The sequence below is a fragment of the Gavia stellata genome, chromosome Z (genome assembly GCF_030936135.1).
Source record: "Gavia stellata isolate bGavSte3 chromosome Z, bGavSte3.hap2, whole genome shotgun sequence".
NCBI classification, from domain to species: domain Eukaryota; kingdom Metazoa; phylum Chordata; class Aves; order Gaviiformes; family Gaviidae; genus Gavia; species Gavia stellata.
Window position 1 is genome coordinate 53,296,190 of NC_082637.1, and position 144,179 is coordinate 53,440,368.

Sequence of the window (144,179 nt, forward strand, 5' to 3'; positions counted from 1 at the left end):
TTCAGAGCTGGAGTCTCACAGTGAAAACAGGGAATATATTCAGGTGTTACTGAAGTGTTTCTCAGCATTTCCAATGGACACTTTGCCTTTTTTGGTGCTTTTTCTTGATTATTGGAGTTGGAGACTTTTTCCGCTTGAAATCCCAATGCAATAAACAATTCAGAGCGGAGCAGAGCCGTCATGGCAATTTAATGGTAATGTGTTTTACTGCAAACAATCGGGATTATGACATTTTTAAGGAGAAATTGCACCCCGGCTGTTACTGAAATTCGTAACCAAGAAAACTCTCCAAACCAAATGAGAGTTTAGAAAGCCGACACTGGTTTATTGCAGCGCCGGGTGCATGGGGGATTTCTCCCACACCGGGTTAAAATCATGACAGGTATTTAAAACAGTTGACAAAGTTAGTTATGCTTACTGGCTCTACCCCTTAATTGACTCTTGGTTAATACCTTTCTTAGTTCATCTTATAGTTCTCTTTTAATTCACTACGCATGCTCAGAGAGTAGGGGTCTTAACTGGGTTGGGGGCTTTTCTAGCTAGGAGGTGTGTTCTTTAGCATTATCATGAGGTTATAGTGAGGCAGGTTAACTCTAGGGCACTATTTTGGCATTCCATTCTATTTTTCTAAGATTCGTCCTTGCGTCTCCAAAATGTAGGCATTTGAAATCTTGTCTTGATTCAGAGCAGGAGTAGAGAAGCAGTTTAGGGTTTGGAAGTGAGATGTAAACTAAGCAAAAAGTGAGGAAACATAACGGATTCCCAGCACGGGGATAAAAAGGGAGAAAGGAAACCCAGGGCTGTGCCTTGAGGTCTGTGCTAGCAGAAGGATCAATGTTCTCCCCTGCAATGTGGGACTGCATTGCTCAGAGGAAGGCAGGGGGAAACATGGCTGAAAGGGGCCAACTTTATTGTCCTTCTTTTTTCAGAAGAAAACAAGTATGAACGCTGCTTGGACAAAGAGGATTATGGGCTGCCTGTTTGGGACTTCATGATTGGCACTTCATGAGGTTGCAGTTAGGTAAGTGATCTCACTGCAGTTATTCAGGAGGAAAAGTTTTGATAGCATCTAAAATGAATGAGTGTTGCAGTTGTATTCCTTTCTTTAACCGAGTGCTGGAGTTTTTCCTTTATGGGTTGAAGTGGGGGTAGTGGATGCTCCCATCTGCATCCCTGTGGTGGTGTAAGCTGTCTGCGCCAGTACTTCCCTGCTCTCCCTGGATCCTCATTGCAGCTCTGGTCGTTGCCTTTGCTGTGGCTCTGTCCTCTGCAAGACGCCAGACGTGTCCAGTTATTCTGTGGGTTTGGTCTGGTGAGTGCAGCACTGGTGGCAGGAAAGCTATGTTTCTGATGTGCCTGTTTCAACCCCCACCCAGGGGCTCTGGTGTTGGTGTTCAGAAGCTAGACAGTGCCTGTGCTGTCAGGTCTCATCTCAGAGCCTGCAGCAGGGCTTTTGGGGATGCTGGCTGATAGTGCTCTGTGTCCCTCTAGCACTGCAGCAAAGGAGAGGTTACTAATGCAACATGGCTGCCTGTTGCCCTTGGCTGTGTGCTCATTTGTTTCTGCAGGAGGGTAAGAGCTATGTAAACAACACTTCTCAGGGGACGGGGGGAAGGATTTGGAGCCCTGTAGAGCAGCTCCCTGCATGGATTAACTGTTACCTGTGCCTCTAAGGAGACCAGGGCCAAGAGCCTGCTTTGGTCAGACCCTGCTAGGGTGGAGAAGGGTGGCTTGTCTGAAGTGCTGAGGTGGGTGGCTTGCTTCTGCGCTGGGCTGTGTGCAAGTGTGATCCTCCCCTCTCTGTTTCCTTGGGACTAACTACAGTCTGTGCTGCTTGAAACGTGTCCTTTGAGCCAGAAACACAGGCAGCCAACTGAGAGCCACGTGTGAATCGGGAACGGTGGCTCCAAGCTGAACCTAATGGTGAGAGTTGGATATTGTGAAGGAAAACAGAGGCGAGCTCATGGGGCAGAGAGGGTGTTGGCAAGGGAAGAGGGCCTTGTTGGTCCCTGTGGGGTTGCATGTACAGCCCCAGGAATGGAGAAGGAGCAGCGATGTAAACCCTGTAGTTCCTCTGAGTTAATGGTCCTGAGCTACCGTGGTGGTGTGAATTTCAGCTTCTGGGCTCTCTTTTTGAAAGTGTGGGTCTCCCCTGGGGAAGATGGCTGATGCTTCATTTTGTGGCTAGCTTGCAAGTGTTCTTGGAACTGATAAGCCCTGTCCTGAGGAAGAAGCCTGGAAGAGACGTGGTCTTCCCTGTCTCAGCTACACCTGTGCATCTGGCAGCAAGCTCTGTGAGAGGGATGGTCTGTCTTAGGACTTTCCACCTGCAAGCATGGTGAAGCCCAGGACTGGGTCAGAAAGCGGTGGCTGCAGTCTTCTACATCCTGCAGGGCATCCTGAACCGTGTGTGTAGGTTTGCAAAGTACGTACACCCATGTTGATTTTAATTTCAGGTCTGTTGCTGTTTAAAAATGGCAGCTTGGCAGGGCTGCCTGGTGTCTGTACCCACCAAGAGCCATGGTTATGGTGAAGAAGCTACTGGACAAGCTGGCTGTGGCCTCCCCCTGCTCAGCTGCCAGCACTCTGGCTGGTAGCGTACACCTGCAGCGACACCTCCCCACTGTGCTCTCTGGGAATGCAGTGTATTCCTACCCCTCAAAGTCCCCATTAGCTCGAAAAAGTAATAATCTACAGTGTTCACCTTCTGTGCCATCAGAAATGAAGCAGCTTTGGCAGAACGTGTGTGTTTTGCAAAATGCCGGAGTCCACTGAGGGCTTTGTGTGCAAAAGCCGAGAGAATCCAAGAAAGCTGCTTTTTGCAGAGGGCACCAGTCCCCTTCAGCTTGCTCACCAGGGTCTCCGTGGCTCCCCTTTCATGGGGCTGCATCAGCTATTCCCTGCTGCCTGCCAGGATTTTGTCTGGGTGTTTAAGGCCCTGGCAAAGGGAGTTGACCTCCCTCGGGGCTGGGAGCAGGTTTTGCAAGGGTTACCCAGGCTCTCCCTCTAGTGATGGGTGCTGCAGGGAGGCTGAAGAGCCTGGCTGAGCGCAGGGATAGAGCTGGGGCCCTCTGGGTGCTGCGCTTCTGTAGCCTGGGTGGCTGAAATTAGCTCCTGCAGAGAGTCTTGGTGTGGTCTTCCCAAGTGGTGACCTCTTCAGGGCTGTCATTTGGAATTTCCACAATGATAAACCATGTTGCTGTGCGTGCTGGTGTAGTTGCCCTCCAGGTGATGGGCTTGGGTATGTCCAGCCCAGGGTCTGGCAAGAGCAGATGGAGATTAGCCAGGAGTTGAAATAAGGGAGTTAATGTATGAGAGTTGAGATGTGGGAAGAGGAGCCAAGGAGAAAAAGGCTTTGGAGTCAAGGCATGCGCATAAAAAAATGTCAGCATAAGTTTCTCCCTGTCCGGCATGTTTGAGCTCCCCCGTCCCAGACTTGTCTTGTATTGTGAATTCTGCTTTACTTTGGATTGAACCTGTCTAGGGAAAAAAACCTGCCTAAACTTTGTGCAACATCTGTAAGATCTCGCTGGGTCTTCATCTAGATGAGAAAGTAGAGTGAAATAGCCAGGCTATGGGATCCATATCCCAATGTCCCCCTGGTAGAGTGGGGGTGAATAAGCTGGCCTCTGCTGCTGTGAGGCGGATGGAAGGAAAGCAGTGGCTGGGAAGAACTGCAGGTCACATCTTGCCCCGGTTACCTGACCTCGGAGCCCTGTGTTTCCCTCTGTCAGTTCATGACTGGCTCGTCTCTGTGGCAGTGTAGGGAACATAAGGCAAAAATGAGTTGACGCATGGTGGGAGGAGGATGAGCCCAGGTTGTGCTCACGCTGAAGGCACCGGAGGGTGATGTGCTGCATACCAGGGGTGACACTTTATTGCGTGCATTTGTATTTTGTCGCTCAGTCCTTGGAAGAGACTGTACGCTGAGAAGCAGACGTTGCGCTACGTGCCTGTCCTGTGGCACAGGGTGAGCCCTGCCTGAAGGCTTGCTGTTCCCCAGGAGCAGAATGCACGTGCCCCCAGGTGAAGTGCGTTAACGGCTGTGGGACTTCTCAGGTCTAGTTGTTTAGGCAGGAGCCTTTTTGTTGGAGAGGAAGTGTGGGGAAGAGGAACAGGTGACCTGTTCTTTTAGATAATGATTTCACACTTTGCAGTCCTGTGGCATTTGCCCAAGGCTGAGTTTGAAGTATCCTGGATGGCTTCTTAATGAAATACCAGTGATGCTGACTGTGAAGCAGGAATTAACCTCCAGATATCTGCTTTGGAAGTGCTCTTGTTTGCCATCGTAGGCAACTTGAGTTTTCCACCATGATGGAAACAGCCGGTTCTGTTTTCCTAGTCGCAGAAGCATCTCTGGCCTTGAAATGGGCATGAGGGATTTGAGGAGAACTCTGCAAGCCCTGAGCTCCCTTTAACCCTGTGTCAGCCCCTGCACAAGAGTGCTGGGCAGAGGCACTCGGGTGAAATGCATCCGTTTGAGTGGACCAGTAGTGTGCCCCGTGATGGAGCTCAGAGCCCATCTGGAGCTCCTCAGTGAGGGAGTGAGGGGGAGCCTGGCTTCAGCGAAGAGTGTAGAGCTGTGTCTGTTGGGCTGTGCTTGTCAGGGTGTACTTATTACAGCGCTTCCCTGAGAAATGACAAGGTTGGCTGTGCCGGTTTGTGCATTGGTGTCACCTGTGCCGAGCGCCCCGCCACAGGCAGACTGGGAGGTGCGAGGTGGCAGCCGAGCAGGTGAGCCGGTTGGACTGGGGTGCGAGTTATCACTGCGTGAGCAGGAGAAGAGCAGATAGTCCCTTTTGAGGGCAGTGCTGACGCCTCCGTGGGGTGTGTGTGAGTTGATTTTTAGGCTCTGTTGACACACCGGCTGTGTCCAGGTGGTGTGTGGCTCTTTTCATGATCAGTGCTGCGTGCTAGCTTGCTTGCTTTTCCCCATGGGATGCCGATGTGACTGCACCGGGGCTGCGGGTTAAATGTGGAGGGGGATGGAGGCTGCCTGCCTCGCCACTGCTGGTCTTGGCCCCCTCGTCTCGCACGTGGGCTTTCGGATGTTTTGGCCTTAAATCTTTGTGTGGCCCAGTCTGTAAATGAGGGACGAGATGCTTTATTCTTGCTCTGTCTATAAAATGCCGTGAAGGCTTGTGATGCAAAATGCAACAAATGGCCTAGCTCGAAGCGACTGCACAGCCAACTCACCCTAACTATCCTTTCCTTGCTTTCTAAATCCATAGGTGATTTCCTGAGAAGCAATTCCTGCCTACGTCGAGGGAAAATCCAAAGGCTAGACTGCTCCAGGAAGGTGCAGCTTGCTCCTAACAGGTTGTGCAGCCTTGCCCCTGACTGAAGGGTGGGAAATAACTCGGTGAAGCCAAAGTCTGCTCTGTAGAACCTCAGGGTTACAGCCAGTGCTGTAGTGTTACAGGAGGAGTAATCCAGTCAATAGGGAATATTTGCTGTTCTGGCGGCCAGTAACGTATGTGTGCTGGATAATTGGGTACGAGGCTGGAGCCAGCCACAGTGAGGCCGTGGGGTGGTAGTCCTGCCTCTGCTTACCTGTCTGCTGTTTAGCACCTTTGAATTCAATTAATGTTGATGTTTTTCCAGAGCTTGAAACTCCTTTGAGATCTGGGCATGAATACACATAAATATTTCACTTGGAAGGTTTTGAAAATTGAGATTAAAAGATCTTGGCTTGGCTTGAGGTTCACAGGAGCTTGTCAGAGAACTCGGCTGATGCCTGACCTCTCAGGGTCCTGGCTGGTGAAGGCAGCTGGTCAGGATGTGAACATCATCAGCTCTGACCCTGCCTATGGCCGCTTGCTCCTGACCTGCAGACCGATTCGTAGTCCTTTGGTTTCTGCTTTTCCACTCCAAAGTTGCTGCCTGCATGGAAGCTGCGATGCATTGCGAACCAGAATGAAATGTGGTCGAGATGCCAGGAAACTAGTAAATAAAAAGGGAGAGTTGATGCAAGTAGCAAAGCCAGGATAGCAGAGATCAGGTGCTGGGAGAGGCAGTTGGGAAAGGGAAAACAGTACTGTAAATACTTAAGGCAGGAGCCACAGTTGTGAATTATAGCATGTGGAGCTGTGGAATCTTCAGCAGACCCTTGGAAGGGAGCTTGGTCCACCTCACTGACAGCTGAGGGTTGAAAGTTTATTAAAAGAAAAAACAGGAAGGTATAACACTAGGCTCCTATTAACTATCTCGGCTGTGGTAGAGCTTTTGTAATAAATGGCAGGATGACAGTACCGAAGTGATAAAATACAGAGGGAGTGGACTATAAAGTTGGCGGGTGAGGCTTCCTGGGTAGCAAGACTTGATTTAGAAAGCACTCAGCCACTTAGCAGTGGGCTGGAGGGACAAGAGCTTAGTCCTGGAAACTGTGCTTCTCCTTTCCTGGCTTCCTTGAGATGCTGTTTCTATGGTAATGATAGCTAAGCAGGTGATTTCTAGTCCCGAAATGTGATCTTGCTACTTAAGCCTGAACAGGGCAAGAAGATTTAGCTGAACAAAATTGTTCAATAGCATCCTGATTCTCACTTTGAACAGATCTCCTGTCTGACTCTTCCAGCAAAGTGTAATAGGAAGGCAAACTAACCAATTAGTCCAGAGAGAGATGGTTTATCTTTGCAGAAGGAAGAAGAAAGAGGATTTATTGTGTATACGGAAGCAAGACTGAGCCACTAGTCTCTGCTGCTACAAGAAAAGCTGGGTATGGCGTGTTGTAGTGCAGAGTATCTGCAGAGTATCCCCAGCCTTTAAGTTTGGAGGGCGATGGGTTGGTATCGGACCAGCTCAGAGGTTGGTGCTGCTGCTTCAGCACAAGTGATGTGGGGTCCCTTGAAGTAAGAGCACTGGCACATGGCATAGTGCTAGCCACAGGATCTGTATAGACATGAAGCTGTGCCTTTAGGTGAAACTTCCCGGTTTTTTTCTTAACATCCATCAAGAAATTGGCTGTTTATTCTTAATTTCCTGTCTTTTTCAGCACAGCATCATCAGAGAGCTGTTTAGTTTTATTGTGATGAGGGAAGCTGTTGGACACATGCACAAAGGGATCTGGATGCTTAAGGGCCATAGCAAAGTGCTCACCTTAACTTTTTCCTGAGCGCAGCTTTTGCCAAGCTCACGGGCCCTGAAGGGCCCCTCTGTGCCTGTATTTGTGCTGCTGAGCCTTCTGAATTTTCCAGGTCCTGGCATGACTGTGTGACATCTCCACACACGTGTTGGTTGTGAGCGTTGTGCAAGGATGGAGTTCGGGGATTTCTGATAACTCCTCCCCACTCTCTTCAAAGGCTCAATCTGGCTCAATCCAGCAAAACTAATGAGAAAACAAATGCCCAAAGAGAAGTAATCCCCAAAACATGTCACATCGAATCATGAAGGAGAAGCTAATGGGGCAGAGCCACTTGGTTAGAGCGTGTGTATTCCGCTCTGTATCATTAATTTCCTGATGTTAAATATTTCAGCAGAAACTTGGGGACTTCCAGGACTATGCAGGTGGCTCTGATCACAAATTATTCATCAGTGGCACTTGACCAAGAAAAGCCTTTCTGAAGAAAGGCATTTGTGTAGCTCTTGCTGGTGTTTTGCATTTCAGCTGACTCCCTCCGCCTTCCTGAAGGAGATGTCTCTCACCACGGAGCAGAGGCTGGCCAGCACTTGGGAGATGAGGCGGCCCCGGATTATCCAGCTTCTAGAGAGGAGTGAAAGCTCCCATCGAAAGGTAGCCTTTTCCTTGCTGTTTGGTGTGGCATTTGAAGAGGGTGCGTGCTTGTGACAGGCTCGCCTCCAGCTTATCTGAATACCTCGGTGACTAGGTTCTGTTGTCCTTTCAAACTGCTGGTGGTGGTGGAGTTCCTTCTGCCTTCTGCTGGGGGAAAGGTAAAACATTTTTCCCCGGTGAGACATTGAAGTCCTGATATGCTTAGTAGCCAATACAGATAACCTCTGGTGAACTTGGTGGGTTTTGCTGGAATTTAGCTACCAGTGCTAAAGCCCGATACTGGGGGAAGGCTGGGGCAGGACACCAGGGTGCGAGCTTGCCATTTTCCATCCTCCTGCTGAAATAGCCACATCTCGCTTTGGTGTAGCCTCTGTCAAATGCTTGGGGTCATAGGACTCCCTCAGCGGTGGCAGCATTGGCCTTCGAAGGCTGAAGGCCGATGGCAAGTATTAAAGATTTAACGAAACCAACTGCATTAATGCTTTGGGTTGGAACAATGTGTGGGACCCTTGCAGGGTGTTAGAATTTGCAGGCTGCCAGATATACAGGGGAATGACCCTGGGCAGAGGGGCGTGGATGTGCTCTATCTGGCTCAGTGTTTACTCAGATGTATGTTTAAAGCTGCTTTTCTTACAGGACTGCTCAGTACAACACGCAGTCCAAATGGGTAGATTACTGAGGTAGGCTGTTGAGTGGGAAATTGCCAGCCAGAGACCTGTAACAAATTGGTTAAGGATTGCCCTAGACAGCACGGGAGGTTGGGAATGTGTCAGACGAGTGCACAACTAACTGGCAGTGTGGTGCAGCTACTAGCTTCAGCGCAACTGTGACTTCTGTGAAGAAGCAGGAGACCTGCCCGTGTCTTTTGAGTGGGAAAAGTGCAGCTGGAACAGGGGAGGCAAAGCAGGGAGGAATTCCCTCAAAGTAATGCCTCTGCTCTGTCAGCATTTGCTGTTTGTGTATGTTTTCAGCCATGCTTCTGCAGTGGTATTAAATACAACAGCAAAACCAGAATACAATAAAGCATCCCATTAAAGCCCATGGAAAAAGGAGATACCAAGTCCAGTCTTGTTCAAGTTGCCCAGTAATGCTGAGAAAAGAGCTAAACTTTATCACCATCCAACGTTCACCTCACTTGTCTTTTTCCTAACTAGTGTGTTACTTTCTTGTTGGCCTTACCCCCTCTGGTACTGTTCCCTTCTTACTGGTTTCTAGGCTCTATATCAAAAAATGTATTTGGGGATGTGTAGGGCGCAGTCTCTCTGTCTCAGAGTAAAGATCATCCCAAAATGGTTTCCCATGGAGTCTCACGTAAATTCTTGGGTTTCGCTTTCTCCGTGAGCGCTCGTGGCTCTTTCAGTAAATGCTCCGGCGCTGTGTGACCCCATTAGCACAGGGCTCTGCTGGAGGTAAGCGCTGCCTTGCATTTTGGAGAAGGAAACCTGGAGCAACACCTCCCAAAAGAGCTTCTTAGCTTGAGCCTGCTGAGCATGGTGCTGAGCTCAGAACACAGGTGGGTGAGCTCCTGCTTCCCTAGTGTGAGCTGGGCAGACGTACTCACCAAGAGACTGTACTTCACTGGAGATCAATATAGGAGTCTCATTCATGAATCTTTCTCCCAGCAGCTGAACCTCTCACTGCCCTCTCTTGCATCTCCAGGTCTCCTCAGCTGACCTGGAACAGAGCTTGATTCAGCCTTTCCCATCCGAGGTGGTATTTCAGAGCTACGTCCCCTGCGAGGTCTATGAAGTGCCCCTGATTCTGAGGAACACCGACAAGGTAAGTGTTGGGAGGTGGAGGTTTAACGCTGTGCTGGAAGAGGAGAGCAGTGTAGTTCACGTGGTATACAGCATAGCAAGGTATCTGCCGCAGCACAGCATGTCAGAATAAAAAGCCTCACCACCTTTATTTTGCAAGATGGTGGAAATCTTCCCATGCTGGGGCTTCTCCCCCTGATTTTGGCCATGTGTTGGTGGTATCTAGCAGCAAGGAGCTTTTCTAGTCTGCATCCTTCCCCTCGAGAGCCCCGGACTGAGGGGAATGTTGAGGGCTGTACAGTTCTTGCCAGCTGCATGCTTGACCTCGAGCGTGTATCACGTCTTGGTGGCTCCTTGGTTAACCTTGGTTTCTGGCAGGGCATCTCTGCCTCTCACAACCTGTTTAGCTGCCTTTGTGCAGCTCAGTGTCAGAGCACAGGGGTTGTGTCTTCTCCGCTTTATGCTGGAATAAGTTAGAATTAATGGTGTTAGCACTCCAGGAAGGGTGTTTTGAAACAGCAGTGGGAATGGACTGATTTAGCAGGAGCAGTGGGAGGCCTTTAGGGGCCACTTTAGGCTCCTGCTAAGTTTAATTCAGTTCTGCCCAGGTTCTTGTAATGCAACGTGGCTCTCTGCTTTCGCTTTGGAGAACCACAGCCCATCCACAGTAACATGCTCTTGAAGGTCTCCACCTTTACTTGAAAAAATTGTGATTGTTTTGAGATTTCCCAAGGAAGTTGAGAAGGGAAAAGTTGAAAAACATCAGCAATTTTCTTCCACTGTAAAGAGGAAAATTGAGACCTTTTGAATTTCAGCAGGGGAAACATTTGCTTGAGTGAGGCATGTGCCAAGAGCAAGCTGGTGGGAAAAGACAGGAGCGAGGAAAGGAGCTGAGTTAGAAGGTGCTCTGGGAGAGAACATTGTACAGGCAAGGGTTTCTCTTGACACGTAACAGTAAGTGTGCTGGCAGCAGAGAAGGATCAGAAAAAGAAAGGTGTAATTAAAGACACTCTTGTGTACTGAAGAGTAAGATGTATGCATGAGAGGAGGGCAGGATGGAAAGATGGAAGTGTGCACAAGAGCGGGTGAATTAACTCCTTCTCCAAATCTGCCTGTTGGGGGAACAAACAGGTGGACAAAAAAAAGCTGTCGGGGCATATGGCAGGTGGAAGAACAGCAAGAGAAGTGAAAGTATATTCTGAGATGACAGGTTTTGACATGGGCACAGTTGAAAATGGAAGCCCCTTTGGCAAGGAAGGATGCAAGCGTGGTCCCTCAGTTACTCCTGGAGAGTGCTGCACCATCCCTGGTCTGGCGTTCAGCTTGGGGATATTGGAATAATGCAGTGTGGATGCCCATGCCTAAGGGATACCATTTGTGTGGTCCACAGTGATTCTGGGCACTCTTAGCTGTAGGTATCCTCTTTCCTGATTAAAGTGTGCCTCAGTTTCTCTTTCCCTATGGCTCATTCCCACTAAGTCTTTTGGCTTCAGCTGCTCCATTATCCATGTGGCACTTCAAAATGTTTGTCTTTGCCAAGTAGCAGCCAACAGGCAAACAGTTAATTTGCTCTTTTCCTGCTTCCTCAAGTGGAAAGGAGCATCTGCATCAACACTTTTGCCATTCCCAGTAAAAAATCATAAACTTGTACAGCTGCACCTTGGGATTTGTATGCCCTGTAAAGGGGAGGCAATGTGTGAACTGTTGATTTTTTTTTTTTCCCCACAATGAATTAGTTTTGAAGCTAGTAAGACTTCAACCATTGGACAGCACTGTGGTAAAAGTAAGATCAGCTCTAAGGAAAATCCTTGGCATATTTAAGTACCCACAGATAGAGATGATAATGCCAAGAGAGGTTAAATCATATCCGTATGTTGTTGGCTTTTCGGAATGTCCTAGAGAAAAGCAACATGGTGCTGTGTCTCAAAGTTTTCTCACCAGTTTCCCAGATTCCTCTGAATCACACTGACTTATACTGCATGGTAGCCTGAGGTTGCCTGCTCCATCAAAATCCAGCTGACAGCAAAGTGTATTCCAAAGAGAGGCTCTGTAATCATTCAAATACAGAAGCGCTTCGCCATACACTTACTGCTCTTACTTGTGTGTTGTAAAATTGCTTTTCCGTCTTCAGGCTGCTCCTCGCCACCCTCACATCTTCTGGGTGGCTTTTGGTGAAGGTCTTGGCCATGTGCACTCCTCTCCCAAGGGGCTTGGTGACCAAAATGTTTGTCTGCAGTGTGAAATTGGCCCTGGGAACCCGCTGCCTCAGGGCATTGCTGGGAGCAAAGGGCGTTTGGAGAGTTCAGGACTGCCTCGGCCATGGGTTATCAGGCTCGAGTGGGTGGTGCAGAATGAATCTCCAGTTTTGCCAAGCCTCGTGTGGGTTTTTTGTTTCTCAGTGAAGCTGCCTGTCAGTCAAAATCACCTGTTTTAGACTTTCTGAGATGAGATTTGGTGCTCAGGGGTTGATATCCATGTGCTAGAAAATGCCTGTGTGCAGTCTCTGTGTTTGTGGCATCCCAGAGGGCAGAAACTTGCAGCAGGGTGCCTGCAGGGACTCCCGGGTGTGGGGAGGAATGCCCAGAAATCTGCCTTGCCTGCACTGGCAGCTGCCTGGCTACAATCAGCAGGCAGTGAGAGCCTCCAGAGAGCTGAGATTGGCTTTTAGTAATGAAACCACAGTGTGAGTCAGTGCTGGTCATGTATCTCAGGGCAGAAAATGCCTTTGAAGCCCATAATTGATAGGCATAGGCTGGGGGGTCGTCTGGCTTGCCATTAATTGGGTAAGTTGACTCCTCGGTCTTCTGCATCAACCTTTCCTTGTAGAGTATCGTGCTTGTTCCTTGCTTCTTTACAGCCCCCTTTAAATTCTCTTAGCCATCTCCTTGTTTGTGGGGTTGTCTCTTTGTTTTCCTATGTTCCTCCTTTTGCTCTTCAGCTTGCTTTTATTCCCAGTAAGGCCACAATGTCTGTGGTCTCCTTCTCTTGTGGTCTGCCTGCACAACTCTGTAGCACTGCAGCTTGACTGCCCCGCTCAAACCCGGTAGGTTAGAAGTTAATTTCTTCCTTGCCCCAGTATAACACGTCCTGTTTTGCCTTCAGATAATACATTCCCCCTCTAGAGGCGTGATGGCATGGATGTGCGCAGGCAGAAGCAAGCAGGTTCTACGGGCTTGTTGAATATGCGGATGACTTGATTTGGGTATCGTATCGCCTTACTGCTGGTGTCTTATGTGCTTGGCACTTCCTTCACAGCCGGGCATTGCCCTACTGCCTCTGGCCTGGAGCTATTTTGCCCGGGCAGAAGGGATTCAGGTCCACCCTTGTGTATTATGTGCATGTACCTGGAGAGGTAAAAGTGCTTTGGAAAAGTGGTTGACGAAGGATGTCACCAGGGCATGGCTAGGTCTCTTCTCCTCGTGTTTCCACAACTGGCAAAGTCACAGTTTCATGTCTTTCCTGCAGGTTCCTCGGCTGGTGAAGGTCGTCTTGGAGAGCTCACCTTATTTCAAGTTGATCGGCCCCAAGGTTGTGTACCGTAAGGTAGCACCTGGCATGCATTCCACTTTCCGCATCCTTTTCACCCCTGAGGAGAACAAGGTGAGACTGGAGGTGCCAAGAGGTTGGTGCCTTCAGGGGAAGCTGCACCTGCAGGGCCGGATTCAGACCAGGGCATCTGGTGTGGGTTTTGAGGACCCATCCTGGTTTTGGTGGGGTTGCACTGGATCTAGAACTGGGGGAAACTCTTTCCTCATGGTGAAGATTATGCTCTCATAGGCTGGAGGCTCTTGTGTGTTTCAGGCTGTTTTTATCCTTCAGCGCTGGCACATTTAATGTAATGTCTATTGGCTTCAGGGCTAACAGAGTCTACTGTCTGTGGTGGGGCAGCCTCTCAAGGTGTCGGTTTCTAGTATCTGTCTGTTGCTGCATAATTATGGGTTTGCTCCAATAATTAGATACAAAGGTCTGTTTAAAAGTGACCTGTTATTTGGAGGACCCGAAGTGAGCCTGATCAGGTTGAGGACCACCACCTTTGAAAACTGCTGTCACCTTGATGTATATCATGTTGGACACAGTAGTGACACAGCTGAACGTTGTGTCTAAAGTAATCGCTTTTTTTGCATGCCGGTTGTAGTCCACACCCTGCTGTGAGGTCTGCTCCAGTCTGCAGCTGGTCACATCTTGGCATTGCACGGTGCTGCTAGGCGCTGCACAGGGACTCGCAGGCTCTGCTTTCCCTCCCTGTGCTTTTTTGAGTGTTCGTGAGGGAAGATGCAGGTGGAAGAGTAGGAAAGTGTCAGGGAGAAGTGTTGATAAGATGTTTAGCCATCTCAGTGGTAGGAGTTTAATTCTTATGGAAAATCCTAGAGGCACAAGTAGATCCAGAGAGCTTTTCTCTTTCCCATCTGGCAGCCACTTCCCTGCCCCACCCTGGACTGGAGCAAAGATGATGCTTTTTCATCCCCTGTGTTTCCAAGCCTTGCAGCCGTGCTGTCCCTGAGGATACTTGCCTGCCTGTGATCCAGCTGCGATTCTAGGGGAGAGGGAGTGCTGTGCCCATGGCAGGTGGCCAGCCTGGTGCAGAGACACTGAGCTCTAGATGTCCTTAACTCAGCAGGAGGGTGGTGTGCTGCAGATGACAGTGAGACATCTGGCTGGCAGAGCATGTCTAGGAATAAAGGGGCAGATACAGTCTGCAGGCAGACACCTTACTCCAGAGCCTGTAGTACTGGCAGTGGTACTGGGCAGTAGTACTGGTGTGGCTGTGTCTTCATGCTTGTTACTGTGGTTGCTCTGTCCACTGGCACCTATTCCGTGCCACACATGCATTTGCTTGGAGGTTTGAACATCAGTGCCGTGGCCCTGGCAAGTCTGATTCTCAGTGCAGTGATGTGAAGGGTCAGTGCTGTTACCGGGAGGCTTGTTAATACAGAGGATTTAGTCCATGGCACAGAAGGGAGGAAGCATTGCAGGCAGACAAAGACAGGCAGGCTGACTCCTTCCATCAGCATCCTGCCACCTCTGAGCACTGTTTTTCGCATTACTTGGTTGGAAAGGCCAGGTTAGGGCATAGCTCTGAGCCAGCTGGTGTTTCTGCACCAGGCCAGAGGTGCAAGATCTCTTTGGGCATAGCTGTTTTCTCATGTTCCGTTTGCAGCTTAGATTTAGTTTAACACTTTGTCCTGTCCTCAAACAGTATGGATATAGAAAACTAAAGAGGAAGTGCCCTGTGGTGCCTGGCTCCCCATGCTTGTGAAATAATCTGTTCCTTTGGAGGGACTGAGAAATTACTTCACATGAACCATATTTAGGGTAAAAATTATGTTGGCCTAGGGCAGATTTCTATGCTACCCAAGTGACACAAGAGCTTAATCTCACTGAGGTAGGCTTTGCAAAGTACACTGGTGCCTTAAAATGTGATTTATTAGTATAAATTAGTGTTAATTTTTGGGGTGGAAGAGGTAAACGGGCGCCCATGAAGGGCGGCAAAGTGCTGCTCTTCAAGTTTCGAGAGGCAGCAGAGCAACACGTGAACATCACCACAAGTAGAAGTAGGGTGAGATAACCCCCAAGAGCACTGATGTCCAATACTTTGTCCCTTGTCTTGCCCTTGAACAGGCGAGTGTCTGGAGTAGGGAGCTCTGCCAGCGAGAGGTCCTCCGCACAGCTTCGGTACCTCCCTGGCAGGGTTCTGAACTGGGTTTTGTGCCCCTTGCAGGGGTTGTGCAGGGCATTGGGAGAGGGGTGAGTGCTGCTCGGTGAGGAGCACGTGGGGATTTATACAGCAGAATCAGCATTTGGTACAAATGGAACGTTTTGTCTCATCCTTGGTGGAACGTGAATCAGCGAAGTACCTAAGTGCGGTAGCTCAGCTAGAAATGCATCAGTAGCGCGGTCAGGAGGTGCACAGCACCTTGAAAACCCCTTAGCAAAGAGGCAGGCTCTGGGAAATGGTTCTGTAAAGCCACCTGCATTGGGCTTGCAGTTGCTTGCATGCAGAATATCTGTGGTTTAGCTGTGGAAGGCTTATGAGTGTTCCCTTTGAACAACATCTGCCTCTCTGCTGCTCCATGATCCACCGGGATTGTGGACAACCCAGTGAATCGGGATGCAGGTACAAACCCCTCCGTCAAGGTTGGCGAGTCTTCCTGGTGTGGAGCTGGTTTCTAGAATTCCCTTGCTTTGAATCTGTTTTTCCCCAGGGTACGTCTGACTTCAGTGAAGTCGCTCACGATTCAAGGGAGTAAAATTGCAGCTAAGCCCTAAAGAAAAAGACCATGTGAGTTGTTAGTGGCTGAAGGCCAAAGGACCCTAGGAACAGCAAGAAAGGAAGCCACCTGCCAAACTCCTCGACCACAGACAACTAAAGAACTCCGTATGTTTTTAGGGATGACAGGATGGTGTCGTCTATGGATCTATAACTACGGACTCTCGGTAAGACCACTCTATAAACTGTTAAAATCTAATCCAAAAGACCTCACCTGGAATGGGGAAGCAGAAAGAGCATTCCAGCAACTGAAAAGGAAATTAACGGAAGCCCCTGCTTTGGGGTTACCAGATATTACTAAGACATTCTGGTTGTTCTCCCATGAGAAACAGGGAATAGCCCTGGGAATCTTAGCCCAAAACTTGGGACCATATAGAAGAGCAGTGGCATATTTCTCCAGACAACTTGATGAAGTAAGTAAAGGTTGGCCTAGCTGCTTCAGGGCGGTAGCAGCATTGGTGCTAAATATTCAAGAAGCATGTAAATTTACATTGGGCCAAAAGATTACAGTGCTGATATCTCATACTGTATCTACAGTATTAGAGGTGAAAGGGAGGCATTGGCTCTTACTGCAGAGATTCCTTAAATATCAGGCTGTTGTGGTGGAACAGGATGATGTGGAAATAATTGTTACTAACATTGTCAATCCAGCAGCTTTCCTCAATGGAACCACGGGAGAACCGGTATCACATGACTGCCTGGAAACGATTGAAGCGGTCTATTCCAGCCGACCAGATCTAAAGGAGGAGCCACTGGAAGGCGCTGAGGATTCCTGGTACACAGATGGAAGTAGCTTTGTTCGACAAGGTGTCTGCAGAGCAGGGTATGCAATAACCACCATGAATCAGGTAATAGAATCCGCAGCCCTTGCCCCAAATACCTCGACACAAAAAGCAGAAATAATCACTTTAACCCGAACGTTGGAGCTAGCCAAAGACAAAAAGATTAATATCTGGACGGACTCCAAATATGCTTTTGGGGTAGTCCATGCCCATGGAGCCATATGGAAAGAAAGGGAACTCCTATCCACCCAGGGGAAACATATAAAACACGCTGAAGAAGTTCTTAGGCTCCTGGAAGCAGTGCAGCAACCCGAAAAAGTGGCTATCATGCACTGCAAGGCTCATCAGAAAGGAGATACCGCTCAAGAGTTGGGCAATGCTATGGCGGATCAAGAAGCCAAAAGAGTAGCTGAGAAAAGTGAATTAGAGGTGCAGTCTTTGCAATAAATAAAAATTATTGTAAAATACAAATTGATTTTGAACCCAGGTATTCCAAAGAAGATCAGCAATTAGCTGAAGACATAGGTGGAGAAATAGAGAAAGGCAAGTGGGCAAAGGCTCCGCAGGGTAAAATAATAATCCCATTTGCATTATTGTGGGCCATAGTTAAAGCAGAACACAGGAAATCCCGTTGGGGAGCTGAGGCATTGTATAAACATTTGAGTCAGTGCATAGTTGCCTGGAACCTCTACACCACTGTTAAACAAGTGACACAGCAGTGTGAAATATGTTTGCAAAATAATCCTAAAGTAAGCTCTAAAGTCCATCCTGGACAAATAGGGATGGGAAACTATCCAGGGCAGCAGTGGCAAATTGATTTCTCAGAACTTCCAAGAAAAGGGGGATTTTGATATCTGCTGGTTCTAACAGATAGAGAAACTTGTCTTAGGAACCAGAGCCCGAGGTCTTGATGGGCCGGTGCATAATATTAAGCCTGGTGATTATGTGTATGTGAAGTCCTTTACGGATTCACCTCTGAAACCGAAATGGTAAGGTCCCTTCCAGGTGCTGCTGACATCCCATACAGCGATCAAGATTAAAGAGCAGACCTCGTGGGTGCATCACACCAGAGCGAAGAAAGCCCCTAAGCCACGATGGGAATCGACACCTATGGGACCATTGAAGCTTCGCATTCGAAAGCAATGGTATGGATTCTTATGACTCTGCTGAACTGTAACCACTGTTGGGAGTGGCCTCGGACAGATACTTATTTTGGGTATACGGGAAGCTCGGGAAAGGATTGAAACGGGTTGAATTTGGCAACTGTGGTAATATATAATAATAACATGACACTGCGACCAACTGAATGGGAAAGAATAGATTCGGTCTATACCTGGATGTTTGAGAAAGGAAAGGAGGTCCAGATAGGTTGTAGACTCCTTAATGTAAGTAATCCACCTCCCCTCCAGACCCAAATTACTGCCAAGAATGGTGCTTTCTGGGACTCTGCCAATAGAACAGGCAGCACGATGTGTGAAAGCAAGGAGGTTTGTTGGTATCCCTTCAATATAACTCAAACGGTGACCATAGTATGTCTGGGGGCAACTCAAGAGGGGGCCCAAGCTCTAACTTTTAGATTTTGATTGCAGACACCAGAGGAAACCACCACTCCCCCTGCCTACACTACCTCGACTCAGGCTACTAAGTCAACTCCCACAGAGCCTGAGCAAATGGGACCATAAGTGTATCCAACAGGACCATATGTAATTCAATACGTTGGTCAGCAACATGTAATGTCTAATCCAGTATTGTTGGAGTGGGAGACGGACCTGGAGTAACGATGGAATCTCAATATGAGTATAGTTGTTCTCCCCTTTATTCAAGCTTACAGAGTATATATAGACAGATGCCAAGAACACGCGTCCGCAACAGTTGTATGATTGGCTTACAGCCTCTGTTCACGCGCCAAGGCGGCAAGTGAGATTGGTACAGTGCTCTTGTGCACCCACAAGAGCACTTCTCCTCTTCGCGAATGTAGCTCCTTCTTCTTGTTTACCATTCCACTGTCTCTTATCACAACAGGCTTTCAAGGACAGTTAACGGTTTCCTCCGAGCCTTCCCTCTCATCAGAGACTGGGTTGCTCATGGGAATCAGATCGTGTCCCTTGTTACTAAGCCATTCCTCCACAGAACAACACCATGGTTCCAGAAATTCCTTCATTTTACTAATGACTGAAGCCAATCATCTTGCAAACCTACAAACAGCGGTCCCAAGGGAGGCCCTTTGAGCTCTCCTGGACCGCAGCGGGCTGCGACCAGCATCTCCCTCCAAGTGGAACGCCTCTCAGAGTTCGCAAACTCTCCAGTTTGTGAAATTTGGAGGACTGCCACCGAAAGCTGGCGACGAAACCTGGGCTGAAACCCTCCCCTCCTGGAGGCTCAACCCTGGCCCCCTGAGAAGTACTGAGATATTTGAAGTGAATATTTCACGGAACTCGAGGGGAATTTTTAACAGGTATACCTTTGTATATTTATCTATAGCTTTATGTCTGTGTGCATGCGTGTGTGGATCAATCTGTAATCAGGCTATTGTTGTGATTAGCTCGCTTCAGGCTATTGTTGTGATTAGCTCGCTTTGTAAATCCTAAAATTAATCCATGATTAAGTGCTGCCTATAACTTATAATTTACCTCAAACGGTGAATGAACCTCAAATTGCTGCTAAATACACATAATCCTTAGATGAAACGCATTGACCAAGTCTGGGACTAGGATTACACCTAGCCGCACCTAGACTGCTCTCTGAGAAGGAGCTTAGAAAGCAAGGGGGTCAATTCCGACCCTCGTGACTCAACGGGAGGAACTCTTCATCCCTTGTACCTTCTCTTTTCCTTTAGAGATAAAGCGTTGACCAAGCTTTGGAATGAGTCTGGGTTCAGCGGCAGCTAATCTCCTCTTTGAGAAGTTTAGAAAGCAAGGGAGTCCATTCTGAACCTTGTGACTCAATGGGAGGGTCTTCCTTATTCTTTACCCCTTTGTTTCTCCGCTCTCTCCCTCTGTATAAATCATTCTGAGTTGATTCTCATTTGATTTCCCTTTGTATGTTTTAGTAAGTAGCAGAGTGGACCTTGCCATCGAATTCTGTTGAGTCGCATTTTTATAAACTTCTATTAAAATCACTTTTCCCAATACCCTTGATGGTGATTCTTTAAGCGGCCTAAACCACTCATTTATGAGAAGCCCTCAGCAGGCCCTACTAAACATCCAGGACACTTGATTCCTGCTATGGCCTTCCACGCTCAGTGACTTTCCCCTGGGAGATGGTAAGTGTGCAGCAACGGTAATGAGTTTATTCTTGCATCTTAATTTCAGCGTGGTTGCAGAGGGACTTCCAGGAGAGACCATCTTCTAGGAAGGCTTTTGCTAAGTGTGATGACGTTAACAAGCACCTGATGCCACACAGGTTCATTTCGTTCTCAGTCCTAACTCAGGAATGCTTTGAACATTGACTGTAAAATGTTCCCATGCAACACGCCACCTTCATTTGCTAGAGGTGGGCATGGGATGAGGAGGCACAGCCAGCCAGGTAGATGTGACCACAGGTGGATGGGCAAGGAGATCACTAGAGACACTTGCTTCTATCAGTTTCACTTTTCTGGGCGTGATTTACGTAAGACCCCAGCAGCTGTTATTCAATGATGCACATACTCTGTCCTGTACTTCTAAAAAGTGGTCTAGGGCTAATGGATTCTATATTACCATTTGTGATAATAATTTGATTTCTTCCCGTAGGGCTGTAATACTAGCTGCGCTTTCAGTAATGGCTTTTTCTAATTCCCTTGACACATTTGCAATAGCTATTTCTAGTTCTGCAACCCCTAACTGTGGGATAAAAGCTGTTACAGACAGGTGGAACTTAGTGCCACATGCTATCAGAGGGCTGTAACACTTTTTCTTGTAGATAGCAGTAGATAGACCCAGGGGTCTCCTTTCAGACTAGTGACAAACCCTTCTTGGCAGCAGGGTGGTATCCTTCCTTTCTTCAGTGAAAATTCCTAACGCAGATGCCCGTCCTTGTACCACTGAGAATTCAATGGGACAGATACCCAGGGGAGTTGATTTCTGGAAGAGGATGGGCTTTTAGGGCATATGCAACAGTCGGGCTTATTTGCCTCTGCTGCTGTAGCTGGACTGTGGCTATGGCCGGATTATGGAACGAATATGTATAATCCATATTCCACCACTGGCTTTTAAGCAATGCTACCCTATTAAAACCTAGGCTTCCAAACCGCTATGAACAGGAAAAACAAACAGACACAAAGAGCAAAACCAACTCTCCCTTGGATATAGAGGACAGCACTGAAATCAAAAGGCTTTCCTGACTTAGGAAACCCAAAAGGCATTGAAAGATCTAAACTAAGCTGTCGTGGAAGCTCGTCCTCGTTAGCCGAGGGCCCCAGGAAAAGGCCGCTGCATCTCCCCAGGCTGCCTTGCCCTGCCTGGCTGCTGAGAGGAGGGGACAGCGGGTGGTGCCAGCCTGGGCTGACAGGAGGGACAGCGGGCAGTGAGAGGCCTGGGGGGTGACAGGACACCGGGGGGTGATGGGCCGGGGGGCAGCAGGGACACGAGCAGCTGGGGGCAGTGACAGGCCCGGGGCTGACGGGCGGTGACATGGACTGGTAACGGCCCTCCCCTATAGGGCGCTCAGACTTCGGAAGAAGATGGCGGGGCCGCCGCGCTCACGTGACACGGGCCTGTTGTCAAAATGCACCGGGTGCGAGGGGCTGTTGTGCGTGCGCAACGGTTGTCGGCCCAGAAACCCCTCTGCGGAATGTTGAGGCAAGAGAAACCCCTCTGCGGAATGTTGAGGCAAGGGAAACCCCTCTGCGGAATGTTGAGGCAAGGGAAACCCCTCTGCGGAATGTTGAGGCAAGGGAAACCCCTCTGCGGAATGTTGAGGCAAGGGAAACCCCTCTGCGGAATGTTGAGGCAGGGGCGCCTGAGTCGCCATAGCGAGCGGTTGGGCCTGGAAGCGCTGTGTGCGAGAGAGGGAGTGGGTCTGAGCCGGGGCTGCAGAGGCCTCTCCCCGTTGCCTGACGCCCGCCTGGGCTGCGAGGAGGAGCTCGACCTCAGGGGGTGCTGCTTTCCCCGACCCCCTCAGTGGGCCCTTCCTCAAGCCGCCAACACAGAGGTCGTGACGCGGTCTGCCGTGGTAGACACCATCGCAGAGCAGGCACCGCCTGGCCCCGACCATGTCGTGTGTCCACTATAAGTTCTCCTCCCAGCTGAACTATGCCACGGTCACCTTCAACGGCCTCCACATCTCCCTGTGTGACCTCAAGCGCCAGATCATGGGCCGCGAGAAGCTGAAGGCGGCCAACTGCGACCTGCAGATCACCAACGCCCAGAGCAAAGAAGGTGCGTGGGGGCAGCCGGGGGTGGAGTCAGCCTGGGGCCCATCCCGCCGGCGTGTGGGGGGACCGGGAGGGCAAGCGGTGCCGGGGCTGAAGCGGGATGGGAAGCGGTAATGCGATTCGGCCACGATCGGTAGCTGTGACTTGTGTTGGGGGCCTCACAGAGCTGTTCTTTTGTAGTTGCTCTTCCGACAGCTACCTTCAGATCTGTGTTTTAGACACGGAGCTAGGCGTAGAAGGAGACGTGGTTGATGTGCGACATGTAGTGTTTACCAAAGTTTTGGTTTCCTGGAATTCCTCTAGGTAAAATGATAATGAAATGTGGGAGGATATCTTATAAAAACAGAGTAAGCTGAAAGTGATGCTATTGAACATCATTGTATCATCCATTTCTAACTGTGATTTTTTTTTCCTGGTACTACATGCTAACCACATCAGGGCAATACTGAGGTTTTATGGCAGAACATTTACAGTGAATATACATAAGAAATGTTCTTAGAGCAGTCATAAATTCTTTTAAATCTAATAAATGGTGCTTCTTTCTCAGAGGTGATAATGGTTTTGGTATGACATTTCAGTTTGGTAATCTGCCATCTTGATAAGTTTAAATGTGATTAAAGACTCTGGGTTGTGACTTTTCAGAAATAAAAAGACTTATAAAGTGTTTTCAGTCCTTAAAGTTCTTTTTTTTTTTTTCCTGTGGTTCTCTGACACTCTTACAACAGCCTTTCTTTGAAATGTGGACTAGTGGTTTTTTTCCTCTTCCTCTTTGATGTATTAAAACTTAAACAGAAAAATATGTACGCTGCAGTAACTGTAACTTCAGCCCTGGCCTTTCAAGTGATTGGACTTAAAGCTCGCTGTGTATCTACAGGTATTGAAACTATTTCAGGAGAATGTCTGCGAAGAGACTTAAGGGCACAATGTTAGGGGTCTTAGGGATGCCATTGCATTGCATGACATGCGTAGGTAGAGAGACATTTCACAAGGCTTGAATTTTTCTAGTAGTATTGAAGAAAATGGTCAAGACCTTTTGAACAGTGTTTAATTTGCTTTAAGGGCTTTGCTGCAGAAGGGTCTCTGAATTTTGTCATCAGTTGCTAACGTACCTCCAGCTTCACAAATGCTAGCAGGCTGAATGGCCGACTGGCTGACGTCAGTCCTGTAGTAGTTGGGTCTGTGTCAAACAGAGCCTTAAAACCAGAATGCTGGATGGTAATAAACTTTGAAGGAGCCCAATTATTATCACTAGAAGAAAAAATGTTTTGAAATAGGCCAAGCACGTGGGTTCTGTTATAGCAGGTGAGGAACAGAACACAACATTTCAGAAGAAAAATTTATGCTCGTAAATATGTTCCCCCACAAAGCGTTACTCTAATATCCGTAATAGCCATTTTACAAAGTGTGTTGCTTTGTTTTCATATGTAATCCGAAGACAGTGAAGACAAAGTATCTGCTTCACTAGGTCCTGCTAAATGTGGCGTTGCCTGAAGGTGAAGTTCAAGCAGGAGTATCTTTCCTGCTTTAAAGAGCATCACTCTTGTTTAACAGCGACAAGATCCTCCTCTAGGCAGGTTGTGTTGCACTTTGACCTTTGTAAAATGAGCATAAAATCTTACGCTTGCTATATTAGAGAAACAGGTGCTTACTGAAGCAAGGGGTAAGGGTGTTTTCCTTGTGAAAACGCAAAAATCCCCCAGGGGTTTTCAGAGCTAAAGCTGGAGAATACATTTCAGTGTCATCTATGTCTATGTCAAATTTTTGGTTTAGATGGGTAACCATGAATTTCAGTTGTTATTAATCAGATGTAGATGCTTAAACTCACCTTCGGAAGATAAAGGAACAAACTAGGCCCGGATATTCTGCCTAAATGGGATGTTTGGAATTCTTACATGTGGTCATGAAGTATTGGGTTTTTATAACATAATCTGTGACTGACTAAACGCTGACGTGATCTTGGAAAGAACCAAGTGGACCTTGAGTGAAGATGGCCTACTTGTTCAGATTTTTCTGAGTACTCCTCTAAGCTTTTACAGTTCAGTAACTGTTACTTTTCATAATGGAAATCTAGTCATAGAAGCAATGCTAATACAAGCTAAAAGTAAACAGGATTTTAAGTATCAGTGGAAAAAAAATTTCTGATGGACTCTTTTTAAGATGCTGGGAAAGCAAAATGGATGGTTAGGACCCATTTTAAAAGGTGGGGGGGTGTGTGTCCTCTTCCACGCTTGCTCTAGAGACACATTCTAGAAAGGCAGAATTCCCTTCAGAAAGCCTGTACTCAGGAATGAGGCATTTAAACTTGCCTCCTTTGAATTTGATCTGAATTTCTTGACCTGTTTTTTATACTAGATGTTCTCACAATATAGTGGAAGGACTGCAGACTCCAGAACTCAGGTCTCTTGAGTACTCTTTCCTGCCCTGTAACATTCTGACTCCAAGCACTTGGAGAATGTGCTATTCTGCTTATCAGGGAAAATACAAAAACAATGCTAGAAACCCAAAAATGGGGCTCTGAACTGGTCTTCATCCAGTGGTTTGTGATCTGGACCAGAAAGAATCCTCTAGCCCTGCCAGTTTTGTTTCCATTTCAATGGAAACCACTGAGCAGCTGAGAAGTGTGGTTGTTGATGGATTAAGCTCCAAGAAATAGGCAGCAATGGCAGACTCTCTTCTCTGTTCTGTCAGTCTGGAGCACTAGCAGTGTAGCTGTATCGGTTTTAGTCAACAGCCACAAAAGCGCTGGCGCAGAGTTTTCATGCTTTAGCTAAGTGCCTGTTCTGTTGCGGGGCAAGCTAGTCAGACTTTAGAGTCTGGTTTATGCAGGTGAGACTTTGCTGTGCTTTGGTTTTCTCCAAAGATCTATTGGTTTTGTAGCCTAATGGAAGCAAAAGCAACTTAAGCTAGGTCAGGAAAGAACCTCATGCATTAGCAGGCTCTCCTTTCGTGACCTTTGAGACTATTTCGCTGTTGGCGTTCAAACTATTGTAAAAAACTGGAAAAGATTTTGCTGCTTGTGTTTGATTATCAAACCTGAAGATTTCTTGAAATGTACCGTTAGTGTGTTGAGACGGTAACAGCGTGATGTTACGTATAAAGTTTTGCTTCTGTATCCCTAAAGGGATTCTCTGAAGTGCTATATAATTGCAGATTAATACACATTCTTAGGAATTGACTCCTGTTTTTTCCTGGTTTAATGTTGTTTTCAGAATACACTGATGATCAGGCCCTGATTCCTAAGAACTCCTCAGTAATCGTTAGAAGAATCCCTGCGGGAGGAGTTAAAGCTACCAGCAAAACCTGTGTTCTGTAAGTATCCATAAAGCACATTCAGATGGGCTCTTTCTTGTTAAAGCTGCTGTCAAGTTTTGTTGTTATGGGGTAGATTTTAATGCATCTGTCCCAAAGTAGACTTACATTTTTGGGCCTGCTGGGACACGGGGTTCGAACTCCAACATTGGTAACTTGTGCGATGATTCTTTTGTGTTTGTTCTTGGGGTTGGTTGTTCTGAAGGCCAAGTTGTAGACCCCGTTTCCTCTCGGTGGAGAGATTCCTCATTCTGTGTGTTTGCTTTTATTGCTTTTATAGTAGAGGGAGATACACATTCTACTGTAAACTTCGAATTTGTTGCCATCTCAGAAGAGTCTGATTCTGAGTGTTTGACTATTTCTGGCATTTGGAGGAGCAGGGGGTAGGATATGGCAGGTTTTCTTTTGCCCCAAATCTGGGGTTTTTGCATACTAGCTAGAGAGGAAAGACCAAGGTTGCCTGCTGATGAACCACGCAAACAAGAAGTGGCATTCATAAGTGATTCCTCTTAGTTTCCTAAAGACAATGCCCATTTCAGGCAGAGAAAAAGAACAATATCCTAAAGTGTACTGCCTTTTGTGCGAGTACGATGAAGGAACAGTGAATCCTTTCCAAACCTGAAACTGCGTAAGCAGTTTAGGACCTTCCCAAATGTTACTAGTTGTCTGTCTAAGCCTGCTTTTCCCCTAAGCTGATATCTCTGCTCCAGGGTTTAATTCTGTGTTCCTAAGATTTACAGAGGACAGAGAATGGGGTATATTGATTACAATTACAGCAATGCAAATGCAATCGTGACTGCAGGATTATGGCTGTCATTTCAGTATTCATACAGTCCAGTTCTGTATCAGCTACATTAGCATTGTTTGAATGGTCATGTTTTGCAGCCTCCTTAAAGATATGCGTCTCCACCACAATGAGTAGCTGTTACTAGCTTGTGGTTTTGCCACGTCTTTGTAACGTGGGTTCTCAAGAAATAAAGTAGACTGATGAGTTACAGTGTGTCTGGAAGAAACAGTACAGCAGCATCCTGGTGTTCATGAAGCATTTGCAAGCAAAAACCCCTGAAGTTATGTGGCTCTGCACGTAAACTCTGGGCATATTAGTGCCATGGTTGTTGCACTGCTTTCAGGCACTCGCTAGTAATTCCGGATGCCACAGCATGGTGCTTATAAACACGGCCTTGTTTGGGGGATTAATTGATATACGTATGCTTAGTGCTGCCTCGTCAGTGCATCCTCTGTTTCTGGTTGGATGGCGCCCTCTCTTGCTATTGTAATGCTGCCCTAAAATGAGAGGATAGGTGCTGCAAGCATCAAAGGTCAAATAAATAGCTGGATGTGGGGATAAGGAAAGAATGGCACCGCTGTTCTAACGTTGAAAATTAACCAGGCAGATCAACTTTCTATTCCTTCAGCTGGAAGCATTGCAGAAACAGCTGGTAGAGTGGTTAGTGTTTGGGAATGATGAATGTGTGCTGAAATGGTGGAGAGGCCTTCAAAGTGCGTTACTCCCCTTGTAGTATGTTCTTCAGGTTCAGTGGATGAAGAAACCCATGTGTGGCCATCTAAAGTATTTCCTCATGCTTCCTCGTCTTCAGGAGGTACGTGGCTGTAGCTGCGAGCCTGGTGCTGTTGTAGTAGTGGCAGGAAGCATGAGCCTTTCTATTTGTGCCTTAGTTCCACAGTAGCCTCGGAATTGCCTCTGCTCATGGGACACTTTGGATGATGTCTGAATTGTTTGTTAACTACATCAGTGGTTGAATGTCTGATTCATGATGAGCAGCCTGCAGATACAGATCAATGAGTATGTGGAATCTCAGCAGGTTTTCAAACGCAATAAATATTTCCTAAGATATTGTAGCATGTTCAAGATTATCTTCAAGCGAATTCTGGCAATTAAGACCTTTTTTTTTTTTTCCCCCCACAGGGCTCCTAAATCGCACAAAATCCTAGGAACTGCTTTCAGGTGACATTTCTACTACTATTCTTAGTTAACATAGCATATGTAACACATGTAGTATTTTGGCACTTTCATGGCTAAGTATGGTCAATGTCTGAACACAGTGCTTGGGCTTCCACAAAGAAACACTGTTCTAAAGACTATGCTGCTGACATTGTTGTTATTTCTTTGTCAGAGGACTGATTTTTTACTCTTAAGTAAACTTGCACTTCAAAGGGTCTCGACTATCCCTGTTCTTTCTTAGAAACTGAAGTGCTCTCTCTGGTGCCTATTTGTAAGACTAGGGGCATACAGCTTGGCTAAAGTTACCTTCAGATGTTGATGCTTGATTATTTAAGAACACAAAGCTGTACTACAGACTTCGTATTTTAGATACTTAATGCAGCAGAGGCAAAATATGCGAGGACTTCCTCTTGCACTGTTGTGTTCTAGATCTGTAAGTCTTAGAGGAATTTGTGACAAAGTAGAAATGGGATTTTGGGTGGTTTTATTAGTGGCACTGAGTGTTATCAAAAGAGAGAAGAGTTTATGTATATGAATAAATTTCCATATTCACTAGACTATGAGAAGATAATGTTTCTGATGTTGTGGTTTTACAACGGGCTTTCACTGCTCGATGTTGGGTACAAGTGCTTTATTTGAAGTTCTGATCACCTTTATTTCTTCTTCTAGAAGTCGAACTGCGCCAGTGAGCGGAACACCAAAAGCGGTATGTAAAAACACAATCTCAGGCTTTTTCCTACACACTGCACTTCATTCTAAACAATGTAACCTTGTATTAATTTTCCAAACATTAGCTTAATATATTTTCCAGTAAATATGTTGTAAATAGCATGTCCTTGATTCAACATAGTAAAAACTGAGTCATGCCATCATTTGCACAGTTCTCATGGGAATCTTGGTATTTGTGCCTAGTAATGCACTGTATTTCATACTGACTATGCCAGAATATTTCCTGTGTGACTGTGTGTTGTACAGATAATGTATGATGGTTTTTAGAACGTGTTAGAACATGGCGCCATGTTCTGCAGCTGTCTGTCTACTGCTAGTACTCTGGATGTTTGTATCGAGTGTTGTGTGCTTTTTCTTTCTCGCAGTACAAATTGTTTGGAGTGTATTTTTTGCCATTTCCACAGCCTATCACTTAGCTGTTGTTTTTAAATACCTTTGTTGCCTAATGGTTCTTGAAAGTGTTATCAAAAACAGCTGAGAAACCATTCTTGTTAAACTTGGTACTCTTTCTTAATTTTGACTTGGGGCTTCAAACAAATACCAAAACCAACATATCCCATACGTTGTGAGGACAGTTCTGTGCAGCTAAATGATTCCTTTTCAGGTCCGTAAATACTTGGGTATTTGTTCCAAAAACCGTATAATTGAAATGATATTGTTTGGGCCCATCTGAGTACGTAAATGCCTTTAATAGATGGCGGTGAATTTAAATAGCATTGCTACACGAAGTGGTATTGTCAAGTTCTGCATTTGATCACTTCATCTGACTAATCAGTTTAGCTTAATAGTTTGCCTGCAAATGAAAGGATCTAAAACCCAGTGTACAAATTATGGCACAAGGTTAGAGCCTGGTGCATTAGTGGGTGTAATCCCTGTCATTTCTCTTAACTTCTGCCTGCAGCCCATTTTTGGATCTGGGTGACTTCAGGGCTGGATGCTGCTTTAATTTCCCAAAGGTTAAGCCCTTCTTTAGTATAGCACCATTCTGAATGTACATTTGGAAAAGGGGCAGCATTTTTCTTCAGGTTTGAAAACCCTGTCATTCTGCCGCTAAAATATAAATAAGTAATAGAAGGAAATACTTGACTGGTAGTGGTCTAGATCTTGATTTGCCACTTGGCTCAAATACGATGTGTAACTCTGCATTTCAAAATATTCTATATACTGTAAAAATGTCCATGTGGTGTTTTTAATGCCTCTCCTTGTGAGTTTGAGTTAGTTTAACTGGCCCAGTGACCCTAGTAGTCAATGTAATGCATTTATATAAACCACGTTTATAGTATTTGATCTAATTCTGACAGGTTTTTCTTTCCTGAAAACAGTTATTTTTCTCTTTGTATCCTTGCATGTGTATAAACACAACTCACGTGTTCAGAAAAAAACATTCTTTTAGCCTCGTGTGTTCCCTGGCATGTCTGCATTACATTTCTAAGTAGCATCTTACCATAAGCTAACATAGATGTCTCAAAAAACAAAAAAAGAAAAGTAAAAACCCTGAGGTGGGAGGGAAGACTAGTTAGAACTAATTAAAGCAAATGAAATGCGAGGCAAAATCATTCCCTTCTTCTTTACTCTGACTGTTCCTGGTTTGGGTTGTGGGTAGCCACAGGGTGGGTGGAAGCCTTGCATCTCTCCTTACAAGCTCTCTCTCTCTCTCCCTGTCAAAGCACAGCAGCCTCAGGTGCTTCTAGCTCTGGAGACACACTGAGCTTTATTCTTAAAGCTTGCTCAGGTCTTGGTCTAAAGGGTGGGGGGTTTCTATTGTTTGGTTGGGTTTGTTAATACACGTATTTCTGTATGTATTTCAAAGCAGAACCTGGATCTTAGTGTGGTGGGAATAAATCACTGGAAAGCTTGGCAATTGTTGTTGAACAGTAAAGCAGCAAAGTGCAAATGAGTTAACATTTTTTTTAAAAGGATGCGCAATAGCTTATACTTTGACTCTTCATTGTCTTGCTCTTATGTTAGCTGGCAACCTAGACTTCCACATTTGTGCTGCTGTCCTACCATTAACTACAGCCAAAGCAAGAAAGGGGATCCTTTTTGGTTTAGGATTACGAGTTCAGTAACTGCAAGGAGCTCTAGTTGGTGTTTGTCCTTAGAGGCTGCAGAAATGCAGAGAGTTGTGCCCATTGATTTAGCACCGTCAAGCACAGCTGGGATCCTTCCTGGCTGAATTTTTAGTTTAGCCAAGCTATCAGGTTTTAGAAAACCACTGTAATTTAAATGTGGCACTCCAGCAGTGAGATTAGCCTTTTCCTCCTATTTTGCCTCCCCTTTCCCACTTGCTTTGTGTTCGTTGCTGTTTAGTCTTCTGTTTGAAATGGGAGTTAATACATTGACTGTCGAGTCTGGGGTTTTACGTTTGTTTGTTGCTTGGGCTTTTTTTTCCCAATTCTTCTGCAGTATTATCTTGGGGTTGTATACAAGTTTCATGGAGATGTTGTTTCAACGTGACTGACTGGAGGGACTGGCAGGATATAATTCCATGGAAATTTAAAGGAAAAAACAGAAGACCCACGAATGTTGGATCACTGGAAGATGGTTGTTGCGCAAACGTTCTAAATAGCACATTAATTATCTATTTGCTGCTTTTGGTAACTGTTCAGTCGAAAGGAGTGCTATCACCTCCTCGAAGAAATGAGACTGTTGCCTGCAGGCCAGAGAATAACTGCTTCCTGAAAAAATACAAGAACTCACTATTAGTTTATTAACTGTTATGTTTCAGTTACTGGTCAATACTGGACTGTTTAATGCAAGACTCCAATCGAGAGGTTTCCTAATTACTCATTGGCTTCTGAAAAACCACAGAATGATAGTGGCTGTGCCTGCCAGGAGAAAACATAGGCCTGTCTTTCCCACATGTAAAAAAGAGTGGCATACGGTACATGAAGCTTCAAAGTACTTGATCAGGCTTCCTTTTTAACAGAACTGGGTGCAAAATGTTCTGAAAAGAAGGAAAGGTGGATCTTCTGGTAAGACTTGCAATGGTCTCTTTTCCCAGATCGGAGTGCTCCTCTCCAAAGGCACATTTTCCTCTCAAATAAACTTAAATATGTTTTTTAATCCTTTTAAGCAGAAAATTGACAGCTTCCTTACCCCTTCGACTTTTAAGGACTTGTGAGCATTTGACAAGGGTCCCTCTCTGATATATCGCGGAGCAATAAATTGATCTCAGGCGGGTTTGGTTATTTTAGTTTCTTCCAACTAACAACATAGGCACTCTTAAGCTGTCATGGGTTTGGACTTTGTTTTGAACAAGTTCAAATCACACTAGGTTGGAAATGCCTCTTTTAGGGACACTCAGAGGATATAGTGCGGACTTTCAGGCTACAGTAGAGGTTACCTATTGCTCTGTTTTGACTGTAAAACTTGAATATGTGTTTATTTTTTTGTGAACAGATTGATGACCCTTCTGCACCTCTTTCGCTGGCCCAGCTTATTAAGGTACATACATATTCTCTTCAAACAACATTTGCTTCATACTTTTAGACCTTATACTGTGATCCAGAGCTGGATAACCTTTGTAATGTGAGCAAAGCTTGAATTTAATTTTCAATAATTTAAAGTATTTATTTTAACTGTAAAATGTCTGTATGTTCTGCTACTATCCCGTAAAGAGTAGTTGCCAGTTTGGGAAGATAGAAGGGGAGTACCTTTCCAGGCTCAACTTAATGTTGCAGTATTACTCATCTTCAAGACACAAAGAAGCAGCACTTCAGAAGCTGTTTACTGTTTTTCATACGTTTCACTAATTTTGTGTTGGAAACTAACAGGATTTTCACAGAAGAATTTAATTGGCTGTAAGTTATGGACATTTCAGGGGGGTTTGCAAGAGCCAAAATAGAAGCGTTTCCGGAACGTGGACGATTGCGTGGCTGTTTTTGGATTTCTAGTCCTTACAGTTGTAGATCCATTCTTTGAATGCTGCACAATTTCTTAAATTGTAGTATATAGAGTGTGGACAACACAATCTAATTTGCTTGATTGCAGACTGTGTAAATTGCATAAATGTATCTAATTGTTTAGAGGAACATACCCAGGTGCATGTGTGGCATATTAGCAGATGTGAGCTTCTGAAACTGCTGTAATGCCATGTTTTGCTACGGAACTGCTTGCATTTTTTGCTCAACAATGGGTAACTTTGTCTGGGAAAGCACTAGCGATCGTGCTTTGTGAAAAGGCACAGTGCTAGCCAATGAAATGCCTAGTCTTTAGAGTTACAAAGATGAGAGAAGGCAGGGCCTAATGCAGAGGAGCTAGTTCTTTCATCTGAAAAGTGAGGCAGGGGTTCATTTCCAAGAAAGAGAAATCTCTTCCCTCTGGTAACTTCTTCCCACTCTCAGTGGAGAAATTAAATTGTGTACATTTGGAAAAAAAAAAATCCAAAAAAATTAGTTTGGAAGGTAACCACCAAAAGAAAGCGGTCTCCATTAGTGCTGTCCCTAAACGTGTCCTTGGTTCTGTAAACTCATGTGAAGTTTTACTCTGAAATGCGAAAACCTGTCCAAGTGGAGTACACATTTCAGCTTTTGAGAAAATTCAAGTATTTCAGAAAAATGCAGGAACATAACATAAAGCAGCTCAAAACTATTACTTCCTCTAACCTCTTTAGTGCAGTCTGGCTTAGCGTGGAGGCAACGCGTTGTAAGAAGTTTTCTGTTTTATTCTTACTGTGTATTAAATGCCATATTGGAGATTTGGTCTATTCCTAGGAATGTTTTGTGGGGTTTGGATGTGTTTTGTAAGCCATTTGGGTTCAAAGGAATCAGTCAAGTATCTGTAAAGTTTTCTCTATATGTTAATGGCGATGATTTCATAGATGTCGACCTGGATTATGTTACTATTGAGAAAAAACTGTGTCTGTGAAACTCCCATTTAATAAAACGTGGAAACTAGCTGGTTGCATGCCTAGAAAAACAAAAACATGAGAGGTTAATCTGAATGATAGGTGCTTGAAGGTCCACATCATTTACAGTCACTCCCTTAGACCCTGCTTGTGCCTGGACCAGTGTGTAATAAAAAGGTTTGAACAAATACTACTGAAGAACAATCAGCTGGCGTCATTAAGTTGAAGTTCTAGTTCTGCATAAGGTTTAGATTACAATTTGTATGTTAAAAGGCCACAGTCATCTGGAAAAAAGTGCAGGTTTTGCTTACTGTAGTTAAATCACTTTCCATGAAGAAGTTAGGAGGCGGGGGGGGCATGCAGTTGTGACTGCCTGCTGCACATGATGGTCAAATTTCTACTGGAAAGCATCTTTTGTCCTGCTGAGGGATTATAAAAAGCTGGATTCCTTTTAAGGCGTCTGTGTCTGAAGCTGACTTTCAGCAAGCAGAAACAACTCCCCCGACTCTTGTGTGTCCTTTAATGCTGCAAAATGTAAATAATGATACTTGCATACATCTTTCTCAATTAAATGTCCAGTGGACATCTTCCCCTGCAAATAGTCTGGAGCTTAAAAATCAGTTTAAACATAGGGGATAGTCTCATTTTTTCTACACATCGCCTCAGTCCACTTGGAAGAAAATGGGATTGCTTACAGAGGTCTTTACATAAGGTCCAAACAGAGCCTAAGCTTTTGAGTGCCCAAGAATGCTCTTTTCAAGTAGGTTAAGAGGCACATAAACAGCACGGAATGGCATCAGGACTCCCCAGAACGTCTTCAGGGCAGCTATATTTTCTATATGCAGCTGTTTTCATGCAACCTCAGCTAGCGTTGTGCTGCTCTTTACAGGACTGGGTGAATGGTGGTGTCTTTGGCTGGGTGGGCTTAAATGTGTTTCTAACGTGTGTGTCCAATAATTACCTCTTCGACAGACCGCCGATCTGGCTGAAGCCAATGCTTCTGAAGAAGAGAAAATAAAAGCTATGATGATGCAGTCTTGCTGTGCGTATGATCCAATCAAGTAAGTGTTGATAATGTCAAATCTGTCCTTTGAAGCTGATGGAAAAATTGTAGAGATGTTTGTTTCAACACGAGAGACACACGCATACCTTGTTCTTTTTTTCCCCAAAACCTTTTAGTTACATGAAGAAACCCTTGGCTCCGCCTCCACCATCATATACTTGCTTTCGTTGCGGAAAACCGGGCCACTATAGGAAGAACTGCCCAACAACTGGGGTAAGATTGTGGGGGACTTGTGGTGTGACTTAGTTTTTCATTTTTTTATCTTGGCAGTTAGGTAACAAGTCCATGAACGCTCCTAGGAAGAATTGTTTCTCTTGGGGTGAAATATAGAGGTTATGTGGCAATTTTGCAAAGCCCTTCAAAATTCAAGGGAAACCTGGAATCACAAATGTGAAATTTTCTTTTTTTGAGGTCATAGACATTAAATGTGTGCATAGAGCTTTCTCTGTGAACTTTCATGCATATTTTTATATATTGCAATATTAGGGGAAATTTTTATGCTTTTAACTCTCTTTAATGGCAGTTCACAGTTTGTAGTATTTTGTCTAAGAATAGGCGGTTTCTGTTGACCCCATCTATTGAATATTTGCATGTGTTAATTACACAAGTCTCTGGGTGAGTATTCATGCCATTTAATGTTAGTCACGGAATGTATGTGCTTGAGCTATGAATTCAACCTTCCTGTCTAGGTGGTGAATGTAAGTTTCTCCAGTGACTGATTCAGAGCACCAAATTAAGCTCTCACTCTGAATTGCGCTGTGGAGGAGCAGCGGGTTTGTGTCTCTTCTCTGAATGGATGGTGAGCTGAGGGATATTTCACCCTTAAGGAACCTGAAGATGAGCCAAAGAATGTCGATTGAGTTCAAAATGCTGCTCAAGCCTTTGGAACGTCTTGGCTATATTCATTGTAGGACAATCAGTCTTTTAGTCGAGCAACCCTTACGCTAGGCAACAGGAGAGGATTACAGGCTTTTGCTGCTTCAAATAATCATTGAAATGCCATTTTACGTGTGGGTCTTAAGATGAGGTATGTCTGCATTTCTTTTCTGAACAGGACAAAAATTTTGAGTCTGTTCCCAGAATTAAAATGAGCACCGGAATTCCAAGGAGTTTCATGATGGAGGTGGAAGATCCCAATACAAAGGGTGCTATGCTGACAAGCAGGGGAAAATATGCAATCCCAACGATTAATGCGTAAGTATGGCATTAATTGGACTGACCAAAAAGTGAGCGAGAGAAACCATGCGTAAATGTTTGAGTGGCAGCGCAACCAAGTTGGCCAGCGTACTACTGTGTGCTGACAAGAGGGGCTGTTTGAAAACACACTTGGTAGCATTTCTGGTTTTCTGTCATGGATCTCCTTTTGTAGAAGCTGTAACACAGACTTCTTCCCTTTATAAAACGTAATTACTCGGAGACTAACTTTCTCCTGAGCCTGCAATTTACATTTACCCTCTGGCAAAGAGAGGTGAGATTCATTTCACCTGCTTTCTAGCTGTCAGAAATGACTTGTCTAGTCTGAGCTAATGTCTTAGTTGATCCAATGAATGGCAGAGTTCTGCAGAAGGAAAATTGTCCCCCCCTCCCTCTTCTAGTGTGGTGGCTCGAGGAAAGTAGTTTAAACTAAATGCCTACGTTTTAGAAGGCAAATGTAGAGTGAGGAGAATTCCATCTGTTATCTTCCTTGGATTAAATCCAAAGCTCAGAAAAGTTTTCCTTTACCCACCTCTAACTGTTTTCTTTTTTTTTTCTTCCCCACCCCCCCTCCAGGGAAGCTTATGCTAGAGGAAAGAAGGAAAAGCCTCCCTTTCTACCAGAGGAGCCCTCTTCCTCCTCCTCTTTCTCCTCCTCCGCCCTCTCAGATGATCCTCTTCCAGAGGAGCTGTCATGTGTCATTTGTAAAGATATAATGACTGATGCCGCTGTTATTCCCTGCTGTGGAAACAGTTTTTGTGACGAATGTAAGTGTTACTCCCATGTTTGTTAATTCAAAACATCATGTCTGATCTTCTCAAAGCAGAAAGAGGCGATAATGAAATGACTTTGTTCCCAGTTCCATTTAATACTTAAGTATACCTGCGGTAGTGCATGGCTCCCCCCAACCCCGTCATGGGCCACTCTGACCGTACCAAGCACTGCTGTTACCTGACCGAGGCTGGTAGCGGGAGCGGGAACAATGGAATAATCAGTCACTCCCCGACAGCCCTGGACATTCCTTATCAGGATCGTAGCCCAAGTGGAATGACACCACGGTTACCCAAATTCCATCATTTTGCTAGTGACTAAAGCCAATCATCTTGCAAACCTTTAAACAGCAGTCCCAAGTGAGGCCCTTTGAGCTCTCCTGGACCGCAGCGGGCAGCAAACAGCATCTCCCTCCAAGTGGGACGCCTCTTGGAGTTCGCAAACTCTCCAGTTTGCGAAATTCAGAGGACTGCCGCCGAAAGCTGGCGACGGGACATGGGCTGAAACCCTCTCCTCCTGGAGGCTCAACCCTTGCCCGTTGAGAAATGCTGACAAGTGAATATTTCATAGAACTCGAGGGGAATTTCTAACAGGTACCTTTGTACATCTCTCACTCTCTATTTGTGACTGTGTGCGTGAGTGTGTGAATCAATTTGAATACCCGATAACAAGTACAGTATAAATATTACCATTTCAAATCTGTAATCAAGTCACTGTTGTGATTGTAGTAAATTCTATTAACTCACTGTGCAAACGTTAGACTCATCAATGATGAAGTGCTGCTAAAATCTTGTGATCCGCCTTAAACTGTGAACGAACCTTAGATTGCTGCTAAATACATAGAATCCTTTAGACATGAACCATTGACCAAGTCTGAGACTAAGTCTGGATTCAGCCGCACTTAAACTCCTCTCTGAGCAGGAGTTTAGAAAGCAAGGGGGTGCATTCTGAACCTTGTGACTCAACGGGAGGGTCCTCTTTACCCTTTTGTTTCTCCCGTCTCTCTGTAGAAATCATTCTGATTTGATTCTAATTCCATTTTCCTTTCTATGTGTTAGTAAGTAATAGAGTGAACCTTGCCAATGAATTCTCATCAGTCACCTTTTCATAAACTTCTATTAAAATCCCTTTTGCCAATACCCTTGACGGTGATTCTTTAAGTGGCCTAAACCACTCGTTCGCCACAATACCCTGGATAGGAAAGGACTCTTCTCATGGAAAGGAAAAAAAAAGGCAGAGAGCTTTTTTCCCTTTCTGCGTCTCTAGTTAAATCCTCTTTACGTGCAGAAGAACGAGCGTGAGAAGAGTGCAGAATTGTGCAGGTGATTACAGTGTTAGACACCGAGTGCATTTGGTTTGTCCACAGCCTGTTCTCTCATACAAAATTATATAGCCAGCTTCGGTGACTTGCTGTGGTCTGCCACAAATGGATGGTTAGGCATTTAATCCACATTCTTCTCCGCAGGAGAGTTGCTTAAAACCTTCCCAACTCAAACCTACTAATGGCTTTTTAAGATGTGTTTTATTCATGAACATTGATGTTGGTGACTTCTCACTGTACTAGGTAGTGCGAAAAAGGCTAGTCGAAACATCAAGACATCTTCAAATGTTACAGTAGTGAAATATCAAAACTGTAGAGTCATTTGCTGCATACTAGAAATCTTTTGCACGATTGAACATTTAGAGCTTCATGTTCCTTCAATTCAAGACCATATTCACCCATTAATCATATGCGTGTTTTTATAATTGATTAGAACCCCCCAAAATTTCCTCAGTTTGGCTGAAAACTATTTTGACGATTCTAATGATTCACAGGTATTAGAACAGTGTTACTGGACTCTGAGGAACATACATGCCCAACGTGTCATCAGACAGATGTTTCTCCTGATTCTTTAATTGCCAACCAGTTCCTACGCAAGGTAACCTGATGACTGTTACGTAAACTGTTCGTAGGAAAAGTCTCTGTAAAAAGCGGAAAGGGAAGAAAATAAGAATTTCCATCTCCTTAAGCAAGGCTGAATTGAATGAGGCTCAATTTACTGCTCAAATACATTATCTGTTGTCACAGAAGCTTACAACTCTAGAGACAATCTGGCAAATTCAGGTCACCCTTTTGTTTGACATGATTGCCTCACTTTCAAGTTTGGGGTTTACAAAGAAGTACTTTAAATACAGATACTCTGAGTTACCAATCATTAGTATCAGGGTTTAATGTGATGTGTTCATGTATCTGTATGCTGATTTATTTTAGGATTGGTAGCATTTACCAAGCAAGGACGCAAGGAATTTTACTCTGTGCAGGCTTTTCTCCGTCTGTCTACTGAAGTTTCATACTACCTTTCTGTCAATGTTTTTCTGCCTCTAGGCTGTGAACAACTTCAAAAATGGAACTGGCTACACAAAAAGGCTCCGTCAGCAGATTCAACAGCCACAGCAGCTGCCACTGCCGCCACCTCCACCACCGCTCATGACTGTTATATCTCCTGCTGCTCTGGTGAGTGCTGCTGAACTTTCTGAATCTTCCCCTCTGACAGTCAGCAGTTTGTTGGAAGAGAAGGGAAGTTGTATCTCAACACACGCAGTCATTCTTGTATTTTAGTAGAGCTTATTTTCCGACTCTTTGCATTGATTCACAAGGGCTGTCGGGTTCCCGGACAACCTGCGTTACCAAGTCTTCTGGGCCCCCGAGGACAATCCATACCCACAACTGGTAAGTACCTGTAACCGCAGAATTTCTTTGAAGAAGCTATCTTCAGAGAAACTGAATGGGATTTTTTGCTTTTTCCTCTCCCCACTCCAAAAGGTCGTCCAATGAGAGCCAGTACAACTCGCTCAGCAGGTGGTAGACCAGGCTGGGAACTGTAAGTATTCCGCAGACATTCAGTATCTTACTACTTGTAACCTGTTAAATGAGGCGGTAACACATAACTTACACAACAGCTGATTTATAATGAAATAAGTATGCACAGACTGCTGTGGAGAACACAAAGGGTAATGAATTTTTAAATGGCTTCATTTGAATTGGCATTAACAAAGGGGATCGGCGCTTGCAGTACGATTATTGAAAAACCACCTCCAGTACATGACTTAAAAGAGGACTCTGAAAAATGAAGGCTTTTTGGGGAAACCGTAATTGCATCTAAAAATGAAATACAGTTAAAGGATCAGGTGGAAAGCCACCCTTTGGTTACTGGCTGAATAGGGCTGGAGAAGAACTTGATTTCCCAATAGGCATCAGCCGCCAACATTCTTTTTTTAACAACTCAGTTGATAGTGACTGACCAAACTATTGGAAAAGTCAACGCTGCCATTTTATGGCAAATTTGAATTTCTTCAATTTAGTCATCTCGCATGGCCAAGCTGCTTTCTCTCAGCTGGCGAGAGAGGAGTCTGTTGTAGCTATTATTGCCGTGTCAAGTTAGTCCTTCCTTTTGGTATATGTCTGTTATACATCGATTGTCAGGGTGCATTGCGTTTATAAACTCTTAAAGATAAATCAAAACAAAACCCAGGACCCATCCCTCGTTTCCTCCACCACTCCATGCACTCCTCTTCCGCTGCGGGTACCACCACCGCAGTTTCCTGCTCAGTTTCCACCTGGTCAGCCTCCATCTGCTGGGTACACTGTCCCCCCTCCAGGAAATCCCCCAGCTCCTGCAAGCATGTCATCAGCTTGGCTACCAACAGCAGTACCAACGGCTCATGCAAATACCATCCCAACGACACAAGCACCTCCTTTATACAATCACAGGATCATTTAGGTTGGAAAAGACCTTTAAGAGCATCGAGTCCGACCGCAAACCTAACACTGCCAAGTCCACCACTAAACCCTGTCCCCAAGTGCCACATCTGCGCCTCTTTTCACTACCTCCAGGGATGGTGACTCAACCACTTCCCTGGGCAGCCTGTTCCAGTGCTTGATAACCCTTTCGGTGAAGACAATTTTTCCTAGTATTCAATGTAAACCTCCCCTGGTGCAACTTGAGGCCGTGTCCTCTTGTCCTATCACTTGTTATGTGGGAAAAGTGACCAACACCCACCTGGCTACAACCTCCTTTCAGGTAGTTGTTGAGAGCGATGAGGTCTCTCCTGAGCCTCCTTTGCTCCAGACTAAACAAATCCCGTTCCCTCAGCCGCTCCTCGTAGAACTTGCTCTCCAGACCCTTCATCAGCTTTGTTGCTCTTCTTTGGATGCGCTCCAGCACCTCAATGTCTTTCTTGTAGTGAGGGGCCGAATCCTGAACACAGTATTCGAGGTGCGGCCTCAGCAGTGCCGAGTGCAGGGGGACGATCGCTTCCCTAGTCCTGCTGGCCACTCTGTTTCTGATACAAGCCAGGAGGCTCTTGGCCTCCCTTATCTAGGGAGGAGTTTTACAGAGAACAACGGAGACTTAAAGAGGAGTAAGTGTTTGGCTCAATCAAGTTGCATTGGGTTTCATTTTTGTATTTCAATGGTGTATCGGACTGCAGTTACACTGAAGTGCATGTGACATAAGCAAAAATGACACAGTGTTTTTTCCACCATGCTTTTGCGTTGCAGATGGTAAACATCTAAAACTAAACCAAGACAAACGTCATTCTAACACTTTCCCTAAAACTTGTAGGAATGCTGAACTGTTTTTGCTTAAATTGGATGTTCACCTTCTGCATTTGCATGCAGTATACATTTTCTCATATGGGCCGTGTTTTGTTTCTTGGTGTCTGCCTGTAAGAAAGGTCAAACTCTAATTGTAATAAAGGTCAAACTTGTTTTAACAGGGAAGAGAAAAAGTCCAAGCCTGAGGAGTTTACAGATGATTTTGCTAAGGAGCTGATGGAATATAAAAAGATTCAAGAGGAGCGCAGGCGCTCGTTTTCCAGGTAACTGCTTTGCACATCTGTAATGGGGAAGCAGACTGTCGAGAAAAATCGGGAGGAGTTCCACTCCACCCCTCTATTGTTAGGTGGACTGGATGAGTCAAGGGATTAGCAGTGATAGGAGTTTCATATTCCTAGAGGAGTGATAGGAGGCTCATATTCCTAGAGGAATGGCATTGAGTCATAGTGCAAGAGGCTGAGCTCAGAAGCTTTTAGATAGGACTTTTCTTGAAATGTGGTCACTATCCTTGGTTAGAGCCAGAGGTACGTGCAAGATATTGCTAGGACGTCTGGCTAGAAGTGTTGATTAAATAGTCCTGTACGTAGGATTGCAGTACAAGTATTTTGCATCCTGTACAATTTGCCAAATAAGTAGTGAAGGTAAATAGACTAAGCTGGCATTTTAAAATGGAGTTTTACTCTCTTCAGGCTAAATGGCATTTTCTTGATGTTTGATAGTGCACTGTAGCCACTAAGACTTGCTCTTTTTGCATCTTACTGCAGCAAAAATGAGTTGCACCCCATGTCGTTGCGGAGTAGTGAAAAATGTGCGTGTTCACGTACCAGTAGAGGCCAGGATACACCACCTGAAACCAATCAATAGCTGTGGGAGTTTCATGTGCTAGAAGGGAGTGGAAATAGCCTTACCCTTCCTGTTTGTTTTCACACTACCAAAGCAGCAGCTCTTCTGTCTTGTAAGCAGAACCTTTTACACGTGATCAAGATCTTCAGTTTGCAGGAGCATTATGGCAACAGCTGAAAGAAGCTTTGACATAAGCATATGGAGAGGGAGAAGAAAACCAAACCAAATTTGGGAAGGAAAAAAATGGGAAGAGTGACTGTTTTGAATTAACTTCATTTATGTTTCTTGTGGTTTTTTTTAAGGTCCAAGTCTCCCTATAGGGCTTCATCTCCTAAGAAAGGCAGTATCAGAAAACGAGCTGAAGCTTCCCAAGGGAAGGCAGAGAGAGATTGTGAAAAATCTCCGCAAATGGAACCACCTGTGAAAAAAGTGAAGGGGCAGTCGCCAAAGACAGGCAGTGTCAAAACATCTTCCTCTTAAAAGGATGTTTACTGTTTTTCATATGTTTTGTTAATTTTGCGTTAATTTAACTAAGACAATGTTCGCAGAGGATTTTAATTAGCTGTAAGTTATGGACATTTCAGGGGGGGGTGCAAGAGCCAAAATAGAAGCGTTTCTGGAACATGGACAATTGCATGGCTGTTTTTTCTCTTTGTTTACTAGCATGTGCATAAACACAACTCACATGTTCATAAATAGAGTTCTCATTCTTTTAGACTCGTGTGTTCCCTGGCACCTCTGCATTACATTTCTAAGTAGCATCTTACCATAACCTAACACAGATGTCTCAAAAAAAAAAAAGAAAAAAAAAAGGAAGAGTCCTGGAGTGGGAGGGAAGACTTCGTGTTCGTTCATAGTAATTAAAGTAAATGAAAGACAAAAGACAAGGCAAAAACATTTCCCTCTGGTTTGCTCTGACTTTACCTGCTTTGGGTTGTGGGTAGCCGCAGGGATGCTGCTGTCCTGTTTTAGAAAACCACTGTAATTTAAATGTGGCACTCCAGCAGTGAGATTAGCCTTTTCCTCCTATTTCGCCTCCCCTTTCCCACTTGCTTTGTGTTCGTTGCTGTTTAGTCTTCTGTTTGAAATGGGAGTTAATACATTGACTGTCGAGTCTGGGGTTTTACGTTTGTTTGTTGCTTGGGCTTTTTTTTCCCAATTCTTCTGCAGTATTATCTTGGGGTTGTATACAAGTTTCATGGAGCTGTTGTTTCAACGTGACTGACTGGAGGGACTGGCAGGATGTAATTCCATGGAAATTTAAAGGAAAAAACAAAAGACCCACGAATGTTGGATCACTGGAAGATGGTTGTTGCGCAAACGTTCTAAATAGCACATTAATTATCTATTTGCTGCTTTTGGTAACCGTTCAGTAGAAAGGAGTGCTATCACCTCCTCGAAGAAATGAGACTGTTGCCTGCAGGCCAGAGAATAACTGCTTCCCGAAAAAATACAAGAACTCACTATTAGTTTATTAACTGTTATGTTTCAGTTACTGGTCAATACTGGACTGTTTAACGCAAGACTCCAATTGAGAGTTTTCCTAATTTCTTGTTGGCTTCTGAAAAAACACAAAATGATAGTGGTAAAAACATAGGCCTGTCTTTCCCACATGTAAAAAAGAGTGGCATACGGTGCATGAAGCTTCAAAGTACTTGATCAGGCTTCCTTTTTAACAGAACTGGGTGCAAAATGTTCTGAAAAGACGGAAGGGTGGGTCTTATGGTAAGACTTGCAATGGAAAGAAGGTGTCTGTTTCCAGATCTGGGTGCTCCTCTCCAAAGGCACATCTTCAAGAACTGTTGAGCTGGTAATACAGAAATGTTGTATGTGCTTTCCTAAATATATGGAGAAGGAAGGATTAACTGGAGTGAGGAATCCTCTTCTGCATGTAGGTATTTTTCCCCCCCCCGAGACTGCTAAAACTGCTCCCTTGAATTCTTCCACCACATGAGGGAATAAAGGACAGGAGCTTTTTCCAAGGAGGGGTTTTAATCTCTCTGCTGATCGATTTAGTGGCCTCTTGAGGAGAGCTGTCCAGTTTACACGGTGAAATGTTCTTCTACGTTTTTGAACAACTTCAGACATAATGAGCAGCGATGTGTCTTTCTGATGATGTTTTACTAGTGTAAGCTTAACTGCTGCTGCTTGTGGCGTAATGTAATTCAATATACTGGAAAAAGAGCAAGACAAGAGTTACGCTTTTTACTTGTGGAAAAACTGCCCTTCAGCATTCGTTCTCACTAAACACTGCAGTCCATTACTAACCAGTGGCCTGAGGACTTCATTCCTGCAAGCTGTTCCAGTAGGTAGCTGGGAGGGAGGAGTGTGGTTGCAGTGGAGAAAACTATTACAGGATTGTGCTCTGAATCCATGTTTACATCATCATTAGAAATGGGCTTTGGTCTGATAGCAAGGAGAATAATACTAAGTTTTCACAATTCCCAAACAAACTGGGATAGTATGGCCTGTGGTCTAATAAAATACAAGAAACCCGTTTTCTCAGTCTTTATGGGCTACTCTGTCGTGGTAAACACCTTCATTTCAATAACTTCAGCAGTTTATTTTTTTCTAGGCAAAGTGGTGGGTTACTTTAATGGCTGATGTTTGGGATTGGTGTTTTTATTTGGGTTTTGTGGGGTACAGTGATTTTGGCATTTTTAAACTTACTGGCAGGAGGGGCAGAGTTCATGTTTCAGGGCTGATATACCCGTGCTTTATTTTGACAGGCAACTATACTGTGTTCATAAAGTACAGCCCTGTGCATTTATAAATGATGAGATATTAACTGATTAATTTATAAACTACACTGAAAAACAGTTTCCTGTAGTGATGCTTCCTTTTCAAATAAACTGAAATATTTTTTTAAATGCTTTTTTAGCAGCAAATTGACAGCTTCCTTACCCCTTCGACTTTTAAGAACTTGTGAGCATTTGACAAGGGTCCCTCTCTGAGATACTGCGGAACAATAAGTTGATCTCAAGCGGGTTTGGTTATTTTAGTTTCTTCTCACTAACCACATAGGCACTCTTAAGCTGCAATAGGTTTGGACTTTGTTTTGAACAAGTACAAATTACACTAGGTTGGAAATGCCTCTTTCAAGGACACTCAGAGGATACAGTGCAGACTTTCAGGCTACAGTAGAGGTTAACTCTTGCTCTGTTTTGACCGTAGAACTTGAATCTGTGTTTACAATTTTGTGAACAGAGTGAAGCTCCTTCCCTGACTGCACACGTTCCCACCCACCCGGCTGTCACCAGTCCCAGTTAGGGCACAGAGAAACACCCGTGTTTCATGCACGTGCCTGCACAGAAACCCTCGCAGAGGGAAAAAATTCCCTTGGGTATCAAATACAGAAATCGCACTGAAAACCTTGTCCTCTGCTAGAGGACATATCCATAAGTCTCAAAAGGGGGGGAATCGCTGTGAATGGAACCACATTATAGCAACGGAATTCAGGTATCCCTGAGGACGGGGACGGAGACTCACCCTGGTCGCTGGGATACGCGTCCTGGCGAAGACAACGGTGCTGTGCGAGGGCCTTCGAGTGGGCAGCGACACGCGGAAACGAACTTCACAACACACAGAGTTATAAAGCAGGCATGTTTATGGCGGCGCCGGGTGCAAGGGGATTTCTCCTCCTAACATGCACACCGGGTTAAAATCACGACAGGTATTTAAGACAGTTAACAAAGTTAGTTACGCCTCCTGGTTCTACCCCTTAATTAACTCTTGGTTAATACTTTTCTTACTTCATCTTAAAGTTACAGTTCTCTTTTAATTCGCCACGCATGCTCAGAGAGTAGGGGGCTTAATTGGGTTGGGGCTTTTCTAACCAGGAGGTGTGTTCCTTAGCATTAGAATGAGATTATAATGAGACGAGTTAACTCTAGGGCACTATTTGGGCAGTCCATTGTATTTTTCTACTATTCGTCCTTGCGCTAATCGTTATTGCTAGTTAGCAGAGAGTCGGTGAGACAGTCTTTACCTCTAATATTTCTAAGTGCCAAGCACACTTGTTACGAAGTATCTTCTTTACATTCTTCTCTCTTACTTTTAACCCTTGTTTTTCAACATGTCCTGTAACAGCAACAACCTACTGAGTGTGTGGGATGGCGTGTGGGGACGTGGGAGTTACTGTGGAGAAGGAGTCTGGGATTTCATCAAGACTGGGATCCCAAACTAACCTCAGTTAGTGATTTTAAGAGTAAAAAATGGGCCCCTCGGAGGAGATTTTAGGTGCAAGTACAGGTCCCCCTCAGTGTAACGAGTGACATTAAAATGAAGACAGGCGCAGACGGACTTTGGTGTGAGCGACCAGTCAGGGACTGCGATGTGATTCTGTCTTTGTCGCTGTTCCGTACGAAGGACCCCGCGTGTGTCCCAGGGGTGCGCTGGGTGATGGGCAGTGCCCGGCACCGCGCTCTGCAGAGCGGCGATACAGACCGAGGTCTCGGCTCCCGGTGCTGACGGGCGTTGTGCACAGCGGGCGAAGAGCCCCGGTGTAGGGACAGGGACCGCACCCGCAGCCCGCCCGGCCCCGCCGCCTCCCGCGGCCCCCACCCGCGCCCCCGCCCGCCCCTTCTCCCCCGCGGGTCTGTCCCCGCAGCAGCTGCAGCGGGATCGCGCTGCTGCCCGTCCCCAGCGTGCGGGGCAGGGCTGCGCACACGGAGCCCGAGGGGTCCCGTCCCGCGGGCAGAGCCCGGCGGAGACCTGCGCGGGGGACGGGCGGGAGCGGCGGCAGCAGGAAAACGCTCCCGAGCCGGTTCCCTCCCGGGGCCAGCCCGGGCCGGGCTTCCCGAGCGGGGCGCGCCCCCGGGAGCGGGGCGAGCCCTGGCGCGGCTGGCTACCGAGCCCGGCTGGCTACCGAGCCCGGCGGCGGGGCCGGGCCGGCCGGCAGCGCCGAGCACCGGGCGCAGTCTGCCGCGGGTGCGGCCGAGGGCCGGCGCGGGCTTCGTCCCGGCCGGCACCGTGCGCCTCCGGGGAGCGCCGGGACGGCGGCAGCCGGCTCGGCCCCTCGGCCTCGGCGTCCTTGTCGCCGCCCGGGACACGGGGACCCCCGGGGCGCTCCCCGGCCCTTCGCTCCCCGGCCCCCGGCAGCTTCCCGCCCCTCCACCGCCGGAGCGGGGCAGGACGCGGAGCTGCAGCGCCCGGTGCGCGGTGCCGAGGGGCCGGTTCCTGCCCGCCATCGCCTGCGGCGGAAGGAACGGCACCGCGCCCGCGGGCAGCGCTGCCCGCCCCGCCCGCCCCTGCCGCTGCGTCCCGGCCGGGGGGGGCTCGGCTCGGCTCGGCGGGACTCGGCTCGGCTCGGCTCGGCGGGACTCGGCGGGGCGGGTCTGGGCCGGGCCCGGTGCCGGAGCCCCCGCCCAGGCGAACCGGCCCGGGCGCTGCCCACGCAGGAGCTCTCCTCGGGCGGGTCCCGGGACACCCCTGCCGAGCTCCGCCGAACCCCCCTCGCTGGGCGGCAGCCGGCGGGACCGAGAGACCCCGGCGGGCGCAGGGCAGAGGCGCGGCGGTCCCGGCCCGCCCCTCCCCTCCCCTCCCGGGACAGAGGGGTCCGCAGCGGCTGTCCCGGGGCTGCTGCCCCACGCCCACCCGTGCGGCGGCACCGAAGCGGGTGGAAGAGGCATCCGGCTGCCGAACCCAAACGCGCCCCCCCGCAGGAGCTCCGGGACCGAGGGGGCCCTGGCCGGGGACGCCCGGCTGGCTCCAGCCCCGGGACGCGGAGCAGCTCCCACGGGAGACGGTGCCACCGCCGCCGCCGAGCCCCGCTGCGGGGAGCGGGGTGGGGAGCGTCCCGCCGGCGACCCCCCACGTCCCGGGTGGGCAGCACGCGCGCGCACCCGCGTGTGCATTTGTTTTTCCTCCTTTCGCAGCAGTTTGGAATAACGGGGCCGCGGGCGGGGGACGGCGGCGGGGCGGGCGCGGCCGGGGTGCAATTTCTCCTTAATAATGTCATAATCCCGATTGTTTGCAGTAAAACACATTATCATTAAATTGCCATGACGGCTCTGCTCCGCTCTGAATTGCATTGGGATTTCAAGCGGAAAAAACCTCCAAGTCCAATAATCACAAAAAAGCTCCCAAAAAGGCAAAGTGTCCATTGGAAATGCTGAGAAACACTTCAGTAACACCTGAATATATTCCCTGTTTTCACTGTGAGACTCCAGCTCTGAAGGGGGGAAGCAGAATACAGAGATCCGGTAATACCACACTATACCATCTTTTATTCGCGAGAGCGCAGTGTAATACGCAGCAAGCTGCAAATACGGTGTTCTTCACTTACAGCAGCTGAAAGCATTTAATTCCCATTTTTCTATCCGTTGCTGGGTTGGGGTTGTTTTTTCCCCCTGCTTTGAGCTGTATTAAGCAACTTGGCTTACCTGGAGGTGCACGGCGCTTGTGTTCTAGCTTGTGCTGCGCGTTCTTCCTGCAAAGAAGAAACCAGTAAAAGCTCAGCTCGCCACCGTGCTCCACACTTCACAAGCTCTGAACTCCTCGGTGTTCTCTGGATGATTCCCGTTTCTTTTTAAAATAAAATTCTGTGACCAGTGCCTGACCACAGTCTCTCAGCTCAGGGTGGAATGGAGGGTGGGAAAAACCACCGGATTAAAGAAGAGTTCCTAAAGAAGAGAGTAAGAGTTCCTGCACACGAGTGCCTGGATAACAAGGGATCTAATCGCTGGGATCAACCTCTGGTGAAGCTCCGGCGGAGCTGGGTACGGGGAAGGGAGTTAAAGCTGTGCATTAAAGGCAGGGGAGGAGGGGTGACCCAGCACGCACCTTCACGCCCCACTCCCCTCCCGGCCAAGGGACCGGATTCGCCCCTCGCCAAGCTCTGCCGCCGCGGCAGGGGTGGGTCTGGCCCCAGGGACGGTGCTTTACCTCCCGCTGTACGGGCGGCTGCTCCTTCGCCTTTGGAGCCGCCGGTCGTCCCCGGGGAAACCCCGGCAGGGCCCCGCGGGAGGCGGCAGCGCGGGCGCCCGCTCGCCCCGTCTGCGCTCCGCGCTCGGCCCCCGGCGCTGCAGACCCGGGGGGGCGGCGGGGGGGAGCTGCCGGCTGCCGGCTGCCCTCCCGGCGCTTCCCCCCGGGCCGCGGAACCCCTCGCGGGGGGGTCCGCAGACTGCCCTCCCGCAGGCCGGGCGCTCCCGAGCGACTCCCGCCGGCCCCGACGAGGGGAGCTTTTAACCCTTATTTTTCAACATGTCCTGTAACAGTCCCCCCTTTTCTTTCCCGTAAGCAAATTCCGTTGCTTTTAAAAGTGGTTCGTTATGTTTGATCATTATTTTTAATAATAATAATAACAACAATAACAATAACAATAACAATAACAATAACAATAACAATAACAATAACAATAATAATAAGTTTCATCATTATTTTAATAACCGGTCCAATAAGTTCCTTTAGTTTACACCAAAGGATAAGATTTACTATTGTTAATGTTGTCGTAGCTATTAGTAACACCAATATCGGGTGGGTCATTATGTTTAAGATTTTAGTAGCTGACAGGGAATAACCCCTAAACACATCCCATCTGCATCATGATGGACAGTAATTAAAGTCTTTCTTCCACTTTCTTCAACTTGTTTTAACAACCTTTTTAAATTTTCATGATGTAATAGTTTTCTTATTAGAGTGAGATTCATTCCAATAGGGGTGGGCTGTCTATCCTGAATCAATGTATAATTAAATTGTAGCAATTGATAAGTAGTAACAGGAGCAGTGTAGTTAAAATCACATCCTGTAAGACTAACAAAGTTGCAAATGCAAATATTTGAATGGTTTCTCATGTCCACCATTTGATCATCTACTTGTGCAAAATCACATTGAGTTCTCAGACAAACACATCCCATACCCCTGTAAATTATGATGGTTCTTAGGGTCTCGTTGGGATGCACCTCAAAGTGACAAACATTTTGTTCAGTGTCAAGACAAATATCTTGCCCTTTGATGGTGTTTCCTTCACAAACAAATCCTTGCTGGTCTCGTACGACACAGGCCTCGACATCAGTAGTTTGCCACTTATTCCTGTTTTTCATAGCCCGTACCCTATGTTCTGGGTGATAAAGTACAGTTCCATGGTAATTTAATCCTAGCGCAACAATCGGGTATATGTTATGTACTAAAGCTTTGTATATTGTTAGTACAAAAGCTGTTGTTATGTTAGCTATGTTGTTAGTAGGGTCAAAGGTAAAATTAACCAAATGCCACCACGATTGGAATCTCCTTTCAAATTCCGTTGCGTTATTCCAAATCACCTTTCGGATTTCTTTTGGTAGGATTCCGTCTCCACCTTCCCTAATGATTGCAGCTGCTATTGTCTGTAACCATAATTGAGCTTGGATACAACTGAGTGCTGTAGAAGCATTAGTCTGAGCCACGTCTAATGCATTTATAATTAGTTCACTGTCCTTTTCATGAAGCTTATCCCACTGTGGTAACACATTTCCTGTAAGCCATTGACCGGTTCCTAAAGTTAGGAGGGAAGACCTTAAAGGGTTCTATATTTTGTTCAGATCACTGGTCACCGTGGTGAGTTTGTTCCTTATTATCTCAGTATCTGTACTACTTAAAACTCCCAGTTTTAGAGGAGGCAGGGCCCCCCTTCTCTCCAGCACCTCAAGCCGGGGGTTCTTCCGCAGCCGCTCCCCAGCCCCGCGTCTGCTCCGCCCGCCCCGCTCCGCTCCGTGCCGGAGAAGACCTTTCCCAGACGCCTTTCCTGCTGCCGCCGCTCCCGCCCGTCCCCCGCGCAGGTCTCCGCCGGGCTCTGCCCGCGGGACGGGACCCCTCGGGCTCCGTGTGCGCAGCCCTGCCCCGCACGCTGGGGACGGGCAGCAGCGCGATCCCGCTGCAGCTGCTGCGGGGACAGACCCGCGGGGGAGAAGGGGCGGGCGGGGGCGCGGGTGGGGGCCGCGGGAGGCGGCGGGGCCGGGCGGGCTGCGGGTGCGGTCCCTGTCCCTACACCGGGGCTCTTCGCCCGCTGTGCGCAACGCCCGTCAGCACCGGGAGCCAAGACCTCGGTCTGTATCGCCGCTCTGCAGAGCGCGGTGCCGGGCACTGCCCATCACCCAGCGCACCCCTGGGACACACGCGGGGTCCTTCGTACGGAACAGCGACAAAGACAGAATCACATCGCAGTCCCTGACTGGTCGCTCACACCAAAGTCCGTCTGCGCCTGTCTTCATTTTAATGTCACTCGTTACACTGAGGGGGACCTGTACTTGCACCTAAAATCTCCTCCGAGGGGCCCATTTTTTACTCTTAAAATCACTAACTGAGGTTAGTTTGGGATCCCAGTCTTGATGAAATCCCAGACTCCTTCTCCACAGTAACTCCCACGTCCCCACACGCCATCCCACACACTCAGTAGGTTGTTGCTGTTACAGGACATGTTGAAAAACAAGGGTTAAAAGTAAGAGAGAAGAATGTAAAGAAGATACTTCGTAACAAGTGTGCTTGGCACTTAGAAATATTAGAGGTAAAGACTGTCTCACCGACTCTCTGCTAACTAGCAATAACGATTAGCGCAAGGACGAATAGTAGAAAAATACAATGGACTGCCCAAATAGTGCCCTAGAGTTAACTCGTCTCATTATAATCTCATTCTAATGCCAAGGAACACACCTCCTGGTTAGAAAAGCCCCAACCCAATTAAGCCCCCTACTCTCTGAGCATGCGTGGCGAATTAAAAGAGAACTGTAACTTTAAGATGAAGTAAGAAAAGTATTAACCAAGAGTTAATTAAGGGGTAGAACCAGGAGGCGTAACTAACTTTGTTAACTGTCTTAAATACCTGTCGTGATTTTAACCCGGTGTGCATGTTAGGAGGAGAAATCCCCTTGCACCCGGCGCCGCCATAAACATGCCTGCTTTATAACTCTCTGTCAGTTGTGAAGTTCGTTTCTGTGTGTCGCTGCCCACTCGAAGGCCCTCGCACAGCACCGTTGTCTTCGCCAGGACGCGTATCCCAGCGACCAGGGTGAGTCTCCGTCCCCGTCCTCAGGGATACCTGAATTCCGTTGCTATAATGTGGTTCCATTCACAGCGATTCCCCCCCTTTTGAGACTTATGGATATGTCCTCTAGCAGAGGACAAGGTTTTCAGTGCGATTTCTGTATTTGATACCCAAGGGAATTTTTTCCCTCTGCGAGGGTTTCTGTGCAGGCACGTGCATGAAACACGGGTGTTTCTCTGTGCCCTAACTGGGACTGGTGACAGCCGGGTGGGTGGGAACGTGTGCAGTCAGGGAAGGAGCTTCACTCTGTTCACAAAATTGTAAACACAGATTCAAGTTCTACGGTCAAAACAGAGCAAGAGTTAACCTCTACTGTAGCCTGAAAGTCTGCACTGTATCCTCTGAGTGTCCTTGAAAGAGGCATTTCCAACCTAGTGTAATTTGTACTTGTTCAAAACAAAGTCCAAACCTATTGCAGCTTAAGAGTGCCTATGTGGTTAGTGAGAAGAAACTAAAATAACCAAACCCGCTTGAGATCAACTTATTGTTCCGCAGTATCTCAGAGAGGGACCCTTGTCAAATGCTCACAAGTTCTTAAAAGTCGAAGGGGTAAGGAAGCTGTCAATTTGCTGCTAAAAAAGCATTTAAAAAAATATTTCAGTTTATTTGAGAAGGAAGCATCACTACAGGAAACTGTTTTTCAGTGTAGTTTATAAATTAATCAGTTAATATCTCATCATTTATAAATGCACAGGGCTGTACTTTATGAACACAGTATAGTTGCCTGTCAAAATAAAGCACGGGTATATCAGCCCTGAAACATGAACTCTGCCCCTCCTGCCAGTAAGTTTAAAAATGCCAAAATCACTGTACCCCACAAAACCCAAATAAAAACACCAATCCCAAACATCAGCCATTAAAGTAACCCACCACTTTGCCTAGAAAAAAATAAACTGCTGAAGTTATTGAAATGAAGGTGTTTACCACGACAGAGTAGCCCATAAAGACTGAGAAAACGGGTTTCTTGTATTTTATTAGACCACAGGCCATACTATCCCAGTTTGTTTGGGAATTGTGAAAACTTAGTATTATTCTCCTTGCTATCAGACCAAAGCCCATTTCTAATGATGATGTAAACATGGATTCAGAGCACAATCCTGTAATAGTTTTCTCCACTGCAGCCACACTCCTCCCTCCCAGCTACCTACTGGAACAGCTTGCAGGAATGAAGCCCTCAGGCCACTGGTTAGTAATGGACTGCAGTGTTTAGTGAGAGCGAATGCTGAAGGGCAGTTTTTCCACAAGTAAAAAGCGTAACTCTTGTCTTGCTCTTTTTCCAGTATATTGAATTACATTACGCCACAAGCAGCAGCAGTTAAGCTTACACTAGTAAAACATCATCAGAAAGACACATCGCTGCTCATTATGTCTGAAGTTGTTCAAAAACGTAGAAGAACATTTCACCGTGTAAACTGGACAGCTCTCCTCAAGAGGCCACTAAATCGATCAGCAGAGAGATTAAAACCCCTCCTTGGAAAAAGCTCCTGTCCTTTATTCCCTCATGTGGTGGAAGAATTTAAGGGAGCAGTTTTAGCAGTCTCGGGGGGGGGGAAAATACCTACATGCAGAAGAGGATTCCTCACTCCAGTTAATCCTTCCTTCTCCATATATTTAGGAAAGCACATACAACATTTCTGTATTACCAGCTCAACAGTTCTTGAAGATGTGCCTTTGGAGAGGAGCACCCAGATCTGGAAACAGACACCTTCTTTCCATTGCAAGTCTTACCATAAGACCCACCCTTCCGTCTTTTCAGAACATTTTGCACCCAGTTCTGTTAAAAAGGAAGCCTGATCAAGTACTTTGAAGCTTCATGCACCGTATGCCACTCTTTTTTACATGTGGGAAAGACAGGCCTATGTTTTTACCACTATCATTTTGTGTTTTTTCAGAAGCCAACAAGAAATTAGGAAAACTCTCAATTGGAGTCTTGCGTTAAACAGTCCAGTATTGACCAGTAACTGAAACATAACAGTTAATAAACTAATAGTGAGTTCTTGTATTTTTTCGGGAAGCAGTTATTCTCTGGCCTGCAGGCAACAGTCTCATTTCTTCGAGGAGGTGATAGCACTCCTTTCTACTGAACGGTTACCAAAAGCAGCAAATAGATAATTAATGTTATATTTAGAATGTTTGCGCAACAACCATCTTCCAGTGATCCAACATTCGTGGGTCTTTTGTTTTTTCCTTTAAATTTCCATGGAATTACATCCTGCCAGTCCCTCCAGTCAGTCACGTTGAAACAACAGCTCCATGAAACTTGTATATAACCCCAAGATAATACTGCAGAAGAATTGGGAAAAAAAAGCCCAAGCAACAAACAAACGTAAAACCCCAGACTCGACAGTCAATGTATTAACTCCCATTTCAAACAGAAGACTAAACAGCAACGAACACAAAGCAAGTGGGAAAGGGGAGGCAAAATAGGAGGAAAAGGCTAATCTCACTGCTGGAGTGCCACATTTAAATTACAGTGGTTTTCTAAAACAGGACAGCAGCATCCCTGTGGCTACCCACAACCCAAAGCAGGTAAAGTCAGAGCAAACCAGAGGGAAATGTTTTTGTCTTGTCTTTTGTCTTTCATTTACTTTAGTTACTATGAACGAACACGAAGTCTTCCCTCCCACTCCAGGACTCTTCCTTTTTTTTTCTTTTTTTTTTTTGAGACATCTGTGTTAGGTTATGGTAAGATGCTACTTAGAAATGTAATGCAGAGGTGCCAGGGAACACACGAGTCTAAAAGAATGAGAACTCTATTTATGAACATGTGAGTTGTGTTTATGCACATGCTAGTAAACAAAGAGAAAAAACAGCCATGCAATTGTCCATGTTCCAGAAACGCTTCTATTTTGGCTCTTGCAACCCCCCCTGAAATGTCCATAACCTACAGCTAATTAAAATCCTCTGCGAACATTGTCTTAGTTAAATTAACGCAAAATTAACAAAACATATGAAAAACAGTAAACATCCTTTTAAGAGGAAGATGTTTTGACACTGCCTGTCTTTGGCGACTGCCCCTTCACTTTTTTCACAGGTGGTTCCATTCGCGGAGATTTTTCACAATCTCTCTCTGCCTTCCCTTGGGAAGCTTCAGCTCGTTTTCTGATACTGCCTTTCTTAGGAGATGAAGCCCTATAGGGAGACTTGGACCTTAAAAAAAACCACAAGAAACATAAATGAAGTTAATTCAAAACAGTCACTCTTCCCATTTTTTTCCTTCCCAAATTTGGTTTGGTTTTCTTCTCCCTCTCCATATGCTTATGTCAAAGCTTCTTTCAGCTGTTGCCATAATGCTCCTGCAAACTGAAGATCTTGATCACATGTAAAAGGTTCTGCTTACAAGACAGAAGAGCTGCTGCTTTGGTAGTGTGAAAACAAACAGGAAGGGTAAGGCTATTTCCACTCCCTTCTAGCACATGAAACTCCCACAGCTATTGATTGGTTTCAGGTGGTGTATCCTGGCCTCTACTGGTACGTGAACACGCACATTTTTCACTACTCCGCAACGACATGGGGTGCAACTCATTTTTGCTGCAGTAAGATGCAAAAAGAGCAAGTCTTAGTGGCTACAGTGCACTATCAAACATCAAGAAAACGCCATTTAGCCTGAAGAGAGTAAAACTCCATTTTAAAATGCCAGCTTAGTCTATTTACCTTCACTACTTATTTGGCAAATTGTACAGGATGCAAAATACTTGTACTGCAATCCTACGTACAGGACTATTTAATCAACACTTCTAGCCAGACGTCCTAGCAATATCTTGCACTTACCTCTGGCTCTAACCAAGGATAGTGACCGCATTTTAAGAAAAGTCCTATCTAAAAGCTTCTGAGCTCAGCCTCTTGCACTATGACTCAATGCCATTCCTCTAGGAATATGAGCCTCCTATCACTCCTCTAGGAATATGAAACTCCTATCACTGCTAATCCCTTGACTCATCCAGTCCACCTAACAATAGAGGGGTGGAGTGGAACGCCTCCCGATTTTTCTCGACAGTCTGCTTCCCCATTACAGATGTGCAAAGCAGTTACCTGGAAAACGAGCGCCTGCGCTCCTCTTGAATCTTTTTATATTCCATCAGCTCCTTAGCAAAATCATCTGTAAACTCCTCAGGCTTGGACTTTTTCTCTTCCCTGTTAAAACAAGTTTGACCTTTATTACAATTAGAGTTTGACCTTTCTTACAGGCAGACACCAAGAAACAAAACACGGCCCATATGAGAAAATGTATACTGCATGCAAATGCAGAAGGTGAACATCCAATTTAAGCAAAAACAGTTTAGCATTCCTACAAGTTTTAGGGAAAGTGTTAGAATGACATTTGTCTTGGTTTAGTTTTAGATGTTTACCATCTGCAACGCAAAAGCATGGTGGAAAAAACACTGTGTCATTTTTGCTTATGTCACATGCACTTCAGTGTAACTGCAGTCCGATACACCGTTGAAATACAAAAATGAAACCCAATGCAACTTGATTGAGCCAAACACTTACTCCTCTTTAAGTCTCCGTTGTTCTCTGTAAAACTCCTCCCTGGATAAGGGAGGCCAAGAGCCTCCTGGCTTGTATCAGAAACAGAGTGGCCAGCAGGACTAGGGAAGCGACCGTCCCCCTGCACTCGGCACTGCTGAGGCCGCACCTCGAATACTGTGTTCAGGATTCGGCCCCTCACTACAAGACAGACATTGAGGTGCTGGAGCGCATCCAAAGAAGAGCAACAAAGCTGATGAAGGGTCTGGAGAGCAAGTTCTACGAGGAGCGGCTGAGGGAACGGGATTTGTTTAGTCTGGAGCAAAGGAGGCTCAGGAGAGACCTCATTGCTCTCAACAACTACCTGAAAGGAGGTTGTAGCCAGGTGGGTGTTGGTCTCTTTTCCCACGTAACAAGTGATAGGACAAGAGGACACGGCCTCAAGTTGCACCAGGGGAGGTTTACATTGAATACTAGGAAAAATTGTCTTCACCGAAAGGGTTATCAAGCACTGGAACAGGCTGCCCAGGGAAGTGGTTGAGTCACCATTCCTGGAGGTAGTGAAAAGAGGCGCAGATGTGGCACTTGGGGACAGGGTTTAGTGGTGGACTTGGCAGTGTTAGGTTTGCGGTCGGACTCGATGCTCTTAAAGGTCTTTTCCAACCTAAATGATCCTGTGATTGTATAAAGGAGGTGCTTGTGTCATTGGGATGGTATTTGCATGAGCCGTTGGTACTGCTGTTGGTAGCCAAGCTGATGACATGCTCGCAGGAGCTGGGGGATTTCCTGGAGGGGGGACAGTGTACCCAGCAGATGGAGGCTGACCAGGTGGAAACTGAGCAGGAAACTGCGGTGGTGGTACCCGCAGCGGAAGAGGAGTGCATGGAGTGGTGGAGGAAACGAGGGATGGGTCCTGGGTTTTGTTTTGATTTATCTTTAAGAGTTTATAAACGCAATGCACCCTGACAATCGATGTATAACAGACATATACCAAAAGGAAGGACTAACTTGACACGGCAATAATAGCTACAATAGACTCCTCTCTCGCCAGCTGAGAGAAAGCAGCTTGGCCATGCGAGATGACTAAATTGAAGAAATTCAAATTTGCCATAAAATGGCAGCGTTGACTTTTCCAATAGTTTGGTCAGTCACTATCAACTGAGTTGTTAAAAAAAGAATGTTGGCGGCTGATGCCTATTGGGAAATCAAGTTCTTCTCCAGCCCTATTCAGCCAGTAACCAAAGGGTGGCTTTCCACCTGATCCTTTAACTGTATTTCATTTTTAGATGCAATTACGGTTTCCCCAAAAAGCCTTCATTTTTCAGAGTCCTCTTTTAAGTCATGTACTGGAGGTGGTTTTTCAATAATCTTACTGCAAGCGCCGATCCCCTTTGTTAATGCCAATTCAAATGAAGCCATTTAAAAATTCATTACCCTTTGTGTTCTCCACAGCAGTCTGTGCATACTTATTTCATTATAAATCAGCTGTTGTGTAAGTTATGTGTTACCGCCTCATTTAACAGGTTACAAGTAGTAAGATACTGAATGTCTGCGGAATACTTACAGTTCCCAGCCTGGTCTACCACCTGCTGAGTGAGTTGTACTGGCTCTCATTGGATGACCTTTTGGAGTGGGGAGAGGAAAAAGCAAAAAATCCCATTCAGTTTCTCTGAAGATAGCTTCTTCAAAGAAATTCTGCAGTTACAGATACTTGCCAGTTGTGGGTATGGATTGTCCTCGGGGGCCCAGAAGACTTGGTAACGCAGGTTGTCCGGGAACCCGACAGCCCTTGTGAATCAATGCAAAGAGTTGGAAAATAAGCTCTACTAAAATACAAGAATGACTGCGTGTGTTGAGATACAACTTCCCTTCTCTTCCAACAAACTGCTGACTGCCAGAGGGGAAGATTCAGAAAGTTCAGCAGCACTCACCAGAGCAGCAGGAGATATAACAGTCATGAGCGGTGGTGGAGGTGGCGGCAGTGGCGGCTGCTGTGGCTGTTGAATCTGCTGACGGAGCCTTTTTGTGTAGCCAGTTCCATTTTTGAAGTTGTTCACAGCCTAGAGGCAGAAAAACATTGACAGAAAGGTAGTATGAAACTTCAGTAGACAGACGGAGAAAAGCCTGCACAGAGTAAAATTCCTTGCGTCCTTGCTTGGTAAATGCTACCAATCCTAAAATAAATCAGCATACAGATACATGAACACATCACATTAAACCCTGATACTAATGATTGGTAACTCAGAGTATCTGTTTTTTAAAGTACTTCTTTGTAAACCCCAAACTTGAAAGTGAGGCAATCATGTCAAACAAAAGGGTGACCTGAATTTGCCAGATTGTCTCTAGAGTTGTAAGCTTCTGTGACAACAGATAATGTATTTGAGCAGTAAATTGAGCCTCATTCAATTCAGCCTTGCTTAAGGAGATGGAAATTCTTATTTTCTTCCCTTTCCGCTTTTTACAGAGACTTTTCCTACGAACAGTTTACGTAACAGTCATCAGGTTACCTTGCGTAGGAACTGGTTGGCAATTAAAGAATCAGGAGAAACATCTGTCTGATGACACGTTGGGCATGTATGTTCCTCAGAGTCCAGTAACACTGTTCTAATACCTGTGAATCATTAGAATCGTCAAAATAGTTTTCAGCCAAATTGAGGAAATTTTGGGGGGTTCTAATCAATTATAAAAACACGCATATGATTAATGGGTGAATATGGTCTTGAATTGGAGGAACATGAAGCTCTAAATGTTCAATTGTGCAAAAGATTTCTAGTATGCAGCAAATGACTCTACAGTTTTGATATTTCACTACTGTAACATTTGAAGATGTCTTGATGTTTCGACTAGCCTTTTTCGCACTACCTAGTACAGTGAGAAGTCACCAACATCAATGTTCATGAATAAAACACATCTTAAAAAGCCATTAGTAGGTTTGAGTTGGGAAGGTTTTAAGCAACTCTCCTGCGGAGAAGAATGTGGATTAAATGCCTAACCATCCATTTGTGGCAGACCACAGCAAGTCACCGGAGCTGGCTATATAATTTTGTATGAGAGAACAGGCTGTGGACAAACCAAATGCACTCGGTGTCTAACACTGTAATCACCTGCACAATTCTGCACTCTTCTCACGCTCGTTCTTCTGCACGTAAAGAGGATTTAACTAGAGACGCAGAAAGGGAAAAAAGCTCTCTGCCTTTTTTTTTCCTTTCCATGAGAAGAGTCCTTTCCTATCCAGGGTATTGTGGCGAACGAGTGGTTTAGGCCACTTAAAGAATCACCGTCAAGGGTATTGGCAAAAGGGATTTTAATAGAAGTTTATGAAAAGGTGACTGATGAGAATTCATTGGCAAGGTTCACTCTATTACTTACTAACACATAGAAAGGAAAATGGAATTAGAATCAAATCAGAATGATTTCTACAGAGAGACGGGAGAAACAAAAGGGTAAAGAGGACCCTCCCGTTGAGTCACAAGGTTCAGAATGCACCCCCTTGCTTTCTAAACTCCTGCTCAGAGAGGAGTTTAAGTGCGGCTGAATCCAGACTTAGTCTCAGACTTGGTCAATGGTTCATGTCTAAAGGATTCTATGTATTTAGCAGCAATCTAAGGTTCGTTCACAGTTTAAGGCGGATCACAAGATTTTAGCAGCACTTCATCATTGATGAGTCTAACGTTTGCACAGTGAGTTAATAGAATTTACTACAATCACAACAGTGACTTGATTACAGATTTGAAATGGTAATATTTATACTGTACTTGTTATCGGGTATTCAAATTGATTCACACACTCACGCACACAGTCACAAATAGAGAGTGAGAGATGTACAAAAGTACCTGTTAAAAATTCCCCTCGAGTTCTATGAAATATTCACTTGTCAGCATTTCTCAACGGGCGAGGGTTGAGCCTCCAGGAGGAGAGGGTTTCAGCCCATGTCCCGTCGCCAGCTTTCGGCGGCAGTCCTCTGAATTTCGCAAACTGGAGAGTTTGCGAACTCCGAGAGGCGTCCCACTTGGAGGGAGATGCTGTTTGCTGCCCACTGCAGTCCAGGAGAGCTCAAAGGGCCTCACTTGGGACTGCTGTTTAAAGGTTTGCAAGATGATTGGCTTTAGTCACTAGCAAAATGATGGAATTTGGGTAACCGTGGTGTCATTCCACTTGGGCTACGATCCTGATAAGGAATGTCCAGGGCTGTCAGGGAGTGACTGATTATTCCATTGTTCCCGCTCCCGCTACCAGCCTCGGTCAGGTAACAGCAGTGCTTGGTACGGTCAGAGTGGCCCATGACGGGGTTGGGGGGAGCCATGCACTACCGCAGGTATACTTAAGTATTAAATGGAACTGGGAACAAAGTCATTTCATTATCGCCTCTTTCTGCTTTGAGAAGATCAGACATGATGTTTTGAATTAACAAACATGGGAGTAACACTTACACTCGTCACAAAAACTGTTTCCACAGCAGGGAATAACAGCGGCATCAGTCATTATATCTTTACAAATGACACATGACAGCTCCTCTGGAAGAGGATCATCTGAGAGGGCGGAGGAGGAGAAAGAGGAGGAGGAAGAGGGCTCCTCTGGTAGAAAGGGAGGCTTTTCCTTCTTTCCTCTAGCATAAGCTTCCCTGGAGGGGGGGTGGGGAAGAAAAAAAAAAGAAAACAGTTAGAGGTGGGTAAAGGAAAACTTTTCTGAGCTTTGGATTTAATCCAAGGAAGATAACAGATGGAATTCTCCTCACTCTACATTTGCCTTCTAAAACGTAGGCATTTAGTTTAAACTACTTTCCTCGAGCCACCACACTAGAAGAGGGAGGGAGGGACAATTTTCCTTCTGCAGAACTCTGCCATTCATTGGATCAAGTAAGACATTAGCTCAGACTAGACAACTCATTTTTGACAGCTAGAAAGCAGGTGAAATGAATCTCACCTCTCTTTGCCAGAGGGTAAATGTAAATTGCAGGCTCAGGAGAAAGTTAGTCTCCGAGTAATTACGTTTTATAAAGGGAAGAAGTCTGTGTTACAGCTTCTACAAAAGGAGATCCATGACAGAAAACCAGAAATGCTACCAAGTGTGTTTTCAAACAGCCCCTCTTGTCAGCACACAGTAGTACGCTGGCCAACTTGGTTGCGCTGCCACTCAAACATTCACGCATGGTTTCTCTCGCTCACTTTTTGGTCAGTCCAATTAATGCCATACTTACGCATTAATCGTTGGGATTGCATATTTTCCCCTGCTTGTCAGCATAGCACCCTTTGTATTGGGATCTTCCACCTCCATCATGAAACTCCTTGGAATTCCGGTGCTCATTTTAATTCTGGGAACAGACTCAAAATTTTTGTCCTGTTCAGAAAAGAAATGCAGACATACCTCATCTTAAGACCCACATGTAAAATGGCATTTCAATGATTATTTGAAGCAGCAAAAGCCTGTAATCCTCTCCTGTTGCCTAGCGTAAGGGTTGCTCGACTAAAAGACTGATTTTCCTAAATGAATATAGCCAAGACGTTCCAAAGGCTTGAGCAGCATTTTGAACTCAATCGACATTCTTTGGCTCATCTTCAGGTTCCTTAAGGGTGAAATATCCCTCAGCTCACCATCCATTCAGAGAAGAGACACAAACCCGCTGCTCCTCCACAGCGCAATTCAGAGTGAGAGCTTAATTTGGTGCTCTGAATCAGTCACTGGAGAAACTTACATTCACCACCTAGACAGGAAGGTTGAATTCATAGCTCAAGCACATACATTCCGTGACTAACATTAAATGGCATGAATACTCACCCAGAGACTTGTGTAATTAACACAGGCAAATATTCAATAGATGGGGTCAACAGAAACCGCCTATTCTTAGACAAAATACTACAAACTGTGAACTGCCATTAAAGAGAGTTAAAAGCATAAAAATTTCCCCTAATATTGCAATATATAAAAATATGCATGAAAGTTCACAGAGAAAGCTCTATGCACACATTTAATGTCTATGACCTCGAAAAAAGAAAATTTCACATTTGTGATTCCAGGTTTCCCTTGAATTTTGAAGGGCTTTGCAAAATTGCCACATAACCTCTATATTTCACCCCAAGAGAAACAATTCTTCCTAGGAGCGTTCATGGACTCGTTACCTAACTGCCAAGATAAAAAAATGAAAAACTAAGTCACACCACAAGTCCCCCACAATCTTACCCCAGTTGTTGGGCAGTTCTTCCTATAGTGGCCCGGTTTTCCGCAACGAAAGCAAGTATATGATGGTGGAGGCGGAGCCAAGGGTTTCTTCATGTAACTAAAAGGTTTTGGGGAAAAAAAGAACAAGGTATGCGTGTGTCTCTCGTGTTGAAACAAACATCTCTACAATTTTTCCATCAGCTTCAAAGGACAGGTTTGACATTATCAACACTTACTTGATTGGATCATACGCACAGCAAGACTGCATCATCATAGCTTTTATTTTCTCTTCTTCAGAAGCATTGGCTTCAGCCAGATCGGCGGTCTGTCGAAGAGGTAATTATTGGACACACACGTTAGAAACACATTTAAGCCCACGCAGCCAAAGACACCACCACTCACCCAGTCCTGTAAAGAGCAGCACAACGCTAGCTGAGGTTGCATGAAAACAGCTGCATATAGAAAATATAGCTGCCCTGAAGACGTTCTGGGGAGTCCTGATGCCATTCCGTGCTGTTTATGTGCCTCTTAACCTACTTGAAAAGAGCATTCTTGGGCACTCAAAAGCTTAGGCTCTGTTTGGACCTTATGTAAAGACCTCTGTAAGCAATCCCATTTTCTTCCAAGTGGACTGAGGCGATGTGTAGAAAAAATGAGACTATCCCCTATGTTTAAACTGATTTTTAAGCTCCAGACTATTTGCAGGGGAAGATGTCCACTGGACATTTAATTGAGAAAGATGTATGCAAGTATCATTATTTACATTTTGCAGCATTAAAGGACACACAAGAGTCGGGGGAGTTGTTTCTGCTTGCTGAAAGTCAGCTTCAGACACAGACGCCTTAAAAGGAATCCAGCTTTTTATAATCCCTCAGCAGGACAAAAGATGCTTTCCAGTAGAAATTTGACCATCATGTGCAGCAGGCAGTCACAACTGCATGCCCCCCCCCCACCTCCTAACTTCTTCATGGAAAGTGATTTAACTACAGTAAGCAAAACCTGCACTTTTTTCCAGATGACTGTGGCCTTTTAACATACAAATTGTAATCTAAACCTTATGCAGAACTAGAACTTCAACTTAATGAAGCCAGCTGATTGTTCTTCAGTAGTATTTGTTCAAACCTTTTTATTACACACTGGTCCAGGCACAAGCAGGGTCTAAGGGAGTGACTGTAAATGATGTGGACCTTCAAGCACCTATCATTCAGATCAACCTCTCATGTTTTTGTTTTTCTAGGCATGCAACCAGCTAGTTTCCACGTTTTATTAAATGGGAGTTTCACAGACACAGTTTTTTCTCAATAGTAACATAATCCAGGTCGACATCTATGAAATCATCGCCATTAACATATAGAGAAAACTTTACAGATACTTGACTAATTTCTTTGAACCCAAATGGCTTACAAAACACATCCAAACCCCACAAAACATTCCTAGGAATAGACCAAATCTCCAATATGGCATTTAATACACAGTAAGAATAAAACAGAAAACTTCTTACAACGCGTTGCCTCCACGCTAAGCCAGACTGCACTAAAGAGGTTAGAGGAAGTAATAGTTTTGAGCTGCTTTATGTTATGTTCCTGCATTTTTCTGAAATACTTGAATTTTCTCAAAAGCTGAAATGTGTACTCCACTTGGACAGGTTTTCGCATTTCAGAGTAAAACTTCACATGAGTTTACAGAACCAAGGACACGTTTAGGGACAGCACTAATGGAGACCGCTTTCTTTTGGTGGTTACCTTCCAAACTAATTTTTTTGGATTTTTTTTTTCCAAATGTACACAATTTAATTTCTCCACTGAGAGTGGGAAGAAGTTACCAGAGGGAAGAGATTTCTCTTTCTTGGAAATGAACCCCTGCCTCACTTTTCAGATGAAAGAACTAGCTCCTCTGCATTAGGCCCTGCCTTCTCTCATCTTTGTAACTCTAAAGACTAGGCATTGCATTGGCTAGCACTGTGCCTTTTCACAAAGCACGATCGCTAGTGCTTTCCCAGACAAAGTTACCCATTGTTGAGCAAAAAATGCAAGCAGTTCTGTAGCAAAACATGGCATTACAGCAGTTTCAGAAGCTCACATCTGCTAATATGCCACACATGCACCTGGGTATGTTCCTCTAAACAATTAGATACATTTATGCAATTTACACAGTCTGCAATCAAGCAAATTAGATTGTGTTGTCCACACTCTATATACTACAATTTAAGAAATTGTGCAGCATTCAAAGAATGGATCTACAACTGTAAGGACTAGAAATCCAAAAACAGCCACGCAATCGTCCACGTTCCGGAAACGCTTCTATTTTGGCTCTTGCAAACCCCCCTGAAATGTCCATAACTTACAGCCAATTAAATTCTTCTGTGAAAATCCTGTTAGTTTCCAACACAAAATTAGTGAAACGTATGAAAAACAGTAAACAGCTTCTGAAGTGCTGCTTCTTTGTGTCTTGAAGATGAGTAATACTGCAACATTAAGTTGAGCCTGGAAAGGTACTCCCCTTCTATCTTCCCAAACTGGCAACTACTCTTTACGGGATAGTAGCAGAACATACAGACATTTTACAGTTAAAATAAATACTTTAAATTATTGAAAATTAAATTCAAGCTTTGCTCACATTACAAAGGTTATCCAGCTCTGGATCACAGTATAAGGTCTAAAAGTATGAAGCAAATGTTGTTTGAAGAGAATATGTATGTACCTTAATAAGCTGGGCCAGCGAAAGAGGTGCAGAAGGGTCATCAATCTGTTCACAAAAAAATAAACACATATTCAAGTTTTACAGTCAAAACAGAGCAATAGGTAACCTCTACTGTAGCCTGAAAGTCCGCACTATATCCTCTGAGTGTCCCTAAAAGAGGCATTTCCAACCTAGTGTGATTTGAACTTGTTCAAAACAAAGTCCAAACCCATGACAGCTTAAGAGTGCCTATGTTGTTAGTTGGAAGAAACTAAAATAACCAAACCCGCCTGAGATCAATTTATTGCTCCGCGATATATCAGAGAGGGACCCTTGTCAAATGCTCACCAGTCCTTAAAAGTCGAAGGGGTAAGGAAGCTGTCAATTTTCTGCTTAAAAGGATTAAAAAACATGTTTAAGTTTATTTGAGAAGGAAAATGTGCCTTTGGAGAGGAGCACTCCGATCTGGGAAAAGAGACCATTGCAAGTCTTATCAGAAGATCCACCTTTCCTTCTTTTCAGAACATTTTGCACCCAGTTCTGTTAAAAAGGAAGCCTGATCAAGTACTTTGAAGCTTCATGTACCGTATGCCACTCTTTTTTACATGTGGGAAAGACAGGCCTATGTTTTCTCCTGGCAGGCACAGCCACTATCATTCTGTGGTTTTTCAGAAGCCAATGAGTAATTAGGAAACCTCTCAACTGGAGTCTTGCATTAAACAGTCCAGTATTGACCAGTAACTGAAACATAACAGTTAATAAACTAATAGTGAGTTCTTGTATTTTTTCGGGAAGCAGTTATTCTCTGGCCTGCAGGCAACAGTCTCGTTTCTTCGAGGAGGTGATAGCACTCCTTTCTACTGAACGGTTACCAAAAGCAGCAAATAGATAATTAATGTGCTATTTAGAACGTTTGCGCAACAACCATCTTCCAGTGATCCAACATTCGTGGGTCTTTTGTTTTTTCCTTTAAATTTCCATGGAATTACATCCTGCCAGTCCCTCCAGTCAGTCACGTTGAAACAACATCTCCATGAAACTTGTATACAACCCCAAGATAATACTGCAGAAGAATTGGGAAAAAAAAGCCCAAGCAACAAACAAACGTAAAACCTCAGACTCGACAGTCAATGTATTAACTCCCATTTCAAACAGAAGACTAAACAGCAACGAACACAAAGCAAGTGGGAAAGGGGAGGCAAAATAGGAGGAAAAGGTTAATCTCACTGCTGGAGTGCCACATTTAAATTACAGTGGTTTTCTAAAACCTGATAGCTTGGCTAAACTAAAAATTCAGCCAGGAAGGATCCCAGCTGTGCTTGACGGTGCTAAATCAATGGGCACAACTCTCTGCATTTCTGCAGCCTCTAAGGACAAACACCAACTAGAGCTCCTTGCAGTTACTGAACTCGTAATCCTAAACCAGAAAGGATCCCCTTTCTTGCTTTGGCTGTAGTTAACGGTAGGACAGCAGCACAAATGTGGAAGTCTAGGTTGCCAGCTAACATAAGAGCAAGACAATGAAGAGTCAAAGTATAAGCTATTGCGCATCCTTTTTAAAAAAATGTTAACTCATTTGCACTTTGCTGCTTTACTGTTCAACAACAATTGCCAAGCTTTCCAGTGATTTATTCCCACCACACGAAGATCCAGGTTCTGCTTTGAAATACATACAGAAATACGTGTATTAACAAACCCAACCAAACAATAGAAACCCCCCACCCTTTAGACCAAGACCTGAGCTAGCTTTAAGAATAAAGCTCAGTGTGTCTCCAGAGCTAGAAGCACCTGAGGCTGCTGTGCTTTGACAGGGAGAGAGAGAGAGGGCTTGTAAGGAGAGATGCAAGGCTTCCACCCACCCTGTGGCTACCCACAACCCAAACCAGGAACAGTCAGAGTAAAGAAGAAGGGAATGATTTTGCCTCGCATTTCATTTGCTTTAATTAGTTCTAACTAGTCTTCCCTCCCACCTCAGGGTTTTTACTTTTCTTTTTTTGTTTTTTGAGACATCTATGTTAGCTTATGGTAAGATGCTACTTAGAAATGTAATGCAGACATGCCAGGGAACACACGAGGCTAAAAGAATGTTTTTTTCTGAACACGTGAGTTGTGTTTATACACATGCAAGGATACAAAGAGAAAAATAACTGTTTTCAGGAAAGAAAAACCTGTCAGAATTAGATCAAATACTATAAACGTGGTTTATATAAATGCATTACATTGACTACTAGGGTCACTGGGCCAGTTAAACTAACTCAAACTCACAAGGAGAGGCATTAAAAACACCACATGGACATTTTTACAGTATATAGAATATTTTGAAATGCAGAGTTACACATCGTATTTGAGCCAAGTGGCAAATCAAGATCTAGACCACTACCAGTCAAGTATTTCCTTCTATTACTTATTTATATTTTAGCGGCAGAATGACACGGTTTTCAAACCTGAAGAAAAATGCTGCCCCTTTTCCAAATGTACATTCAGAATGGTGCTATACTAAAGAAGGGCTTAACCTTTGGGAAATTAAAGCAGCATCCAGCCCTGAAGTCACCCAGATCCAAAAATGGGCTGCAGGCAGAAGTTAAGAGAAATGACAGGGTTTACACCCACTAATGCACCAGGCTCTAACCTTGTGCCATAATTTGTACACTGGGTTTTAGATCCTTTCATTTGCAGGCAAACTATTAAGCTAAACTGATTAGTCAGATGAAGTGATCAAATGCAGAACTTGACAATACCACTTTGTGTAGCAATGCTATTTAAATTCACCGCCATCTATTAAAGGCATTTACATACTCAGAGGGGCCCAAACAATATCATTTCAATTATACAGTTTTTGGAACAAATACCCAAGTATTTACGGACCTGAAAAGGAATCATTTAGCTGCACAGAACTGTCCTCACAATGTATGGGATATGTTGGTTTTGGTATTTGTTTGAAGCCCCAAGTCAAAATTAAGAAAGAGCACCAAGTTTAACAAGAATGGTTTCTCAGCTGTTTTTGATAACACTTTCAAGAACCATTAGGCAACAAAGGTATTTAAAAACAACAGCTAAGTGATAGGCTGTGGAAATGGCAAAAAATACACTCCAAACAATTTGTACTGCGAGAAAGAAAAAGCACACAACACTCGATACAAACATCCAGAGTACTAGCAGTAGACAGACAGCTGCAGAACATGGCGCCATGTTCTAACACGTTCTAAAAACCATCATACATTATCTGTACAACACACAGTCACACAGGAAATATTCTGGCATAGTCAGTATGAAATACAGTGCATTACTAGGCACAAATACCAAGATTCCCATGAGAACTGTGCAAATGATGGCATGACTCAGTTTTTACTATGTTGAATCAAGGACATGCTATTTACAACACATTTACTGGAAAATATATTAAGCTAATGTTTGGAAAATTAATACAAGGCTACATTGTTTAGAATGAAGTGCAGTGTGTAGGAAAAAGCCTGAGATTGTGTTTTTACATACCGCTTTTGGTGTTCCGCTCACTGGCGCAGTTCGACTTCTAGAAGAAGAAATAAAGATGATCAGAACTTCAAATAAAGCACTTGTACCCAACATCGAGCAGTGAAAGCATGTTGTAAAACCACAACATCAGAAACATTATCTTCTCATAGTCTAGTGAATATGGAAATTTATTCATATACATAAACTCTTCTCTCTTTTGATAACACTCAGTGCCACTAATAAAACCACCCAAAATCCCATTTCTACTTTGTCACAAATTCCTCTAAGACTTACAGATCTAGAACACAACAGTGCAAGAGGAAGTCCTCGCATATTTTGCCTCTGCTGCATTAAGTATCTAAAATACGAAGTCTGTAGTACAGCTTTGTGTTCTTAAATAATCAAGCATCAACATCTGAAGGTAACTTTAGCCAAGCTGTATGCCCCTAGTCTTACAAATAGGCACCAGAGAGAGCACTTCAGTTTCTAAGAAAGAACAGGGATAGTCGAGACCCTTTGAAGTGCAAGTTTACTTAAGAGTAAAAAATCAGTCCTCTGACAAAGAAATAACAACAATGTCAGCAGCATAGTCTTTAGAACAGTGTTTCTTTGTGGAAGCCCAAGCACTGTGTTCAGACATTGACCATACTTAGCCATGAAAGTGCCAAAATACTACATGTGTTACATATGCTATGTTAACTAAGAATAGTAGTAGAAATGTCACCTGAAAGCAGTTCCTAGGATTTTGTGCGATTTAGGAGCCCTGTGGGGGGAAAAAAAAAAAAGGTCTTAATTGCCAGAATTTGCTTGAAGATAATCTTGAACATGCTACAATATCTTAGGAAATATTTATTGCGTTTGAAAACCTGCTGAGATTCCACATACTCATTGATCTGTATCTGCAGGCTGCTCATCATGAATCAGACATTCAACCACTGATGTAGTTAACAAACAATTCAGACATCATCCAAAGTGTCCCATGAGCAGAGGCAATTCCGAGGCTGCTGTGGAACTGAGGCACAAATAGAAAGGCTCATGCTTCCTGCCACTACTACAACAGCACCAGGCTCGCAGCTACAGCCACGTACCTCCTGAAGACGAGGAAGCATGAGGAAATACTTTAGATGGCCACACAAGGGTTTCTTCATCCACTGAACCTGAAGAACATACTACAAGGGGAGTAACGCACTTTGAAGGCCTCTCCACCATTTCAGCACACATTCATCATTCCCAAACACTAACCACTCTACCAGCTGTTTCTGCAATGCTTCCAGCTGAAGGAATAGAAAGTTGATCTGCCTGGTTAATTTTCAACGTTAGAACAGCGGTGCCATTCTTTCCTTATCCCCACATCCAGCTATTTATTTGACCTTTGATGCTTGCAGCACCTATCCTCTCATTTTAGGGCAGCATTACAATAGCAAGAGAGGGCGCCATCCAACCAGAAACAGAGGATGCACTGACGAGGCAGCACTAAGCATACGTATATCAATTAATCCCCCAAACAAGGCCGTGTTTATAAGCACCATGCTGTGGCATCCGGAATTACTAGCGAGTGCCTGAAAGCAGTGCAACAACCATGGCACTAATATGCCCAGAGTTTACGTGCAGAGCCACATAACTTCAGGGGTTTTTGCTTGCAAATGCTTCATGAACACCAGGATGCTGCTGTACTGTTTCTTCCAGACACACTGTAACTCATCAGTCTACTTTATTTCTTGAGAACCCACGTTACAAAGACGTGGCAAAACCACAAGCTAGTAACAGCTACTCATTGTGGTGGAGACGCATATCTTTAAGGAGGCTGCAAAACATGACCATTCAAACAATGCTAATGTAGCTGATACAGAACTGGACTATATGAATACTGAAATGACAGCCATAATCCTGCAGTCACGATTGCATTTGCATAGCTGTAATTGTAATCAATATACCCCATTCTCTGTCCTCCGTAAATCTTAGGAACACAGAATTAAACCCTGGAGCAGAGATATCAGCTTAGGGGAAAAGCAGGCTTAGACAGACAACTAGTAACATTTGGGAAGGTCCTAAACTGCTTACGCAGTTTCAGGTTTGGAAAGGATTCACTGTTCCTTCATCGTACTCGCACAAAAGGCAGTACACTTTAGGATATTGTTCTTTTTCTCTGCCTGAAACGGGCATTGTCTTTAGGAAACTAAGAGGAATCACTTATGAATGCCACTTCTTGTTTGCGTGGTTCATCAGCAGGCAACCTTGGTCTTTCCTCTCTAGCTAGTATGCAAAAACCCCAGATTTGGGGCAAAAGAAAACCTGCCATATCCTACCCCCTGCTCCTCCAAATGCCAGAAATAGTCAAACACTCAGAATCAGACTCTTCTGAGATGGCAACAAATTCGAAGTTTACAGTAGAATGCGTATCTCCCTCTACTATAAAAGCAATAAAAGCAAACACACAGAATGAGGAATCTCTCCACCGAGAGGAAACGGGGTCTACAACTTGGCCCTCAGAACAACCAACCCCAAGAACAAACACAAAAGAATCATCGCACAAGTTACCAATGTTGGAGTTCGAACCCCGTGTCCCAGCAGGCCCAAAAATGTAAGTCTACTTTGGGACAGATGCATTAAAATCTACCCCATGACAACAAAACTTGACAGCAGCTTTAACAAGAAAGAGCCCATCTGAATGTGCTTTATGGATACTTACAGAACACAGGTTTTGCTGGTAGCTTTAACTCCTCCCGCAGGGATTCTTCTAACGATTACTGAGGAGTTCTTAGGAATCAGGGCCTGATCATCGGTGTATTCTGAAAACAACATTAAACCAGGAAAAAACAGGAGTCAATTCCTAAGAATGTGTATTAATCTGCAATTATATAGCACTTCAGAGAATCCCTTTAGGGATACAGAAGCAAAACTTTATACGTAACATCACGCTGTTACCGTCTCAACACACTAACGGTACATTTCAAGAAATCTTCAGGCTTGATAATCAAACACAAGCAGCAAAATCTTTTCCAGTTTTTTACAATAGTTTGAATGCCAACAGCGAAATAGTCTCAAAGGTCACGAAAGGAGAGCCTGCTAATGCATGAGGTTCTTTCCTGACCTAGCTTAAGTTGCTTTTGCTTCCATTAGGCTACAAAACCAATAGATCTTTGGAGAAAACCAAAGCACAGCAAAGTCTCACCTGCATAAACCAGACTCTAAAGTCTGACTAGCTTGCCCCGCAACAAAACAGGCACTTAGCTAAAGCATGAAAACTCTGCGCCAGCGCTTTTGTGGCTGTTGACTAAAACCGATACAGCTACACTGCTAGTGCTCCAGACTGACAGAACAGAGAAGAGAGTCTGCCATTGCTGCCTATTTCTTGGAGCTTAATCCGTCAACAACCACACTTCTCAGCTGCTCAGTGGTTTCCATTGAAATGGAAACAAAACTGGCAGGGCTAGAGGATTCTTTCTGGTCCAGATCACAAACCACTGGATGAAGACCAGTTCAGAGCCCCATTTTTGGGTTCCTAGCATTTTTTTTGTATTTTCCTTGATAAGCAGAATAGCACATTCTCCAAGTGCTTGGAGTCAGAATGTTACAGGGCAGGAAAGAGTACTCAAGAGACCTGAGTTCTGGAGTCTGCAGTCCTTCCACTATATTGTGAGAACATCTAGTATAAAAAACAGGTCAAGAAATTCAGATCAAATTCAAAGGAGGCAAGTTTAAATGCCTCATTCCTGAGTACAGGCTTTCTGAAGGGAATTCTGCCTTTCTAGAATGTGTCTCTAGAGCAAGCGTGGAAGAGGACACTCACCCCCCCACCTTTTAAAATGGGTCCTAACCATCCATTTTGCTTTCCCAGCATCTTAAAAAGAGTCCATCAGAAATTTTTTTTCCACTGATACTTAAAGTCCTGTTTACTTTTAGCTTGTATTAGCATTGCTTCTATGACTAGATTTCCATTATGAAAAGTAACAGTTACTGAACTGTAAAAGCTTAGAGGAGTACTCAGAAAAATCTGAACAAGTAGGCCATCTTCACTCAAGGTCCACTTGGTTCTTTCCAAGATCACGTCAGCGTTTAGTCAGTCACAGATTATGTTATAAAAACCCAATACTTCATGACCACATGTAAGAATTCCAAACATCCCATTCAGGCAGAATATCCGGGCCTAGTTTGTTCCTTTATTTTCCGAAGGTGAGTTTAAGCATCTACATCTGATTAATAACAACTGAAATTCATGGTTACCCATCTAAACCAAAAATTTGACATAGACATAGATGACACTGAAATGTATTCTCCAGCTTTACCTCTGAAAACCCCTGGGGGATTTTTGCGTTTTCACAAGGAAAACACCCTTACCCCTTGCTTCAGTAAGCACCTGTCTCTCTAATATAGCAAGCGTAAGATTTTATGCTCATTTTACAAAGGTCAAAGTGCAACACAACCTGCCTAGAGGAGGATCTTGTCGCTGTTAAACAAGAGTGATGCTCTTTAAAGCAGGAAAGATACTCCTGCTTGAACTTCACCTTCAGGCAACGCCACATTTAGCAGGACCTAGTGAAGCAGATACTTTGTCTTCACTGTCTTCGGATTACATATGAAAACAAAGCAACACACTTTGTAAAATGGCTATTATGGATATTAGAGTAACGCTTTGTGGGGGAACATATTTACGAGCATAAATTTTTCTTCTGAAATGTTGCGTTCTGTTCCTCACCTGCTATAACAGAACCCACGTGCTTGGCCTATTTCAAAACATTTTTTCTTCTAGTGATAATAATTGGGCTCCTTCAAAGTTTATTACCATCCAGCATTCTGGTTTTAAGGCTCTGTTTGACACAGACCCAACTACTACAGGACTGACGTCAGCCAGTCGGCCATTCAGCCTGCTAGCATTTGTGAAGCTGGAGGTACGTTAGCAACTGATGACAAAATTCAGAGACCCTTCTGCAGCAAAGCCCTTAAAGCAAATTAAACACTGTTCAAAAGGTCTTGACCATTTTCTTCAATACTACTAGAAAAATTCAAGCCTTGTGAAATGTCTCTCTACCTACGCATGTCATGCAATGCAATGGCATCCCTAAGACCCCTAACATTGTGCCCTTGAGTCTCTTCACAGACATTCTCCTGAAATAGTTTCAATACCTGTAGATACACAGTGAGCTTTAAGTCCAATCACTTGAAAGGCCAGGGCTGAAGTTACAGTTACCGCAGCGTACATATTTTTCTGTTTAAGTTTTAATACATCAAAGAGGAAGAGGAAAAAAACCACTAGTCCACATTTCAAAGAAAGGCTGTTGTAAGAGTGTCAGAGAACCACAGGAAAAAAAAAAAAAGAACTTTAAGGACTGAAAACACTTTATAAGTCTTTTTATTTCTGAAAAGTCACAACCCAGAGTCTTTAATCACATTTAAACTTATCAAGATGGCAGATTACCAAACTGAAATGTCATACCAAAACCATTATCACCTCTGAGAAAGAAGCACCATTTATTAGATTTAAAAGAATTTATGACTGCTCTAAGAACATTTCTTATGTATATTCACTGTAAATGTTCTGCCATAAAACCTCAGTATTGCCCTGATGTGGTTAGCATGTAGTACCAGGAAAAAAAAATCACAGTTAGAAATGGATGATACAATGATGTTCAATAGCATCACTTTCAGCTTACTCTGTTTTTATAAGATATCCTCCCACATTTCATTATCATTTTACCTAGAGGAATTCCAGGAAACCAAAACTTTGGTAAACACTACATGTCGCACATCAACCACGTCTCCTTCTACGCCTAGCTCCGTGTCTAAAACACAGATCTGAAGGTAGCTGTCGGAAGAGCAACTACAAAAGAACAGCTCTGTGAGGCCCCCAACACAAGTCACAGCTACCGATCGTGGCCGAATCGCATTACCGCTTCCCATCCCGCTTCAGCCCCGGCGCCGCTTGCCCTCCCGGTCCCCCCACACGCCGGCGGGATGGGCCCCAGGCTGACTCCACCCCCGGCTGCCCCCACGCACCTTCTTTGCTCTGGGCGTTGGTGATCTGCAGGTCGCAGTTGGCCGCCTTCAGCTTCTCGCGGCCCATGATCTGGCGCTTGAGGTCACACAGGGAGATGTGGAGGCCGTTGAAGGTGACCGTGGCATAGTTCAGCTGGGAGGAGAACTTATAGTGGACACACGACATGGTCGGGGCCAGGCGGTGCCTGCTCTGCGATGGTGTCTACCACGGCAGACCGCGTCACGACCTCTGTGTTGGCGGCTTGAGGAAGGGCCCACTGAGGGGGTCGGGGAAAGCAGCACCCCCTGAGGTCGAGCTCCTCCTCGCAGCCCAGGCGGGCGTCAGGCAACGGGGAGAGGCCTCTGCAGCCCCGGCTCAGACCCACTCCCTCTCTCGCACACAGCGCTTCCAGGCCCAACCGCTCGCTATGGCGACTCAGGCGCCCCTGCCTCAACATTCCGCAGAGGGGTTTCCCTTGCCTCAACATTCCGCAGAGGGGTTTCCCTTGCCTCAACATTCCGCAGAGGGGTTTCCCTTGCCTCAACATTCCGCAGAGGGGTTTCCCTTGCCTCAACATTCCGCAGAGGGGTTTCTCTTGCCTCAACATTCCGCAGAGGGGTTTCTGGGCCGACAACCGTTGCGCACGCACAACAGCCCCTCGCACCCGGTGCATTTTGACAACAGGCCCGTGTCACGTGAGCGCGGCGGCCCCGCCATCTTCTTCCGAAGTCTGAGCGCCCTATAGGGGAGGGCCGTTACCAGTCCATGTCACCGCCCGTCAGCCCCGGGCCTGTCACTGCCCCCAGCTGCTCGTGTCCCTGCTGCCCCCCGGCCCATCACCCCCCGGTGTCCTGTCACCCCCCAGGCCTCTCACTGCCCGCTGTCCCTCCTGTCAGCCCAGGCTGGCACCACCCGCTGTCCCCTCCTCTCAGCAGCCAGGCAGGGCAAGGCAGCCTGGGGAGATGCAGCGGCCTTTTCCTGGGGCCCTCGGCTAACGAGGACGAGCTTCCACGACAGCTTAGTTTAGATCTTTCAATGCCTTTTGGGTTTCCTAAGTCAGGAAAGCCTTTTGATTTCAGTGCTGTCCTCTATATCCAAGGGAGAGTTGGTTTTGCTCTTTGTGTCTGTTTGTTTTTCCTGTTCATAGCGGTTTGGAAGCCTAGGTTTTAATAGGGTAGCATTGCTTAAAAGCCAGTGGTGGAATATGGATTATACATATTCGTTCCATAATCCGGCCATAGCCACAGTCCAGCTACAGCAGCAGAGGCAAATAAGCCCGACTGTTGCATATGCCCTAAAAGCCCATCCTCTTCCAGAAATCAACTCCCCTGGGTATCTGTCCCATTGAATTCTCAGTGGTACAAGGACGGGCATCTGCGTTAGGAATTTTCACTGAAGAAAGGAAGGATACCACCCTGCTGCCAAGAAGGGTTTGTCACTAGTCTGAAAGGAGACCCCTGGGTCTATCTACTGCTATCTACAAGAAAAAGTGTTACAGCCCTCTGATAGCATGTGGCACTAAGTTCCACCTGTCTGTAACAGCTTTTATCCCACAGTTAGGGGTTGCAGAACTAGAAATAGCTATTGCAAATGTGTCAAGGGAATTAGAAAAAGCCATTACTGAAAGCGCAGCTAGTATTACAGCCCTACGGGAAGAAATCAAATTATTATCACAAATGGTAATATAGAATCCATTAGCCCTAGACCACTTTTTAGAAGTACAGGACAGAGTATGTGCATCATTGAATAACAGCTGCTGGGGTCTTACGTAAATCACGCCCAGAAAAGTGAAACTGATAGAAGCAAGTGTCTCTAGTGATCTCCTTGCCCATCCACCTGTGGTCACATCTACCTGGCTGGCTGTGCCTCCTCATCCCATGCCCACCTCTAGCAAATGAAGGTGGCGTGTTGCATGGGAACATTTTACAGTCAATGTTCAAAGCATTCCTGAGTTAGGACTGAGAACGAAATGAACCTGTGTGGCATCAGGTGCTTGTTAACGTCATCACACTTAGCAAAAGCCTTCCTAGAAGATGGTCTCTCCTGGAAGTCCCTCTGCAACCACGCTGAAATTAAGATGCAAGAATAAACTCATTACCGTTGCTGCACACTTACCATCTCCCAGGGGAAAGTCACTGAGCGTGGAAGGCCATAGCAGGAATCAAGTGTCCTGGATGTTTAGTAGGGCCTGCTGAGGGCTTCTCATAAATGAGTGGTTTAGGCCGCTTAAAGAATCACCATCAAGGGTATTGGGAAAAGTGATTTTAATAGAAGTTTATAAAAATGCGACTCAACAGAATTCGATGGCAAGGTCCACTCTGCTACTTACTAAAACATACAAAGGGAAATCAAATGAGAATCAACTCAGAATGATTTATACAGAGGGAGAGAGCGGAGAAACAAAGGGGTAAAGAATAAGGAAGACCCTCCCATTGAGTCACAAGGTTCAGAATGGACTCCCTTGCTTTCTAAACTTCTCAAAGAGGAGATTAGCTGCCGCTGAACCCAGACTCATTCCAAAGCTTGGTCAACGCTTTATCTCTAAAGGAAAAGAGAAGGTACAAGGGATGAAGAGTTCCTCCCGTTGAGTCACGAGGGTCGGAATTGACCCCCTTGCTTTCTAAGCTCCTTCTCAGAGAGCAGTCTAGGTGCGGCTAGGTGTAATCCTAGTCCCAGACTTGGTCAATGCGTTTCATCTAAGGATTATGTGTATTTAGCAGCAATTTGAGGTTCATTCACCGTTTGAGGTAAATTATAAGTTATAGGCAGCACTTAATCATGGATTAATTTTAGGATTTACAAAGCGAGCTAATCACAACAATAGCCTGAAGCGAGCTAATCACAACAATAGCCTGATTACAGATTGATCCACACACGCATGCACACAGACATAAAGCTATAGATAAATATACAAAGGTATACCTGTTAAAAATTCCCCTCGAGTTCCGTGAAATATTCACTTCAAATATCTCAGTACTTCTCAGGGGGCCAGGGTTGAGCCTCCAGGAGGGGAGGGTTTCAGCCCAGGTTTCGTCGCCAGCTTTCGGTGGCAGTCCTCCAAATTTCACAAACTGGAGAGTTTGCGAACTCTGAGAGGCGTTCCACTTGGAGGGAGATGCTGGTTGCAGCCCGCTGCGGTCCAGGAGAGCTCAAAGGGCCTCCCTTGGGACCGCTGTTTGTAGGTTTGCAAGATGATTGGCTTCAGTCATTAGTAAAATGAAGGAATTTCTGGAACCATGGTGTTGTTCTGTGGAGGAATGGCTTAGTAACAAGGGACACGATCTGATTCCCATGAGCAACCCAGTCTCTGATGAGAGGGAAGGCTCGGAGGAAACCGTTAACTGTCCTTGAAAGCCTGTTGTGATAAGAGACAGTGGAATGGTAAACAAGAAGAAGGAGCTACATTCGCGAAGAGGAGAAGTGCTCTTGTGCGTGCACAAGAGCACTGTACCAATCTCACTCGCCGCCTTGGCGCGTGAACAGAGGCTGTAAGCCAATCATACAACTGTTGCGGACGCGTGTTCTTGGCATCTGTCTATATATACTCTGTAAGCTTGAATAAAGGGGAGAACAACTATACTCATATTGAGATTCCATCGTTACTCCAGGTCCGTCTCCCACTCCAACAATACTGGATTAGACATTACATGTTGCTGACCAACGTATTGAATTACATATGGTCCTGTTGGATACACTTATGGTCCCATTTGCTCAGGCTCTGTGGGAGTTGACTTAGTAGCCTGAGTCGAGGTAGTGTAGGCAGGGGGAGTGGTGGTTTCCTCTGGTGTCTGCAATCAAAATCTAAAAGTTAGAGCTTGGGCCCCCTCTTGAGTTGCCCCCAGACATACTATGGTCACCGTTTGAGTTATATTGAAGGGATACCAACAAACCTCCTTGCTTTCACACATCGTGCTGCCTGTTCTATTGGCAGAGTCCCAGAAAGCACCATTCTTGGCAGTAATTTGGGTCTGGAGGGGAGGTGGATTACTTACATTAAGGAGTCTACAACCTATCTGGACCTCCTTTCCTTTCTCAAACATCCAGGTATAGACCGAATCTATTCTTTCCCATTCAGTTGGTCGCAGTGTCATGTTATTATTATATATTACCACAGTTGCCAAATTCAACCCGTTTCAATCCTTTCCCGAGCTTCCCGTATACCCAAAATAAGTATCTGTCCGAGGCCACTCCCAACAGTGGTTACAGTTCAGCAGAGTTATAAGAATCCATACCATTGCTTTCGAATGCGAAGCTTCAATGGTCCCATAGGTGTCGATTCCCATCGTGGCTTAGGGGCTTTCTTCGCTCTGGTGTGATGCACCCACGAGGTCTGCTCTTTAATCTTGATCGCTGTATGGGATGTCAGCAGCACCTGGAAGGGACCTTACCATTTCGGTTTCAGAGGTGAATCCGTAAAGGACTTCACATACACATAATCACCAGGCTTAATATTATGCACCGGCCCATGAAGACCTCGGGCTCTGGTTCCTAAGACAAGTTTCTCTATCTGTTAGAACCAGCAGATATCAAAATCCCCCTTTTCTTGGAAGTTCTGAGAAATCAATTTGCCACTGCTGCCCTGGATAGTTTCCCATCCCTATTTGTCCAGGATGGACTTTAGAGCTTACTTTAGGATTATTTTGCAAACATATTTCACACTGCTGTGTCACTTGTTTAACAGTGGTGTAGAGGTTCCAGGCAACTATGCACTGACTCAAATGTTTATACAATGCCTCAGCTCCCCAACGGGATTTCCTGTGTTCTGCTTTAACTATGGCCCACAATAATGCAAATGGGATTATTATTTTACCCTGCGGAGCCTTTGCCCACTTGCCTTTCTCTATTTCTCCACCTATGTCTTCAGCTAATTGCTGATCTTCTTTGGAATACCTGGGTTCAAAATCAATTTGTATTTTACAATAATTTTTATTTATTGCAAAGACTGCACCTCTAATTCACTTTTCTCAGCTACTCTTTTGGCTTCTTGATCCGCCATAGCATTGCCCAACTCTTGAGCGGTATCTCCTTTCTGATGAGCCTTGCAGTGCATGATAGCCACTTTTTCGGGTTGCTGCACTGCTTCCAGGAGCCTAAGAACTTCTTCAGCGTGTTTTATATGTTTCCCCTGGGTGGATAGGAGTTCCCTTTCTTTCCATATGGCTCCATGGGCATGGACTACCCCAAAAGCATATTTGGAGTCCGTCCAGATATTAATCTTTTTGTCTTTGGCTAGCTCCAACGTTCGGGTTAAAGTGATTATTTCTGCTTTTTGTGTCGAGGTATTTGGGGCAAGGGCTGCGGATTCTATTACCTGATTCACGGTGGTTATTGCATACCCTGCTCTGCAGACACCTTGTCGAACAAAGCTACTTCCATCTGTGTACCAGGAATCCTCAGCGCCTTCCAGTGGCTCCTCCTTTAGATCTGGTCGGCTGGAATAAACCGCTTCAATCGTTTCCAGGCAGTCATGTGATACCGGTTCTCCCGTGGTTCCATTGAGGAAAGTTGCTGGATTGACAATGTTAGTAACAATTATTTCCACATCATCCTGTTCCACCACAACAGCCTGATATTTAAGGAATCTCTGCAGTAAGAGCCAATGCCTCCCTTTCACCTCTAATACTGTAGATACAGTATGAGATATCAGCACTGTAATCTTTTGGCCCAATGTAAATTTACATGCTTCTTGAATATTTAGCACCAATGCTGCTACCGCCCTGAAGCAGCTAGGCCAACCTTTACTTACTTCATCAAGTTGTCTGGAGAAATATGCCACTGCTCTTCTATATGGTCCCAAGTTTTGGGCTAAGATTCCCAGGGCTATTCCCTGTTTCTCATGGGAGAACAACCAGAATGTCTTAGTAATATCTGGTAATCCCAAAGCAGGGGCTTCCGTTAATTTCCTTTTCAGTTGCTGGAATGCTCTTTCTGCTTCCCCATTCCAGGTGAGGTCTTTTGGATTAGATTTTAACAGTTTATAGAGTGGTCTTACCGAGAGTCCGTAGTTATAGATCCATAGACGACACCATCCTGTCATCCCTAAAAACATACGGAGTTCTTTAGTTGTCTGTGGTCGAGGAGTTTGGCAGGTGGCTTCCTTTCTTGCTGTTCCTAGGGTCCTTTGGCCTTCAGCCACTAACAACTCACATGGTCTTTTTCTTTAGGGCTTAGCTGCAATTTTACTCCCTTGAATCGTGAGCGACTTCACTGAAGTCAGACGTACCCTGGGGAAAAACAGATTCAAAGCAAGGGAATTCTAGAAACCAGCTCCACACCAGGAAGACTCGCCAACCTTGACGGAGGGGTTTGTACCTGCATCCCGATTCACTGGGTTGTCCACAATCCCGGTGGATCATGGAGCAGCAGAGAGGCAGATGTTGTTCAAAGGGAACACTCATAAGCCTTCCACAGCTAAACCACAGATATTCTGCATGCAAGCAACTGCAAGCCCAATGCAGGTGGCTTTACAGAACCATTTCCCAGAGCCTGCCTCTTTGCTAAGGGGTTTTCAAGGTGCTGTGCACCTCCTGACCGCGCTACTGATGCATTTCTAGCTGAGCTACCGCACTTAGGTACTTCGCTGATTCACGTTCCACCAAGGACGAGACAAAACGTTCCATTTGTACCAAATGCTGATTCTGCTGTATAAATCCCCACGTGCTCCTCACCGAGCAGCACTCACCCCTCTCCCAATGCCCTGCACAACCCCTGCAAGGGGCACAAAACCCAGTTCAGAACCCTGCCAGGGAGGTACCGAAGCTGTGCGGAGGACCTCTCGCTGGCAGAGCTCCCTACTCCAGACACTCGCCTGTTCAAGGGCAAGACAAGGGACAAAGTATTGGACATCAGTGCTCTTGGGGGTTATCTCACCCTACTTCTACTTGTGGTGATGTTCACGTGTTGCTCTGCTGCCTCTCGAAACTTGAAGAGCAGCACTTTGCCGCCCTTCATGGGCGCCCGTTTCCCTCTTCCACCCCAAAAATTAACACTAATTTATACTAATAAATCACATTTTAAGGCACCAGTGTACTTTGCAAAGCCTACCTCAGTGAGATTAAGCTCTTGTGTCACTTGGGTAGCATAGAAATCTGCCCTAGGCCAACATAATTTTTACCCTAAATATGGTTCATGTGAAGTAATTTCTCAGTCCCTCCAAAGGAACAGATTATTTCACAAGCATGGGGAGCCAGGCACCACAGGGCACTTCCTCTTTAGTTTTCTATATCCATACTGTTTGAGGACAGGACAAAGTGTTAAACTAAATCTAAGCTGCAAACGGAACATGAGAAAACAGCTATGCCCAAAGAGATCTTGCACCTCTGGCCTGGTGCAGAAACACCAGCTGGCTCAGAGCTATGCCCTAACCTGGCCTTTCCAACCAAGTAATGCGAAAAACAGTGCTCAGAGGTGGCAGGATGCTGATGGAAGGAGTCAGCCTGCCTGTCTTTGTCTGCCTGCAATGCTTCCTCCCTTCTGTGCCATGGACTAAATCCTCTGTATTAACAAGCCTCCCGGTAACAGCACTGACCCTTCACATCACTGCACTGAGAATCAGACTTGCCAGGGCCACGGCACTGATGTTCAAACCTCCAAGCAAATGCATGTGTGGCACGGAATAGGTGCCAGTGGACAGAGCAACCACAGTAACAAGCATGAAGACACAGCCACACCAGTACTACTGCCCAGTACCACTGCCAGTACTACAGGCTCTGGAGTAAGGTGTCTGCCTGCAGACTGTATCTGCCCCTTTATTCCTAGACATGCTCTGCCAGCCAGATGTCTCACTGTCATCTGCAGCACACCACCCTCCTGCTGAGTTAAGGACATCTAGAGCTCAGTGTCTCTGCACCAGGCTGGCCACCTGCCATGGGCACAGCACTCCCTCTCCCCTAGACTCGCAGCTGGATCACAGGCAGGCAAGTATCCTCAGGGACAGCACGGCTGCAAGGCTTGGAAACACAGGGGATGAAAAAGCATCATCTTTGCTCCAGTCCAGGGTGGGGCAGGGAAGTGGCTGCCAGATGGGAAAGAGAAAAGCTCTCTGGATCTACTTGTGCCTCTAGGATTTTCCATAAGAATTAAACTCCTACCACTGAGATGGCTAAACATCTTATCAACACTTCTCCCTGACACTTTCCTACTCTTCCACCTGCATCTTCCCTCACGAACACTCAAAAAAGCACAGGGAGGGAAAGCAGAGCCTGCGAGTCCCTGTGCAGCGCCTAGCAGCACCGTGCAATGCCAAGATGTGACCAGCTGCAGACTGGAGCAGACCTCACAGCAGGGTGTGGACTACAACCGGCATGCAAAAAAAGCGATTACTTTAGACACAACGTTCAGCTGTGTCACTACTGTGTCCAACATGATATACATCAAGGTGACAGCAGTTTTCAAAGGTGGTGGTCCTCAACCTGATCAGGCTCACTTCGGGTCCTCCAAATAACAGGTCACTTTTAAACAGACCTTTGTATCTAATTATTGGAGCAAACCCATAATTATGCAGCAACAGACAGATACTAGAAACCGACACCTTGAGAGGCTGCCCCACCACAGACAGTAGACTCTGTTAGCCCTGAAGCCAATAGACATTACATTAAATGTGCCAGCGCTGAAGGATAAAAACAGCCTGAAACACACAAGAGCCTCCAGCCTATGAGAGCATAATCTTCACCATGAGGAAAGAGTTTCCCCCAGTTCTAGATCCAGTGCAACCCCACCAAAACCAGGATGGGTCCTCAAAACCCACACCAGATGCCCTGGTCTGAATCCGGCCCTGCAGGTGCAGCTTCCCCTGAAGGCACCAACCTCTTGGCACCTCCAGTCTCACCTTGTTCTCCTCAGGGGTGAAAAGGATGCGGAAAGTGGAATGCATGCCAGGTGCTACCTTACGGTACACAACCTTGGGGCCGATCAACTTGAAATAAGGTGAGCTCTCCAAGACGACCTTCACCAGCCGAGGAACCTGCAGGAAAGACATGAAACTGTGACTTTGCCAGTTGTGGAAACACGAGGAGAAGAGACCTAGCCATGCCCTGGTGACATCCTTCGTCAACCACTTTTCCAAAGCACTTTTACCTCTCCAGGTACATGCACATAATACACAAGGGTGGACCTGAATCCCTTCTGCCCGGGCAAAATAGCTCCAGGCCAGAGGCAGTAGGGCAATGCCCGGCTGTGAAGGAAGTGCCAAGCACATAAGACACCAGCAGTAAGGCGATACGATACCCAAATCAAGTCATCCGCATATTCAACAAGCCCATAGAACCTGCTTGCTTCTGCCTGCGCACATCCATGCCATCACGCCTCTAGAGGGGGAATGTATTATCTGAAGGCAAAACAGGACGTGTTATACTGGGGCAAGGAAGAAATTAACTTCTAACCTACCGGGTTTGAGCGGGGCAGTCAAGCTGCAGTGCTACAGAGTTGTGCAGGCAGACCACAAGAGAAGGAGACCACAGACATTGTGGCCTTACTGGGAATAAAAGCAAGCTGAAGAGCAAAAGGAGGAACATAGGAAAACAAAGAGACAACCCCACAAACAAGGAGATGGCTAAGAGAATTTAAAGGGGGCTGTAAAGAAGCAAGGAACAAGCACGATACTCTACAAGGAAAGGTTGATGCAGAAGACCGAGGAGTCAACTTACCCAATTAATGGCAAGCCAGACGACCCCCCAGCCTATGCCTATCAATTATGGGCTTCAAAGGCATTTTCTGCCCTGAGATACATGACCAGCACTGACTCACACTGTGGTTTCATTACTAAAAGCCAATCTCAGCTCTCTGGAGGCTCTCACTGCCTGCTGATTGTAGCCAGGCAGCTGCCAGTGCAGGCAAGGCAGATTTCTGGGCATTCCTCCCCACACCCGGGAGTCCCTGCAGGCACCCTGCTGCAAGTTTCTGCCCTCTGGGATGCCACAAACACAGAGACTGCACACAGGCATTTTCTAGCACATGGATATCAACCCCTGAGCACCAAATCTCATCTCAGAAAGTCTAAAACAGGTGATTTTGACTGACAGGCAGCTTCACTGAGAAACAAAAAACCCACACGAGGCTTGGCAAAACTGGAGATTCATTCTGCACCACCCACTCGAGCCTGATAACCCATGGCCGAGGCAGTCCTGAACTCTCCAAACGCCCTTTGCTCCCAGCAATGCCCTGAGGCAGCGGGTTCCCAGGGCCAATTTCACACTGCAGACAAACATTTTGGTCACCAAGCCCCTTGGGAGAGGAGTGCACATGGCCAAGACCTTCACCAAAAGCCACCCAGAAGATGTGAGGGTGGCGAGGAGCAGCCTGAAGACGGAAAAGCAATTTTACAACACACAAGTAAGAGCAGTAAGTGTATGGCGAAGCGCTTCTGTATTTGAATGATTACAGAGCCTCTCTTTGGAATACACTTTGCTGTCAGCTGGATTTTGATGGAGCAGGCAACCTCAGGCTACCATGCAGTATAAGTCAGTGTGATTCAGAGGAATCTGGGAAACTGGTGAGAAAACTTTGAGACACAGCACCATGTTGCTTTTCTCTAGGACATTCCGAAAAGCCAACAACATACGGATATGATTTAACCTCTCTTGGCATTATCATCTCTATCTGTGGGTACTTAAATATGCCAAGGATTTTCCTTAGAGCTGATCTTACTTTTACCACAGTGCTGTCCAATGGTTGAAGTCTTACTAGCTTCAAAACTAATTCATTGTGGGGAAAAAAAAAAAAATCAACAGTTCACACATTGCCTCCCCTTTACAGGGCATACAAATCCCAAGGTGCAGCTGTACAAGTTTATGATTTTTTACTGGGAATGGCAAAAGTGTTGATGCAGATGCTCCTTTCCACTTGAGGAAGCAGGAAAAGAGCAAATTAACTGTTTGCCTGTTGGCTGCTACTTGGCAAAGACAAACATTTTGAAGTGCCACATGGATAATGGAGCAGCTGAAGCCAAAAGACTTAGTGGGAATGAGCCATAGGGAAAGAGAAACTGAGGCACACTTTAATCAGGAAAGAGGATACCTACAGCTAAGAGTGCCCAGAATCACTGTGGACCACACAAATGGTATCCCTTAGGCATGGGCATCCACACTGCATTATTCCAATATCCCCAAGCTGAACGCCAGACCAGGGATGGTGCAGCACTCTCCAGGAGTAACTGAGGGACCACGCTTGCATCCTTCCTTGCCAAAGGGGCTTCCATTTTCAACTGTGCCCATGTCAAAACCTGTCATCTCAGAATATACTTTCACTTCTCTTGCTGTTCTTCCACCTGCCATATGCCCCGACAGCTTTTTTTTGTCCACCTGTTTGTTCCCCCAACAGGCAGATTTGGAGAAGGAGTTAATTCACCCGCTCTTGTGCACACTTCCATCTTCCCATCCTGCCCTCCTCTCATGCATACATCTTACTCTTCAGTACACAAGAGTGTCTTTAATTACACCTTTCTTTTTCTGATCCTTCTCTGCTGCCAGCACACTTACTGTTACGTGTCAAGAGAAACCCTTGCCTGTACAATGTTCTCTCCCAGAGCACCTTCTAACTCAGCTCCTTTCCTCGCTCCTGTCTTTTCCCACCAGCTTGCTCTTGGCACATGCCTCACTCAAGCAAATGTTTCCCCTGCTGAAATTCAAAAGGTCTCAATTTTCCTCTTTACAGTGGAAGAAAATTGCTGATGTTTTTCAACTTTTCCCTTCTCAACTTCCTTGGGAAATCTCAAAACAATCACAATTTTTTCAAGTAAAGGTGGAGACCTTCAAGAGCATGTTACTGTGGATGGGCTGTGGTTCTCCAAAGCGAAAGCAGAGAGCCACGTTGCATTACAAGAACCTGGGCAGAACTGAATTAAACTTAGCAGGAGCCTAAAGTGGCCCCTAAAGGCCTCCCACTGCTCCTGCTAAATCAGTCCGTTCCCACTGCTGTTTCAAAACACCCTTCCTGGAGTGCTAACACCACTAATTCTAACTTATTCCAGCATAAAGCGGAGAAGACACAACCCCTGTGCTCTGACACTGAGCTGCACAAAGGCAGCTAAACAGGTTGTGAGAGGCAGAGATGCCCTGCCAGAAACCAAGGTTAACCAAGGAGCCACCAAGACGTGATACACGCTCGAGGTCAAGCATGCAGCTGGCAAGAACTGTACAGCCCTCAACATTCCCCTCAGTCCGGGGCTCTCGAGGGGAAGGATGCAGACTAGAAAAGCTCCTTGCTGCTAGATACCACCAACACATGGCCAAAATCAGGGGGAGAAGCCCCAGCATGGGAAGATTTCCACCATCTTGCAAAATAAAGGTGGTGAGGCTTTTTATTCTGACATGCTGTGCTGCGGCAGATACCTTGCTATGCTGTATACCACGTGAACTACACTGCTCTCCTCTTCCAGCACAGCGTTAAACCTCCACCTCCCAACACTTACCTTGTCGGTGTTCCTCAGAATCAGGGGCACTTCATAGACCTCGCAGGGGACGTAGCTCTGAAATACCACCTCGGATGGGAAAGGCTGAATCAAGCTCTGTTCCAGGTCAGCTGAGGAGACCTGGAGATGCAAGAGAGGGCAGTGAGAGGTTCAGCTGCTGGGAGAAAGATTCATGAATGAGACTCCTATATTGATCTCCAGTGAAGTACAGTCTCTTGGTGAGTACGTCTGCCCAGCTCACACTAGGGAAGCAGGAGCTCACCCACCTGTGTTCTGAGCTCAGCACCATGCTCAGCAGGCTCAAGCTAAGAAGCTCTTTTGGGAGGTGTTGCTCCAGGTTTCCTTCTCCAAAATGCAAGGCAGCGCTTACCTCCAGCAGAGCCCTGTGCTAATGGGGTCACACAGCGCCGGAGCATTTACTGAAAGAGCCACGAGCGCTCACGGAGAAAGCGAAACCCAAGAATTTACGTGAGACTCCATGGGAAACCATTTTGGGATGATCTTTACTCTGAGACAGAGAGACTGCGCCCTACACATCCCCAAATACATTTTTTGATATAGAGCCTAGAAACCAGTAAGAAGGGAACAGTACCAGAGGGGGTAAGGCCAACAAGAAAGTAACACACTAGTTAGGAAAAAGACAAGTGAGGTGAACGTTGGATGGTGATAAAGTTTAGCTCTTTTCTCAGCATTACTGGGCAACTTGAACAAGACTGGACTTGGTATCTCCTTTTTCCATGGGCTTTAATGGGATGCTTTATTGTATTCTGGTTTTGCTGTTGTATTTAATACCACTGCAGAAGCATGGCTGAAAACATACACAAACAGCAAATGCTGACAGAGCAGAGGCATTACTTTGAGGGAATTCCTCCCTGCTTTGCCTCCCCTGTTCCAGCTGCACTTTTCCCACTCAAAAGACACGGGCAGGTCTCCTGCTTCTTCACAGAAGTCACAGTTGCGCTGAAGCTAGTAGCTGCACCACACTGCCAGTTAGTTGTGCACTCGTCTGACACATTCCCAACCTCCCGTGCTGTCTAGGGCAATCCTTAACCAATTTGTTACAGGTCTCTGGCTGGCAATTTCCCACTCAACAGCCTACCTCAGTAATCTACCCATTTGGACTGCGTGTTGTACTGAGCAGTCCTGTAAGAAAAGCAGCTTTAAACATACATCTGAGTAAACACTGAGCCAGATAGAGCACATCCACGCCCCTCTGCCCAGGGTCATTCCCCTGTATATCTGGCAGCCTGCAAATTCTAACACCCTGCAAGGGTCCCACACATTGTTCCAACCCAAAGCATTAATGCAGTTGGTTTCGTTAAATCTTTAATACTTGCCATCGGCCTTCAGCCTTCGAAGGCCAATGCTGCCACCGCTGAGGGAGTCCTATGACCCCAAGCATTTGACAGAGGCTACACCAAAGCGAGATGTGGCTATTTCAGCAGGAGGATGGAAAATGGCAAGCTCGCACCCTGGTGTCCTGCCCCAGCCTTCCCCCAGTATCGGGCTTTAGCACTGGTAGCTAAATTCCAGCAAAATCCACCAAGTTCACCAGAGGTTATCTGTATTGGCTACTAAGCATATCAGGACTTCAATGTCTCACCGGGGAAAAATGTTTTACCTTTCCCCCAGCAGAAGGCAGAAGGAACTCCACCACCACCAGCAGTTTGAAAGGACAACAGAACCTAGTCACCGAGGTATTCAGATAAGCTGGAGGCGAGCCTGTCACAAGCACGCACCCTCTTCAAATGCCACACCAAACAGCAAGGAAAAGGCTACCTTTCGATGGGAGCTTTCACTCCTCTCTAGAAGCTGGATAATCCGGGGCCGCCTCATCTCCCAAGTGCTGGCCAGCCTCTGCTCCGTGGTGAGAGACATCTCCTTCAGGAAGGCGGAGGGAGTCAGCTGAAATGCAAAACACCAGCAAGAGCTACACAAATGCCTTTCTTCAGAAAGGCTTTTCTTGGTCAAGTGCCACTGATGAATAATTTGTGATCAGAGCCACCTGCATAGTCCTGGAAGTCCCCAAGTTTCTGCTGAAATATTTAACATCAGGAAATTAATGATACAGAGCGGAATACACACGCTCTAACCAAGTGGCTCTGCCCCATTAGCTTCTCCTTCATGATTCGATGTGACATGTTTTGGGGATTACTTCTCTTTGGGCATTTGTTTTCTCATTAGTTTTGCTGGATTGAGCCAGATTGAGCCTTTGAAGAGAGTGGGGAGGAGTTATCAGAAATCCCCGAACTCCATCCTTGCACAACGCTCACAACCAACACGTGTGTGGAGATGTCACACAGTCATGCCAGGACCTGGAAAATTCAGAAGGCTCAGCAGCACAAATACAGGCACAGAGGGGCCCTTCAGGGCCCGTGAGCTTGGCAAAAGCTGCGCTCAGGAAAAAGTTAAGGTGAGCACTTTGCTATGGCCCTTAAGCATCCAGATCCCTTTGTGCATGTGTCCAACAGCTTCCCTCATCACAATAAAACTAAACAGCTCTCTGATGATGCTGTGCTGAAAAAGACAGGAAATTAAGAATAAACAGCCAATTTCTTGATGGATGTTAAGAAAAAAACCGGGAAGTTTCACCTAAAGGCACAGCTTCATGTCTATACAGATCCTGTGGCTAGCACTATGCCATGTGCCAGTGCTCTTACTTCAAGGGACCCCACATCACTTGTGCTGAAGCAGCAGCACCAACCTCTGAGCTGGTCCGATACCAACCCATCGCCCTCCAAACTTAAAGGCTGGGGATACTCTGCAGATACTCTGCACTACAACACGCCATACCCAGCTTTTCTTGTAGCAGCAGAGACTAGTGGCTCAGTCTTGCTTCCGTATACACAATAAATCCTCTTTCTTCTTCCTTCTGCAAAGATAAACCATCTCTCTCTGGACTAATTGGTTAGTTTGCCTTCCTATTACACTTTGCTGGAAGAGTCAGACAGGAGATCTGTTCAAAGTGAGAATCAGGATGCTATTGAACAATTTTGTTCAGCTAAATCTTCTTGCCCTGTTCAGGCTTAAGTAGCAAGATCACATTTCGGGACTAGAAATCACCTGCTTAGCTATCATTACCATAGAAACAGCATCTCAAGGAAGCCAGGAAAGGAGAAGCACAGTTTCCAGGACTAAGCTCTTGTCCCTCCAGCCCACTGCTAAGTGGCTGAGTGCTTTCTAAATCAAGTCTTGCTACCCAGGAAGCCTCACCCGCCAACTTTATAGTCCACTCCCTCTGTATTTTATCACTTCGGTACTGTCATCCTGCCATTTATTACAAAAGCTCTACCACAGCCGAGATAGTTAATAGGAGCCTAGTGTTATACCTTCCTGTTTTTTCTTTTAATAAACTTTCAACCCTCAGCTGTCAGTGAGGTGGACCAAGCTCCCTTCCAAGGGTCTGCTGAAGATTCCACAGCTCCACATGCTATAATTCACAACTGTGGCTCCTGCCTTAAGTATTTACAGTACTGTTTTCCCTTTCCCAACTGCCTCTCCCAGCACCTGATCTCTGCTATCCTGGCTTTGCTACTTGCATCAACTCTCCCTTTTTATTTACTAGTTTCCTGGCATCTCGACCACATTTCATTCTGGTTCGCAATGCATCGCAGCTTCCATGCAGGCAGCAACTTTGGAGTGGAAAAGCAGAAACCAAAGGACTACGAATCGGTCTGCAGGTCAGGAGCAAGCGGCCATAGGCAGGGTCAGAGCTGATGATGTTCACATCCTGACCAGCTGCCTTCACCAGCCAGGACCCTGAGAGGTCAGGCATCAGCCGAGTTCTCTGACAAGCTCCTGTGAACCTCAAGCCAAGCCAAGATCTTTTAATCTCAATTTTCAAAACCTTCCAAGTGAAATATTTATGTGTATTCATGCCCAGATCTCAAAGGAGTTTCAAGCTCTGGAAAAACATCAACATTAATTGAATTCAAAGGTGCTAAACAGCAGACAGGTAAGCAGAGGCAGGACTACCACCCCACGGCCTCACTGTGGCTGGCTCCAGCCTCGTACCCAATTATCCAGCACACATACGTTACTGGCCGCCAGAACAGCAAATATTCCCTATTGACTGGATTACTCCTCCTGTAACACTACAGCACTGGCTGTAACCCTGAGGTTCTACAGAGCAGACTTTGGCTTCACCGAGTTATTTCCCACCCTTCAGTCAGGGGCAAGGCTGCACAACCTGTTAGGAGCAAGCTGCACCTTCCTGGAGCAGTCTAGCCTTTGGATTTTCCCTCGACATAGGCAGGAATTGCTTCTCAGGAAATCACCTATGGATTTAGAAAGCAAGGAAAGGATAGTTAGGGTGAGTTGGCTGTGCAGTCGCTTCGAGCTAGGCCATTTGTTGCATTTTGCATCACAAGCCTTCACGGCATTTTATAGACAGAGCAAGAATAAAGCATCTCGTCCCTCATTTACAGACTGGGCCACACAAAGATTTAAGGCCAAAACATCCGAAAGCCCACGTGCGAGACGAGGGGGCCAAGACCAGCAGTGGCGAGGCAGGCAGCCTCCATCCCCCTCCACATTTAACCCGCAGCCCCGGTGCAGTCACATCGGCATCCCATGGGGAAAAGCAAGCAAGCTAGCACGCAGCACTGATCATGAAAAGAGCCACACACCACCTGGACACAGCCGGTGTGTCAACAGAGCCTAAAAATCAACTCACACACACCCCACGGAGGCGTCAGCACTGCCCTCAAAAGGGACTATCTGCTCTTCTCCTGCTCACGCAGTGATAACTCGCACCCCAGTCCAACCGGCTCACCTGCTCGGCTGCCACCTCGCACCTCCCAGTCTGCCTGTGGCGGGACGCTCGGCACAGGTGACACCAATGCACAAACCGGCACAGCCAACCTTGTCATTTCTCAGGGAAGCGCTGTAATAAGCACACCCCGACAAGCACAGCCCAACAGACACAGCTCTACACTCTTCGCTGAAGCCAGGCTCCCCCTCACTCCCTCACTGAGGAGCTCCAGATGGGCTCTGAGCTCCATCACGGGGCACACTACTGGTCCACTCAAACGGATGCATTTCACCCGAGTGCCTCTGCCCAGCACTCTTGTGCAGGGTCTGACACAGGGCTGAAGGGAGCTCAGGGCTTGCAGAGTTCTCCTCAAATCCCTCATGCCCATTTCAAGGCCAGAGATGCTTCTGCGACTAGGAAAACAGAACCGGCTGTTTCCATCATGGTGGAAAACTCAAGTTGCCTACGATGGCAAACAAGAGCACTTCCAAAGCAGATATCTGGAGGTTAATTCCTGCTTCACAGTCAGCATCACTGGTATTTCATTAAGAAGCCATCCAGGATACTTCAAACTCAGCCTTGGGCAAATGCCACAGGACTGCAAAGTGTGAAATCATTATCTAAAAGAACAGGTCACCTGTTCCTCTTCCCCACACTTCCTCTCCAACAAAAAGGCTCCTGCCTAAACAACTAGACCTGAGAAGTCCCACAGCCGTTAACGCACTTCACCTGGGGGCATGTGCATTCTGCTCCTGGGGAACAGCAAGCCTTCAGGCAGGGCTCACCCTGTGCCACAGGACAGGCACGTAGCGCAACGTCTGCTTCTCAGCGTACAGTCTCTTCCAAGGACTGAGCGACAAAATACAAATGCACGCAATAAAGTGTCACCCCTGGTATGCAGCACATCACCCTCCGGTGCCTTCAGCGTGAGCACAACCTGGGCTCATCCTCCTCCCACCATGCGTCAACTCATTTTTGCCTTATGTTCCCTACACTGCCACAGAGACGAGCCAGTCATGAACTGACAGAGGGAAACACAGGGCTCCGAGGTCAGGTAACCGGGGCAAGATGTGACCTGCAGTTCTTCCCAGCCACTGCTTTCCTTCCATCCGCCTCACAGCAGCAGAGGCCAGCTTATTCACCCCCACTCTACCAGGGGGACATTGGGATATGGATCCCATAGCCTGGCTATTTCACTCTACTTTCTCATCTAGATGAAGACCCAGCGAGATCTTACAGATGTTGCACAAAGTTTAGGCAGGTTTTTTTCCCTAGACAGGTTCAATCCAAAGTAAAGCAGAATTCACAATACAAGACAAGTCTGGGACGGGGGAGCTCAAACATGCCGGACAGGGAGAAACTTATGCTGACATTTTTTTATGCGCATGCCTTGACTCCAAAGCCTTTTTCTCCTTGGCTCCTCTTCCCACATCTCAACTCTCATACATTAACTCCCTTATTTCAACTCCTGGCTAATCTCCATCTGCTCTTGCCAGACCCTGGGCTGGACATACCCAAGCCCATCACCTGGAGGGCAACTACACCAGCACGCACAGCAACATGGTTTATCATTGTGGAAATTCCAAATGACAGCCCTGAAGAGGTCACCACTTGGGAAGACCACACCAAGACTCTCTGCAGGAGCTAATTTCAGCCACCCAGGCTACAGAAGCGCAGCACCCAGAGGGCCCCAGCTCTATCCCTGCGCTCAGCCAGGCTCTTCAGCCTCCCTGCAGCACCCATCACTAGAGGGAGAGCCTGGGTAACCCTTGCAAAACCTGCTCCCAGCCCCGAGGGAGGTCAACTCCCTTTGCCAGGGCCTTAAACACCCAGACAAAATCCTGGCAGGCAGCAGGGAATAGCTGATGCAGCCCCATGAAAGGGGAGCCACGGAGACCCTGGTGAGCAAGCTGAAGGGGACTGGTGCCCTCTGCAAAAAGCAGCTTTCTTGGATTCTCTCGGCTTTTGCACACAAAGCCCTCAGTGGACTCCGGCATTTTGCAAAACACACACGTTCTGCCAAAGCTGCTTCATTTCTGATGGCACAGAAGGTGAACACTGTAGATTATTACTTTTTCGAGCTAATGGGGACTTTGAGGGGTAGGAATACACTGCATTCCCAGAGAGCACAGTGGGGAGGTGTCGCTGCAGGTGTACGCTACCAGCCAGAGTGCTGGCAGCTGAGCAGGGGGAGGCCACAGCCAGCTTGTCCAGTAGCTTCTTCACCATAACCATGGCTCTTGGTGGGTACAGACACCAGGCAGCCCTGCCAAGCTGCCATTTTTAAACAGCAACAGACCTGAAATTAAAATCAACATGGGTGTACGTACTTTGCAAACCTACACACACGGTTCAGGATGCCCTGCAGGATGTAGAAGACTGCAGCCACCGCTTTCTGACCCAGTCCTGGGCTTCACCATGCTTGCAGGTGGAAAGTCCTAAGACAGACCATCCCTCTCACAGAGCTTGCTGCCAGATGCACAGGTGTAGCTGAGACAGGGAAGACCACGTCTCTTCCAGGCTTCTTCCTCAGGACAGGGCTTATCAGTTCCAAGAACACTTGCAAGCTAGCCACAAAATGAAGCATCAGCCATCTTCCCCAGGGGAGACCCACACTTTCAAAAAGAGAGCCCAGAAGCTGAAATTCACACCACCACGGTAGCTCAGGACCATTAACTCAGAGGAACTACAGGGTTTACATCGCTGCTCCTTCTCCATTCCTGGGGCTGTACATGCAACCCCACAGGGACCAACAAGGCCCTCTTCCCTTGCCAACACCCTCTCTGCCCCATGAGCTCGCCTCTGTTTTCCTTCACAATATCCAACTCTCACCATTAGGTTCAGCTTGGAGCCACCGTTCCCGATTCACACGTGGCTCTCAGTTGGCTGCCTGTGTTTCTGGCTCAAAGGACACATTTCAAGCAGCACAGACTGTAGTTAGTCCCAAGGAAACAGAGAGGGGAGGATCACACTTGCACACAGCCCAGCGCAGAAGCAAGCCACCCACCTCAGCACTTCAGACAAGCCACCCTTCTCCACCCTAGCAGGGTCTGACCAAAGCAGGCTCTTGGCCCTGGTCTCCTTAGAGGCACAGGTAACAGTTAATCCATGCAGGGAGCTGCTCTACAGGGCTCCAAATCCTTCCCCCCGTCCCCTGAGAAGTGTTGTTTACATAGCTCTTACCCTCCTGCAGAAACAAATGAGCACACAGCCAAGGGCAACAGGCAGCCATGTTGCATTAGTAACCTCTCCTTTGCTGCAGTGCTAGAGGGACACAGAGCACTATCAGCCAGCATCCCCAAAAGCCCTGCTGCAGGCTCTGAGATGAGACCTGACAGCACAGGCACTGTCTAGCTTCTGAACACCAACACCAGAGCCCCTGGGTGGGGGTTGAAACAGGCACATCAGAAACATAGCTTTCCTGCCACCAGTGCTGCACTCACCAGACCAAACCCACAGAATAACTGGACACGTCTGGCGTCTTGCAGAGGACAGAGCCACAGCAAAGGCAACGACCAGAGCTGCAATGAGGATCCAGGGAGAGCAGGGAAGTACTGGCGCAGACAGCTTACACCACCACAGGGATGCAGATGGGAGCATCCACTACCCCCACTTCAACCCATAAAGGAAAAACTCCAGCACTCGGTTAAAGAAAGGAATACAACTGCAACACTCATTCATTTTAGATGCTATCAAAACTTTTCCTCCTGAATAACTGCAGTGAGATCACTTACCTAACTGCAACCTCATGAAGTGCCAATCATGAAGTCCCAAACAGGCAGCCCATAATCCTCTTTGTCCAAGCAGCGTTCATACTTGTTTTCTTCTGAAAAAAGAAGGACAATAAAGTTGGCCCCTTTCAGCCATGTTTCCCCCTGCCTTCCTCTGAGCAATGCAGTCCCACATTGCAGGGGAGAACATTGATCCTTCTGCTAGCACAGACCTCAAGGCACAGCCCTGGGTTTCCTTTCTCCCTTTTTATCCCCGTGCTGGGAATCCGTTATGTTTCCTCACTTTTTGCTTAGTTTACATCTCACTTCCAAACCCTAAACTGCTTCTCTACTCCTGCTCTGAATCAAGACAAGATTTCAAATGCCTACATTTTGGAGACGCAAGGACGAATCTTAGAAAAATAGAATGGAATGCCAAAATAGTGCCCTAGAGTTAACCTGCCTCACTATAACCTCATGATAATGCTAAAGAACACACCTCCTAGCTAGAAAAGCCCCCAACCCAGTTAAGACCCCTACTCTCTGAGCATGCGTAGTGAATTAAAAGAGAACTATAAGATGAACTAAGAAAGGTATTAACCAAGAGTCAATTAAGGGGTAGAGCCAGTAAGCATAACTAACTTTGTCAACTGTTTTAAATACCTGTCATGATTTTAACCCGGTGTGGGAGAAATCCCCCATGCACCCGGCGCTGCAATAAACCAGTGTCGGCTTTCTAAACTCTCATTTGGTTTGGAGAGTTTTCTTGGTTACGAATTTCAGTAACAGCCGGGGTGCAATTTCTCCTTAAAAATGTCATAATCCCGATTGTTTGCAGTAAAACACATTACCATTAAATTGCCATGACGGCTCTGCTCCGCTCTGAATTGTTTATTGCATTGGGATTTCAAGCGGAAAAAGTCTCCAACTCCAATAATCAAGAAAAAGCACCAAAAAAGGCAAAGTGTCCATTGGAAATGCTGAGAAACACTTCAGTAACACCTGAATATATTCCCTGTTTTCACTGTGAGACTCCAGCTCTGAAGGGGGGAAGCAGAATACAGAGATCCGGTAATACCACACTATACCATCTTTTATTCGCGAGAGCGCAGTGTAATACGCAGCAAGCTGCAAATACAGTGTTCTTCACTTACAGCAGCTGAAAGCATTTAATTCCCATTTTTCTATCCGTTGCTGGGTTGGGGTTGTTTTTTCCCCCTGCTTTGAGCTGTATGAAACAACTTGGCTTACCTGGAGGTGCACGGCGCTTGTGTTCTAGCTTGTGCTGCGCGTTCTTCCTGCAAAGAAGAAACCAGTAAAAGCTCAGCTCGCCACCGTGCTCCACACTTCACAAGCTCTGAACTCCTCGGTGTTCTATGGATGATTCCCGTTTCTTTTTAAAATAAAATTCTGTGACCAGTGCCTGACCACAGTCTCTCAGCTCAGGGTGGAATGGAGGGTGGGAAAAACCACCGGATTAAAGAAGAGTTCCTAAAGAAGAGAGTAAGAGTTCCTGCACACGAGTGCCTGGATAACAAGGGATCTAATCGCTGGGATCAACCTCTGGTGAAGCTCCGGCGGAGCTGGGTACGGGGAAGGGAGTTAAAGCTGTGCATTAAAGACAGGGGAGGAGGGGTGACCCAGCACGCACCTTCACGCCCCACTCCCCTCCCGGCCAAGGGACCGGATTCGCCCCTCGCCAAGCTCTGCCGCCGCGGCAGGGGTGGGTCTGGCCCCAGGGACGGTGCTTTACCTCCCGCTGTACGGGCGGCTGCTCCTTCGCCTTTGGAGCCGCCGGTCGTCCCCGGGGAAACCCCGGCAGGGCCCCGCGGGAGGCGGCAGCGCGGGCGCCCGCTCGCCCCGTCTGCGCTCCGCGCTCGGCCCCCGGCGCTGCAGACCCGGGGGGGCGGCGGGGGGGAGCTGCCGGCTGCCGGCTGCCCTCCCGGCGCTTCCCCCCGGGCCGCGGAACCCCTCGCGGGGGGGTCCGCAGACTGCCCTCCCGCAGGCCGGGCGCTCCCGAGCGACTCCCGCCGGCCCCGACGAGGCGGGGGCCGGCGCCCTGCCCCGCCGGCCCGCTCCCGGGGCGGGCTCGCCGCGGGAGAGCCGCCCCCGAGGAGGGGCCCCGCCGCGGAGGGCCGGTCCCGCCGGGCCCCCCGGCCCGCGCTGAGGGCGGCGGGGCGCTGCCGGAGCCCTCCCTGGCGCGGGAGGGGCGGGCGCGGCTCGGCGCCGCGGAGGTGAGGGCGGGGCCGGCGCCTTCCCGCGGGGGTTCGGCTCCGCTTCTTCCCCGGGTGGACGGCGTCTGGGAAAGGTCTTCTCCGGCACGGAGCGGGGCGGGCGGGCGGAGCAGACGCGGGGCTGGGGAGCGGCTGCGGAAGAACCCCCGGCTGGAGGTCCTGGAGAGAAGGGGGGCCCTGCCTCCTTCCCTCGGGCCACCCCTCGGGTGTGCTCGCGGGGTGGGTGCGCGGGGGCGAGGAGCCCCAGTTCAAGTCCCAGGTATGACATTCGTGTCGGATTTACTTCGTTTAGTTACTGACGGCTGTGGATCCTTCACTGACGTGTGTTTGCGATGCTTGTTTAGTGCTGAAAACGGCTTTAAAAACGTTTGAAACAGAGATCTCGCCAGCTTGTGTTCTGCTGGCACTGGCACTGGACAGGTACGTCTTTGTGTTACACCACCACCCCCAAAAAAAACCCCACTCCCCCCTGAAACTGAAGTCCAGTTCTGGACCCCTTGTGTGCCTTTTAGCAGCGAGTCATTTTCTTTCAGGCGACGTGGATCCAGACGCATATCCTGTGTCACTTCACTCTTGAGTGCACAAACTTCTTGTAAACCTCAGCTGCTCAGGTCACATCCTCTGTCGGTGTCGGAATAAGAATTTCAGGTAAGACGGATTGATGTCTGCATGCTGCGGGGATTGTATTTGGGAGATCACAGACGGCCTTCAACTTTGAGGATCAAATGTAACCATGATTCTAAATGAGAAATAGAAATACCTTGTATATATTTGTACTGAACAATAGACTACAACACAGATCCTGAACACGTGAAAGGGAGTATTAGAAGTTATCATCTCATCTGACCATGCGGAAAATGTTTGTAGTACTTGCGTTACAAAGAGGAGAGCTGCTGATGCCTCTGCTGAAGGAAAGCGGGGGGAACACAACTCGATGTTCTAGACAAGTCAAATTGTTTTGGTCTGAATGCGACAATACGGATAATCGTGGTACTCAAAGCATTCGACAGATTTTTCTAAATAGGCTCGAGGCCTTGTAACTGTCCTGTGCTCTCACTGACTCACTTACTCTGAAACTTTGAGAACTGAGTGGCTTTAGGTTGTACAGTATTTGAACAAATATTACTGCCTAAGACTAGATTAGTCTGAGAAGCTGTGCTTACCTGAAACATGTCATTAAACAGTTTTAAAGACGCCTTTGCTTCCTGCCTGATGAAGAATGTCTGCTTTTGCTTTTTTATCAAAGTCTTTCTAAATACTTCACTGTTTTCCATGGGAGATCATACTGACCGATGCAGAAGAAAATTACTTGTTATGGCTGACCTGCAACTCTAAATGTACTCCTGGTAGAGGCCACTATGGTAGAGCACAAGTTAGAGCCGAACACTAAAGTGGATTTCTTGTCACTTTGTCACTTGCAGCTTCCTGCGCTACCATGGCCATTTACAACACTGCAGTGGTTACCAGCAGGGGCATCACTACAGAACAGTGGTGCACACCGCTCCTTTCTGAGGAAGGTTGATGTTGTGAACGTAGGGGAGCGATTTAACCACTTACTTCTATTGGTAAATTCGTATTTCTAGCAGAAATTCTTTTATTTCCTACAGTTAGGGAAAAAAATCCTCCCACCTTATACTCGTTCCATAGGTAGTATAACTGAAAAAAAATTGCATCCTCCTGTTCATAAAGCTACTGTGAAAACTCAGTTCAGTTAACAGCACTTCTCAAATGCCATTTTTGTACACTTACTATATGTATTTACAGTGGAATTCCTCTCGGAAAAGTGTGCAAGGTAAATATGCAGTAGAAGGCAACAGTGCTTTAATGAAGAGGAAAAGTTAATGTCTGGGGGAAGGAAAAGTGTGTAGGAAGAGGGGAGTCCCTGTGGTTCTTAGGTGCCACTCAGAGCTTCGGTGAATACTTTCTCCATCTTCTGCTGTGTGGATGCTATTATCCCTGAATTCATGGGTTGTATGGATTTCCTATCTTGTGACAGATGAGTGAAGGCAGCAAATTCTGTGCCTGAGCCTTAGTCCCTGTGCATACAGGAGTTGTAAATACTCTGGTTTTCTAAAATAATCAAAATATGATCATATAGAAAGGTTAAATTTGATTAACAAATAAAATAATAAAATACAAAGGCATAAGTTAGGATTGTTCAGTTAGAAACAATAACCATAGGAACCTCACCAGGGAGTCGCTGTTCCATACCAAGGAACTAAGAGTAACGAGATGCAACGATGAAGAATTGAATAGAAAAGTCTTGTTTGAGTCCCGTGACAATGTGACCTGATAGGCACCAGTGATGCTGCTTGGAAAATTCCTTACCTTTCCCACCTTGATTCAAATATCAAGAATGCCAATCAATAAATATTAATAGAACTAACCATTGATTGTTTTAAGGATGGATATTGGTAGAATAGTATAATCCAGAGAGCGATTAATAAAAATTAAATTATATATATTCTGTATGAAGGTAACTAGGTATGAATTATCTGTGATTCAATCATAAACTAACTGTTGAACAATGTAGCATCGTGAATAGGTAGAATTTGCTTGTCAAGACAATGATAAGTTGTCGGCCTGATCAGTAAACCGAGGAAAACTTAGGAAGATTCCAAGAATGGAATTTTACAACCAAGCTCAGCATGCACAAAGATTGGGTTCAACTGAAGGACACCATGAGGAAGACTATGGACGACCACCAGAGGACCTTGGACGACCACCTGTGTACCTGAAGGCGCATGCGTCACGAGCATTTACATATATTAATGAGTTCTCGGAAACGGTATGACTATGTTAATTGTTTCCTGGAAATATGATGAATATGTGTACTTTGATTGTCTATAACCTTTGTAGCAGAGAAACTAAGCATGCACACGAGGTGGAGTGATCCCCTGTGCGTCCAGCGCTGCAATAAAGAAGTGTCTGCTCACCTACGTACATTGTGTAGGTGAGTTTTTATATTACAGATTTGTAACACAGGGAACAGTGAAGTTGTAAAAGAATGGGAAGGGATGGGGGGAGCTATCGGCCTAGACCATCTCTGCCTAGAAAACCAGAAATTTTAACTAAGTCATAAGTAGGTTCTGACACAAGTTTTGTTTAAAAGAGAAGTAACTGAGCAAGCAAGACAGTAAGAATTGCCTTCTTTGTAAGGTGTTGATGAATGGTTGGGTGGAGCCAGACAAACTCCACTATTTCATCTGTTGGATAGCATTGCCCTCATCTGACCTAGGCACAGATCTCAAGTTTGGGACACGGAGAATTCGTGGTTTGATGGTCACAGTGGCATCTCATTGGGCACACGGAGACTGCATGCCTCTCGGCCGGGTCAAACGAGGCCTTCTGGACTTCTGTTAAATACCAGGAAGACTGATACTCTCCTGGCAGTGCAGAAATGAGAAGTTGCAAGCTTCTGGAAGATTGCATTGGGTTAAAGATGAGGTCACTTGCATCTTTAATGCAGCGTGGATGCGGCAGAGCGGGTGGCCACAGACCGGCTAGAGCCTTTTTCTCTGACTGAGTGCTTATGCTTGGAGCTGAAATGAGGTGTTCTCCGGGTCCTGATGGTTCCTTATGCCCTGACACAGTGCCCCCTCCAGCTCTGCCTGTGCCTGATAGCTCAGCTGAGACGGGCTATTTTGTATAGCTTTGCTACAAGAAAACACTCACACATGTTTAACATTTTTAACATGCTTTACTGAACTTGTGATTATAAAGGCAATTTACAATAAAGCAATTAAATAAACAGTAAGTTAAAACACCATACATTTATACAAAGTATTTCAAAGGGCTCAAATGACTATCAGGTTCCAACTCACTAAGACTTTAAAGCAACATCAATCTTCAAAGTGTATCCACACCTATGCTTAGCATTGTAACATGTTTGAAGACTCCCATCAATGATTAAGAGCACTGCACGAGACAGGCATGAATGATGTGCTTGAAGCTTCCTGGGAAATATGGGTTTTACCTCTAAATTGAATTGACTCTTTGGACAACAAATTGTAAACACTAGCAGCCTTTCTGGAGTACATGAGTGATACCCTTAGTGGGAACCAGTCTCCACGTCCCTCGCTTAACACTGTAGTTTCACAAATGTTTCAGGTTAGTGCTGCCTAAAGACATACCCCACCTTTCTCCGGCCATCTGTTCCCATGCGCATCTCATGCTACCCTTGAGCCAGTGCAAAGCACTTGTACGTTTGCTCAGTGAACCGGCCAGGGAAACTGATTGAGCTTCAGGCTAATTCAGCAAACAAACATGGCAGAGCGCTAGCTGTAATTCTCCTTGATTTCCCTGGTCATGTTCACTGTGCAGATGTGCTGGCACCAGAAAGACATCAGCACAGGGGAGAGACACAGTGCCTGGGAGCAGGAAGACTATTTCTGTAGGCAGCAGTACTGTTAAAAACACCAGTTAAAACCATCTTGTGGAACTACAGGGTTCAGCTTTTTCATTTTGAAACAAGAAATGTGTTTTCGAAACAATTTATAGTGCCGATCAAATAGTCAGGAGCAAAATGGTGGACTACCAGAATAGACAATAACTTTTTATGATCTCTCTCATCCCTCTTTCTCTCTGCCTCAGCCAGCCGATGCCCAGGGGTGGAGTGGACTTCAGGTTTTCATCTCGAAGGGTGTATGGTGTAAAGAGTGCAGGGCCACCAGGCCGCAAACACAAAGCAATGCTCCAATACTGTAAACGGGATCTGTTCCTCCTCTCCGAGTACGGAAAGCTCACAGGATAGTTGGTACAACAGGAGCTGCTACAGTATCTCTTCTTTATTCCTGTCTTGACATACCCAAAGGCTTCATCATCATGAGGTTCTGTAAAATCACGTTCTTTCACGAAATGGTTTTCATTAACTCCGTGCTCCACCTTCCTGCATGGAGACTCCATAGGTGACAAAAGGATGGCAGCGTTTAGATGACTTGGAGTTAAGTCCACTACGATACCAGAGTCGCTGAACCTTCCAGGAGAAAATTCACCCAGTTCCTTCAGTGAAGACGGTGGGCTTAGAGGACAGGCATCTTGAGCTCTGAAGATGTTTTGAATGAGCTGCTCCACATCTAGGCTAGATGCCACCACATCAGTCTGGATGGCCTGTTCCACCATCACGTTGCTGACTTTCTCCTCCTCCTGGAAAGAAGTTAGTTTCTCATCCAAAACATTTTCAAGCATCTCTTGATTCACAGCAGAACTGGAGGGAGCTGGATCACTCAACTCAGAGGTTATGGTGGTCAAACTGTCTTCACAGGAATCAGTCCCGTTAGCTGTGCCCTCATTAAGAAGCAGCCCACTATCTGCCACCTCCTTCAGAGCTTGGTCCTCTGTGGTGAGGCTGTCTGGCATTGTGGCACACAACACCAACGGCTTCCCCTCTGAGTCACACCTGTGCTCCAGGCACTGCTCACCTCTCACAGAGCTGCTCTGAGCCATCTCCATGCTCTGCAGCAAAGATTCCAGTTTCTTGTTTTCAATGCTAATGTCTATGAAGTATTGCTGCATTTTTTTGTCTTTCTCAGCCAAGCTGTTTTTCATGCTTTCAATAACCTGCTTGAGTTGTTTAACTTCCCTTCTTGCTTCCAAGGCGGCCAGATCTGCCTCCACACGATGACACTCTTCCTCAACCCAGTCTTCCTTCATCCGTGCCAGCTGAGCTTTGAGTTCTTCTATTTCTGTTTTCCTGTAGCAAAATAAAAAAGTTATAAAGCTTCTGCTGACCGGTCAGTTAAAGAGTCAACGTGAGGCTCCGCTGCACTGGGATGGCTATGCTGCGGAGATGCTCCAAGAAAGAAGCAAGCTTTTCCATGCAGCACTTGCTGCTGCCTTCGACGGAGCTGGCAGAGATGTAAGTCGGCTGCCCAGACACGCCGGCTGATTGCTAACTAGAGTCACCGACCTCGCCACACAGCCAGCAGCCTTGTGGGCTGTGCTCTGATCCTGGACATTCTGAGGTGCAAGTGCTGGCTCTAGGTAAGGTCCAACCAGTGCAGCGCTTAACATCTCACCTACTGCCTCACCCTGGAGGAAATGGAAAGCTGGAGGCTGGAAAGCTGCCCGGCAGAAAAGGACCTGGGGCTGTTGATTGACAGCCGGCTGAAGATGAGCCAGCAATGTGCCCAGGTTGCCAAGGCGGCCAACAGCATCCTGGCCTGCATCAGAAATGGTGTGGCCAGCAGGAGCAGGGAGGTGATCATGCCTCTGTACTCGGCGCTGGTGAGGCCGCACCTCGAATGCTGTGTTCGGTTTTGGGCCCCTCACTACAAGAAAGACATTGAGGTGCTGGAGCGTGTCCAGAGAAGGAAGGGCAAGGAAGCTGGTGAGGGGTCTGGAGCACAAGTCTGATGAGGAGCGGCTGAGGGAACTGGGGATGTTCAGTCTGGAGAAGAGGAGGCTGTGGGGAGACCTCATCACTCTCTACAATTACCTGAAAGGGGGTTGCGGAGAGGTGGGTGTTGGTCTCTTCTCCCAGGTGACGAGTGACAGGACTAGAGGAAATGGCCTCAAGTTGCGCCAGGGGAGCTTCAGGTTGGATATTAGGAAAAACTTCTATACTGAGAAAGTGGTGAAGCATTGGGACAGGCTGCCCAGGGAGGTGGTGGAGTCACCATCGCTGGAGGTGTTCAAGGAATATGGTGGACGTGGCATTGTGGGACACGGTTTAGTGGGCATGGTGGTGTGGGGTTGATGGTTTGACTAGCTGATCTCACAGGTCATTTCCAACCTTAATGATTCTGTGATTCTGTGAAATGAGGAACTGCTGCCTGGATGCGTCCCCCGTGCCTGCCAGCAGCTCGTCACGTACAGCCAGAGCCAACACTGGCCTCAGACAGCAGGAGGGCTCGGGGCTGCAGGCATCTGGCTTGCTTTGCACCCACCCAGCCCAGCATGGAGCCAGAGGCTGCTGCCTTGACTTGCAAGCAAGTGGGGAGAGGGGGCCCTTACTGAGATCCAGCCCTCCCAGATGCAGAGGTCGGGCTATCCCGAGCTGGTCCAAGGGGTCCCTGGGACTCTGCCTTGGGGCTCCACTCAAACAACCCTTTGTGCCCGCTTGGGCTGTGTGTGCTGGAGAGCCAGCTCTCAGAGTGCAGCTTTAGTAAAAGAGATGACAGAGATGACGTCTGTTGCTGTGGAATGCACATTGTCGCTTTTTTGCTCAGCATCCATACAAAGGGCTCTTGCGAAAAATTCAGTATCTAAGCGACAAAACCACACGCGGGCACACCGGTTGGTGTAAGAGCTTTTCTTTCATTAGGGGAGAAGGGGGACAGTTGTAGTCATCTTTCACTGAGTCAAGTAGAACAGGAGACTAAGGTAATAACATGCTTGCAAGTCGAAACTCTTATGTAGAAAAGGTCTCAATGCTAAATTAGACTGGTAAAAAATGACCCTTTAAAAACATTCTGCTAGGGAAGTTCAGAAAAGGGAAAAGAGGCAGCCATATTCATAACTAAACTGCATGGTACGTATTCACGGAGCATGCTATGAAACCTGAAATACCTGAAACAAACCCAATCAGATTGATCATATTTCAAATTTCTTAATGAAGACTTTATGTGGTCCAGAAGATTCCCACCCCTAAATGCTCCTGAATTAGTCTTTCTAATTCTGATTTCTGAAGTGAAATATACCTTTCTTTAAGTTTGCTCTCAGATTCCTTCAGCTTTGTTTTCAAATGCCGCACTGTAAGTTCCTTCTGCTGCAGAGGAGTCAAGCACTGCTCTGGATTTTCTGGCTTCACGCTGTGATTGTCACCACAAGAAATGGTGACAAGAAAAAAAAATCAAACCATCACATAACATGGCTCCTACAGTTCTTAAGTCCTGGCAAAAAGAAAAACATCCCATACACTAATACAAAGCTTGACTCATTTGGGGCTCCTCACCGTCTGCACAAGTGACTCCCTCCGGCAAATCAAAGTACTTGAGGAAATGGCTGATTTGTGGCTATAGTGCAAAATTTGCTATTTGTTATACTTGTCTTCAGTGCAGGGAGACATTTAACTTTAACACACCTAGCCAACCCCTCACCCTAAACAGGTGGTGTGCCCAAGGGCAGGCAGCCGGGCCACCGGCAAAGGCACCCAGCTGCAGACACGGTCAGGTGAGGTAGTGTATGGACTGCGTTCAGCTCCACATGTGAGGTAGGAAGCTGAGCACCCTGAAACCTAGATTCATCCTGTCTAGCTTTAGGTGCATATCTGACATGCTTGGCTGTTGAGTTGCCTGAGAGAGAGAGAGAGAGAGGGCAACAGCAGCAGCGTGGTGGCAATTTCTTCTCTGCAATACGTGTTGCATGCTCTGACAGGTATCTGTTTTCTTTCCTGTACGGGAAACTGCACAGAGAGGTGCCTAAGGCTGGGCAGGGTGAATTTTCACCTGAGTGTATCATATTTTCTATACTACCCCATCCAAGACTCTCCAAAGTGAAAGGACCCTTATACAAAAGAACCAGTAAATCCACATGGGAATTGATGCCATGAAACCACATCAAGGAGCCTGCCTTGGAGTGAAAAACAACTATAAGGGGCTTTGACTAAAAGTAACCTTGAATTTTACAGTGCTGAAACAATAAAGCTTTTACAGGGGATGGAGCACCCTGTTGACTGGCGAGCCACCAATATGAGGAGTCACACCTATGCTGAGGAGCAAGTTGACCTGCACGGCAACCCAGACAGCCAATGCCACATTACCGTGCAGAGACGGTAAGTCAGTGCGCTGAACACTGGGATGCTGAAATAAAGACTTGCCTCATCACTGAGCTGCTGTCGCTTCCTTTGCATGAGCCTGGCTTGCTCCTGCTGGCTGAAGAAGCCCCGTAATTCTGGCGGACGTTAGCAGGACACAGCTGGCTTTTGCCCAGTCTTGACAAAGGGTCCTTTTCACGAGAAGCAGGTGGGCTGGCTCTGGACTTGTAGGATAAGGATCCATTATTCCGACCATAAGGGCCACGGCTGCAGGGGAAGCAACACGGTTACGGCATATTGGATTATCCTCATCACGCAATCCATTATGTGTCTTATTTTACACACAAAGTTGTCTAAACACTAAAACAGACAGGTAACTGTGAGTGGCCGTGAAGAAAGTCAGTCCCAAAGTCATCAGCCACTGCACGTTCTTTCACTGACTGTGGGGCACTCAGTCTGAATTACGTGATCTAGGAAAACCTCAGCCATTTTCACATTTCTCAGTGGATAGCACGGTTCCCAGTGACTCCATCAGATCATCCACGTTCCCTGAACCTCTGACTCCATTAAGTAATGAGAGAACTGCAGCCTGGACTAGTGCCAAAAGAACCACACTTCAGCCTTTCCCAGCCAGGTCTGCATAGAGATGCCTGTCCACGGAGGTCTGCTGTAAGACTGCTTTCAAGCTCCTCAGCAAGCAGCCTGAAGGATCACAGCGTGCAGTGAAAACAGATTTTGGTTGAGCCACTGTTCTTTCCTGCCTTTGGCATACCGGCTGCTTCAGCTGCCATTGTCAGCTACTCACTTGCTTAGATATAGTTCGAAACCCACTGTGAGCAGTCTGAAAGAGTATTAAAAAAGCACAGCCTTTTCTTTCTTCCTTCCAGTTTCCCTCATACATATCTACCTTTCTTTTCCCACTCTTTACTAAATAATCGCACTGTCAACTGTGTGCTTGACAGCAATTGGTATCTGCATTGCCTGACAGCTGCCAAAGGGCTGGGGTGCTCTGAGGACAGCTTCTCGAGGGGCATTCCTCACTTGCTTTGCCTTCTGCACTACGACGCTGCTAACTTCATCCTCTCATGCCAGTTGTTCTTCTAAACTGTAACGGAAGGGCTGGTTTCAAAAAAATATGGTAAAAGGCAAATCCAGACAGCAAAAGAGAAACCTTAAACATAAAAATTGAAATACCACAGAATTATGAAGCAAGCTCTCTTCTCAAAATCATCTCACTTGGTTTCCTCCCTTCTCCGAAAATGGAACAGTTTATAAGGAACAGGTGGTTGAGTGGCTGCTGCAGACCTTCATCGCACTGCTGCCGTTTGGGTCATTTTATAACCATTTCACAATGAAGTGCAGGACTGTGGCTTGTGACAACGTGGAAACGTTTCACAGCGACTTAAGCCAAACAGTTAAAAGAGAACATATTGCAAAGGAGACATCTCTTTCCACTCGGTACAGTACAGCATCAACTCTTGTGTGAGGCAGAATTTGCCCAGACTGTGCGTAACACAGCCATGCATTTGAAGGAGCATTCTTACAGAGGACCTCTGTCCAATTAAGTAGGTCAGTATGCTCTAACGTAAAGTTACATTTAAATGCACAATAATCTATGAAATGACACATCATCTTGCTGCAAGTAAGGTGATTTTAGGGCTTCATATTATATCTAGTATTGCTTTTTCCCCCAGCCAGTACCTTTACTTATTAGGTTTAACCTAGAGAGCACTTAAGTAACATTTATTTTTCCAACAGTCTCATGACACAGACAGGAAACTGCTCATTAAGCATCATTCTGCCAACCTCTGTACACTGGGGCAAGCTGCGACCTTGGAGACATGTGTGCCTTAAGCACAGGGCTATCCCACTGCCAGTCCCAGCCTGCCTGCCAGCTCTTCCACAAAGGGCAGGAAACCAGTCCTGTCAGTTTGAACTCTTTGGTTTTGGTCTCCACACACAGCATTTGTATTTTTTTTTTCTTCTTTCTCATATCACAGGTCTCATCAACATAAGTACTGCCCGAGAGCACAGCATCACCCAAATTGTTTTAAAACTCACAGTACTGCTATTGTCTGTATTAGCTGCAAGACCTTACAGAGTAGTCTACCTCTGCACTAGTGACACCTGCACTATTCACGAAAGATTGCTTGGCTTACTTGAGAGAAAAAGAAGATCTTTTGCTTCCAGCAGCAGACACGTGGACTTCAGGCGCTGAAATACCACCCATGCTGCTTGAAGAGCTGAAATCAGCTTCACTCCCTGGCAAGGAAAAGGGAAGAGTAAAAACATGATGATAACTCAAAGTCTGTTTTCAAAATAACAATGAATCACAAGCATCCTTCCTTTGTCCATCCTGTGTGCATTTTAGAAGTCGCATGAATTTTCAAACATCCCTGAGGACAAGCGCTGGGCTTGTTCCAGATTTTCAACGTGTCTTCAGAACCATTTGAACACAAAACCCTCATGCTACAGAAGCCGTTGTAGGACGCGGCTAGGAACATTTGTTGTGACAACCTGTTTGCTTTCTCACAGCCATCAGCACGTGAATGAGGCTGCTCACGTGGCTCCGTCAGAAGCCCAGTGATCCAGAACACACAATTGTGATGTCAAATGAGAACCAAAAATAGAGCGAAGGCATCTAAAACACAACCTCCCCAGGATTTAGATATCTAGGTACATGAACGCAAGTAAAATACCACTGTTTAAAGGGGCCAAATGTTCGAAATGCCACCACTATCTCTCTGCAAAGACCTGCTTAGGTCTTTATGGTCAAGCTTCCACTTTTGAGCCCAGTAACCACCACTTATCCCATGCTCTTATACCACAGTGGAATCAAATAAGTGAGATCTGCATGACTAAGATAAAGACATTTGCTTCGCTTTCTATGCCTACACATAAATAGAGATACATAAACAGAAGGAACATATAGACATATGCACTCAATACTGCTCAAAAAGTGTTAAAAGGAATGACTCTGAGGGAAACAAATACTTTTAGGGAAGTAATTTGGCCACCAAAAAACAAAGTTCAGTGAACACTGAAACTGTTTATGATTTGAAGTCAAACATGGCCAGAAAATGGAAAACCAGAATTTTCTATTTTCTGTCTGAAATGACGCTTTCATTTTGAAAACTGTCAAATTTCTTTCTTCTTTTAAAAAGGGGTGAAAACATTAAAAAATCTCCCCAGTCATTCTAAATATTTTAGGTTGAGTATCATCTCTGTTCAGTCTGAAACACAGGTTTTCTTTAATGTATTGATTTGACAGCAAAGCCCCAAATCAGTTATTCCCATAGCGCCACTTTGAACATAACAGGGCGTCAGACAAAAAAAGAAATAGGGGATGTAAAGGAAAAGAGAACAGGGAATAATCTACCAATTCCTGAGTAAACATTGCTCAGAAAACAGTTCCAATCTCAGGATTCTCATTAAAAAGGCGTTAATAACCTGCAGGAATCCCCAAAAAGGTCAACAAAAATGGTAACACGATTACAGGGCACTGTTTAGGAAGGGAGGGGAATGGGATGGGATGGGAACTTGTGTGTTCTAAGATAAAAAGAAATACTGGCAACACAGGGAGGAGGAACACAGCTGGAAAACTGTAGAGAAACTGTAGAGAAAACCAGGTAACAGCAACACAGGATTCTGGCTGCGATGTGTGTTATTTCATGAAAAATGACTTGAAATAAAATCTGATGGTTGGTGGGAGTTGTGCATAGTAAAATGTAGCTGGAGTAGGTTCAGAATACTTTAACCAGGGAATCAGAAAGCTATTTTAAACGTCGGCATAAATAATAAAGATTGTAATTTAAAAGCAGAGCACAAAAAAAATATCTCCCAAGGGAAGATTCATAACGGCCTCTTTCATATGCACAGTATTTCTTTCTGTGGAGGTGAAACGAGCTGAAAGTCACAGAAAACAGTCAGAAAGAGCAGAAAATTTGCTGCAGTAAATACCCAAATTGCAAAACATGTTCTAGCTTGACCTCACGCCTATTTTAAAACAAATACTTAAGAGTGCGCAGTGTGTGTAGCATCGGCTTCTCTTTTTTGACTCATCTTCCAGACTGCTTGAATATACAAAAAGGAATTTTTTTGACTAAAGATCACAACTATTGCCATCTTCCATACCTGCCTCAACTCTGACCTTGAAACCCCAGGGCCCTTCTTATGCCAGAACTCAGCCATCTTTTCCAGATGCAGGAGCACGTCCCCACAATCCCCACGAGACCTGCATCTCTGCCAAAAGGCATGTGGAGCTAAAAGATGAATTGGCTGGCATGGGTCTCACCCTGTCCAGCAGCCCGGCGGCTCAGGCGCTCCCTGCAAAAGTCCCATCTCTGCATCCCCTACTCACTCAGCTTTGCAGTCAGAGCCGTGGCTTTCTCATGGACCAAGCGCAAGGCTAAGCTCGAGGTGGCAGGCATCCTGAGGCGAGAACCTCCCTTTAACGGTGGGCATCCCACTCTCTGTAAATCTGGAGCGGTATCGAGACAATTAACGGGCCAGAGAGAGAGAGAGAGAGAAAGGAGTTATGGTGTGCCTGCTGGGAACTCGGCTTCAAACCCCCAACAAAACAGTTACTAAATTCTACGAAGGGGAACAGCTTCCCTGGGAGCAGACTCCCCGCATCACCTCAGCCTACCCAGCAGACTGCTATTAGGGTGCCCTTCTTCTCTGTCCTCAAGTCCATCCTGCACACACATCTAAACAGAAGTTTCTTTTCCCTTTACTGAACTAAGTAACAGGCATCTCCTTTTTTTTTTTTTTTTTTTTTTTTTTTGTGAGGAAGGAGATAAGTACCTTACTGCAGAAGATTTGTGCCCGACACCCTGAATTGCAGGTGGCCTGTGCCACCAGCCCAGGGCTGAGCAGTTCATTATTTAGGACAGATGGGACTCAGGCTTTTGCCTTTTACTTGCCCATTCCTCCTTTGTAACTTGCTGACTTCTTTTTTGCATCCTCCATTTTCGCTGTGACGTCTGGGCGCTTGCTACAGCCTAAGAGTCTTCTGAACAAAAGGAGAGACGTGTCTTGAGAGGCCACAGCCCAACCACTAATTGTCTACATCTCCACTAAGCAACGGCAACCATCATTTTTTAGAAGGGGGTGGCTCATAAAATTTGCGACACAGAATTAAAAGATCACTTTTCTAGGCCACTTGAATTCAACAGAGACTTGTAGATTTGCATTCAAACATACAAAACACTTCAAAGTCAAAACTGTAAGTGCTACTTAGCTTATTCTCCTTTGAAAGAAATGCTTGGCTATTTGAACATGTTTTCCACATCCATTCAACTAAATTTGTTTAAATTCAAACTTTAAATCGAAGAACTATAAAAATCCAAACTAAAGAAAATAGCACTATGCTAATAATTTTTATCTAGCACTTAAAGCATCTTTTGCTCAAAATATTTATATTCCGATTACATTCCAGAATTATCTCTCGGATGTTACAGAGCACCTTTTTCACTTCAGTGCAATTTAGTTAGCTTATGTTCTAAAAATACTTCATGCCTGCTGACTAACAAAATTCATGGTGCGAAATGAGATACAGAAATTTCCCTGTGCAATGCTAGGCGCCTTGGGCAGCGGTCCTCAGCGGTCCTCAGAAACAGGACAAACAGAGAGTGCCTAAGCTTATCAGGGATGAACAGAAGAGGAAAAGGCATCTAATTAGACCTACTTGAAAGATCCAAGCGTGATCTTCAAACACAAACTTTCTTCTGCAGCTGAGTGTCCAAGACTGACTTTCCTTTCTGTTAAACAAAAAAACCCCAAAAACCCTAAACAAACAAAAAAGGAGAGATAAAAGAGACAGAGACTGTACTTGGCTTCCATACGGGCTAACAGCAGAGCTGTCAGAGACCTGATGAGGACCACAGGAGACTGGGGTGGGATTCATCTGACTAAACACGAATGTCTCTAATGTAGACACCCACGTCTGAGCCAACCTCGGTCCCATTTTTAGACAACGGAGAGTTACTCAGTAGAACCAGTGAGTTCAAGGCACTGCTTACCTTATCCGAAAGTAAATGCTTACATATTTGGGCAGAAAGACAGCGCACTAGAGTCACTGATTTTATTTGTTATATCTCCTTTAAAACAAAATAGGACCTCAGTCCACTTCTGCAGGCGGAGACAATTACAGCTACATTACGGATACACAACTGAGGTCAGGCAAATGACAGTCCATCTCTGCTCTATCCAATTTGGCTCAAGACCGTGAATTTACATCTCCCTCACCTCCCAAACAGCTCCCGTAACCCCCAGAAGAAGGGAAATGGCAGATTCACCTCTTAAAGCTGTTCCACTTAGGAAGTGGAAAGAGAGCCAGTCCCCATCCACAGCCCACAGCTCCTGAAGGTCATCTAAGGAGACCTGGAGATTCAGATGTCACCTCTTCTAAATCTCCAACACCGCGGGATTTAAGCCAGACAGAGGAGCTCCAGCGGGATCTACTGGCTGTGCCGGGTCCGTTGAGCCAACTGGGAGGGACCACTCACAAACTGCCACCGGAACCCCAACATTCTGAAGCATGCGGGGGAGGGCGGGGCTATGCGAGTGACGGACCCCCCAACAGCCGCATCCACCCCACCACCACCCACCAGACTTCACAGCGCTGGTGCCTTCCAGACCTCACAGCACCAACTGCTACAACACACCACACCTTCCCAGGGTGACGCCCCTCCATGCCCAACTCCAGGACGCAAGCTTTGAGGATAGCACGGGCTTGAACCCAGACACGGCGTCCTCGCTCCTGGAGGGCGAGATGTGCATGTTCATCTCCCTCTGAAAGAGGAAAAAATAACATTAGAAAACCTCAACCCGACACGACAATAGCTTTAACTCATTTAAACCAGACACAGAAGATGTTTCTATGAACTTCTGATCCTAGTATTTAGGAACAAAAATACAGGCTTCAGACAAGTATGATTAATTGAAGGAAATCACGCCAGATAATTTCAATGCCACTTTAAAGAGGATTTCATATTGAAGCAAGCTGGGAGCGGATTTTGTCAGCCAGGAATCCATCAGCAAGCACTTCAATCTTTAAGGGAATTGATTTTTCTAACACTGAAGGGATATTTTTAATGATAAAACCATTTACTCCAAGCAGGAGAAGATAATTCACTGTACACTCGCATCAGCTATTCACACACCCCTCCCCTCTCTCCTTTTGTTTTTAAAAAAAACAAGTGCCACTAAGCAGTATTTCCGATGGAAGGTAGATGTGGGTAAGCCTTCCAGAAATACAGGCAGCTCAAAGAAGTTGTCCTCCAGTCCCACAGAGAGCATCCCAAAGGAAGACTGAGCTCCCCAACACGCCTTGCACAACTGCAAACCCTCCCCAGGAAGCCCAAAGAGAAACATGATGCTTTTGAAAAATCCCAGTCCTCCGCACTTGATGGTGTCAGAGCAAAAGTCTGGACAAGAACAAGAGCCCCACTTGAGGCTCAACAAAGCTGTATTTGATGCACAGTCTGGGAAAACCAGAGCCAGCAGATAACAGAGCTTTTACAGAAGGCCTCAGACCTCCCAGCGTCAGCGCTGAGAGCAGCTTCCATACACCAAGCACAGGGATGGAGAAACAGCTGGTCACGAGCAATGGGTCCTTCCCAAGGTCTCCAGGCAGCCTGCACCATAGAGGGTTGCTTAAGCAAGCTGTTTGTAAGAGACAAGGTCTAGGAGGAGGCTCTTCCATAAACGGCATTCTCAAGCCGAGATCCTCGAGAACACGACCTTGCTGCTCGCTCTCTTCCCCTACAGAGCCTGAAGGAGCTGCCCAGCGGCTCAGGCAATCTCCATTTTCAAGAGAGGCAGAGTCCAGCAGTATGTAAGGCTGCCAGATCCAGAGACATCTCCTGTATGGATCCTTCCGCTGACATACAGGCCCATGCTGGCCAGTCTGGTATTTATGACTGGAGCTGAAGTGCTCTGGAAGGTCTGCACACACTGGCCACTGAAAAGCTTTGCTTAGCGCTACCAGATGATTTCTAGTTAAATTCAGCGGCAGAAAGACCATCGGGGGAGAGGCCACAGTCCCACGTGCAAAGGGAGCAGAGAACAAAACAAAAGATACCGGGGGCAATTCTGGAAGCAGCAACTGGCTGTCTGGCAGACGCATTTTTGCCCTCACCTTTTTCAGGTTTTGGGGGGAAGATCTCCGAACCAAAGTCTTCTTTAAGCAACTGCAGCGGGTGGAGAGGAAGGCAGTCGGGAATGGGGACGAGGTAGCTGTGTCACAGGGAGAAGAACTGCAGGAATAGAATGACAAGCATTAGAACCACAAACAGCCAGGGAAATCGAACTAGAGCAGTCTTCAGCCTCAGAAAGACAAAAAGAATGGATAGGAGGAGGCAAGTCAGGAGGAAGGCAGGGAGATTTCCCGTTTTGAGTTGTACGTAGAGGATCTTCAAACAAATCCTTTGTCTCCGTTTTCACAAAAATTATGATCTCGAGCAGGTGGGGCGAGGAAGCAAGGACTGAGTTCAGCAGGCTGAATCAAAGGAGTCAGGGAACTTCTTTCAGAATTCAGAAAGAACTCACCCATGAAACTGAAGCCCTCTCTCAGAGCAAGAACTTCCGACATCATCTACCTCTGACTTAGCAGGTTTGTTAGTGAGCTACAGAAAACACTTCCCCAAAGAACTGGAGTCAGGCAGCTGCGCAGCTATAGCCTAATGGGTTTGACATCAGTAGTATGCAAGGCTCTGGAGAATTTGCGAAGGAAAGAATTAATCAACACCATCAAACTAAGCAGGATAAAAGACACCCCTGGGCAACCAAAATAACGCCAGCATCCCAGCCCGTCCAGCACATCTCTGAAACTCTCCCAGCATCGTCTGGGTGCTGGTGATTACTCAAATCGTGTTGTACATGAACGCTCCAAGATGAGAAGAACCCTGCGTCAAACCCCATTTGGGGTGCCCCCATTTGGCTGGGACACCTCATGCACAGGAATAAATAGTTACCCTTGTAGTTCTATACTTTGTGTCCCAGCATCGCTCCTCGGTTGGCATGGGCCACTTGCCAATTTTCTCAACAGCCCTACAGAGGAGAGTTTTGCTCGCGTGAAGGAAACTCTGCAATTGGGTTCACTGTGATCACACAAAAAAGTGCTAACCAGAATTATGTGTTTCTTTTCTTCTTAGCCTTTTATGACTTTCTCTAGCAGTTTCACTTCAAATAAAAGTAAGAAAAGAAAAGCATAGGGGGAAAATGAGGCAATTATTTAAAAATTCAGTCAAGATGAAATGAACACTAAAATCATTGATGCAAGTCAACAACGGTGGCTAGCACGGCTCCACGGGCATCCCACTCACTCTATTAAGTCGCATATTTATAAACTTCTATTAAAATCACTTTTGCCAGTACCTTGAACGGCGATTCTTTAAGCAGCCTAAACCACTCATTCGCAACAGTGCCCAGTATTTCTTTTTCTTTAAACCTTCATGCCATTCCTGTCAGTGTTTTCTGGCTTCAGCTGTCTCCTGCACTTACCGCCATGCCTGTCTTGTAAAGGAGCTAAGGGACCGTCCATGTCACATCTGTGGCGTGCTTCAGGTTGTGACAAGGATTTTTGCACGGGCCGTAGCCAACATGCCTTTTTTGGTATCCCAGTGGACGAACAAAGGCAGACAATCTTTGCTTTTGAATGGGAAAATCCCACAACAGGAAGAAAGGCGCAGCTGTGCTGGACTCTGCTCCCTCACGGATTTAACAACAGCCCTACTCTGTTCGGTAACGTACTGGCAAAGGAATTGGAACAGTGGCAAGGTAAATATGACAACGTAAATAACCCTGTTACAATATGTTGATGACATACTAACAGGAGCTGACACTAAAGAAAGCTGCTTGGAAGCCACGGTTAGTTTGCTGAATTATTTGGGATTAGCAGGATACAGAGTTTCCCAGAAAAAGGCTCAAGTTGCAAAGGAAAAGGTTCGATACCCGCGCTTCGAAATATCAAGAGACTTGGGAATAGAGAGAAAAGGAGCAAGCTGTAAAACTGCAGAACCAAAATCAAAAAGAAAACAATTGAGAGGGTTTCTGGGGATGGCTGGATTCTGTCGAGCATGGATTCCTAACTTTGGATCGATGGTCAAACCGTTATATGAGGCGGTGAAAGGACGAGGAGAATTGCTAGAATGGACTTCTGGACGTTGGAAAAGTTTTGAAATGATAAAGAAAAGTCTGATGGATGCCCCAGTATTGGGATTGCCAGATAGGACAAAACCTTTTCGCTTGTACGTGCGTGAAAGGCAGCACATGGCCCTGGCAGTGATGACCCAAGTTCTTGGAAGCTGGGAAAGACCCGTTGCTGACTTCTCAAAGCAATTGGATGAAGTAAGCAAAGGGTGGCCAGCATGCTTACGAGCTGTAGCTGCAACCGCCTTCTTGATCCAGGGAGCTCGAAAACTGACCCTGGGACAGCCGCCCACTGCGGAACAAAAACATTTACAGCATGACTGCACAGCCACCATTGAACAAGTTTACAGGAAATTAACCACAAGAAGTAGTCATAATAGAGGACAAGGAGAAATAATTGAAGGAAACAGAAAAGCTGATTTAACAGCAAAGAAAGCTGCCTTATGTGCATGTGTAAGTGGAGCCTTGATACCCAGAAATTGATAGGAAACCTCCTCAATATTCTGAAAAAGAAGACCAATCAGCAGAGACGTTAGTGTTCAAAAAATTCAGAAGGATGGCAGGTAATACCAAGTCAACAGTTTCTCACCACAGCCAAAAGGATGGAAGCCCTCCCCAAAAACTTCCACGGGGAAATGCAAATGGGAGCAGACGCTACGATAAGCAGCGTGAAAAGATACGCTCCAGGACCAAAGATGCAAACAAATGCAGATGCAATAGTAAGAAGATACTGAACTTTTTGTGTAAACAATCCCAAAATACAAAGAAAACCTCCTGCGCGTGATGTGAAAAGAGGAATAACGCCCGGGGAACGCTGGCAAATAGATTTCTCTGAGTTACCAAAATGTAGACAGTATCTACTAGTGTTAGTAGATACGTTTCCAGGATCGCCAGAAGCTTTCCCTTGCCACACCAATCGGGCTAGAGAGGTTGTTAAAGCATTATATTAAAGGAAATAATCCCTAGATTTCGGATTCCTGAAGGGCTATCTTCTGACAATGGGCCTCATTTCGTTTCAGAGGTGGTCCAGGGAGTGTCAAAATTTCTCCAATTTAAATGGGATTTACATACCGCATGGAGGCCACAGCCGAGTGGGAAAGTAAAAACCAAAAAAATGAACCAGACTCTTAAGAGGCACATCTCAAAATTATGCCGAGAAACTCGACTTTCGTGGGTGGATGTTTTACCAATTGCTTTAATGAGGAACAGTGTGAAAAGTGGATGGTTAAATAAAATACTTCACGGGATGGCAGTCTCCTTAACAGGTTGGTCACAGAGCTTACTTCAAACTCTGATTATGTTTATAATACTGATTGTAGTTTTTGGATGTATCGAGAGTATAATTGTTCGGGCTGTAATGTCACGATCCTCACCCCTAATGATAACCACAACTCAGGAAAGAAAAAAGCCCCTTCCTCACAGGATATGCGCAGTAAAAAGAGAGGATCCTGTGACTTCAAGTGAAGATGAGGCACCTAAGAGGCAATGGGAATGAGGGCAACTAAGCTCAACTGTAAAAAGTACTTGTAACTGTTGCTCGGAACGTAGAAATGCTTAACCGTGTGTTTACCGAGGGGTGCTAGCTTTGTGGAGTTACCACCTAGCACCCACCTCTGCGCAGACATGAAATAAACAAGGATCTCGACTCTGCGTGTGTATCAGCCTCTTGCACAGTGGGTAAAGAACCCAACTTCTGGGACAACACTGGGAGCCAGCAGCTTCCCCCCACAGGCGAGCATCTCTGCTGCAGGGCTGGTGGCCCCACAGCCACCCTCGGGCCTGAAGCGCTGGGGGCTGCTTAGTCTGAAGAAAATAAAGGGAAAGTCCGGTGAGAGTCTGCACGCGAGGAAGAGGGTGGCAGGAACAGGATCTCTGCCTCTCTAGTACCACACACCTCTCTCCAGCCTGACATTGCTCGGACACGGTCTCTCTCACTAGTTCTGGTTTCTGCCTGTCGGTTGCAGTATTTGTCTCTTCTTCTGATTTGCTCTTGAGAAGCGATGCGTTTTCTTGAGAGACATTGTCTTTTTTCCCCTCATGCCCATGAAGCTTTCTCCAAATAGAGATAACATCCAGCCAACACTTTGGCTCCTCGAGGAGAAGGCTTTTCATCTCATGCAGCACTTTCCCTGGAAGAAAAAGCGGGTTCAGGTTAAGTAGTTCAGTCTCAGCATTTAATTTTCCTGCCGACTGAGAACAGCTGTTAACAGAGACTGTGTTCATATTTCATCCACATGTGAATCCAGGAACCACAGCAGCAGCAGCAATCACAGGCACAGCTGAGCTCTCAACACCCACATACCCCACCAGCAGAGACCGAGGCATTACTCTGATTACGAGGAATACAGAGGCCAATTCACTTAAAAACCTTGCAGCCGGCCAAGGGGAGGAAAATAAAAAAGGTATTTCTATTTCTCATTTAGAATCATGGTTAAATTGGACCCTAAAGCTGAAGGCCATTTGCGATCTCCCAAATAAGAATCCACCAGCATGCAGATATCGGTCCATCTTACTTAAAATTCTTATTCCAGCACTGACAGAGAACGTGACCTGAGTAGCTGAGATTCACAAGAAATCTGTGCACTGAACACTTAAGTGACACAAGATACACGTCTGGATCCACTTCACCTACAAGAAAATGACTCATCCTTCAAATGCACACAACGGGTCCAGAACTGGACTTCAGTTTCAGGTGGGGCTGTTGTAAAATCACTGAATTTAGTTGTAAGTAGAAATAGAATGTTAGAATATTGGTGTGTTTTGAGACTCGTAACCATAGGAACCTCACCAGGGAGTCACTGTTTTGTATTAAGAAACTAATCGCAACGAGATGGAACAATGAAGAATCGAATAGAGAAGTTTCATTTGAGTCCCGTAACTATGGGGACCTGGTATGCACCAGTGATGCTGCTTGGAAATCCCCTTACCCTTCCCATCTGGATTTGAATATCAAGAACGCCAATCAACAGACATTAAGAGAAATAACCATTGATTATTTTGGGTATGGATACTGATCGAATTGTATAATCAAGAGACTAATCAACGAAAATTAAAAACCATGATATATTTTGTGCTAAATAATTTGTGTAATGGCAACTAGGTATGATTTATCTATGATTTGATTATGAACTAATTGTTAAACAATGTAGCTTTGTCGATAAGGAGGATATTCCTGTCAAGAGAATGGTAAGTTGTAGGCCTGGTTAGTAAACCGAGAAAATCTTCTGGACGTTCCAAGATTAAAGGGGAACGGAATTTTGCAACTAAGCTGAGCATGCGCAAAGATTGGGTTCAACTAGCGGACACAATGAGGGAGACTATGGATGACCACCAGAGGACTTGGGACAACCACCAGTGTACCTGAAGGCGCATGCGTTATGAACATTTACATATATTAATGAGGTCTCAGAAGTTGTATGGATATGTTAATTGTTTCCTGGAAATATGATGAATATGTATACTTTGATTGTATATAACTTTTGTAGCAGAGTAACTCGGCACAACACTAGGCAGAGTGATCCCCTGTGCGTCCAGCGCTGCAATAAAGAAGTGCCTGCTTTCTAAACTTCAAATTAAGTCTTAGAAAGTTCTTGGTTTTGCTGACTTACGGTAACAGTTTTGGCAACCCAGACGGGACCTTGCGAGTGAGACTGGAAGGGATCGAGTGCTGATCAGACTCCAGCCGGCACCGAGGAATTCTCGGCGAGGACCATCGCCCTCGACCCACACGAGCTCCTCGCAACGTTCCCTGGAAAAGGGTAAGGCACTTCTTGGGAATTTGTTTGGAGAGCCTGCCCGTAAGGTGCAGTGAAAGCTTCACAGGGTTGGGGCTTTGTTTGCATTGGAAGCCTAGGCATCTGCCCCTAAGTCATAAGCGAAAGCTATTGCTGGGTTGGACATTTGTGTATTTGAGACAGTTGTCATTTGGTAATTAGATATTTGATAATATAATTAGATAAGAATAATAAACACAATGGCGTTAACAAAACTGTTTAAGAGTAAGAGCGCGGGGAATTTAGCCATTGACGAGAAGATACCAAAGACGTCACCCTTGGGACGTTTATTGACACACTGGAATGAGTTGCATGATGATTTGCATAAAAGTCAAATGATTGAGTATTGCAATAATTGGTGGCCTTTATATGTTTTAGATGATCAAGAGAAATGGCCAACTAACGGGACTTTAAATTATAATACTATTTTGCAATTGATGTTGTCCTGTAGGAGGGATGGCAAATGGAATGAGGTACCTTACGTGGATTTGTTCTTTTACTTGAGACAGCGAACTGACTGGCAGAAGGAGTATAAATTGATACGTCGAGGTCATTTAGTGATGGCTTTAACCTCTGAAAACAGGAAATCTAAAAGTTGTTGCTCAGCTTGTGTTATTGGAAAGAGATGCATAAAATGCACAACTCCAAGAGAGGATGAAATGGAGCTAGAATTAAATATAGCCCCACCGTCGCGTGAGCGAAATTCTTCCCCGTATCAGGCGCAAGAGGGAGGTATTAGACCAGGAGAAAGGGTGGAACCAGATAGTAGTAGTGGAATGGAAGAGGATGTAGCGGGACCACCTGAAGTAGCGGTTCATACACCGGTATCGCGGAGAATCAGACACCAGACACAATTGTTAGCTCCTTTGCGACAAGGGGTTGGTCAGTACGGACCGCTATATGTGAAAGTTCCGTTTTCTGTTACTGACTTAATGGCGTGGAAACAGGCCGCAGGAACGTATAGAGAAGATCCGGAGAGTGTTACAGAACATCTTGAAAAACAAGGTCAAAAACAAGTGAGAAGAATGAGAAGAATGTAAAGAAGATACTTCATAACAAACGCACCTGGCACTTAGACATATTAAAGATAAAAACTGTCTCCACTAACTCTCTACTAACTAGCAATAATGATTAACACAAGGACGAATCGTAGAAAAATAGAATGGAATGCCAAAATAGTGCGCTAGAGTTAACCTGTCTCATTATAATCTCATTATAATGTTAAAGAACACACCTCCTAGCTAGAAAAGCCCCCAACCCAACTAAGCCACCTACTCTCTGAGCATGCGTAGTGAATTCAAAGAGAACTGTAGCTTTAAGATGAAGTAAGAAAAGTATTAACCAAGAGTTAATTAAGGGGTAGCACCAGTAGGCATAACTAACTTTGTTAACTGTTTTAAACACCTGTCATGATCTTAACCGGCTGTGCATGTTAGGGGAAATCCCCCATGCCCCCAGCTGCAATAAACCAATGTCGGCTTTCTAAACTATCGTATGGTTTGGAGAGTTTTCTTCGTTACAATTTTTGGTAACAAGAGTAGCTAGAGTTGTGGAAACGATTATTAGGACTCAGGACCCTGCCTGGAATGATTTGCAAGTGGTATTAGACAATTTCTTAGATTGCACGGAAAAAAAGATGGTGTTAAAAGTGGCGAAAACACAGGCAGAGGCAGCAGGTGCAAATGGTATACTTACAGGAACTATAGAAAAGAACTTCCCTTCGGGGGACCCCCAGTGGGATCCAAATGTTGCGGACCACAGGCAGAAGCTGACTCATTACCAAAGATGGGTATGGTATGGAGTTAGACGTGCAATGCCAAAAGCTATCAATTGGTCGAAGTTATATGAGGTGAGACAGGATAAAAATGAATCCCCCTCGGTATTTCGAGAAAGATTAAAAGAGATGGCTAGAAAATATACTGATAGGAAATCGGAAACACAAGCAGAGCAGCAACAGTCAGCTTCGATTTTTATGGGACAAGCAGCACCAGATATCAGGAGGAAACTTCAAAAATTAGAAGGAGAGGATTCAAGGAACCTAAGTAAGATGCTTCAAGTAGCACAGAAAGTTTACAATAATCGGGAAAGAGAAGAAGAACAGAAGAAGGAGAAGAAGGAAAAAGTTAGGGAGAATCGCCTGATAGCTGGTTTAATGGGAAATTCTGGAAGGGGAATAGGGAGAGGACAAGCAAGGGGAAGAGGAGCTTTTAGGAATTTTGGAGGAAGAGAATTCAACACGCCACTAGGGATAAATCAGCGTGCGTACTGCAGGGAAGAGGGGCATTGGAAGAAGCATTGCCCTAAACTAAAGGCAAACCAGCAGGAAGCCGTGAGAATGATGATTTTGGATGAATGAAGGGAACCGGAGGGGAACCCAGCTGAGCCTCTGGTTACAATCAGGCTGGGAGATTCTAAAGTTGAGTTTTTGGTAGATACCGGGGCAACATATTCAGTATGAAATACCTGTAAGGGAAGATTGGGCAAGAAAACTGCTAATATAATTGGAGCAACTGGGAAGCAGGAAAACAGGACGTTCCTTCAACCCCTAGATCTGGAATTTGGAAACAAAATTATTACACATGAATTTTTGCATATGCCAGAATGTCCAATACCCTTGTTGGGACGGGATTTGTTATCCAAACCGAATGCAAGTAGTTCTCGAGGAAGGGGATATTGTTTTGAAAATACCTGAATCAAAGACAGCAGAAATATTACTGACACAAGAGAAAGTGCAGGCGCAGGGGACAGATACCACAAGAAGTCGATGAGGCTGTGATACCGACCGTCTGGAACACAGAAGTGCCTGTGGGGTGGGGTTTTTTTGGGGCGGGTGGTGGTGCACATACACATCTATGCACAGTGCCAGCAGAACACCTATTTAAAACAATTTTAAAGCCATTTCCAGCACAAAAAACAGCATTGAAAACATATCTGGCTGAAGGATGCTTCAGAATCTATGACTGCCAATTAGAACCACAGCCGTCAGAAACTAAATAAAATAATCCAACGGTAACTGTATGAACAGGACTTGAACTGGGGCTTCCCGCTCCTGCGCACACCCCCCGCGAGCAAACCGGCGGGGTGACCCGAGGGAGGCGGCAGGGCCGTACCTGGACCGAGGCACTGCCGGGGAGGGGGGGTTCTTCCGCAGCAGAAACAGCCGCTCTCCGGGCCCGCGTCTCCTCCGCCCGCCCGCCCCGCTCCGTGCCGGACAAGACCTTCCCCAGACGCCGTCCACCTCCGGGGAAGAAGCGGAGCCGAACCCCCGCGGGAAGGCGTTCCGGGCGAGCGCTGCCCGCAGCCCCGCAGCCCTCACGCCCGCTCGCCCCGGGCAGGGCGGAGGGCAGCGCAGAGCTCAGCCCCCCGCGGGGGGCGAGGGGACGCGGCCCGGCCGAGCGGCACATGTCCCTGCCCGCGGCAGCGGCTGGACCAGGCGGGCTTTAGAGGTTCCTTCCGGCTCCGGGGCGCGAAGCGAACGAGGCCGCGTTCCCCGCGCTCCGGCCCGGCCCGGCCCGCCCCGGGTGAGCGCCGGCACCGGCGCTGAGCCTCGCCCGCCCCTCCCGCGCGAGGAGGGGGACCGGCGGGGGACCGGCGCTCCGCGGCGGGGCCCCTCCTCGGGGGCGGCTCTCCCGGTGTTCCTGCGCCAGCCCCCGCTGCCGCCTGCGTCGGGCCCGGCGGGAGTCAGGAAATGAGGAATCTGGAAAACTGGGGGTCAAGTTTAACATGGTCTGTTCTACATTTCAAAGCTTCTGCATGCCCACATGGAGATAAAGTGTCAACTAAAGACTAAAAGGATGAGCTGGGAGGGTATTTAAGAGTTGCAGCCAAGTTTCACCTGCATTCCACCATTCACGTCAATGGTGCCATTTTGTACCGGTTGATACTCTGGCTATGTCACTGCTTAAAGCCTTTGTTCTCTCTTTGTAGGAAATATTAGTTCACCTGTGGAATCACCGAAGTAAAGCAACCTTGACAGCAGTCCCAAGAATCTCTGATAAGCCCCAAACTAAGCAGTGGCATTATCAAATCAAAAAAAATTCTTAACGAGAAATTAATAACAATTTTCTGCTGCGTTTTTTTGTGTTCTTCCTCTCTGATGGACATGACATCATTGGTTTTGCATACTAGAACCAAACTTTATTTTTACCAAATTAAAATAGGTTTTTGGAATGTAAATAGAGGTGGACTTTGATTCGTTGCATGCTGTAAGACACGTGCAAATGTGAAGTTGCTAAACTGCTGTCATGGCCGTTCCTTTATATAGGCACACACCTATGAAATGCAAAGCTGGTAATTTTCACTCGACTGCAAATTGAAACAGATGGGTGCCAAATCTATGTAAGGTTCCAGTCAGCAGAATCTTGATATATAAGACTCTGATCATTACGCAGGAGATTTCAAAAAGGTCCATGCTCAAAACACATAGAGAAATAAACATCTATTATATATTCTATGATAGAAGTCAAATATAGAGTATTATATAGAATACTATATCTACATTATATATTATCATTGTGGCACGGTGGTGTTGGGTTAATGGTTGGACATGATGATCTTATAGGTCTTTTCCAACCTTTGTGATTCTGTGAAAAATCTGTGATGGCACTACGTATACTAAGAACAATTCAAAACTTTGCATTGACTTATTTCAGCAGCACGATGCCAGCATGTTGTAATTATGGCATGTTATATACAGCATGCCCTTCACATAGACTAATGGAAGGAAAAAGAATGGGTCATGTACCGATGCAAATTCCATCAGAAAACTGGCAGTCAGCAGAGATGTTTGTAATGTGGCTTTCCAAAAAGGAGGATTTCTCTGAGTGTACTGATGGTCTCCAATCCAGCTGTAGTGCCTGCAACTCTAGGTACATGGTTTGGTATATAGCCTGCTACACCCAGCCTCTTAAACAGGTATCTAAAGATGTAAGGGCTTAAAAATCCTATGAAATGGCCTGCTTTTATTTTTATTTTCTTAAAAATATAATTTTAGTCTTTTTAAATATTAGACCCTAAGGTACAATCAGCCCTGCTGTTTTTATTAGGTAAAACAAATCTGGACTCAAGATCATAGGCTCTAGGTTTGCAGTCACGTGAATCTCAACGTATTAGGGAGAGAAGCCATGCTAGTTCCATACAGATGTGCTGTTGCATTCCTGTAAATTTTCAGACTGAAAAGGAAATGCTAGTTACACCCCTTTCCCCTTCAGCCTACAGTAGAACATTTCACAGATTGCTTATGTGTTTTGCATTCAGAGAAAACTAGTCCTAGATCTCTTTGACCAGAGACTCTGTTTTTAACTTGTCATTGACATCTTAAAATCACAAAACCTGTGTTTGCTAATTCAAGCATCATATCTATGAGATATAAATTTTTTAACAATATAGGAAGCCTAGCCTTTGGGTCTCAGATTTTTTTTCAACATGCACACGTGAAAATGTGAACAGCTTTATTCTCTTAGATGTTCTCCTTTGCTAAGAAAGAAAGTATATTTATATTTTGAGCTGTGTGCAAATATACAAGTATGGGTTTATATATGTAAAATGTAAATATTTTTCAGAAGGACTTGGTATCAACTTCCCAGCTAGAGCAAAGAAAACAAAACAAAGAAAATGTGACGATATTTACCTTAGCCTAGAAAGTACTTTGCACACAATAAGAGCAGAGACTTGTAAGACTACTGTGACAGAGCTTGTCTGACCAGCAGCTAAAACTAAGCCACGTTCTCCACTGATTTCCGTTGGCACAGGCCTTAAAGAGGCTTTCGGTAGTGGCAGATATATGTGAATGTGACAGTAGAAAACATCCAATATCCATCTTTGCAGGCTGAGAAAATTCATAGACGCAGCCAGAGATGGGAATGACTAGAATAATAGAGGAAGGGCAGAAGGTGCTTGTTTGCGTGAACCTGTTATAAACTTTTCAAACTGAAAAGTCACCTTTGCGTATCACAGTCCAATTCTGAAAGGAGGCAGATTTCAACATCATTTCTTTGTTCAAAACATTCATCTTTCCGTGCTGTGTACTGGATCTCGGCTGTGATGGCTATGCTTCAACAAGGGGTAGTAGGATTCCTGTTTGTAAACATAGGGTAGTAAAACTTCTCTTAAATCATGGCTCAAGGGACTCACAAAGGTCTGTTGCCAAACAGAAGTGGTCTTTAAGTAACAGTCAAACAAAATTTGTACTTGAACCCCTGAGGATACTTCAGGCCACTTAGAATGTTTCGGCCAGGACGGACACCTACTCACGCAGCAGATCCTCTTTGTCATCATAGTCTAATGCTCTGCGCTAGAAAATACCTTTTTATTCTGTTGTAGTTCAGTTATCATTATTGAAAGAGCACTGTTGTGGAAGTGTTTTCTAGAATCTTCTTCTTAGCCAGGTAATGTCAAAGGCAGAAGGAACACAACTTCTATGTAATACTCTTGAAGTTCAACAACTTACAAAACATCTTTTTTTCTCCCTAATCTGTTGATTGACATCTCTTTATCAAGTTGCTTGAGTTGAGTGTCATCCAAGATCATCTTAGTTGTAAAACAATTCTGCTACTGTTTACCATTGTTACATTTTTTCTATTATTACAATGACATCTAGGGGCTTTAGTAATGGATCGGCATGGTGTTCTGCAAGCGTGGGATAAACACGTGCATTAAAGTTTCTTGATAGCAAAATATTACGATCAATGTAAAAGAGGCAGGAATTATCTAGGAGAGACTGCACAGAAGAAATATTGGTAAGCTTGACAGGTGGATTCATTATGCACGTGGCATAGGTATGTATTAAAAATACAGAGAGATGTGAATGAGGGGGAAAAAAAGGATGTTTTACAGGTACCTTCAGGATTTATTTTTCCAAAGAGGAAAAAGAGTGCGAAAGATGCAGAAATACATCAAGTTTTTAAGCATGCTTGTTCATGAAGGTTTATTCCACAGGCCAGACAACAGTCAGTCTCTTCATCTCAAAGAGGAGTGACTGCAAGAGTCTTAGAAAGTCGGATCACATAACCTATATTAGTTATAATAGAGATTGTGGAATCAGTGAAGCAATGGAAGAAATATATCTGTGTATTAGCAATCTGGTTATACATTGCATTTCAAAGCACTAGAGAAAGAGTGGTCATCACTGGCGTGTGAGATAACAGCCAGAACAAGACTTTCAGTCATACAGATGGAACATCATATGCAATGCAAATGATGCAAATTGCAAGTGATGGTGAGAGTATGGGCCTGAATGACAGGCAGGATGGCAATCCTACTAAAAATAGTTAGAGAAAGGAGGTGGGAAAAACATGCAGCTAAGTTTTATTTTATCCTGGCAGACCTTGCGCTAATAGCCTGAATTCCAAGACAACAAATTCAAGGAACGGGCCCAGATTATACTTAGGGGCCAAAGGCTTGGATTAAATGAGGAGACTAGAACCAGAAAGGAGACTATAGCTTTAGTTCTTTGGAAAAGTGATAATCCAGAGATGAAGGACGGAGCATGGACAAGTAAGAAACCCAGAAACAGAGTTCTGAGGTTTTTGAATAAAGTTGGAGGGCTAAAGAGTGCATTTTATCTTAGCTCATCTTATCTCGGATACCTTAATCTCAGGAATTTCAAGATTCGTGTTCACCATGCATTCCCCAAGTCAGATTCAGATTATTATTGTTTTTGAACAATCTTAGGGCTGTAAGATGAGGTCTGACTATTTCCTATAGCCAACTCTCTTGACAGGCAGCAAATTATTCTCCAGACTAGAACACGTGGCACTATCTGTATTTGCTATTTCACTATATTCTCAACTGCATCAATGTAACATCAAATTCTTTTGTCCCATTTTGACAACAGAATTAGGAAGTTAACGTTAAGAAAGAGAGCTTACAGTTGTTATTGAGACGTTAATTTAGTTTATAAATGAGCTTCAGTAATGGAACACACACTTGAGCAAGAGCAGATTAGTCCTCTCCATGCTTCATAAACAGCATCAGTCGTCCAGAAAAATATCTCAGTAGAGCAGTTGGAAGATAACACGAAATAAAGAAACAACACACCTTTTTTATATAATTAATTTACTTTTGAGGTAACAGTGACATAACCACATTTTTAGTAAAGGTTTATATCCACAGGATGGTACCCATAGTTATCTTGGCATAAACAGTTGTCTTCCTATGTACGAAAGTATCAAGAAAATATCACTACATATACTTTCCTTCTTCTGGGAAGAATCTCAAACTAATTCAAAGTTTATTCTTCAAACATTTCATTAAATGAGTAAAGGAGGATTCATTTATTTCCTTTCTTTTTGTAACTGTAATCTAACATGTTCCTTTGGAAAATGTCATCAATTTAATTTCCAGATTTTCCTGGCATTTTAAAAATACAGTACCAGAACCTCCTGAATTCTCTTAAATGTGATGTACCTAAAATCTATAATTTGAAGCTTCGGGGAGTTTATGCTTCACCAAGAAGGCCTTAAGTTGCTAATGTTAAAAAAAAAAAACAAACCAAAGAGCCCACAGTTTCAAACACAGTTAGGTTGAATCAAATTTACATTGATCTCCAGGAAAAGATGTTACAATGATCTGCCATCCGTAGTAGTATGTTCACACCAAGCCACGGAGAGGACAGTTCTCTCCAGCACAATTCATCATCTCTACTTGCAAGACAGGCAGCGATGGGAAGTGATGCAACTACTCTTTTTTATTGTGACTGAAAAACATAGGCCAGTAGTATTACAGTGATTTCTTTTCATCATTCCTAATGACGTAAGATGAGAGATCACGACATTAATGCTTTAAGGGATATAGGCTAATGCAAACATATAAAGTAAGTTGCCCTTCTGCTGCAAAGAACTAGAGAAATGTGTCTTTTTTAAGCAGAAACAAACAACCCAGAACTAGAAATAAGTTCAGTCTTTCCAGAGAGGAAAAAAATCCGGAGGAGAAACAATTTAAAGTCCATTTACGGAAAAGCTTTACAAGGCAGCAGCTATTCAACAGAGTCATCAAATCTATCAGATATATTTAAATAATACTTTCCTGTCACATTCTGATTATCTATTCTCAGGCATGCAACTTTTTGCATCTCAATCCCGTAAGATTAAGATGGGCAATCTTATTTGCTTACCTTACTATAATCATCTACTTATAAAAATGCACTTATCATTGGACCCTTTAAAAGGCAGGATTTCACGATTTGACACTGAAGACTTACAAAGCACAGGCTTAAAAATGTAGAACTGTAGTTAACTATGCTTTCTCTTAGACAACTTCCATAAGAATGTGCCTGGGATAGACTATTTCCTTTTGCTCCAGCTAGGTTATTGACTCATCACCAAATGGATGCAGAGGAAAAAAGAAAGACTAGAAACACAGATGATCTAGATTATCCAGAACCCAGAGGAAGGAGAATGCAAAGAAATGAAGGAAGGAAAACTGAAGGAAAAGAATCAATTAAATAAATTATTGAGGAAGCAGAGTAACGGAGGGGAAAAATATGAAAAAGATAATATAAAAAAGTAGAACATTCAAAAACAGTCAGTGAAAAATTAGAACTATACATGTCTACTTAAGACAGAGGAATAAAAAATAATTGGCAAGAAATTTCGAGTGCCTTGCTCAAGCAATAGCTATTGAAAAATGAACATTTTTTATGTCGACATTTTTAAGCTTATTTGTATTTGTGATGTATTACTTAATTCCCTGTCATATTTCTCCACTCCTTGTTTATTTCACGTTAGTTATATGTTCTTTCCTTTATTGGAAGTTTGCTACTTTTATGTCCTTTCTTTGAGAGTTAGAGGACACTTGTTTAACTGGACATGGGAGAAGATGGGAGAGACAGATAACTTTTGTGGTCTTGTTAAAATACTAAGTTCAAATAATGGCCCTGAACGGCAGGGTGCAAGGGGCTGTAGTGAATGGGGCTACATCTGGCTGGTGGCCAGTCACCAGTGGTGTTCCTCAGGGCTCAGTCCTAGAGCCAGTTCTGTTCCATATTCTTATCAATGGTCTGGAGGCAGGAGTTGAACGCACCATTAGCAAGTTTGCTGATGATACCAAACTGGGAGGTGCTGTTGACTCTCTCGAGCGACAAGAGGCCTTGCAGAGGGACCTGGATAGATTGGAGCATTGGGCAATCTGCACCTTGTATGGAGGAACGCCGGGCACAAGTATAGATCGGGAGCAGGGTGTCCGGAGAGCAGCCCTGCAGAAAGGGATCTGGGGGTGCTGGTTGACACCAGCACCCCTAAAATTTCTACATTAATCTCTCGCGGCAACATTTCACGGAAAACTGTTCTACGGAGTTGCAAAACAAGTACAGTCATTTTTCATATTTCTCTTGTAGAAAGCTAAATCCCTTACTATTGTGAAGGTCATCTTAACGTATTGCTGAGGACACTACATAGAGTCTGATTTAATATATTGCATCTCAACTGTTAGGTTCTGACACTGGTCTGAATTACAAGGTACTCCTGAGATGCCGCACCTTTCATCCATATTATCCAAGTCAGTTTAACTCGGGATACCAGACCTAAGAAACTCTGATGAGAATCAACTTGCTGGGGCCAGTCAATACAGGAGAGACATGGAGTGTGTAACGGTTGGGGTATACCCACTTTGCCGCATTTTCACACTGATACGTCCATTTGCTTGTCCAAAAGACAGCCCCAAGGGAAGAGCAAGCAGCACAACTGGCTTCAAATCTGTTTTTTTTAAATGTAACAATTGCCTGCACAAAATCCTTCATACAACAATTTCAGCCATAACGTAAGAGAAAATGTCTCTGGCAGAATGGGCAAACATCAGAATAACAGTGATTGAGGTTTTTATTTTTCCTCTTTGAAAAGACATTTGCTATTGCTTCTAGCACAACAGCTATAGCAAGCTATAGAAACTTTGCTTTTAGTGCATATACGACACTGATAGAGTGTATAAGAAGTTTCTTTTTCAGAATTGTTGTTTACTATTTCAGCTGAAGGAAATGCCTTTCTTCCCCTCAATAACAGAGGTTAATTATGGTTAAATCGTGCTGGGTCAGCTAGATGTTGCTGGTTTAGTAATATGCTTCCAGGCTGCCATTTTTTATTTTTTATAGAGGAAGCACTTATTAATGCAGCTTCCCTGAAAAACAAACAAACAAATGATCAAAAAAACTATCCCAAACCAAAAAACAAACCTCAAGCATCGAGCAACTAGATTCCTTTATATTAATAAATCAAATAAAATTCAGCTACTCTGAGCTTTAATTTCACAGAGAGGAATGGCAAAATGACCAGGCATCAAGCAGCCTCTTTGATAATACAGAAATGAATCATATTAATTTTCACATACACAGGAGAGAATACAAAGGCCTTATTTCTTCATTTATATACTGTGGTCACCATGAGGAAAGAAATGATACTGCTTTCTGATTAGAGCCTTGAATGGCTTAAATCATGGACAGTGTAGTGATTGCTCTCAGCTCTTGTCTGCTCTTCTCCTGGGCACACAGTTGCCACTGGTAACAGCTGAAGAGGCACAGGTGATTGTTTGTTGCTATCAGCATATTCGCATTAGTTTATTTTAAAATACACCAGGTGATTATGCAAAGGTTGTGAAAGGAGGAGGCCAACCCAGGACAGCTGAGGCTCTCTGTGCTAGTATAAGTGCTTATTTATTCTCAGCAGATGATTGCTTCTCTTTGGAAGAGCAATTACACCAAACAGTGAGGTGAAGTGAAGCCTTGTTTAGATGGGTGCACTGCAGATCCCGACCTCTGAGTTAATTATCTTCTTCCCCTCCTAATCAGTGGGCAGACATAGGATTTCTTTGATAACATTCCAGTGACTTCAGACATCTGTTTTAATATCTGTTGACTTGATGCACAAAGACCCACATTTCTTTCCACTGAAAGAGAGTGTAGGTCACTAAGAGACAGAAAATTGCAGTCATTAACGTTCTGTGAGCTTGTATCCACCGTGAACAACCATGCAAAACCATCCAACATGACGACGGTTTTGAAAAGACTCAAAATTTTTATCACAGCTCTCATAAAATTCCATGTCCTTCTGAAAGCTCAAGACTAGGAGGCTATGGTCAGTACAGATGACTATCAGCTTTTACTTGAACTAATGAGTTTGATTTGGGGCTTTTTCCCCCCCAATGTACTAGTATGGAAATAAGCTTGAAAATGTCCATAAGACATTTAGAAAATGGGTATGCCAAATGGTATATTTTGCATGCAATGGGAGCTTAGAATCACCATTTCTGAATGCTTGGGCTTGATATTATTAAATACAGAGCACAACTAAACTTCTAGGAAAGGTGAGTTTCTGGGGGAAAAAAGGGTATGTGAAGCTGCTTTTCTCCCTAATTTTTGTCATTTCTAGGAGTTTCTACAGAAGTTCTGATTCATAAGATTGTTTTCATTCTCGCTTTCTGTTCCCTTCCTTATGGAGATACTGATTTTTACTCAGGTACAAACAGATTGTTACCTACAGAAAAGTAAAACAAAGCAAGGTTGTTCCTTAAAAGGAAAACTGGGGATGGGTGAAAAACTCCAGTTTCTTCGTGGCGATAGATGCATTTGGCCGGAGACTAAATAGAAAAGTGCTTGACCAAAAAGAGTATTAGCTGAGCTCCCACCTACACAAGTATGTTCCAGGAAATCTGTCTGCGAGAGTCTCTGCGATGACCGGCATTTGTTTGGTACAGCAGAGGTGGAGGACATCCATTCTTCTTCCCTTTCTCTGCTTGCCTTGGGCCAGTCCCCTATCCTGGCATTGGCTAGAGCTTTTTGGCCACAGCTTCCACAGCTGGTAGTGGTTTCTTGTGAACTGACTGAACGCTTGCTGAAGTTAATCACCATCCTCTGACCACTGCGCCAGGGAATGCAGATAGTGACCTGTGCTTTTTGGTGAAGGAAAATGACCGATGCAGAAAAATTCCTTGAACAGAAAGAGCAGCTTTTAAGAGGGTCTGATGGACATGTGGCTGCAAGTAATGTATATATCTATATGTATCCATGTAGGTATGCATATTAATGTGCACAACACCAATGCCACATGTAGTCATGTATTGCCTCATAGGTACTGCTTCACATCAGCTAATGGTGACGGGTATATTACCGAGAGTGCACTGTGTTTTCTAGCAGGATTTGAAGGGCACCTTGAGTCAGGTCGAGAGCGTATCCTGCCTGATTACAGCATTTCTGTGGAGTCTTTCTTCTCTTTGTGGGTGTGGCTCTCTTGGCTGACCCCTGCTTCCCCACAGGGCACAGCGCGTTGCCCTCGGGCACCCGTGGGGGTGACATGGCTGCCAACAAGAGTGCCACCCGGCATCCTGAAGGGATTGAATTAGACTCGTTTCATGTCTCTGCATCTCCAGATTCCTGCTGCTCCATGGAAGTGGCAGGAATGAGGGACCCCATTAAAAGCCCTTCACCTGCAAGTTTCCAATGGGAAATGCCACAGTGCCCTCTTTATTATTAAATAACAAATAAGTGCCCTTATTATTAAAATAATGACGCCACAATTAGAAGCAGAATTATCAAACTAAGCTGGTTTTCTGTAGGAAAAATAACACAATTTAAAGGGTTAAAGTTGGGAACAATTACGCCTTCCTGAGGCAGCCATGCTCAAGCTTTCTTGCTCAAGCCAGCCCAGCGTTCTTGTTAAATTCTACAGAAGCGGTGGCATCAACTCAAATAGGTCTGTGCCCAAATACACGAAGAAGAACTAAGAAATTTGAAACTGGGAAGTATGGAGATCACAGGCAAAAGCCTTTACACCTTTGAAGAGATGCGTAACACCAGAGTGTCCACTAGTGGAATCTGCCTCCAGAGTGTCTGGGAGATGGCTGCGGTGTGAGCTTGTTTGGGGAAAACTGTCCTGCCGGATCAGACCCACAACATACCTTTTCCCGAAAGCTTTTTCTAACAGAGACCAACAATCTCTGCCTCAGGGGAAGGTGGAGTTTCCTCTCTGCTTCCTCCTGCCCCCAAAATCTTCAACAACTGTGAAAGAAAAGTCTTTTCCTTGCCCATGGTGGGAGGTGGCATAAACTTTACAGCAAGAGGATATATTAGCCTACTGAAAGGCACCTGAGAGGGGTTGGCTAAGGGGTTTTTTCATACCTCTGGTCATTTTATGTTCCTCATAAAATTATCTCACCCTAGTTTGAAGTATTTGCTGCAGTGAAATCTGGGGTCGATGAGACCTACCGGCTGATTTGGATAGTGCTAACAATTTTCTTTTTACATGTAATTAATATTTTTTTTTTTTCACATTTTTATGTTTTCCTTTCCAGTTTGTATCCAGTTTCTTTTTCTTCCTACCTTCCTTTTTAAAGCTTTTCTGACGGCTTTTTGTTATGGATAATTCAGGCATCCATACTGCGGAGATAAATTTCCTCTCACGAACAGTCTATTCATGTAGTAATGTATTTGATATGATAATTATTCAGAGGCGCTTTGGGTAAAGAAGATAACCAATGTCGCAAAGTGGCCCAACAGACAAGAAGAGCTACATCGTGTCATTAAACAGTTTACTGCTAAGGGTAAAACACATTCTGGGGGAAATGCATTTTCTGGCTCTCTCTGCCCTGACTTGAATCTGAACGGGCTCTGAATTGAACGAGAGCAGTTGACTTCAAGTGGAAGTCCCCAACATCTTCTCCTTAGTTGTACGACAAAATGCTGCTTGTCTTGGCTTGCTTATTCATTCAATACACATATTCAGAAGCAACAAGATCAAGAATAAATTTGACTTTTACGTTTCTGTTGTGTTTTCTTTTGCATGTTTCTACTGTGCCATGAAAAACCATCTGTCCTCAGGGAAGGATAAGGGCAAAACCAGAATGCAATTCGGTTCTCAACGTGGCATCAGATGAAATGCCAAGAGACCAAGTACTGGTTTTTAATGCTGTTCCTCTCTGGTCTCAGGGGAGCTGCCGCAAGGCATGCCCAAGCCACCGTGATTGAAGGTGGAAGCCCACAGCTTGCAGAGAAATGTCTGCTTCCAAGGAATTGAAGGATTAAGAAGGAATGGGCAAGGAGTTCCTAAGTCCTCTGGGAACAAATTGTCAGCCCAGTTCCAATGACAACACTACTTCAGGGGAGGGTTGGTGAATTAAGGAGGAAAAAAAAAAAGGAGTACCTTTTCCTCTCAGCTCGCAGGGCCACCAAAGCCACTGTGACCTCAGATCTTCCCTTCTGTGTATCACCTTTCCTGAGCAGCTCTTCTTTCATGCAGTCTAGGGCATTCCTTTGATTTTGGCAGGAATGCATTACTTGTTGGGGATTTCTTGCTTAGATTTCTGAGTACTGGGGGGAAGCAGAAGCACCTGAGGTGAGACAGAGGACAAGAAATAAAGCATTTGGAGGCCTCTTTACATCTCCTGAATTGTCCCTGCCTGGGTATCCTGAGAAGCTGCACGTAGATGTGATCTTGATGAAGTGTTAGTGTGAGTGCCATCAACACCTGCCATTCTCACAGCCTTTTTTGTGCCAGTCCTGAGGCTTTCACGCTCAGATGCTCCCCTTCATACTAGGTCATACTAAGGACCGAACTGCAGAACCACTCCTACTAGAAGGGGACTGAGAAGGTCTCTTGTCCAAACATTGGCTCAGGGCAGGGTCAACACTGAATACAGACTCAAGGATGTCACCATGACAAAGATGTTTTGTGGCCAAACCATGGCAAAAATAGCCATCCAAGCAAAGGCGTTTCTTATAGGGACAAGTAAACTCCAGGTACGTAGTTTGGTATAAAGACAACACTGACAATGACAAAAAAACATGAGCAAAATTGCACTACTTCACCCTAACACCCAAAGTGAGGCTTTCAGAGATTGTGCCTTTTTCCCTGCAAGCAGACGTTACGTATGTGGCTAATCGACCCTTCGAACCAGTGTAGCTCCAAATGGGCACAGGACTGTATACCTATTTTCAGATGTGTGTGTGCACAACATACATGCATTATTTTGGGGTCCAGGGTCACATGCCGCTTTCCCACTCAGAGTAATTCTAACTGTAAGCATATTGGAAGTGACAGTTCCAGGGTATTACACTATTTTGCATTCTCCTATACCTACCTTTGCTGAACTAAAAGCTCCTTTACTTGCAAAAAAACCAGTAGATCATCAGCCATTAGGTGAGACATTGTACACCCCTAAAAATGGAAAGTTTATAAAAGAGATGTATTTCTATGTAATTGCATAAAATTATGCCGCTTCAGGCAATTTTAACCGCACGTAGCAAGTGCTCTTGTAAAATTCCCCCAGGATCTAGTAAAAATCCTCCAGGATACTATCTTTCTGAATGTGAGGTGTTGTGGTTGAAGTTGTTATTTTTAATTAGCTTAAGCAAGAATGTGTTCATTGCTTGTAAAACATGCTGTGGAAGCTAGGCAGTATGCAGAGTTGAAAAGTAAACCCTCATGAGAGAATGTTCTGAGGGCCCCACAAGCTGTACCACGCACTTTTCAGAGTACTAGAAGTTGGGAAACTATTTGTCAAATTCGATGAAATACTGCCCTCTTCAGATTAAATTTGATCTAGAGGTAGCTGCACTTGCAAGGAAAGAAAAGAGATCTGAAGAAAGAATAAACAGACAAAAGATGCGGCTTGGCAACTGGGTGAACCTTCTACAGCGGTTGTTCGTTGGGGAACCTCCATAATTTCTGAGTGGCAAATACAGTGACCCCCATCAAAGCCAGAGATATGGGTAGCCTGAATAAGAGCAACACGCAATGTACCGGTGTATTTTAGGATAATAGCGTAATGAAAAGAAAGGTGCCATGAAATGCAAGCAGCAGATGGATGACTGAAAGTAAGCAGGCGGTGGTTCTTGGTGTAATTAAGCAACGGAACTTCTTGCTGCTCAGTTTTGTGCATACGAAGCTTTTCAAACGTTCAAAACCAAGGAATCCAAGCCCCCAAAAGAAAAGCACATTGGAGAGCTTTCACACACAAAGACACATTCAGGAAGTCTCTGAGCTGCAAACTGCTGGGGGAGCGTGCTGCAAAAGTACCACCATTTGCTTGCCTCTGTCTTATGCCCTTTCCCAGGTATTCTCCCCTGGCAGCTCTCACTGACTCACTCCTAGTATCTTCAATGCTCACCTTAGTGAAGTATTCCTCCCTTAATGGCAAAACTGACTTGCACACTAGCCACTAGGTAAGGCATTTTGCAGACCTACAAGCAGAAAAGGGTTCAAAAATAAGAGGAGTAAGATGCGCTCATACAGAAATTTGTACACGCTGAAGCATTTGTCTGATTAGTTTGACTGTTTTTATGGTAACTTCCTCACACAGAGTTGCACACAACATTGTTCCAGCTGTAAATCACCACACACTCTGAAAATCTGATTGCTTTTCAGACCTTTTACGAGAAAGATGGGCACAGCAGGATCTGAACCTTCATTGAGCATCTGCACAGCTGACGGGCCAGGACATGGCTTTACCCTTTCACAAGATGAGGCCTAATCCTTCTCGCACGTCCTGCAACTTCTGCTGCAGAGGTGAAAAGTGCTCTTGTTCATCCCTTCCTTTTTTTGACCCTTTGAGACTCCCGTGGAGAGAACTGAGGAAGTAATCCTTATGCTCCCATCCTGGTAAAACCCACAACTCCATTCAGCTTTCACACGTGTCAAACAAAATGGAAATCACCATGTAAGGAAACTGCTGCTTTCTCTCCACCATGGTAGACTGACATTTTGACACCTTTTTACAAGTGAAAGAGTTCTTTAAAACGCTGTAATTCCTTCAAATGCATTGTAAAATACTTCTGGTATAGAATATCTTTAACTACGTTCAGTGTATGCACAACACAAATCTTTTTGTACTGAAATATTTTATTTGTATTTCTTTAATTAATGTTGAATTGTAAAAATACTTTTACGTAACAAAATTTAAAAATGTACAAATTGTGTCACATTTTAATACCTGTCAATTGCAGTGCGTTTTTGTGCAGAATGCGTAAAACAAGATGATCTATTATTAATGTACACATTTCTTAATTGTATGCTATAAATTTAAGTGTATACAAAACTCTTCACACTAGAAGGAAAAAAAAAAGAGAAGGAAGATTTTTTGGCAAGTAACATTGCGAGTTACATGCTGCATTCTGTCCTTAGGTAGGTACCCGGTTGCAAGTGAGAGCAGAATCTACATCCCAGAATTTTTAGAGTAGACTTGGTATGAAAGCTTACTTGCAAAGGAGCCAACCTCAGTGGCATGGTTTGGATCACTTACAGTGACTGCTACACTCATTTATTAATATGACCTACAAGAAAGAAATACTACCTTGCACTTAGCTACATTTCTTCATGAAGTGGGCGCTTAAGAAGGTCTTTTATGGCATGTTAGAATGACTAGTTCCAAAAGCATGAACAAGATGTTTTGTGGCCAAATGTTGTCAGGCTAAACCAAAACATCAAGCAGTTTGGTTTGCTTTTGTACCGTGGCGTGAGCTGCTATGTTTATAGACGACACTGGAATATTGAGACGTTAAATTATGCAACGTATATGTAGATGACATGTGGCTGCCTAAAATGTTCCACAAAATATTCCAGCACTAGCTGCTAGGGGAGATGGGAAGAAGAAAGTGTCCGTGTTTCCCAAGACCGTTCCTGAAATATATGCCATGCAATTTAAGTGGCTGTCTTATTCTTTAAGGACATCAGCTTTGTGATTTTTCATTTGGGAACATCTGAACTTTTGAAGTTCTGACCACTATTGGATATCATAGGAAACTCAGAGGCCAAAATTCACCCTCACCAGAGTTTCATGGGGCCCAGATGAGTTGCTGGCAGGTATGGTGCCTTGTGGCAGCTCCCCTGCAACCAGGGAGGAACAGTATTAAAAACCAGTACTTGGTCTCTCGGCATTTCATCGGACGCCATGTTGAGAACAGAATTGCACTGGCTCAGGGCAGGGTCAACAACGAATATAGATCTGGATGCTCTGGGTTGTGGCCACTCAGGTCTTGAAGGCTGATTTGCAGGCTCAGGGATCCAACCTCGTCTCTGAGCAACCCACTCCAGTGCTTCATGATCCTCACAGGGATTTTGGTTTTGATCCCTTACCTCCAGCCTGAACCTCTCTAGTTTCAGGAGGTGCCGCCGTCTCTCACCCTCCTACCAGGCAGTGCTGGGAAGAGCCCTGTCCCCACCTCCTTGATACCTTCCCCATAGGCACCGGGGTGTGCTGTGAGGTGCCCCAATGACTCCTCTGCTCCGCTCCATGCTGAACCAGCCCCAGCCCCACAGACCCTCCTTGCCTCCCCTGAGCCCCTCTGCTCTGTTAACGGGACTCCGGGACCCCATGTGGGATGTAGTGCCCTCATGAGACCTGGTGGGTGCTGAGCAAAGGGCATCACCCTTGTGCCCTCCAGCTAGGGCAGAAAGAGAGCAGAAAACCCTGATGTCACCGAGTCCCCGAGCGATGGGTTCTGTTGTCAGCGACGGATGGGCTGTGTCACCTAGCAATGGTGACCAGGCGACCCTCGCTGCTCCTATGCGGGCACTGAGTCCCACTGAGCTGGCTCATGCCCACACTCCAGCTGAGCAGCTTGTGAGGCTGGAGTGTTGAGCAAAGCCTTGGAGCTGGTGTCCTGAGTGGGGAGCTGTTGCTTGCAGCTCTCTGTGCGTGACCCCAGAGCCGTCAGCAGATTATCCCCGGCCCTGCCAGCTTTAGGCAGCCGGGGCACCCAGGAGGCGCGCTCGAAGCAGCAGCGGTGAGCTGGGTGGGGAAACCTCACCCTGGGGAGCTGGGAGGGTTTCCTTCTTGAGGGACCTGGGCATTTCTTCCAGCCCTCGCCGGGCCACCCAGTGACCGTGGCCTCTCTTCCTTTTCCAGCACAACACCCGCTGCTGCAGCGCCAAAGGGAGGGAGCAGTTCATCACCCCCGGCTCCCCCCGCCCACCGCAGTGAGTGGAGAGCATGGCCATGGAGGTAGGCGACCGCTGTCCAGTATGCCTGGACAGCTGGGATGATGCTGCCTACGTGATGCCGTGCCTCCACCAATTCTGTTACGGGTGCATCCTGCGGTGGGCTCAGAGCAAGCCCGAGTGCCCCCTCTGCAAGAGGAGAGTGCAGTCCATCGTGCACTCGGTGCGGGCGGACGATAACTTTGAAGAGGTCGTCCTGAGACCATCTGGGTCGGCATCAGCGTCGACCGGCACCCGGCAGGCAAGAGGAGCGCCCAGGCAGCCAGCCACCCAGAGCCCCCCGCGCCCTGTAACACCCCAGCCGCGGGCGGTGGAGTCGGGGCCCAGGCCTCCAGTGGGCGGCCTCCAGCCCGACACCTGGGCCTCCCTTTTGGATGACCACCCAGCTCTCCTCCAGCGCTTTCTGCCCTGGCTGCAACAGCAGCTGGGGCTGATCTTTGCGGGGGAGCCTTCAACGGCAGCTGTGCTGGAGGACCTCATCCTCTCCGTTGTGGGCTTCTTTGGGCTGGACGAAGGGGTCCTGGTCCGGCTGCTGCAGGCCAGCCTCCACGATCGCGCGGCGACGTTCGTACGGCAGCTGATCAACGTCGCCGTGCAACGCTGCAGCAGGGAGGCCCACCGCCTGCTGGGCCTCCAGGACGGCCATGCCGTCGAGGAGCGGGAGGGCAGCCCTGCGGCTGCCCCTCGGCCTGCTGCCTCCCGAAGGGGGTCTCCTGCCCCTGGCCCAGGCCCCTCCGGCAGCCCTGCGGGAGCCGGCGAAGAGGAGCGCCCCGGCACCTCAAGCGCTGCTCTTCGTGGGGGTCCCAGCAGCCCCCCCGACGCCCCCGTTCCCACCCACGGGGAGCAGGAAGAGCCGCAGGAGGATGCGGGGGAGGCTGGGGCAGGTCCCTCCACTCCCAGCCGGGGCAGGGACCGCTCCCCTGGAGGGCCTCGGCGAGCCCCGAAGAGGAGGGCCGGCAGCTCCCCGGACTCTTGCCAGCCACCCAAGAGGCCACCCCACCGGCCAAACTAGGACCAGGCCCCAGGAGCTGCCGAAACCAGGGCCGGGCCAGCAGCTGGGGCGCGAGCCGGCCTGCAAGTCCATCAGGAGGCCCCAGATCTATCAATCAAAATAAACTGCCCGCAGGCAAGTGCGGCCCAGCTCCAGGCCTGCATCTCTGCAGCTGGTCCCCGGACAGAGGTTTCCAGCCGGGGGGTCTCCAGGGCCAGCCCGTGCCCCATCGCTCATCAGCCCAGGCCCGTCCTCCTCCTCACCGCACCCTCTGCCCCCACGCCGCGGGGCTCCGCTCTCCTACCAGCCTGCGCTGCCCGGTGCAGCCTCCCTACGGCGGCACCCAAATCCCTCCTCCTGCGCCGAGTCACCACTTGGTGCTGCTCTCTGCATCAACCTAGGGTCCTACCCTGCCAAGGCATCAGCCCCAAGAACTTCAGCAAGGGGAAGCGCAAAGCCCTGCACCTGGGGAGGGACAACCCCAGGCACCAGCACCTGCGGCAGGCTGCCTGGCTGGAAAGCAGAAAAAGCCCTGGAGGTCCTGCTGGGCACCTACTTTTTTGGAAGTAAAAAGCTTTACTTCAAGCTCAAGCTCTGAACACCCAGAGACGCTTACCAATCTCAGCTTTCATTACGAGGAAATGTTTTTGATCCTTGTGACTGCAGAGGAAAAGCTGAAAAGAAACAAAGAGGAGCAAAGCAGAGAGAGTAAGTAAACAAAACTCCGGGTTTCCCCACTTTCTGACTCTATAGCACCAAAAAACCCCGACAAACCAAAGCCAGGCACTTTGGCGACCAATTTTCTTGAATTCAATTGCAATTCTGCAAATTTTGCAACTTGCAATTTGCAAATTTTCCAAATTTCAGAGCAGAGGTTATGTAGCACCTGTTCAAAATGCTAAGGCTATTAAAAGCCTATTAAAAGGCTTGGTCTTGTATGCAAGAGATCCTTGGTCTTGTACTCACGAGATCCTTGGTCTTGTACGCACTTCTAGGCTCGTTGTAATACTACCTACCTGGGCAATTACCTAAAGGCTATGTACCTCAGGTATCTCAGGGACATCTCAGACACCTCAGAGAAGTAGGACATGAACTTGACGTCGGGGCCAACACACAGGGCTGTTTACATTTCCCTGGGACTGCAGAACATTTCTGGAGAGTCTTACCTGCTCTTTAACTGACTGAATGCTTCGTGTGTTCTTTCTCTCTCCAGGACGTCCCCTGCCTCCCTGCCTTCAGGGAAAGTACACCAGAGCCTACCGACTCATTGGAACAAGTAACTTTGTTTCTGACCACGCAGAGATACAAATCTGGATACACGTGTAGCAAAACGCCCCTGTGTGAAACCTGGGGAGAAGAACTCAAAGGAGAAGTAACACAGTCACATTGCAAGCACTTCCCTCTTACTTTGACAGAGCGCCTTGGGAAAAAAACCCCAAACCAAACCACGCCAAAACTCAACCATTAGTCGATATTGTAAGAAGAATACAAAGGCTTTGCTTAGACTGCCAATTCAGCATGCACTGGGTAAGATGGGAAACAACTGAGTTGTATGCATTTACAGCTAAATCCCAAGTTATTCATCAGTGTATGAATAATTTTCTCCAGCGTGCCTTGAGTTTGTCTAGATTTAAGAAAATGTTTCACTGTCCTGAGCAGCTCCCTCTTATGGAGTGTGTTATAAATTCCTGGGCACGTAGCCTTTGTGCATGTTTTGGAGAATCCTCAAGTCCAGTAATCAGAAGCAAGCGAGGTGGGACCGCCAGGATACTGCAGCCAAAAGCAGGTATCAAGCTTGTCATTCCAGGCGTAGGGCAGATCAGGGCAGTATGGCTTCTGGACTGCAGCTGACTGTATGCCTGTAGTCTCACTCAGAGAGACGCATACTCTTTCTTAGGAGTCACTCTTTCCTAATATTCCCTCCTTTTCTTCTCCATCTATATATTCTACGTTTTTCCTTTCATGACCCCTGTTTAGCTTGTATTTAATGTTTCTGCCCCATAGACAGTACCTCGCTCAAACAATTCTGAAACAAGGAATTGGTGGGCCTTCCCGTGCACATTCAAGTGTGAAAAGGGCGAACGTAAATTAATCCTGAAACAACTCTGCAGACCAAAACTCTTTCATGTAGCCTGCTTTAGTCTTTTGTCTGTTTTAGAACAGGGAGTTTTACCTACTACAATTAAATCCACAAGATAAATAGAGGGAAATTAAACCATGATTTTTTCCCCCACTGTCGAATAGATGGGTTAGTTCTGCTGTACGCAGGTTCACTGTACGCAGCAGTAGTGTCTATCATGCCAATGCAGCTTCTCGGGTCTGTAGTTGTAGTTATTTTAATAATAAGCATATAAATTCTTTAACTTGGCAGATTGTTTGGGATCAACAGAGAAAGACTTTCTTTTTCATCTCTTGGAAAATAATGGTGCTGTCTGGCTGATGAGCACTAGCTCTCCTTTCCAGCATCTTCACACTTCGCCAGACAAATTCGACAAGGTGCCAGATCACCCTGTTCCATCTCACCGTAAAGTTTTCAGTAACACAAGAAACACTGCTTCGTGTATCTTCACATCAGGAAGTACAGGTGAGGCTGTGTACTAACAAAGTACAACTACAGCTCTCTGAAAATTTGGCTGGTATAAATTTAGCAACAAAACAGGTGCACAAAAGGCAGAACTTGAATTTTTAAGCCATGATAGGGAGGAATTCCTTTAGTTAAAAGCATAGTACACTTTAAACCAGTTTTGTCTTGGCATAACAAGGGCGTAATTCCAGTTAGTGACCTTTCACATAGCTATTCCATGGCTGAACTTTATTTCTTAAACATAAGGCCAATAAATCCAGTCTCTAACAGCTGCTCAGTGAATTCCAGTGACAGAATTTCACAGGTCTATACTAGAAAGAAATATGGCCAGTTCAAGTGCTTGGGCCTTGGGAGAAAAGTGTTCCTCTGAGACTGACCTGAATAATGAAGCTTCACCTTACTTCACTGGGAAGCAAAGGGGAATCCTTCCTCTAGTCAAGCCAAACAACTTTGTAAAAGTCTTTCCTATTGCAAATAGCAGCCGAGCGGCACAGTGGCTCTTCAGAAGCTTTCCCATTCTCGCTTTGTGGCGAGGGAACACTGTGTGCACGGTCGGTCTGCACTCGCCTGTGAAGGGTATGGGCTTTCTCCCACAGACAAAGCAGATGAGAGGATTTAATAGCCTTACAGGCAGAAAGACTAAAGAAGCTGAGAGACTAAGGAGACGTACTCATGAGGGAAAGACTAAAGGACGGGACAGACAAAGACTCAGAAGAAAAGACAATTCTCCCTCTACCTTCCAAACATAGTTCTGTTTGCAGCAAAATTATTAACGCAAGCAGTACATTTATAATTATTTGCTTTTCTCCCATTGACAGGTTTCCCAAAAGCCGCTATCATCACTCATCTAAGAGCTCTATCTGCCTGCTTAGCATTTACTCAGTGTGGTGCAGTTTCTCAGCATATGCTCTAGCTCACTCTTCCCTTGTACCACATGAGTGCTTCTCGGCATCAGTGGATGCACTGAATTAGGCAATCTTTGCCTTCTAG

At 45.8% G+C, this 144,179-nt stretch overlaps 2 protein-coding genes and 1 pseudogene across 2 annotated transcripts; 1 reads left to right on the plus strand and 2 right to left on the minus strand.

The window, feature by feature from the left end:
• Positions 1-21,727: 21,727 nt before the first annotated feature.
• On the plus strand, positions 21,728-38,613 carry LOC132320729 (E3 ubiquitin-protein ligase RBBP6-like). Its single transcript, XM_059834019.1, has 5 exons — positions 21,728-21,893; positions 25,099-25,198; positions 27,831-27,925; positions 38,405-38,477; positions 38,571-38,613. The coding sequence occupies exons 1-5, from the start codon at positions 21,728-21,730 to the stop codon at positions 38,611-38,613; spliced, it is 477 nt and encodes a 158-aa protein (XP_059690002.1).
• Positions 38,614-40,597: 1,984 nt separating this feature from the next.
• On the minus strand, positions 40,598-74,158 carry LOC132320730 (E3 ubiquitin-protein ligase RBBP6-like). The gene is made up of 4 exons (XM_059834020.1): positions 73,993-74,158; positions 70,688-70,787; positions 67,962-68,056; positions 40,598-40,644 (listed from the first exon to the last, which is right to left on the minus strand). The coding sequence occupies exons 1-4, from the start codon at positions 74,156-74,158 to the stop codon at positions 40,598-40,600; spliced, it is 408 nt and encodes a 135-aa protein (XP_059690003.1).
• Positions 74,159-101,697: 27,539 nt separating this feature from the next.
• On the minus strand, positions 101,698-115,283 carry LOC132320731 (syntabulin-like; annotated as a pseudogene).
• Positions 115,284-144,179: the final 28,896 nt, after the last annotated feature.

Coding starts and splice junctions, on each gene's coding strand:
- LOC132320729 (XM_059834019.1), top strand. CDS start 21,728: ATGTCGTGTGTCCACTATAAGTTCTCCTCCCAGCTGAACTATGCCACG. Junction 21,894..25,098: donor CAACGCCCAGAGCAAAGAAG/GTGCGTGGGGGC, acceptor TGTTGTTTTCAG/AATACACTGATGATCAGGCC. Junction 27,926..38,404: donor TGCACTTCATTCTAAACAAT/GTAACCTTGTAT, acceptor TTGATTCACAAG/GGCTGTCGGGTTCCCGGACA.
- LOC132320730 (XM_059834020.1), bottom strand. CDS start 74,158: ATGTCGTGTGTCCACTATAAGTTCTCCTCCCAGCTGAACTATGCCACG. Junction 70,788..73,992: donor CAACGCCCAGAGCAAAGAAG/GTGCGTGGGGGC, acceptor TGTTGTTTTCAG/AATACACCGATGATCAGGCC. Junction 68,057..70,687: donor ACCAGCAAAACCTGTGTTCT/GTAAGTATCCAT, acceptor TTCTTCTTCTAG/AAGTCGAACTGCGCCAGTGA.